This window comes from Oncorhynchus gorbuscha, linkage group LG24, assembly GCF_021184085.1.
Source record: "Oncorhynchus gorbuscha isolate QuinsamMale2020 ecotype Even-year linkage group LG24, OgorEven_v1.0, whole genome shotgun sequence".
NCBI lineage: Eukaryota > Metazoa > Chordata > Actinopteri > Salmoniformes > Salmonidae > Oncorhynchus > Oncorhynchus gorbuscha.
Window position 1 is genome coordinate 4574788 of NC_060196.1, and position 144179 is coordinate 4718966.

Below are 144179 nucleotides of genomic sequence, written 5' to 3' on the forward strand. Positions count from 1 at the left end.
ACAAAGAGGAACATTAATCAACTCATATAAATGTCAAGGGACTCAAATAAAATGCAAAAGTTGCAGAAAAAGTACTCTCTAAAGGGGTTCATTACACGCTCCAGTGAATGAGTGTTAATGGCCCATGTGCTACACATCAAAGCGGAACTCAACACTGTTTCCAATCTGGACGATTCAAAACATGGGGAATGAAATGTTCTGGATTGATAAACAAAGCAGAAGGACTGGCTCAGATGAAATACCAGCTTGCGGGATGACCTTTTAGGCTAGGAAGGATACAGTTTATGTCAGAATTGACCAGAATGGACTTTTTGTAGAAGGTTAAGAGAATTTACGCAGCAGGTTAGAAGGATTAACAAAGCAGGTTAATATAATTAGGTTAAGGTTAGGAAAGGGTTAGGGTTAGAAAAAATACTAAACGTTTTTTCTTTTGACTTCAATTTCATATATACTGTATCCCATCTAGCCATTAGTTTAGAGAGGGACAGGTGGGCCCCATTGACTGATTACCATCATTAGCTACTAGCATGATGTCGTTGCTGCGGTAGCCACAGAAGAACACAGGGGCGTTTTGTATCGGCTTCTCTGGGGCACCTGTACTTGGCTAGATAAGCCACACAACCACCAACCAACCGTTCTCTTATGATCAGTAGAGAGTTTATCTGCTGTTTCCTATAGCCATATTGTTACATATCATTATACATCCATATCTAGCAGGCCTTTAGCCTTTCGTCGACAAGCCTTTCATCTGCTTGTTTAACAAGCAGATGGATGCAATTGAAGGGAAAAATACATTCAAAGACTTCCCGTACCATCAATTGATAGCAGATCTTTATTCAACCTCTCAAACAACAAACCCAACATGTGGCGTTCCATTTACCTGTGAAATCTATTTTCTCCTCTATCTTCATCCAACCGTCTGTCGGTTTCTCTTGGAGTTGCCATACTTGTGATCTCCCTGCGTTGGCCGGTGCTGTGGTTTGCGGGTGCGACTCAGCTCTGTCTATAACTAGCACGACATGCCCCAATCGTCCCCAGATGTTTCCAGAAGACCCAAACCTGCCCTGAGGTGAAGGTTTCTGACCCCACGGAGCGGAACCTGGATCTTGGATCACAGCCCCAAATCCTGTTTGTTTTTTTCCACATTGATGTCATATGGGGTTGGATTTCTGAATGGAGGCTTTCTCTGAAACCTTCTCTGTTGTGTTGGTTCAATTTATCTGCGTTTGTATCGCCAGTAACATTGAGCAAGGAATGAGGGCTTTCTCTTGGGATAGTCAGCGACTAGTGGTGTTGTGTTGATTCGACGCAGGGATGGACCACTTTGATGGGGGGTGGGGGCTACAAAAAATCTGAAGTCATCATGAGTGGCCGAAGTTTGTCGCGGGTCTGCGTACCCACGTATATGCACATTGTGATCAAAACATTTTAGTGACAGTAGAGAGACATGTTGTTGTTTTTTCTTCATGCAATTCTGCACATTTGGCCAGGGGCTGTAGAGAAAATGTTGCCGTTGTAAAGCAAATATGCTGCAATTCTGCACATTTTGCAATGGGGCGGAGAGAAGATTTAGCAATTGTAAACTAATTTCATGCAATTCTACAAATTCTGCCATAGGGCAGAGAGAAATGTTTGCCGTTTTGAATATGATATCTGAGCGAGACTGACTTACAAAATCCATGGGGGACCCCCGGCCGGTAATTTGTGTAGAGCTAGCCACTAAATAAACTATTTCAAAAAATAGCAATACAAAATAATTGAGCTGACATGGGCTAAATCAGTGACTCTCTGTGACAGACATAAGAGAAAAACGGCACAACCAAATTTCGAAATTGCACCTTGTGTATTGTACTATTCTAACTCTCAACAGGAAGTTGAGACTCCGACAGAGTTCCCCCCCGCCCTAAAAAAAAATAGATTACATACGGGAATATACACACACACACACACACACACACACACACACACACACACACACACACACACACACACACACACACACACACACACACACACACACACACACACACACACACACACACACACACACATATTTTTTGGGGGGATTGCTAAGAATAAGCAACGGAGGAAGATGGTATTGTGTTAGACTGCTGGAGATAGCAAGGGAGGTGCTGGACTCTAAAGCAGGGAAATGGTGCTGGACAGCAAGAAGATATGGCAGGAGAAGATATACCTTCTACTTTGAGAAGACAGTCCGTCAGTGAGCACCTTGTCACGATAAGTCACGATAAGATCCATTGGCATTGGCTGGAGGTGGAGGTGGTTGGTGAAGACTGATGCCTGGGGAGAGGATACATCATGGGGTTGATGCATCACTGGCTTGTCTGTCTGTAGGGGCCCTCTCATTTCCTCTACACAGTCTTCAAAAGAGACAATGCAGCGACACATACATTTAGATTTGAGTCATTTAGCAGACGCTCTTCTCCAGAGCAATTTACAGTTAGGTTGTAGTCATTAAAACTTGTTTTTCAACCACTCCACAAATGTCTTGTTAACAAACTATAGTTTTGGCAAGTCGGTTAGGACATCTACTTTGTGCATTACACAAGTCATTGTTCCAACAATTTTACACAGACAGATTATTCCACTTATAATTCACTGTATCACAATTCCAGTGGGTCAGAGGTTTACATACACTCAGTAGACAGTGCCTTTAAACAGCTTGGAAAATTCCATGATGATGTCATGGCTTTAGAAGCTTCTAATAGGCTAATTGATTTTAGTCAATTGGAGGTGTACCTGTGGATGAATTTCAAGGCCTACATTCAAACTCAGTGCCTCTTTGCTTGACATCATGGGAAAATCAAAATAAATCAGCCAAGACCTCAGAAAAAAAATTGTAGACCTCACTCACAAGTCTGGTTCATCCTTTGGAGCAATTTCCAAACGCCTGAAGGTACCACATTCATCTGTACAAACAATAGTACGCAAGTATAAACACCATGGGACCACGCAGCCGTCATACCGCTCAGGAAGGAGACACATTCTGTCTCCTAGAGATGAACGTACCTTGGTGTGAAAATTGCAAATCAATCCCAGAACAACAGCAAATGACCTTGTGAAGATGCTGGAGGAAACCGGTACAAAAGTATCTATATCCACAGTAAAACAAGTCATATATCGACATAACCTGAAAGGCCGCTCAGCAAGGAAGAAGCCACGGCTCCAAAATCGCCATAAAAAGCCAGACTGCGGTTTGCAACTGCACATGGGGACAAAGATCGTACTTTTTGGAGAAATGTCCTCTGGTCTGATGAAACAAAAATAGAACTGTTTGGCCATAATGACCATCGTTATGTTTGGAGGGAAAAGGTGGAGGCGTTCAAGCCGAAGAACACCATCACAACCGTGAAGCACGGGGGTGGCAGCATCATGTTGCGGGGGTGCTTTGCTGCAGGTGGGACTGGTGCACTTCACAAAATAGATGGCACCATGAGGAAGGGAAAATTATATGGATATATTGAAGAAACATCTCAAGACATCAGTAGTTAAAGCTTGATTGCAAATGGGTCTTCCAAATGGACAATGACCCCAAGCATACTTCCAAAGTTGTGGCAAAATGGCTTAAGGACAACAAAGTCAAGGTATTGGAGTGGCCATCACAAAGCCCTGACCTCAATCCTATAGAAAACTGAAAAAGCGTGTGCAAGCAAGGAGACCTACAAACCTGACTCAGTTACACCAGCTCTGTCAGGAGGAATGGGCCAGAATTCATCCAACTTATTGTGGGAAGCTTGTGGAAAGCTTCCTGAATCATTTGACCCAAGTTAAACAATTTAAAGGCAATGCTACCAATACTAATTGAGTGTATGTAAGCTTCTGACCCACTGGGAATGTGCTGAAAGAAATAAAAGCTGAAATAAATACTTTTTTCTGCTATTATTCTGACATTTCACATTCTTAAAATAAAGTGGTGATCCTAATTGACCTAAGACTGGGTATTTTTACTAGGATTAAATGTTAGGAGTTGTGAAAAACTGAGTTTAAATGTATTTGGCTAAGGTGTATGTAAACTTCTGACTTCAACTGTAAATACAGTAGGTGGGACAACCACATACAGGGTCACAGACATGGTAAGTACTTTTTCCTCAGCAGAGTCAGAGCTATAAGTGTGTGTGTGTGTGTGGGGGGGGGGTCAAGTGAAAGTGTTGGTTCAGGATTCATATTTATTTTACTGAGTAGAAGGCAACGCAAATGTTTTGAGTTTGTCGAAGAGGAGGTACCTTTTCCTGAGAATTTCTCCATATTCAAATTTTGACTGATTTCAAATACTTTGTGTATTGTTTTGCTTCCTGAGTTAGTAATGATTCCCCTCTGAAACAGACATCAGGCTGTGGTGATGACGTCCGGGAGGTCTTCAGCCTTGAGTGCATCTTCCAAAAGGAGGAAAGAACGGACATACCCATTCAACGTCATTCTCTACGGGTCTAGACTCTAGCTCTTATCGCCAAGCATGTGGGGCCAGATTAGAGCAGGTCTCCAGGAATGCGTTTGGGGCTCTAATTGCCATGTCCAAGACAACACTATCAGTCCCCTGTCTCAGTCTGCTCTCAGAACACACTACTGTATGTATAGCCAGAAATAATTCTGAGCAAAGCTTAACATTGTCTGTTCACTTCTCTCCATGCATTGATTGAAATATGCTCATAGCATTGTAACTGCTGTAGGTAGTTGGGAGACGCTTTCAGGCTTTTTCACTTGTCCAGTGTCTGGTTCCAAAACAAATATGAAGTGAGCATAACATGGAGCTACTTGCCAACTATGTATCTTATTAACTCATGTAGCACATTAAAAGTGAAAGGATTGGGATCACTGAGAGAAGAAAACAAAAAGTGCTACTATAGTAACTCTGGGAGCCGGACTGGTTGTCATAGCTGACATGGTTTATAGTCAGCATATTTCGGTGTGGGGTGGGCTGGGGGTGGGGGGGTGGAACTGTTCTAGGGATGTGCTGTCCTCTTTCCGGGAACTAAAATGAATAATCTATTTTTTTTCTAGTTGTGAGACAGCGAGGAGCCACCCTTCTCATGGCATTTGACCCTGCTCTGTCCCTAAAAAGACAGTAAAAACACAAAACTTCCTGTTCAAGGCAAAATTGAAAGTCTCATCTTAGTCCGAGTACGTATTTCAGCCAAAATTAGCGACGTCAGATTCAGAGGAAATGAGTATTTCTGCAAAAGTCTGACATGTCTTTCACAACACTACGTGTTTCTTCACAGGCTTGATGAGTAATTTCACATCCTTCCTTATTGACTCAACCTCAGCCATTCTGATCTTAATCCAATCTTGATTGGATAACGGTCCGATGGCATATCGTAATGAAATAAATTGAACTCATATGCTAACATGAATTACACTATCACAACTGTGATTATACTTCCATCATTGAGTTATCCTGCATTCCCTTTTCCAAGTCGATCTGTCGTCACAGTAATCCCTCTCTCCTATTAACCAACACATTCAGTCAAAGTAGAAAAAGTCACTACAGTTTGTCACTGATTGTCACAATAAAATTGGCCTCGAACTTCTTTCCCATTTCTCTCTCTCTTTTCCCTTTTTGTCATTTGGAGCAAGTGCCCCAGATAAGAAATTGCTTACATCCCACTCAGTGTGGGACTGGGTGGGTTGCTTCCCACAGGGTATGTACCAATGTGCAGAGAGCACACTTCGACAGATGCCATCAGAGAACAAGCATATGAATTACCAGGCAGCCTGCCATCCAGCGAGTTCACACAGAATGCCATTAATACCTGATGAACAGTCAGACAACAACACAACAACAACATGAAAGCCGTGGCAACTGGGACCCAGGTAAAGGTTCCATCATTTATATATTAATGGTTTTATTAACAAAGACTTCCAACTAGCAGCTAGCGAAACCCCTCAAAAGTTACAATGACGGAGGCGTCGAAGCTTGATGCCAGGCTGCAGCAACCAGGGGACCCGTCAGCGAATCACGTCCCAATGAATAAAAGATAACGCCACTGTTGACCAATAACTAATTCAGAAGCCATGAGATATTTATGGATACAATTAAAGAAAACACAACCCTTTTAAATTTAATTTGCGGTAGATATTAGCATTATCCAATTAAGTCCCAATTTATATTAAGTAGGTAAAGTACCTTTACAAGTGTACTATAATTGGATGGGATCATTGAATCTGTTATTGGGGATTAATTAAAAAAGCATAAAGGAAAGGCTTTGTTAAGTCTTTAAATGTTCTTTACTAAAATAGGGCACAAGATGTTTTGATCTATGTGATATTTTTCATTATTATTATACAATCAATAGTCAACCAATGATTAAATGCATAAAATATCTGAAACAATTCATACTAGGGGATGTAATTACACTATATAAAAAGTGTATATTTTCTCTCATATTCCATCTCTTCCTGGTATGACATGGCACGCAAAACATAATTACTTGATTATCATAAATATTTCCACTTTTACAAGGTAACATTTTCCACGGGAGACTCTGATAACGTCAGACACACTGTTTTCATTAAAATGACGATGTGATCCAAAGTGTTGTTTAATGAGATGATTGCTACAGCCTGACCTTAATGGAAAGAAGCCTGACCTTAATGGAAAGAAGCCTACCCTTAGACCAGGAGAATGTACCAGCCTGACCTTAATGGAAAGAAGCCTACCCTTAGACCAGGAGAATGTACCAGCCTGACCTTAATGGAAAGAAGCCTACCCTTAGACCAGGAGAATGTACCAGCCTGACCTAATGGAAAGAAGCCTACCCTTAGACCAGAGAATGTACCAGCCTGACCTTAATGGAAAGAAGCCTAACAGGAGAATGTACCAGCCTTAGGAAAGAAGCCAGACCAGAGAATGTACCAGCCTGACCTTAATGGAAAGAAGCCTAGACCAGGAGAATGTACCAGCCTTAGACCAGGAGAATGTACCAGCCTGACCTTAATGGAAAGAAGCCTACCCTTAGACCAGGAGAATGTACCAGCCTGACCTTAATGGAAAGAAGCATACCCTTAGACCAGGAGAATGTACCAGCCTGACCTTAATGGAAAGAAGCCTAACCTTAGACCAGGAGAATGTACCAGCCTGACCTTAATGGAAAGAAGCATACCCTTAGACCAGGAGAATGTACCAGCCTGAGACCAGGAGAATGTACCAGCCTGACCTTAATGGAAAGAAGCCTACCCTTAGACCAGGAGAATGTACCAGCCTGACCTTAATGGAAAGAAGCCTACCCTTAGACCAGGAGAATGTACCAGCCTGACCTTAATGGAAAGAAGAATGTACCAGCCTGAAAGAATGTACCAGCCTGACCTTAATGGAAAGAAGCCTACCCCAGGAGAATGTACCAGCCTGACCAGGAGAATGTACCAGCCTGACCTTAATGACCAGGAAATGAAGCCTGACCTTAATGGAAAGAAGCCTGACCAGCCTGGCCTTAATGGAAAGAAGCCTAATGGAGAATGTACCAGCCTGACCTTAATGGAAAGAAGCCTACCCTTAGACCAGGAGAATGTACCAGCCTGACCAGGAGAATGTACCAGCCTGACCTTAATGGAAAGAAGCCTAACCTAGGCCAGGAGAATGTACCAGCCTGACCTTAATGGAAAGAAGCCTGTACCAGACCAAAGAAGCCTACCCTTAGGCCAGGAGAATGTACCAGCCTGACCTTAATGGAAAGAAGCCTAATGACCTTAATGGAAAGAAGCCTACCCTTAGCCAGAGAATGTACCAGCCTGACCTTAATGGAAAGAAGCATACCCTTAGACCAGGAGAATGTACCAGCCTGACCTTAATGGAAAGAAGCATACCCTTAGACCAGGAGAATGTACCAGCCTGACCTTAATGGAAAGAAGCATACCCTTAGACCAGGAGAATGTACCAGCCTGACCTTAATGGAAAGAAGCATGCCTGACCTTAATGGAAAGAAGCAAGGAGAATGTACCAGCCTGACCTTAATGGAAAGAAGCATACCCTTAGGCCAGGAGAATGTAGCAGCCTGACCTTAATGGAAAGAAGCCTACCCTTAGGCCAGGAGAATGTAGCAGCGAAGGGCACGGAGGAGGGAAGGGAATATTGGAGTGCTGCTGATACAGAAAACACTACTTTGCCCTCTCTGAGGATGTTCAATCAGCTTTTAGGAATGGCCCTTGACTTCGACAAGGCCTGGGGGCCCACAAGTAATCAAGCGGTGTGTGTGTGAGTTTGTGTGTGTGTGTACCTTATCTGTTTGCACGTTATCTTATATTCCTTGTGATTTGGAACTCCATTGTCCAGGTTCTTTATTTAGCTAAACAGTTGCTGTGTCAGCTCGTTGGGAGAGCGAAGGGCCGACCTTGGCCTGCTTGGATAGCCTCTCTTCCTGCCTTTAGACAATGTATTGATAACGGGCCCATTTGCTAAGTGTATAGTTATGGAACGAGTAATGGACACCGATGGAGAGGATCTCACATTCCTCATCATTATTGACATGCCTCACTCTTCTTTGTTACCTAGCAACTCATAACATCTATCTGTCTGGACATGATGTACTTTGTGCCGTACATGTCTATAGGACAATATATCAAATATATGTAAAAAAAAAAGTAATGTTTCAAAGAAAGTTTGGTTCCGCTCTCTTCCCTTTCCATCTCAGGTTCAAATCAAGACGACTGGGACATGCACATTTAGTTCCGACTGCCCTTCTCACATTTCCTTACGATGCTCATCTCAGTTTCCTTTAGTGGGAAGAAACGGTTGGGCTAGAATCTGATCTGGGATCTGAGGAAAGGAGAGAGAGGAGCATACAGACTGGGGACAGTGTGGTTCCCAGATACCCGGTGCGTGAGTGTGGGAGTGTGTGTGTGTTTGCGTATATCGGAGTGCGTTGTGCCCCTGAGATTATTTTCAGCAGGCAGTGCAGAGATGAGAGAGAGATGAGAGAAGGAGTGAGAGAAGGAGAGAGAGAGAGGAGAGAGAGAGAGAGAGAGAGAGAGAGAGAGAGAGAGAGAGAGAGAGAGAGAGAGAGAGAGAGAGAGAGAGAGAGAGAGAGGGGAGAGAAAGGAGAGAGAGAAAGATAGAGACAGGGAGGAGAAAGATAGAGAGCGAGAGAAAGAGAGAGAGAGAAAAGATAGCGAGAGAGAAAGAGTGAGAGAGTGGCTGCTGTTGCTGTTTCCAATGGGGGGCCTGTTACCGAGGGGAGGTGGAGATTTACACTCCCTCTCAGTCAAATTGCTCCCTCCACTCCTGCTGCGCTCTGAGACACACACACACACACACACACACCCAACTCTCCACAGGAAAACCCAGAGCCTAATGCGCAGCACCTCACAGGCAGCACACTGCCACGTACGTTGGGCAAACCAAACCAAGTGGGACACTAACTCCGACTCTGCGACTTTGATAGTTGGTTAATTACTCATGTGATGTGATTCAGATGTCTAGGGGCTTCAGCAGAAAGTTCGCCTGACGGTTCCAACAGGGGAGGCAGGAGCAGACATTTTAGGAGAGCAGAGCGGTAGGTGAAAACCAAACCTATTTATTATTTATCAATATATCAGTTTACGTGCTGTCACACAGGGTCCCAGTAGTGTGGTGCCTGATGCTAAACGGTGATGCTACATGAAGTGCTGGATGCTAAATAGGTTTTTGTGTACTAACTAGGTGACATCTGGGACTCTGAACAGGATGGAACACTCTTCATGGCTAGCTGGAGAGGCACTGTGTTCTGTTGTGATGAAAAAGAATTCAAATGCAGATCTCAGTTTTCTTTACCTACTTGGTCTGAACTCAGTGAGTCTAGATTGTACATTCATAGAAAGGGTTTTTAACTACTCTGTAAAGTTTGACCTGAAATACACTACTATATTACTTTGAATATAACCTGGTAATTATATAAATGTAAGTATTTGATTTACATATTGGTAGTAGGGTTCATTTCTAACTGGTTACAAAATATATTTTGAGAGAACTTAGGATTTTTTCATGTAACATCTTCACTCAACTCTCAAACAATAGGGGTGGCAGGGTAGCCTAGTGGTTAGAGCGTTGGACTAGTAACCGGAAGGCAGTTAACCCACTGTTCCTAGGCTATCATTGAAAATAGGAATTTGTTCTTCACTGACTTGTCTAGTAAAATAAAATAAAATACAAAAGCTGTATTGTGTAATATAACACTGACTAGACATGGGCCTGATTGGATTATTTCATGTTAAAATGTCTCATTGTTTTCAAACCGCTAGTCTGAGTCTTTAAATTAAAACCAGAAGGGAGAATGAAGGGCAGAGGAAACCACACTGAAGAAGCCACGCAAGGGGCGCATTGTCAAAACAATATAAAGCCCTGCCTGGGTCTCTCTCTCTGTGTGTGTGTGTGAGCCTGCGTGAGTGTGTGTAATATGGGCTTGTAGCCCACACACTCCTATTAGCACACAGCCGTTGCTGATTATTACTTCCAGAAATGACAGAGCAGAGAGGAGACGCTTCATATTGTTTGACTGTAACCAGTCGTGGCATCTTCCCATCTGTGCCCCCTTGGCAAAACCTGTTTGAAGTCTGAAGGAGGTTGTTTTACTTCCCCTATCAGTTGGAGAGGATGGGAGAGGACCCACTGTGATGTGTAACTTTTGACACATTCTGATTTTGGCTCCATTTCTGAGGAGATGTTCCTGGATTCGGACAAAAGTATACAGTTGTTACACAGTCGATTCAATTGAGGAAGTTTTGTTTTGTTGCTTGCAAAGTTTGCTGGCTGAAATAACCCATATGCTTTTTTCCCCCTGTCCCCCCTCCCTTAATCTCTGTGTTTCTGTCTCTCTCACTCTCTCTATCTTGCTCTCCCTCCCTCTCTCTCTAACTTGCTCCCCACCTCTCTCTCTAACTTGCTCTCCCCCCTCTCTATCTCTCTCCCCTCCCTTGTCTCTCTCGCTCACCAGCTCTCACCACCAACAGTACATGGGGAACCCCTACACTATCTGTCCATCTCCTGAGACAAAGCGTGGAATGTGTTCTATAATGGTCGCCCCAATCGTACATGTGTTGGTGCTAATGGCCGTCATGGCCGCCCTGCCTGGCCCTGGAATGTGTCAGATAAACAGCACCACAGACGAGGGGGAGAAGGACTCCCTACCCCCAGACCAGGGCCTGGTCCTCCTCAACACCCACATCACCCTCCAACCCCTGGGCTTCCACAGCACCAGCAGCCCCTTCCTGGAGCATGGGAGCCCCATCTCCACCAGGGGCCACCATGGGCCGCAATGGCACAGGGTCGGAGCTGGATCTGGGGCCACAAACATCACCAGGATAAGGGCCCCTCCATCATGCACCATCGCCACTTCCATTCAAAGCTATTTCAAATACATCAACACAGTGATTTCTATCATAGTGTTTGTGGTGGGCATAGTGTGCAATTCCACCCTGTTGAGAATTATCTACCAGAATAAGTGCATGAGAAACGGGCCCAATGCCCTCATCGCCAGCCTGGCGCTGGGAGACCTCATCTACATCACCATAGATATACCCATCAACGTCTACAAGGTAAGAGACGCATATCCATCCTGTACACTGGACATCACAGTGAATTTTGCATGGATATATTGAAGCATAATTGCATCTCAGAGAGATTGAGAGAGCGAGAGATTATTTCACTTGCTTTGGCAATGTAAACATATGTTTCCCATGCCAATAAAGCCCCTTGAATTTAATTGAGAAAGAGAGAGCGGGTGAGAGAGAGAGCGAGAGAGAGAGAGAGAGAGAGAGAGAGAGAGAGAGAGAGAGAGAGAGAGAGAGAGAGAGAGAGAGAGCATGAGAGAGAGAGAGAGTGCATGAGAGAGAGAGAGAGAGAGAGCATGCAGAGAGAGAGAGAGAGAGAGAGAGATGAGAGAGAGAGAGAGAGAGAGAGAGAGAGAGAGAGAGAGAGAGAGAGAGAGAGAGAGAGAGAGAGAGATGAGAGAGAGAGAGAGAGAGAGAGAGAGATGAGAGAGAGAGAGAGAGAGAGAGAGAGAGAGAGAGAGAGAGAGAGAGAGAGAGAGAGAGAGAGAGAGAGAGAGAGAGAGAGAGAGAGAGAGAGAGAGAGAGAGAGAGAGAGAGAGAGAGAGAGAGAGAGAGAGAGTGCAGAGAGAGAGAGAGAGAGAGAGATGAGAGAGAGCATGCGAGAGAGAGCAGAGAGAGAGAGAGAGAGAGAGAGAGAGAGAGAGAGAGAGAGAGAGAGAGAGAGAGAGAGAGAGAGAGAGAGAGAGAGAGAGAGAGAGAGAGAGAGAGAGAGAGAGAGAGAGAGAGCAAGAGAGAGAAAGAGAGAGAAGCATGCGAGAGAGAGAGAGAGCAAGAGAGAGAGAGAGAGAGAGAGAGAGAGAGAAGAGAGAGAGAGAGAGACAGAGAGACAGAGAGAGAGAGAGAGAGAGAGAGAGAGAGAGAGAGAGTGCGAGAGAGAGAGAGAGAGAGAGAGAGAGAGAGAGAGAGAGCATGCGAGAGAGAGAGAGAGAGAGAGAGAGAGAGAGAGAGAGAGAGAGAGAGAGAGAGAGAGAGAGAGACAGAGAGACAGAGAGACAGAGAGAGTGCAAGAGAGAGAGAGAGCAGAGAGAGAGAGCAGAGAGAGAGAGAGAGAAGAGAGAGAGTGTAAGAGAGACAGTGAGAGAGAGAGAGAGAGAGAGAGAGAGAGAGAGAGAGAGAGAGAGAGAGAGAGAGAGAGAGAGAGAGTAATGAAGAAAAGAAAGGGGAGAACAAATAAATAAAGTATTCATTAGAAGGCTCCCCAAACATCATGTTGCTCTCCAAAGTTGATTTCAGTCAGTAGTAGTACTACTTTATCTTCATTGGGTGGCTCTTTGTGATGAAGGAAGCAGGGAGAGGCCCAGACTAAAATAAACAATGGAATCAGACCAATCAGACTGCGGTCACACATTTCAGTGGCCCTGCTCTGACCCATGGTTTGTGACAGGACCAGCTCTCCTCTCCAACCCTCTTATCTGCGTTCACATTTGAACCTCTCTACACTCAGAATAAATGGGTCTGGTTAAATGATGAATCAAGTGTCCAGTGTGAGCCATTTAAACCCATTAGACCGTAGTCCATTTACCCCCCATGTGGGTTCACTTTAACATGATCTAGATAGAACTCACAGATGATTTACGACGTTATCTTACCTGCTGTGGTATTATTGCTTGAGAGTAATGAGCATATTTTCCATTGGGTCCACATACATTGGTTGAACGGGTCAAGGTTCTTAATAGGATGAAGTGCAGTACATTGGGAATGCTCAGTTCATTATGAAGAGAAGTGGTGAAGCCACCTGTTTAGTATTACCGGTATACAGTTTCATCACACTGTGTCAGCACATATGGAAGTGACAGGGTCCCGGGACAGATGATTCTCCATATGTACAAAGGGGGGGGGGGGGGGGGTCTTTCCTGTATTAGGCGTTTCAGTTACACACATGAAGGATAAATCACAGTGTCCCTTTGTACTGGTGAGGAAAAGTAGTGCCGTAGGTACAACTCTGGTTTCAGGCCAAACACTCCCTGTGAACATGTCTGCACTACAGGGCCATGTGCTTTAGGGAGGCCAGGTCACTTCCTATGGGGTTTGTTTGACGCAGTTTCCAAATATAATCCTATACACACTACATACACACATACGGACACAGGCTACACACACACCCACAGTGACGTGGCCCCCTTTCCTTTCCAACTCCCATGTTCTGGAGACTTTTTGATTAGATGGAACCACTCCAAGTGAACAATAGGGGGACGAGGATGCACCCGTGAAGTGCTTCCTTTGGCCCGGCCTCTCAACGACTCTGGGTTAATCCCCTCTTTCTCTCTTTGTTCGGCCCATGTTGATTCCTGGTTCAACAACAGCTGCCAAGACTACTTCATAATGACAAAGGGTGGTTTTAGCAGTCTGTTCTACAGGGAGAGCTGTGAGTTGTTTTGTTTAGGGAGCTCTTCTTATAAGAGGCTATGGGAAGTGGTGCTTATAGATGCCTGGAAGTCCAAATAAAGAAAGGATGTCATTTTCAGGGATAGTTCCAGGGTTGGCTTGTAGGACCTGACTCAATGATGTACTGTATCAAGATGATGAGGCGCATATGGGCCTGCTGTTGGACTGCACTCAGATTCAGAATGAAGTCAGCACGTACCATGAAATCCCTCTGATGTGACTGAGACTAGCCTGCCTGTTGGGAAGGGCCTGCTACAGTACCGTGGTTAAAGATAGTCTGCACCCTGAGGACAATGGGAATTGAGCTAAGAGGAGATAAACATGTGATCCTCTAACCTCAATCCCTTATAATTTATCCCTTACTAGTTAGTAAAGAAAGAGATATAAGGGCTAGTCCATTATTATTATTATTGTTGTTGTTGTTATTATTATTGTTATTATTATTATTTCTCTTCACATCAGGTATTGTTCTTTCACAATTCAATTAATATTTTACATGCTTTTTTCTGTCTTCTCAGTTACCATACTGGCTAATAATGACCATTATGGATTTCTGATATCTTATGAAAGGGTTTGTAATACAGGGAAGTGCCAACTGGCTAAATGCCATCTAAGGTGTGTGGTTATTTCCTGACGATGCAAAGCCTGTTGTGAGTTGAAGCGTACATACTGTCTTCTACTATGTGCTGACGCTCTCTCTCTCTCTCTGTCTGTCTGTCTGTCTGTCTGTCTGTCTGTCTGTCTGTCTGTCTGTCTGTCTGTCTGTCTGTCTGTCTGTCTGTCTGTCTGTCTGTCTGTCTGTCTGTCTGTCTGTCTGTCTGTCTGTCTGTCTGTCTGTCTGTCTGTCTGTCTGTCTGTCTGTCTGTCTGTCTGTCTGTCTGTCTGTCTGTCTGTCTGTCTGTCTGTCTGTCTGTCTGTCTGTCTCTCTCTCTCTCTCTCTCTCTCTCTCTCTCTCTCTCTCTCTCTCTCTCTCTCTCTCTCTCTCTCTCTCTCTCTCTCTCTCTCTCTCTCTCTCTCTCTCTCTCTCTCTCTCTCTCTCTCTCTGTCTCTCTCTCTCTGTCTGTCTGTCTCTCTCTCTCTCTCTCTCTCTCTCTGTCTGTCTGTCTCTCTCTCTCTCTCTCTCTCTCTCTCTGTCTCTATCTCTCTCTCTCTCTGTCTCTCTCTCTCTCTCTCTCTCTCTCTCTCTCTCTCTCTCTCTCTCTCTCTCTCTCTCTCTCTCTCTCTCTCTCTCTCTGTCCCTGCAGCTCCTTGCCACCAGGTTCCCCTTCGATGACAGTTACTTTGGGCTGTGTCTGTGTAAGCTGGTGCCATTCATACAGAAGGCCTCTGTGGGCATCACCGTCCTCAACCTCTGTGCCCTAAGCGTCGACAGGTCAGTCCCATGTACCACTGCTGAATTCCAAATCAACCAATGGTGGAAGATTTCAGTTCTGTGAATCTTTATATGCAGGTTACGGTAAACTCCAAATGAAAATCTGTCTAATAATATTTTTTTTCTGTGAAATGTAGTCTACTTTACAGTATGTATGTATCAAAGAAAAAACTCCTCTTTAAAAAATGTTGACCCTCAACCTTTGCCAGTAACTCACCAACACCGGGATTAATCAAACCAAAAGTGTTTGTTGAACAGTAAAGCCTACTCTATGTATGGAAGTGGCTGAGACAAATTAACCAGGAAAGATGAATGACTTCCCTAATTTGATTTAAAGGAAACCACAGGTTGGGAGTTAGTTTAACTCCTTAGTGGGGGTAGTAGGGTAAAGGCAGTTTATTCCGGAAGTTTGTAACGTCAGTAATAATGGAGCTCTCCCATTACCAACATAGTTACTCTCCCTCCTAGTTTTCTATTGGCTGCATCTGATAAGGGCTAGGCCATCCAGAGCCATATCCACAACGCCTCTCAGAGTAGGAGTACTGATCTTGAATCGGCCCATATAATCTTTTTCACCATAAAAAAAATTGGATGCTAGATCAGCACTCCTACTCTGAGAAGCTTTGTGGTCTTAGATGTTTCTCTCCATGAGGAGGGGTAGTGTCGTGGAAATTTCCTCTATTTACCTAATCATGGGAGCAAACCACACACACACGTCAGAGTTAGTTATAAAAGTCCATCTTTAATTATATGAGCTCTTATCACAATCCGGTGACTCTCAGATAAATTCAGTGTCTCCTAGTGATTTTTTGAGAGTCCTCTTACAATGCAACTGAGTTCCTTTTAATAGCAAAGACACACATAGTCAGACAGCATAGACATAATTCATAGTTCAGCTTTGTCTCCTTTCCCAAACCCCAGAACCATAAACCAAATCCTCCATATCAACAGTCATATATCAAATTGTCATTTAGATACAACCCACTCAAAATACAAACTCCTGGACAAACTCACGGAGAGGAGAGTGAGGCTATAGTTTAAGATAAAAGCAACATTAGAGGGAGCATAGAAATGATTCCAGACACTGCAACCCTTCTTTCCCCACTAGAAAAGGTAGGGAGTAAAAGATATGTTTACACATGATGACACTTTGACCTCTCCCCTCTCTGTGGCCCATGCAACTTAGTTTTGACATAGAACAGATAACTGCAACCTCACCACAGAATTACACAAAAATACCATTCTGATGACAAGTAACTTACACACATTTGATGAATATTAAACATCTTACAAATGTTACCAACAAATTCTGATCCTTCCACGACAGTAGCTTTGCCATCAAGGAGCAGAAGTAGTTTTTATTCTCAAATCTAAACATGTTTATTCTCACATTTTTAACTCGGATTGTTTTGTGTCTGTTGCTACACGACTAGACTTGTATTCCCGTCTCACTCCCTCCAGTTCTTGTAACACTTAACACAGTCGGTCCTGTTTATCAGCAGAGTGAAAGTGAGGGGCTGACGTCCGGCTTCATTGGTCTGTGAGTTAGCAGACATAAGAGATAAGAGCATAAGGAGGCCTGTTCTGGATCTAAAGGGATGGAAGCCAGTTTAACATACCAGCTATGCTGAATGACTCCCATCATAGAGAGAGAGAGAGAGACGCTAGTGGTAGAGCCGAGTTCAATAGCAGATGGTCTCCATTTTGTTCTCAGAAAACGTGCAGCATATCTCGCCTGGTTTGCACGCGTTGTGTCTCGTTCCTCTCTGTTTGAGAGAGAGAGGGAGCGAGAGGGAGAGAATGTGGATGCATTACCATCTGGTTAAAATATAAATGACACCATGTTGTTTGACAAGGGTATTCAAGTGCATCATGAAAAATATATTGTTCAGGTCATAAAATCTTGATGCACCGTTTTACTAAAACATTCAGACAAGCGGTGCCTATTAATGAAATAAACAAGCAAACATGATTTGGAACACAGGAAACAAGCGTCAAGAAACAGACCATAGCTCCTGCCAACGCTTGTTTGGAGGCTTCACAAAACAATGAATATTAGATTCTGAGGATAAACAGTTGATTATTATCTGTTGTTCCTTAAATCTTAACTTGGATCATTTTTCTCTCAATACGATACGGTGTGTGTCTGGTCTACTGCCATGCAGTCAGTTCATAGAGCTTATCCTACAATGTACAGCTGAGTTGACCCAACATAATGGGTACTGTAATAAGATGAACAAGTATTCCAGTCGTTGTCTCACCATATCTCCGTGGTTCTCACAATCATGTTCCCATGCAGGGTTAAACGTTTGAAGTAAGTCTATTATTCAAGTACTGGAAGCGTCTCTAAAATAGGTTCACTTTTCACAGTCACTTGAACCTCCTAGCAAAGCTGGTTGAAATGACTTCATTACAACCATTTAAAGCTGGTTGAAATGACTTCATTACAACCATTAAAAGCTGGTTGAAATGACTTCATTACAACTAGTTTCGCCGCTGGGCTGTTTATTAGTTCCACCTCAGCAGTTGTTGCTGAAAGGTCCACAGCCCTGGCTCTGCTCTAACCCCTACCTTACCCCACCATGTTCACCCTTTCATTCTTTGTGTCCCTCTATGCCCCAGGTACCGTGCAGTGGCGTCATGGAGCAGGGTCCAGGGAGTAGGCATTCCTCTTCGGACAGCCATGGAGATCGTGTCCATCTGGGTGCTGTCCATGGCCCTGGCTGTCCCAGAGGCCATCGGCTTCGACATGGTTCAATTCAACTACAGGAACGAGACCATACGGACATGCATGCTCTACCCCAAGACTGACTTCATGATGGTACGACCCATTTTCTTGTTGACGCTTCTGCACTTCAAATAATCCCATTACCTGCATACAAACAATTCTGTCCCACAAAGCGTCTCAGAGTATGAGTGCTGATCTAGGATCAGGTCCCACCTCTTATTCTTTATGATTAAAAAGACAAAAGTGATTCAAGTAGGGTTACAGTACAGTACATGTGTGCTAACTTAGTCAATCTGAGAGTCCATGATTTCCTGTGGTGGTGTATCCTTGCACTGACCTATCAAAAACAAATCCATCTGTCCAAATACTTGGCATGAAAAGTAATTGTTATAAATACAGTGGTAGATTTATCGTACTGACATTCATTTCTCTGACATTCTTGGTGGAACCACCCAAAGAGCTAGAAATATGGTGAAAGGAAGCATACAGAGGCCAGACCTGGGTTCAAATATCATTTCAAATACTTTAGCTGACTGAGCTTGTTTGGCTTAATGGACAAATAGAATCATCCCAAAACATCTGGCACTCTAGGTAGGCTAGAGCAAACACAAAGTACTTGAAAGATTTCAAATAGTACTTGAACCCAAATAGCATTTGAACTCTGACAGAGGTCTCCATATGTTTTTTTTCCCCTCAGAGAGAGAGAGAATCTCTGAGGTGATCACTTTCTTTGTCCACAAGTCCTGGAGAACATAATTGATCGCAGGCCACAACAGCAATTACAGCTCAACTGATGTATGGTTCCTTCAAGCTGAGCCATGTGTGTGTCTAGTTCACATCATGCAAAACACAAAAGATACTAAATCCCATATCATGACCAAACCATGCTGAGGTTTAGGTCATTTCATTTGAATCCAGATTCAATAGAAGACGTATGACATACAGTATCTCCCCCTCCCAAAGTGAGGAATTTATTAATGTCATATAAAGGTTATAGATGAACATTTATTCTGTGGCCAAAAAATTCCTCAAATGGCATCTGCTCCTCCTTAAAAGGTGTACGATAATATCCCCCTCTTATATGTGGATTTAGTAGATTAGAATATGTCACTGCCATCACATAGACGTATTGGTAAAGTCAACTTGCTTTGTTACCAAACCTAGCAGGTGAAACTGGTTGAAATGACCTCATTACGACATCAATACAACCAGTTTTCCACGTTTACCTGCTGGACAGTCTTCTGGAGTATTGGCATGTTATGAATTGTCGTTCTCCTGCATCGAACCTGTGTAATAACGTTCTCCTGTTGTGGTTCTCCTGCAGTACTATAAGGACATCAAGGACTGGTGGTTGTTTGGGTTCTACTTCTGCGTTCCTCTGATGTGTACGGCCGTGTTCTACACTCTGATGACCTGTGAGATGCTCAACCACAGGAACGGCAGCCTCCGCATCGTCCTCAGTGAACACCTCAAACAGGTACACACACACACACACACACACACACACACACACACACACACACACACACACACACACACACACACACACACACACACACACACACACACACACACACACACACACACACACACACACACACACACACACACACACACACAAGGTACTTGAGGCCAGACGGCCTCATGTTTAGTGTCTCTTAAGGAGAAGCCCATGCCCTCTCTCAGGCCTCTCAAGCTGATGTTGCATAACCCACCCTGACTGCCTTCTACATTCATAGTACTACTTAGTATCAGATCTCTCTTCTCTTCGGTTGTTACGCACTGTAACCAGAGCCTCTAGAGTTTTGGAGGCCCTAAGCCAGGTTGGGCTGCGTATAGGCAGAGGCACCTCTACTGTAACAGTACACTACTGCAGAATGACTCATGTTTCGTCTCTTTAAAGGTTTGTCCTTTTCCTCTCTCAGGCCTATCCGGTTTACATTACATTACCTTACATCTCCCTAACAACCTAGCGTCTCCCTAACCTAACATTTTGTCTGTTTACATCCCCAGAGACGTTACCATACAGTACTCAGAATGACTGAGCGTTTTTTTAATACGTTTTCCACTCTCAGTATCTTGTCTTCATCAGCCTTCATCCAACCTTTTCCTAATCTGTTGTTCATTGTTATCCCCAGAGACGGGAAGTGGCCAAAGCAGTGTTCTGCCTGGTCCTGATCTTCGCTCTGTGCTGGTTCCCCCTGCACCTCAGCAGGATCCTCAAGAAGATGGTCTACAACTCGGGAGACGTTGGACGCTGTGACCTGCTCAAGTGAGTGCAGCCATGTTTGTTTGCTGTTGTCATCTCATTATTAGAAACGACTGACTCAGTACGGTGTGTTGGAAAATGGAAAGGTGGAAATATGTGGGGAACCACTCGACTGGATCTAGAACCACAACAGACTAAACACAGACAGACATTATTTGAGCTGCTGCAATTTAATGATTCGAAATGTTTGAAAGGAGATGAAACTCAAATGGAAGTTCGGCCAAAAAACATGGGTGTCGTTTCTTTCAGCTTCCTGTTGGTCTTGGATTACCTGAGTATCAACCTAGCCACAGTAAACTCCTGTATAAATCCCATCATCCTCTACTTTGTCAGCAAGAAGTTCAAAAACTGCTTCAAGGTACAGTAGATCCCTAAACATACACACACACCCAACTCTCTTTTTATCTCTTGCTATATATCTCTCTCTATCCTTTTCACTCTCTCTTGCTTTCTTTTTCTTTTGCTCTCTCTTTCCCCCCATATAATCAGTATCTCCACTAACACCCCCCCCAGCCCTCCCCAAATCCTTTGTCCTGTCTCGCCAGTAAAGCAAAAAGAGAACCTCTCCCTCTCCCCACGACCGAGGGGCTGTGGCTCTGTGCTGGTGATGACATTAGTTAAAGAAGATGTAAAGCAAACAGAGAACCTCTCCCTCTCCCCACGACCGAGGGGCTGTGGCTCTGTGCTGGTGATGACATTAGTTAAAGAAGATGTAAAGCAAACAGAGAACCTCTCCCTCTCCCCACGACCGAGGGGCTGTGGCTCTGTGCTGGTGATGACATTAGTTAAAGAAGATGTAAAGCAAACAGAGAACCTCTCCCTCTCCCCACGACCGAGGGGCTGTGGCTCTGTGCTGGTGATGACATTAGTTAAAGAAGATGTAAAGCAAACAGAGAACCTCTCCCTCTCCCCACGACCGAGGGGCTGTGGCTCTGTGCTGGTGATGACATTAGTTAAAGAAGATGTAAAGCAAAGCAGTGATTTATGAACTCATTTACTCGGTGAGGTCACATAACTGTACACATCTGTTAGAGACCTGAGCTGAAGATAAGCCATGCCCTAGCTCCAGCTGTCCTCAGAGAGCGAGAGAGCGAGAGAGACTGAGACTAACTCATAACAGAAATTCCCAGACCCTGAACGTGCCTCTTCCTCTCTCTGCAGAACTGGGGCTAAGAGTTTGGGAAGGATAGAAAGTGTTCTACTTCTCACGCTGTGAGCAGATGTAGTTTTATATAGTCTATTGTTCAAAGAAGCATTCCCAGCCCTCATTACACAAGCCCTCATCATTGTAAGCTGTAGAAAAGTGTCTACTTGGACCTCGTCTATCGTAGCAGCAAAAGAATAAAAGTTATCAACACAGAATGACCACAGCAGTATGAATAGTGCTTCTAATCTTGTAAACTTGTACCCTTGTTCAAGTGTCTAACCGTGTCCCCTTGTCCCCTTCCAGTCCTGCCTGTGTTGCTGGTGCCACTCGGATGCCACAGTGACCAGCACGGGACAAAATGGGAACGGGACCAGTATCCAGTGCAAGAGCCCAGAGCCCGCCAACCTCCACACGGACCGCAGCCTACGCAAGGACAGCGACTGACCAGCACAGGAGGTGACGCCCCTATGGACGAGGAGGTCTCACTACAACTACAGCCAGTCTGCACTAAACACAACAGACTCTCAACTCAATAGGACCCCCATGCTAAACCGCTATGGTGTGACAAACAGAGAGAGAGTCACACGTTTCAAACACCACCACACGTTTCTTATACAGAACACTGCTGGGCAGCTCTGGAGCCTGACGTAGGACCACAGGGGAAATGAGTGGAGTTTATATATAGACACAAACATACAATGGGCATGATGGACACTGCAGTATTTCCAGTGTCTCTCTGGACTATACCATTCCCTTTGCCAGGGGGTGACGAGGAGGGAGCGATGCTTTATAGTACCGTGAGAGAGGAGGAAGAGGGATGGAGCGAGGGGTAGCTAACAGGATGCAGCTGAACCCAGGCTATAAATGACCGGCCAGTCAGTAGCGGAGCGAGTAGCCTGTTTTTCTGTTCACAAAACGGTCAGCACTGCTGGGACGAACCAGGAAGCAGCGGAAACCCCGGGAAGGAAGGCCAGAGCGCTCCCTGTCAGAGGGGACGAGAGGAGAAGGAGAGAATGGTCCCCTAGGAGTCCTAATGAACTGCTACTCAGTGATAGTGGAGAGAAGGGGAGCTCGCACTATTGAGTTGACTTTCCTTTTTTAGTGTCGCTATAGCATCTTCCATCATAGGAACTATACGCTGGTCGTTGTATACACAGCAGTACACTTTCATAGAGTAAGCGAATGTCCCGTGTTCTGTATGGTGAATTTGTTTTAATATGGATGAAAGTGATTTTGCCATGTAAACGTGTGTGTTCCAGTACAGTTTTATATTCTGTTTGATAAAACGTACCAGGAAGTGTTAATTCACTGTGTTTAGGTTTCACGTGCTGGGAAGAAGGAAAAAGTGATTTTAACGAAAAGGTGCCTTGTGTCACCTTGAATTCCCCCGTATAGCCTTATACAGCATACAGACTCTGTACAACAACCATTGGAATATCACTTAGGGTGTAGAGCTACTCCAGTGTAGAGTAACCACCAGAGTGCATCCCAAATGGACCCCTATTCCCTACATAGTCCTATGCGCCCTGGTCAAAAGTAGTGCACTATAGGAGGGAAGGGGGTGCCATTTGGGAAGCAGAGCCAGTCTCTTGACTTGTTATCCAAAGACTAATGGTTTTCTGACCCCTACTGAAGTCCCAAGCTAGTTTAAAGAACAAGTCCAGGTGCAGCAAGCACCACAGGACCATAAAGTACAACATTATGATTATGTCTCAGTTCAAGGCTCGTTGAAAAGGGGGTCTCTATGTTCTCACCCAAAAGACAAAGGGATAAAAAACGTTTTCCCTACTTCACTGTGAATTTTACAAGACACAGAAATGTTGGTATTTACAGCTAAGCTGTTTGTGATACATGCTCGTATATATATCACGTTTTTACATGGAGTTCTATTTGGCTATATTCTTTATAATATATACAGAATGTGGTTATCATTTGTCCTTTGCCTGAGGCAGGATTTTTTATTAGTTTGTGCGATGATAAATATACCAGTTGGTGTTTAAATCATATCAGCTACCTAGGTGACTATACTGCTTTATATATTTGATACGTGAATACATGTTTTGTGAATACAATTAATGTGCTGTGTGTGTGTGTGTGTGTGTGTGTGTGTGTGTGTGTGTGTGTGTGTGTGTGTGTGTGTGTGTGTGTGTGTGTGTGTGTGTGTGTGTGTGTGTGTGTGTGTGTTTTTGGTGTGTGTGTTTTTTGGTGTGTGTGTGTGTGTTTTGGTGTGTGTGTGTGTGTTTTGGTGTGTGTGTGTGTGTTTTGTGTGTGTGTGTGTGTTTTGTGTGTGTGTGTGTGTGTGTGTGTGTGTTTGTGTGTGTGTGTGTGTGTGTGTGTGTGTGTGTGTGTGTGTGTGTGTGTGTGTGTGTGTGTGTGTGTGTGTGTGTGTGTGTGTGTGTGTGTGTGTGTGTGTGTGTGTGTGTGTGTGTGTGTGTGTGTGTGTGTGTGTGTGTTTTTGCACTTTTTCCGTTTAACTATTTGTGGCACTATCTACAGCATATCAGACAGTGTCAAAGATAAAGGCTTTTCAGTTTAACCACTCATATCAATACATGGTATTTTACCACTATAATGTTCATTCAGAGGCATCATACCCCTCTATAGGAAATTGTATTATTGTTCGACACATTTGTTTCTCATGTTTCATACAGAAATGCTGCTGCTTATCCTAATAAAAATCATTTAAGTGTATACCGTTTGCCTTGCATTTACTAAGGAGAGATTAACGTTAGATTGATATGCATCACGTAAATACGTCGGCATTTGTAAGCATAAAAACATTAAACATGGCATTACTAAGGAGTTATACATTTTACATTGATATGCATTACATTAAATTACTTTGGAATTCGTATTGCTTTACTGCATTGCTTTACTGAGGAGTTATGAACTTTATACTGTCATAGAAATACTCTTCTCTTTCTGAGAGGATAAGGGGCCTCTTGTTTTTTCTTAATGTCTGTGGGACGAAAACACAAGCTGGTCTGGGAGTGATTTGAAGTGCACTGTGACCTGCTTGCTTGTTGCTTGGCAACACTGCCCTCAGGGTTACCATGTCAACTGAGAGGATGTGAACTGAATTGCTTGGAGAGAGGGAATGTAACCAAGCCAGCCCATATGAGTGACTGTTATCAGAGCTCCCAAATAGAGGGGCTGTTAAACATAACTTGTCTTGTTAACTTAAAGACATCCTCCAGCAATTTCAGAATGTTTACTGTTGAAAAGCTATATCCCAAGTATAAATACAGTAATGTACACAGGTGTAATACATTGAGAAATATTGTGTTTTCTAAACAAAACTGCACATTTCAAGGAGTAGGTCACTCAAGGAGCTGGTCTGATGGGGAGATGTGATGTCATCAGCCTCTTCCCTTTCTTGAGGAGCCATAGAGAACAAAAGAGGATTCCTGGACCACCTACTGAGATGTACCTTTTGTTAAGTATATCAGGGGAAATATTAGGTGAAAAGAAGAATGGAGAACGACTTTAATCGAATCTGCAGGATCTCAACTCTTTGCTTGAGATCAGTGCAATGGCTTTAGTTACAAGGTTGTGTTGGACATTTAAAGTGAACACCATGAAATCTTCTTAGACAACCTAAACATCTTAAGATCTCCGTCATGTCTAGGTTGAGCTTGAAGTGGTGGGCCGACATCCAAGCTAAGATATCTGCCAGGCATGCCGAGATGCTTGTCACCACCTGGGTGTCAGAATGGGGGAAGAAGAAAAGTAGTAAGTGTCATTAGCACAGCAATGATAGGGGAGACCATGTGAGGATATGATGGAGCTAAATGACTTAGTGTATAGATAGAAGGGGAGATGGCCTAGAACCGAGCCTTGGGGGACACCAGTAGTGAGAGTGTGTGGTGCAGACACAGATCCTCTCCAAATCACCTGGTAGGAGCAGCCTGCCAGATAGGATGTAATCCAAGAGTGTGTAGAGCCTGAGAGGCCCAGCAGTGAGAGGGTGGAGAGGAGGATCTGATGGTTCACGGTGCCGAAGGCAGCAGATAGATCTAGGAGGATGAGAACAGAGGAGAGAGAGTCAGCTTTGGCAGTGCAGAGAGCCTCCGTGACACAGAGAAAAGGTTGAGGTCTTGGTTGAGTGACCAGTCTTTGAAGCCTGACTGGATAGGTTCAAGAAGATCATCCGAGAGGAGTTGATGAGGGAAGTGAGGAATGGGAGAAGATCTCCAGAGATGGTCTGGAGAAGGGAGGAGGGGATGGGGTCGAGCGGGCAGGTTGTCGGGTGTTCAGACTTCACTAGTCGCAGGATTTCATCTGGAGAAAGAAGTCAGTGGATACAGAGGAAGAGACGGTAGAGAGGAGGGAGTGAAAGGAGGATAGGTCCTCCAAAAGTTTTCCTACATTTTCCTCAACGGAGCTTGAGGGGAGGGCCAAGTCGGCCGGGAGGAAAGGAGACGGTGCAAGTCATAGGATGCAGAAAAGGGAGGAGAATAGTGTCGAAGAGGCAGAATCAGGAAACAAAGTTTTAAAAATATTTATATTCTTGATTTCAGACCAAAATAAACTGAGCCAAAATCATTTCTGCCTCAAAACTAATAGTAATGTCAGTGTCATAGATGTGTTGAGAGCTAATTTGTTACTTGTTTCAGTGGGTTGGTGATTACAGGTCATTGCAAAACATTGTTTTTGTCTCTTTCCAGTAAGCTTGAAAACACTGAATTCCTCTCACAACTGTGGTTGAAGAATATAAGAATGTCTGGCTTTTATGAAATGGATGACAAAAAAATAACATGAGACTCAAAAGGCACGACCATGAGAGAGAGAGAGAGAGAAGAGAGAGAGAGAGAGAGAGAGAGAGAGAGAGAGAGAGAGAGAGAGAGAGAGAGAGAGAGAGAGAGAGAGAGAGAGAGAGAGAGAGAGAGAGAGAGAGAGAGAGAGGAGAGAGAGAGAGAGCAAGAAAGAAAGTGAGAGTGCAATAGAAAACAAGTGAGAGAGGATGGTTTTAGGTCTGTGGAATTTGGTGGGAAACTTTGTTGTTGTCAGCAGTGAAATGAATAAAGCTCAAAGACAAAAAACAGAGGACCTCAAAAGGGCCAAAAGAGGCTCCTCTATATAGAACATGGTGAACAGAGCCAAGTCCTTAATGTTGAAGGCCAAACACTGTTCACGAATGACAAGGCATTGGAGGGTTAAGTGTGTGTGTGTGTGTGTGTGTGTGTGTGTGTGTGTGTGTGTGTGTGTGTGTGTGTGTGTGTGTGTGTGTGTGTGTGTGTGTGTGTGTGTGTGTGTGTGTGTGTGTGTGTGTGTGTGTGTGTGTGTGTGTGTGTGTGTGTGTGTGTGTGTGTGTGTGGAGGGGCATCAGTGGGTTATTATACAGTGCAGGCTGTTCTCTGCTGAAGAACGGAACGATGTCTGATGGATGTCTCTCTTTCAGCAGAGTTCAAACCCTCTCAGCTGCCACTCAGACTTAAGATGCATACAACACAATAACAGGGAGGACTAGATGGACTACATATACCGAACTATGGTGGGTCGATAATGAGGAAGTCTATGAGTTTTGAAAGGGAGCTGAGAAAATTGTGAAGATATACTTTGGGAAGATGCACTTTGGCTTGAAACTAGGATACATGTTATATAAAGTCTTAATTGAATAGTTTATAAAGGGTTGTACGTTGTTAATTCCTAATTGTATTCCTAATTGCCATTGTATTCGCTACATACTGTGTACACAGAGTAAGGAATTAAGATAAAACGTGACACAACTGTGTTGAAATCCCTATACTAGCTAGATTTCACAACATCAACAACTCAATCACCAACTGAGTTCTAAGTAAACATCAATGGCTACAGACAGACGCAAGAAGAGAATAGCTATTCTGAAACATACCACCATAGACTTTAATAATAGCCTGTGCCCTTTGTCAGGCTTCTCTACGTGTCTCTCAGCATTACACAGATGTACTGACAGACCTGGATTCAAATAGTATTTCAAACAATTCCATTTGGTTTCGTTGTGCCAGGCCAGCTCAATCAAGCCAAGCTAAATTATTTGGAAAATTGCAAATACTATTTGAACCCAGGTTTAGTACTGAGGTAATGGATTGGTGTTGAGTCCAAACAAGCACATCACACTTCAGGGTCAACCCTACCTCATGCCATAAGAGTTAGATCAGACATCGACTTAGCTCTGCATTTCCTCTCAAGAAGCCCACCTCAATCACAGAATAATACCAATAACACATTTCTAATACCCCGTGGAGTTCTGCCATGCAGAGTAACCTGGAACCAGTAGAAACTGTATCAAACTGGATTGATGATTGGATAATGATATGGTCTGGGAGATATTATTGGTTCATCATGTTAGAGGCCTACTCTTCCAGCCAATCAGATTGTCACGCATAGGTATACTCTTTCAGCCAATCAGATTGCAAGGCTATATTGTAAGGCTATTACTACTCTCTCCTCCTCTATCTCAGGAGGTGTATGGGTGACCTCATCTTTCTGTCATGTTTTGTCATTGATTATCATGTCTTGTCCCTGTGCTTCCCCTTCTATTCGTTTCCCTCTGCTGGTCTTATTAGGTTCTTTCCCTCTTTCTATCCCTCTCTCTCCCCCTCCCTCTCTCACTCTCTCGCTCTCTCTTCTCTCTATCGTTCCGTTCCTGCTCCCAGCTGTTCCTATTCCCCTAATCAATCATTTAGTCTTCCCACACCTGTTCCCGATCCTTTTCCCTGATTAGAGTCCCTATTTCTCTCCTTGTTTTCCGTTCCTGCCCTGTCGGATCCTTGTCTATAATTCACCGTGCTGTGTCTATGTATTGCCCTGTCGTGTCGTGTTTCCCTCAGATGCTGCGTGGTGAGCAGGTGTCTGAGTCTGCTACGTTCAAGTGCCTTCCCGAGGCAACCTGCAGTTCTTGATCAAGTCTCCAGTCTGTTCTCGTCATTACGAGTAGTATTATGCCTTTTGTTTTGTAAAGTAACTTTACTGGATTAAAAACTCTGTTTTCGCCAAGTCGCTTTTGGGTCCTCATTCACCTGCATAACACTTTCATGCAAGTAATCTCAGAAACACACAGCATCCAGAAATATCAGTCTACAGTTACCGGATCCAGACAATTGACAGAAAACAGGATGAATGATGACGCATTTTCGTGATTAGAAATATGAATGTCTGTTTCTTATAATGATATAACTTTGCTTTGGTTTCATATAGGCCAATACATACTGTATGTATAAAATGTTCTGAATGCATATCATTCTAATCTGGAACACTTTGTAGGTCAGGCTGAAAATCTATTCTATTCCAATCTGTTAGTTATTGTTCAGGAGAAGAAACAGCACAGCTGAAGTAAGTTCCCTGGATGAATTTGAACACTTCCTAACACACAGACCGTAGGCAGATGTATTAAGATAAATAAATAATCTCTGAATAATTGTAGACTTGTGTATTCCCCTGATGAGTGCAGTGCACTTTGGCTGATACTGTATCACTTGGTGCCAGTCAACAATCAGACAGTATGGCTCCACCTCTGCATACATTGATTTTCATACATTAACTTCGCAGGGCCCATATTCATAAAGCATCTCGGAGTAAGACTGCTGATCTAGTATCAGTGTTCATTTTCAGATAATAATGAATAGGATTAGATGGACAAAGGAGACCTGGTCCTAGATCAGCTCTCCTACTCAGATGTTTTGTAACTAAGTAACAAGACCTGTTCAATTCATTCCAAAATATACAGTGGCAAGATAAAGTATGTGAACCCTTTTGAATGATCTGGATTTCTGCATAAATTGGTCATTTTTTAAAAATCTGATCTTCATCTAATTCACAACAACAGACAAACACTGTCTGCTTAAACTAATAAGAAAAATACAATAATTTCTGTGTTGTCTATATTGAATGCATCATTTACACATTCACAGTGTAGGTTGGAAAACGTGTGTGAACCTCTAGGCTAATGACTTTTCCAAAAGGCAATTGGAGTCAGGAGTCAGCTAACCTGGAGTACAATCATTGAGACGAGATAGGAGATATTGGTTAGAGCTGCCCTGCCCTATAAAAACACTCACAGAATTTGAGTTTGCTATTCACAAGAAGCATTGCCTGATGTGAACCATGCCTCAAACAAAAGAGATCTCAGAAGACCCAAGATTAAGACTTGTTGACTTGCATAAACCGGAAAGGGTTACAAAAGTATCTCTAAAAGTCTTGATGTTCATCAGTCCACAGTAAGACAAATTGTCTATAAATGGGGAAAGTTCAGCACTGTTGCTACTCTCCCTAGGAGTTGTCATCCTGCAAAGATGACTGACTGCTGCAAAGATGGCAGCGCAGAATGCTCAATGAGGTTAAAAATCATCTTAGAGTGTCAGCTAAAGACTTAAAGAAATCTCTGGAACATGCTAACATCTCTGTTGACAAGTCTACGATACGTAAAACACTAAACAAGAATGGTGTTCATTGGAAGACACCAGGAAAAAGCCAATGCTGTCCCAAAAAACACTTTGCTGAACGTCTGAAGTTAGCAAAAGAGCATCTGGATGTTCCACAGCGCTACTGGCAAAATATTCTGTGAACAGATGAAACTACAGTTGAGTTGTTTGGAAGGAACACAAAACACTATGTGTGGAGAAAAAACGTCACAGCACAACAACATCAAAACCTTCTCCCCAACTGTAAAGTAAGGTGTAGGGAGAGTCATGGTTTGGGACTGCTTTGCTGCCTCAGTGCCTGGACAGGTTGCTATCATCAACAGAAAAATGAATTCCCAAGTTTATCAAGACATTTTGCAGGAGAATGTAAGGCTATCTGTCCACCAATTGTACCTCAACAAAAGTTGGGCGATGCAACAGGACAACGACCCAAAACTCAGAAGTAAATCAACAACAGAATGGCTTCAACAGAAGAAAATATGCCTTCTGGAGTGGCTCAGTCAGAGTCCTGACCTCAACCCGATTGATATACTGTGGCATGACCTCAAAAGAGCGGTTCACACCAGACATCCCAAGAATATTTCTGATCTGAAACAGCTTTGTAAAGAGGAATGGTCCAAAATTCCTCCTGACCATTGTGCAGATCTGATCCTCAACTACAGAAAACTTTGGTTGAGGTTATTACTGCCAAACGAGGTTATTAAATCTAAGGGTTCACATACTTTTCCCGCCCTGCACTGTGAATGTTTATACGGTGTGTTCAATAAAGACATGAAAACGTATAATTGTTTGTGTGTTATTAATTTAAGCAGACTGTGATTGTCTATTGTTGTGACTTAGATGAAGATCAGATCAAATTTATGCAGAAATCCAGGTAATCCCAAAGGGTTCACATACTTTTTCATGCCACTGTATATATTTTGTACCCCCTTTGCAATCTTGTCCCCAATGGGCTCGAGAAGTGAAGGTCAAGTCATGCATCCCCTGAAACATGACCCACCGAACCTCTCTTATTAACACTTAACCTGGAAGCCAGCCGCACCAATGTGTCAGAGGAAACACTGTTCAACTGACAACCGAGGTCAGCCTGCAAGCACCCAGCCCGCCACAAGGAGTCGCTAGAGCGCGATGAGCCAACTAAAGCCCCCCTGGCCAAACTATCCCCTAACCCAGATGACGCTGGGTCAATTGTGCATCACCCTATGGGACTCCCGATCACGGCCGGTTGTGATTCAGCCTGAGATCGAACCAGCATCTGTAGTGATGACTCTAGCACTGCGATGCAGTGCATTAAACCCCTGAGCCACTCGGGAGGCCCTTAAATACAGTGCCGAGACAGCCAGGGGTCGAACCTAGAATCTTATAATCTGTCGTCAGACACATTTTCCAATGTGCCACTGTCCCCGATCATTCACATTTCTTAACAAATCCTCCTACAGTCCTATGTGCCATCCAAATAACCTTATTGTGCACTGTAAAATGATGCTTCAGTGGGATCTTATCGACGTCACATTGTCTATGCTCAAATATGTTTTCAGTTTGATCAAACACAGCACATGTTTATCCTACCCGGCCCTAACATGGCTGTGTTCCTAATGGCATTTTGCATAGCAATCCCTCCAAGCTATAACCCACCAAGGCGCCAGCTCGCTCGCATGACTGTGGTGGCAAAGACCATTTCTAATTTATAAAAGCCAAAAGGATATATTCAAAATTCATGAACAATCTGTCTGGTAACAACCAGTGATTTCTGTGACTGTGGGGCAGTAAGTAGCTAGTGAAACGATGGGGACGGATGGTGCAACACAAAGGAAAGTTCTGCCTCCACTCATTAAACAGGGAAACACACTCTGAATGAAAGAGAGGAGAGAGAGATTCATTGTCAGACTTCTCCCTAGGCTCTTTTTATAACTTTCTTCATACTCAATGCTGTTTGAGTATAAAATCCTTTAGAAAAATGTCAGAACAGCTATGGTGAAACAAATTGTTGGCAACAAGAGGCCTAAAACTCCTTGAAATCTTGTAATTCATTCCCAGAACTAAACAAACAATGAGTGAACAATGAGGGAGAATGATTACTATTTTGTTTTACAAGCCTAGTCAATTCAACCCACCATCTGCCCTCATCATGGAAACGTTTGTGCCGACAACCTTCTCTGCGTAAAACATTATTTCACTCCTCGTCACCGTTGCGAGAGTAATTGAAGCAGACCGCAGAGGGGTTATAAAACTAGTCTGTTTCACATTCTCCAGGATTCTTGGTTTCGTGACTGAGAGAGGTTGTTTGTTAAAAGAGCAGGTCTCCAATGATACATGGCAGATCAGGCCAACACATTAAAACAGTTCCTAGTTCACGGGCACTGGCTTCAAGTAATGAAATAAGCATAGTGACCTTCACTTCAACCCCACTGCATTTTGAGGTATAAGAAGATTGTCACTCCAATAAATATATGTAAATTGAGAAGTTTCCCTGATATCTGCACTCTGTGGTAAGAAATGCAGTCCTTGTCTTCACTGCTGTAAATGCACATACATTCGTTAAAAAAAAAACAAGCACATTCCTTAAACAATTTGTTAACAAGTATCTCTAATAAACATAAGCTGAAATCCCACATCCTTGACATTCTCTGCTTCCCTGCACCGAGCTAGACCCAGATCACATTCTCTGTTGTGGTTCAATCTATTCAATGCGGAGCCTAATGTTCAACTAAACAAGTTTCAACTGGAATAAATCAATTGAAAACCTTCAATTGGACAAAGAAAAGAGAGCCTAATTGACTATTTACTTATTTACTCAGATAACAGATCTGTATTGAAATAGTTATCCTAGGACTATACACAGATGGTCGTTGTGTTTTTCAAATGATGGCCTTGTGATAACTTGTCGTAGAGATTTTTTTTTTAAAGAAACTTCAGCCAAATACATTCCTGTTGTCATTCATCTTCATTGTGTTATCTTTCTTTGGACAAATGGTTTCACCTGACTAAATATTTAGTGCTGACTTGCACCTTTCTGAAAGCTTTTGTAGGAATTAGTGGAGCTTTTGGACTTAATCCTCTCACACCATTTCTCACTTCTTAAGAATCTTAATTAGAACCATTTATTCACAGGCCACATGTTTTACAGCAAGGAAAGAGAGAAATAAATATATATAAATAAGAGATAGAGAGAGGAGCCAACTCCAGTATGAAAAAATGAGAGAAGTTAAGCTAGCTCAATGTGGAGCATGATGAAGAAAATTAGTTTCCACAGCGGACATCACATTTATACTTTGTCGTTATTTTACACTGTTGAGTTATTCTTAACAACTTTTGGTCATTTAAATGAACCATCCTTTTCCACTCTGAAATACTGAGAATGACTGATTTGCATTGCCATCTAGTGGAGCATACATGAGTACTCAGATTGCAGATCAACCGAACTATACCTGTGCCCAAGTCATCCATTGTGATGGATTAGAAAGGTGAGCAATGGAAAGTATATAGACCTTTTCCATATCCAATCAGATTGAAGCATGGGCGGCATTTGTCAAGAACGTCAACAAGAAGTAACCATCAGTTACGTTGTAAAACTTATTTTTGATGTTTAGGAAGTTTTAGAAATGAATATATCGTTATTAATACAATAACTGCGTTGTTTTTGACCAGTTGGGTTTAATTAGATCATTTCTTTGTTTTTAATTTTATCAAGAGCTTTCGTTTGGAATGGATGCAGCGTGGATTCATTGTTTGTTTATAGTGAATCATGAGATCAGCTGACTAACGTTAGCTAGCTAGCTACCAATTTCTGGTTTAGCAAAGCATCCAACGTTACAATGTGTTTGGAAATTGTCGTCCAGTATTCATGCTTCCCAAATGACATTTGAAACGAACTCTTATTCCAAGCTATAGCTGGCAGCGGTAATAGCTAGTTGTTAGCTAGCTAACTTGCTAGTTAGCATTAGCTTTGTTTTCTGCAATCTCACCTATTGACCCAGTGAGTGTAGGACACTGGACAAGTTGCTGTGGCTAACTAGCTTACCATTACAAATATGCCTTGTACTTGTGGCAACTGGAGGAGATGGATTCGGCCTCTGGTCGTTCTTCTATACTTTCTGGTTGTGCTTGTCGTTTTACTACCCCTGTGCATCTGGGAACTACAGAAATCAGAGGTCAGTTGGTATCATTGCAGCCCAATCATATCGTTACTTGACACTGAAAAGCCTAGTCCGTGCTTTGTTGTTTGGATGTTGATTATATACGTAATTTATACCTTTTAGGTTGGTACCCATAACAAAGCATGGTTCATAGCTGGGATATTCGTGTTCATGACCATACCCATATCACTATGGGGGATCCTGCAGCATCTTGTAAACTATACTCAACCAGAGCTACAGAAGCCAATTATCAGGTAAGTGAAAGACTACTCTGTCACGGCTGTAGGATAGTATTACTTCATTACCGTCATGGGTTTTTGTCTTTATCTTGAATGATGTACAATATAACCTAACTGATTGTGAATGATCTCGTCTCCTTTTTATTTATTTTTTATATTTTTTTTACAGAATATTATGGATGGTCCCCATTTACAGTTTGGACAGTGTAAGTAATGCCTTTAAGTCTTGATCATGTAGCTAGATGTTCTTAAGTCAACATTGGTTTATTGTTAAGTTACAAATATTTGACACAATAAGTTAACAGAAGTCACTGTAGCATTGACAGTAGTAAAACTGAAAGCGCTTGACATGAGCATGGCACTTCAATTCGTTTTGTTATGCTAATTAGCATCTGCTATGCTCAGCATTCCCCCCTATCATACAATGTCCATTATCCTACTTCCCAAAGAATGAGAACAGAGCTCCTTTAGAAAAACAAAGCAAGAGAAACAAAAAATTGCTGTAAACTGACTTTTCAGAGTAAATGTTTTCAATAGTTTCAAGTGTTCACTATTATCATGCAACATATCATTGAGATAATGTAATGGCCCATCTATGATCCCATTCCTCTCCTTGTCTTCCTCTCCCACCCTCTCCCTTTCTCTCTCACACAGTGGATTGCGTTGAAGTACCCCAGCATTGCCATCTACGTGGACACATGCAGGGAGTGCTACGAGGCATACGTCATCTACAACTTCATGATCTTCTTGCTCAACTACCTGGGAAACCAGGTACACATTCTTGTCATGACCTGACTGAGAATGATCCCAGACCTGTTTGTTCTAACATTCCAATCATGGCCACTCTTTGTCCTATGCCAAACATAAGTCTAGCACAAACACATCTGGATCCCAGGCTAGACTGAGTAGCCTACATTTATTTCAATATCCTCACACTGTAATTCTTCTCTTTATTTTTCTTTCACTCTCTCAACCATGGGTAACCAGTATCCCAGCCTGGTACTGATGCTGGAGGTGCAGGAGCAGCAGAAACACCTTCCTCCCCTCTGCTGCTGCCCGGCATGGCCCATGGGAGAGTGAGTTTGTTGCTTTTATAGTTTATGTAGTTCTTTAAGTGTATGTGTGCTATAATGAACAGGCCCCTGTACCAGATCTGTTAGTGCTGTGCATTTGGCATGAGCACAAATAGGGGTTGGCTTTACTCGTAGAGATAGAGGACGCAACATTGTATCTGTCCCATTAGGGTGTCTGGGAGCATGGGCAGGGCATTGATGCTATCTCCATTTTGAAGTAGTGAATTTTCTTCTACTGCTTTTATCTGTTGGTATACAAAATGAAATGGTCATACTGCCACCTAGAATGTGTTGTTTGAACAGATATAAAGCCAAGGTTGGCAAACTTACTGCCACCTGATGTTATGGATGGTCCCCATTTACAGTTTGGAACAGTGTAAGTAATGCCTTCAAGTCTTGATCATGTAGCTAGATGTTCTTAAAAGTCAACATTGGTTTATTGTTAAGTTACAAATATTTGACACAATAAGTTAACAGAAGTCACTGTAGCATTGACAGTAGTAAAACTGAAAGCGCTTGACATGAGCGTGGCACTTCAATTCGTTTTGTTATGCTAATTAGCATCTGCTATGCTCAGCATTCCCCCCTATCATACAATTTCCATTATCCTGGAACGTTCATTTATAATTCATTGGCTGATGCCTCCTTATGACCTGGATGGATTTATGTGATCCTTCCTTAAACCATAGGTAGTCCCACCCAATTGACTATTTCAAAATGGTCAAAGTCCTTAATGGCGCTGTCCATGCTAAAACTGGCTTTTGGCCATTAGAGTCCTCTATCAATATATATGGCATTACTGCGGAATCAGCCAGGCTAATAAGGAGCTATAATATTATCTATACCATGTGTTATAAGTTCACATTTTAAGATGAAGGTTTATGTTTTTGTGCAGCAATAAACTACAACTTCTTTGTTTTATGTGTTGTGAATGGATATTTTAGGATTAATAACATGTTTTTATACCACATTGATGTGTTTTAAGTATACATTTTATATTTCAGGCTCATAATCAAAACAGGAAGTTGGGTGTTAGTGTCTCCAGTCTGTGTGGCCTCCATTTTGAGTCTCTTTTTAGAAGGTTCACCTTCAAGGTGTTTGTTTGGCTGCTTGAAGTCTCTCCAGGTCTCCATTGCTACTCGCCAGCTTCAAACGAGCCCCAGTCAGGCAACAACAGGAATATGTAGCATGTCTGCCTGTAGTTGATTTAAGAACAGAACCAGAAGTGTTTGCAAGTGGAACAACGTGTTCATCTGGGCTCATCTGTTTTGTTTACTCTGCGTTTTAACTAATGCTGTGCATCTGCAATTTTAGCCACAGGTATTGCAACATCTTTCTTCATAGGATGTTATTGATTTTAAGAAATTCATGAAAAACAAAGCTGGTGATTAGTAAGATGTTAGTGCTATTTTATAGTTGGAAAAAGCTAACATTTTGTGTGAATGTCTTTCCTTAATGTGTACCGTGGTTTCCTATTGCAGGGTATTGCTATTGAGATGCAAGCTGGGAGTGTTGCAGTACACGGTTGTCAGACCAGTCACAACAGTTATTGCCTTGTAAGTGTTTTGCACAGGATCTGTTTTCCATTCAGGATGGACTTATGTTATATGCCTAAGTGTTGAATGTACATGTGCCCAGAGAGACAGCAACCTTACCTTGGTCCAGGGCCAGCTCTGTCTCTCTTGACTTCTGGGTCGGCCAGTCCAAGCAGATGATCATTTGTTCAGATGGTGACGAAACATAAATATGTACAAAAAGGAAAAATATCAAAGGCATGCCCAAACCTAAAGATTTTAAAAGAAAAAAGTATCATGGCCACCAAACCAACCAGCAGCCTTACGGCTCTCCAAGCTGCCACCTCTTGGGGGACTGGAAGTGGTTTGTTTGTAGTGTGTGGTCTAAACTACCTAACCTATTCCCAAACACTCACCACATATAAATGTACTTTTTGTATCAAGTCATATCACATGTCTCCATTCACTATCCTGTAGGATATGTCAGCTCTGCGGTGTGTATGATGAAGGTAACTTCAGCTCAACCAATGCATGGACGTACCTGGTGATATTCAACAATATGTCGCAGCTGGTAGGTTCTGTATTTTTCACACTTGTCTCCACATTGCTGTAAACTTCCTGTCACCATACCACCACCACCACAAAGATAACATTAAATATTTAGCATTCAGTAAGTGATCTCTTTCTCTATTATTCTCTCTCTTCTCTCTCCCAGTTTGCCATGTACTGTTTGGTCCTGTTCTACAAGGCCCTAAGAGAGGAACTGGCCCCCATCAGACCAGTGGGGAAGTTCCTGTGTGTCAAAATGGTGGTGTTTGTCTCCTTCTGGTGAGTGCTTTTTTGGGGGGCTGCCATTTTGGATCAGCTGCATCTACCTCTTAGCCTGGTTCCAGATCTGTTTGTGCTGTCTTTCCAAGCCATTGACATAGCACAAACAGATCTGGGACCAGGTTATCAACCTCCATGGTTAATAACATCTTTGTATACCAGTCAATGTGTCTGCCATTCATGGCTCTAGCATTGTTACCCATTAAAGTAACATAGTTTTGGCTGCCCATTTGTATTTCTTATACAACTTTTTTTCAGAATTGCATGTGTAGGACTTGTTAACAAAGTATGTTTTATTATTATTTTATGTACTCTGCGCCATCGTCTTGGAACGCCTTACAAAATACTTTTAAACTGGAAGAACTTGTCCCGATTGGTGTTTTTAAATCACTGATGAATGATCTTGAGACTGATTCCCTGACCTGTCAATGTTTTTAATGTGCTGTGTTTGATTTTGTTATACTCTTGTGAATTCTATGGTTTTTACTAGATTACTTGAAGTTTATGTTTGTCTGTCATTTTTGTAATGACTTGGTGCTGCCTATCTTGGCCAGGACGCTCAATGAGCCCTTCCTGGTTAAATAAAACATGTTTTAAAGCTGTGTGGATTATAGCCAGTATTTGGGTTCATGCGTTCTCTGTGTTGGCTGCAGTGTAGAGGATTGATTATTTCCACTCCTTATGTCTGGAATCTATCTTAGGCAAGCTGCTTTCATTGCTCTCCTGGTCAAGGTTGGAGTGATCTCAGAGAGACACACGTGGGACTGGGACAGTGTGGAGGCTGTAGCTACAGGCCTACAGGTAATGCAAGACAATACCAACACTGTATAACGCCATAGTAACACGTTTACTACAATGCTACATAATGACTTGTTTGGTATAAGGTAATATCTGTTGAGGCTTGTGGTCTCAAGCCCCTAGAAAACGAGATGATTCATCTCAAGGACTTCTATCCTGTGCAAGACTTCTAAATAACTTGACTAGATATGAGAATAGACTTGCTTTGCTATACAGTCAAGCTTTCATCCATACTTCATCCAGGACTTCATCATCTGTGTGGAGATGTTCCTGGCGGCCATCGCCCACCACTTCAGCTTCACCTATAAGCCCTACATCCAGGAGGCTGAGGAGGGATCCTGCTTCGACTCCTTCCTGGCCATGTGGGACATCTCTGACGTCAGGGCTGACATCTCTGAGCAAGTCCGCAACGTGGGTTAGTTCTCATCCCATTTGTCTTGACTCAATAGCGGTCCTGCATGGATGGAATCAAAGGAGCCGCTGTTAAGAACTTTGTTTGACAAGGTTTCCTCTCAGAACCAAGCGCAACGGCTAGCTACTCCATTTATGTTCATAGAATGTCATGAGAGAATAGAAAATGGCTACCCTCAATCTTCAAGACTTTGATAGATATCCTTATTATGGGAGTATATTGCCATTCTCATATCTTCAAACACATTCTTTCTTTCCTGATACAGGGAGAACCGTTTTGGGCCGACCTAGGAAGACCTACTTCGGTGAGGCGGAGGACGACAGCGAGCGCTCAGGCTTGCTTTCCCCAGGCTCCATGGACGCCATCGGTCCCACGGAGGCCTTGTCCAACCCGGTGTCCCCCAAGGGTCGGTACCAAGGCCTGGGCAAAACCCAAACGCCCCACTCCCTGTCAGCCCCCGCCGGGCTCAGCAATGCTCAGTGGGATGGAGAGGAGAGGGAAGACAATGGTATACAAGCTCCAGAGCCCAGAAACACCACCAACGAGCCAACAGGCTCGGTTACAGACGACCTTGTCGTTATCACCTAGCTTAGCGTCATCGCTAAAATCCTCCAATGGGAACTCTGAATGTACGTTATACCAAACAGTTGGGCAGGAACCAAGTATGGCCTCGGCTACGTTTCCCCTACAGACGATATTTGGCTAACCCGCACACAAGTGATGGAAAAAGCACGTGTTAATTAAGCAATATTGTAGCGAGTCATTCGTCCACCACGGCAGATGCAGATGGACCTCTGTCAATGACAGCTCAAAGAATGTTCTTAAGCTTTCGTAAGGGTCTCATGACACTTAAGATATTTTTTCTTGTATCTGTATTGTACTACTGAGTCATAATGGTAAAGTACGGTACCTCAATACCTTATTTTAGTATGACCCCTCTTCATTGTAATGGGTCTGGACTTCAAGTTCAAAAGCCGGTGAGAGATTTGACCAGTATACTTGTTCTATAATAGCGCCTGGGTGATATCACTACAAACTCGTTAATCATTTACCAAGGGTTTTAGTTGTTACGAAAACGTTCAAAGTATATATGTAGCTTTTAAACTGAAACCTATACAAAATACTGGTTTGCACCAATGATTGGTTTATAGACAGTACCACTCATTCTAGGGTTTTTCTTTATTTTTTTACTATTTTCTACATTGTAGATTAATAGTGAAGACATGTAGTAACCTCAAAGTAGCCACCCTTTGCCTTGATAGCCTTGCACATTTTTGGCATAAAGAAAAACCCTTGAAAGAGTAGGTGTCCATAGTTTTGACTGGTACTGAACATCATTGGGTTGTGCATGCTTGAATATGGTCTTCGAACCTATTGTACAGATTCTGAAGCATGAAGCTGTGTCTCACTTTGGCATTAACGCTAACAGCCTCGATCGTCTTGTCAGATGCCTTGTTCTATGTATCCACACTATATCCACTATCAAGTAATTCACATTTCACGTCTACCTCATTTGTAAATAAACTGATGTTACATGGTTATAGATTTCCTACCATTTTAATTTCTGTTAAGCTTTTCAGGGATATTAGTTGTGATTTACCGTACTGAAAGGGATTGATGTCTTTTACTAGATTCATTGTCATCCATTAGTGGAATGTGTCAAGTGTGTGCAGCTATTGCCTTACCTAATGTTTGTCACATAGCATTAACCTTCAGAGGAAAGTACTACAAACGTATCAGCACCTTTGTCTTTGAGAGTTCAACTCAAGGTTCCAAACATTCACCCTCCAATAAATGAAATTAAATGTGGCTGTCAGTTTTTGCTAGTGTCAAGACAATGTTTTTGATCATTATGATTCTTTGAGATAATGCAAGTGCTGATGCAAAACATTTTAATGAAGACTGCAACCATAATCAAGAGACGTCATTCCAAAACAAGATTATGAACACGCTGAAGACCAAAACGTCTCAAGATGAGCACATCATAAAACATGTGAAAGTCCTGAGAGAAGGCATATTGAGATGGTAGCCATTGTGGGGTCATTTTAGAGCTGGCGCGTCCGGAGAATCCATAGTCCAATCCCTTCCCCTCCATGACATATGCAGTTCACTCATAATATAGAACCCAGAGTGATACCTTGACCTCTCTCCCAGTAGTGGAGTGGACTTGATGCTCTTGTAGAATCAAAAGCACTGCAACTCCCTCCTTTAAAAACACGTATGAAGATGACTCTTGTACTGTTCATATCACCAGACATCTACTTATCGGACTCTAACAGAATCCACAGTCCCGGTCTCCCCAGCTTCTTCCTCTATACTGGCTGATATGGAGATGGAGCTCTTCTGCAGGGTGACGGCCAGTCGTACCCAGTCTCCCTCCCTCACTGCCAGGGGCTGGTGCAGCACCACAGCAGCCTGCTTCCAATGGGAGTCCTGGTTGAAGGTGCTCAAGCTGATCTCCTCGTTCAGGTGGATCTGGTACCAGAAGGGCACAGCAGTCACCCTGCCTGAGGCACTAGCCTGGACCTGGGAGAAACACACAGAGTCAGGGCCATAGAAATAGACTATTGTAATCAATAAAATAGTAATGGTAAACTCAGCAAAAAAAGAAACATCCTCAACTGCGTTTAGTTTCAGCAAAACTTAACGGAAATATTTGTATGAACATAATAACAGACCAACTGAACAAGCTCCACAGACATGTGACTAACATAAATGGAAATGTGTCCCTGAACAAAGCGGGGGTCAAGATCAGAAGTTATATATCTGGTGTGGCCACCAGCTGCATGAAGTACTGTAGTGCATCTCCTCCCCATGGACTGCACCAGATTAGCCAGTTCTTGCTGAGAGATGTTACCCCACTCTTCCACCAAGACATCTGCAAGTTCCCAGACATTTCTGGGGGGAATGGCCCTATCCCTCACCCTCCAATCCAACAGGTCCCAGACATGCTCAATGGGATTGAGATCTGGGCTCTTCGCTGGCTATGGCAGAACACTGACATTCCTGTCTTGCAGGAAATCAAGCACAGAACGATCAGTATGGCTAGTGGCATTGTCATGCTGGAGGGTCATGTCAGGATGAGCCTGCAGGAAGGGTACCACATGAGGAAGGAGGATGTCTTTCCTGTAACGCACAGCGTTGAGATTGCCTGCAATGACAACAAGCTCAGTCCGATGATGCTGTGACACACCGCCCCAGACCATGACGGACCCTCCACCTCCAAATCGATCCCGCGCCAGAGTACAGGCCTCGGTGTAACACTCATTCCTTTGACAATAAATGCGAATCCGACCATCACCCCTGGTGAGACAAACCACGACTTGTCAGTGAAGAGCACTTTTTGCCAATCCTGTCTGGTCCAGCGACGGTGGGTTTGTGCCCATAGGTGACGTTGTTGCTGGTGATGTCTGGTGAGGACCTGCCTTACAACAGACCTACAAGCCCTCAGTCTAGCCTCTCTCAGCCTATTGCGGACAGTCTGAGCACTGAAATCAAATCTAATTTTATTTGTCACATACACATGGTTAGCAGATGTTAAATGCGAGTGTAGCGAAATGCTTGTGCTTCTAGTTCCGACAATGCAGTGATAACCAACAAGTAATCTAACTAACAATTCCAAAACTACTGTCTTATACACAGTGTAAGGGGATAAGGAACATGTACATAAGGATATATGAATGAGTGATGGTACAGAGCAGCATACAGTAGATGGTATCGAGTACAGTATATACATATGAGATGAGTGTGTAGACAAAGTAAACAAAGTGGCATAGTTATAAAGTGGCTATAAAGTGGCTAGTGATACATGTGTTACATAAGGATGCAGTCGATGATGTAGAGTACAGTATATACATATGCATATGAGATTAATAATGTAGGGTAAGTAACATTATATAAGGTAGCATTGTTTAAAGTGGCTAGTGATATATTTACATAATTTCCCATCAATTCCCATTATTAAAATGGCTGGAGTTGGGTCAGTGTCAATGACAGTGTGTTGGCAGCAGCCACTCAATGTTAGTGGTGGCTGTTTAACAGTCTGATGGCCTTGAGATAGAAGCTGTTTTTCAGTCTCTCGGTCCCAGCTTTGATGCACCTGTACTGACCTCGCCTTCTGGATGATAGCGGGGTGAACAGGCAGTGGATCGGGTGGTTGATGTCCTTGATGATCTTTATGGCCTTCCTGTAACAACGGGTGGTGTAGGTGTCCTGGAGGGCAGGTAGTTTGCCCCCGGTGATGCGTTGTGCAGTCCTCACTACCCTCTGGAGAGCCTTACGGTTGAGGGCGGAGCAGTTGCCGTACCAGGCGGTGATACAGCCCGCCAGGATGCTCTCGATTGTGCATCTGTAGATGTTTGTGAGTGCTTTTGGTGACAAGCCGAATTTCTTCAGCCTCCTGAGGTTGAATAGGCGCTGCTGCGCCTTCTTCACGACGCTGTCAGTGTGAGTGGACCAATTCAGTTTGTCTGTGATGTGTATGCCGAGGAACTTAAAACTAGCTACCCTCTCCACTACTGTTCCATCAGAGGTGTTCCCTCTGCTGTTTCCTGAAGTCCACAATCATCTCCTTAGTTTTGTTGACGTTGAGTGTGAGGTTATTTTCCTGACACCACACTCCGAGGGCCCTCACCTCCTCCCTGTAGGCCGTCTCGTCGTTGTTGGTAATCAAGCCTACCACTGTTGTGTCGTCCGCAAACTTGATGATTGAGTTGGAGGCGTGCGTGGCCACGCAGTCGTGAGTGAACAGGGAGTACAGGAGAGGGCTCAGAACGCACCCTTGTTGAGGATCAGCGGGGAGGAGATGTTGTTGCCTACCCTCACCACCTGGGGGCGGCTGATGGAGGGATTGTGCGTTCCTGGTGTAACTCAGGCAGTTGTTGCCATCCTGTACCTGTCCCGCAGGTGTGATGTTTAGATGTACCGATTCTGTGCAGGTGTTGTTACACGTGGTCTGCCATTGTGAGGACGATCAGCTGTCCGTCCTGTCTCCCTGTAGCGCTGTCTTAGGTGTCTCACAGTACAGACATTGCAATTTATTGCCCTGGCCACATCTGCAGTCCTTATGCCTCCTTGCAGCATGCCTAAGGCACGTTCACACAGATGAGGGACCCTGGGCATCTTTCTTTTGGTGTTTTTCAGAGTCAGGACACGAAAGAGACCTTTCTACTAGGTTTTCATAACTGTGACCTTAATTGCCTACCGTCTGTAAGCTGTTAGTCTCTTAATGACCGTTCCACAGGTGCATGTTCATTAATTGTTTATGGTTCATTTAACAAGCATGGGAAACAGTGTTTAAACCCTTTACAATGAAGATCTGTGAAGTTATTTGGATTTTTACAAATTATCTTTGAAAGACAGGGTCCTGAAAAAGGGACGTTTCTTTTTATGCTGAGTTTCTTTCTATGGTCAGGGCCACAGCTCAGTGGAAGTACTGACACGGCCAAGGGATCTGGCAACTCAGTGTTATCCTCAGTATAATGTGTAAGCAGACAATGGTGCCATTTACCATGGTTTTTTTTTTTATGAATGTTTCAGACAATATCTGATAATGTATCTGTAAGTAAAAGAATCTGTCGAGTTGGGTCTTTACCTTGACGTCTCTGTTGGTATAGTTGGCGTTGGTGTTCATGAGGTCCAGGATAAAGAGTTCTACAGAGTCACTGAGATGTCTACACTGCAGAGTGGACAAGTCCAGAAACACATGGACTGGAACCTAGGAAGGAGAGAGATATCATTTTTACATATTAGATGTCCATTCAGCAGACATCTATACAACCCTACATCTGAGACTAATTCAACCCCTTTAAAACAGAATGACAAGGCAGTCCATGTAGTCTAGCTCAGTATTTCCCAAACCTCTCCAGCTAGTTTCACTCGTCGTCAGGTGTTTTTAACAAAATCTCCAACTCTTAGAACTCCTTTAGAGTCGTGTGCATCATGTGACCTGCTGCAAACGCACCACTACACTCTAGAAAGCAGGAGGAGAGTGCTCGTCAAGCGACAGAGCGGGAGTGTCACTGTCACAGAGAACAAACGAATGCCGCCGCCTCCATGTCACAACTCCCGGTGTCTCCGCCGCTCTCCGTTGGATGTCATTGATGTAATGCTTCCTGATGGATCCAGGTAGGGATGTCCTTACGTGAAGCCGTGTGAATGCTTTTCCCCCAGAGTGACAGTCGTGCCCTTGTCTGAGCTCTTCAGAGACAACATCTGTTTAAACAAACTGCCGTCCCGCGGGAGCCAACGCCGAAAAGCGCCAACATGACACCGGAAAAGACAGAACTTAAAAGGATTTCTCAGCTCCCCGTAACACGGACGGAAAGACAGATAAAAGAAAACATAAGTCTCAACATAGAAGGTTGCATTGCAAGAAAAATGGGATTTTAAAACCCATTTTGACTTTAAAAAAGCACAGTAAAAGGTTAGTTTAAATGTATTGTGCCCTTTCAAATTGGTTCACTTGAGCTCAACTGCAATACGGCAGACCAAGAACCACTAACAAGTACTGCGAAAGAAACTATAAGAAAACAATGTTTAGATTTCGTCCAGAATATTGGGGGGGGGGGGGGGGCAGCATTATATATCAGCAGACATCTTGAGTGAAGAGGTTACAACCCTCAGGCAACATGTTGGTGTGTCTCAGGAGCCTGTCCTTTGAATTAGAAGAATGATGCAAGGTACAAAGAGCATTGAGGCAGCTGTCAATAGTAGGACTATTGCATCATTGACATGAGAGGGAATACCATATATGAGAGGAGCCATGTTGAGCGAGAAAGGGTTGGGAGTTGTGTCACGTAGAATGAATTTCTGAGTTGACCATACTTTTCCCCCTAACCATGCAGTAATTTACTATATGACTTTGTTAGTTATCAGAGTATAGTGCATTCACATTTAGAGCTGGGGAGTGTGACTACAGCCAGGAGGTTTTCCTGACAATGTGACAGGACTCGGTCCTCTGTAGCTCAGCTGGTAGAGTATGGCACTTGCCCTCAGAACAGTCTCAATTCATCAGGGCATGGACTGGGCCATGTTGACTCCAATGCTTCCCACAGTCGTGTCAAGTTGGCTGGATGTCTTTTAAGGTGGTGGACCATTCTTGATACACATGGGAAACAATTGAGCGTGAAAAACCCAGCAGCGTTGCAGTTCTTGACAAACTCAAACCAGTGCGCCTGGCACCTACTACCATACCCTGTTTAAAGGCACTTAAATATTTTGTCTTGCCCATTCACCCTCTGAATGGCACACATACACAATCCATGTCTCAAGGCTTAAAAATCCTTCTTTAACCTGACTCCTCCCCTTCATCTACACTGATTGAAGTGGATTTAACAAGTGACATCAATAACGGATCATAGCTTTCAACTGGATTCAGCTGGTGTTGATATTTTGTACACAGTGTAAAGAGATATTCATTTATATATAAAAACGGTGTGGTTTGAGGCCTGAATGCTGATTCACTGAAAGCTGTGGTATATCAGACTGTATACCACAGGAATGACAAAACATTCATATTTACTGCTCTAATAACCAGTTTACAATTGCAATAAGGCTCCCCGGGGGTTTGTGGTATCTGGCAAACATACCACAGCTAAGGGCTGTATCCAGGCACTTTGTGTTGCAACGTGCATAAGAACAGCCCGTGGCCATATACCACAACCCCTCTGGCCTTATTGCTTAACAAGATCATTAAAACCTCAGGCCCTAGTGACGACATATGCAAGGCAGGTGGGGAGATGCAGTGGATCTGGGGAGGTGTGTCAGTAACTCACAGTGAACTGGTTGATGAACGGGGCGATGTTGAAGCCCAGTGTCGGCTCCTGGCCCTGGACAGCACTCTCCAGCAGCAGGGTGTCAGACTCCACCAGCATCCCGTACAACACTATTCTCTCTGGGAAGATCTGACCACCGTCCTCCAACAGGCACCTGCCATGGATGGACCCCACCAAAACAATCAAACTATTGTACAAAAAAAAGGGACAGATTCTTCTGAACCCAAAGTCTATTTTTCCCAATGTGACAACACTGTAGATTCAATATCAATATTTGAGATGCTGCAATGTGATCCACAATCCCACCTCATTTTTAAAACACTATCAAAATCCACCAGCACTTCATACATTCTTCCCGGTTACTCCCAAAACTACCTTTCTCAGCAGTGCTTGCGCCATCTTCCTACCTGGCTAGTGTGGCTTTCTCCATCAGCTTCTGCCTCACTAAGCCACAGGTCTCCACACAGTCTAATATAATGGCACTCCACAGCTTCTCCCTGGAGGGTCTCTGGAGCACCGCCTGCTCATCCTCCACCTGGTTCAGCCAGAACTCGAGAGCCTCCTCTGGGACACCGTTGGCCCTGGCCAGCCTCCTGAGCACCGCCTGGTGCTGGGTCTTCTCTACCGAACTATAGGCCTTCACCTGGCCCTGACTGGCTGCCATGAGGGAGAGAACAGAGAAGCCCTCGGACACGTCCAGCACATAGAAGGGGTCGGGACCAGGGTCCATGGGGCCACTGGGGGGGTCAGTGAGAGGCATGACCTCTAACCCTTGACCCTGGACCGAACGAGCGTCCTTCAGGTTGGTGATGAGTTTAGCCAGTGCCCTGCGGAAACTATCGTGGTAGGGCTGGTTGTTGAGGAGGGCCATTTCAGCACACTCCAGCATGGTGTAGTCTCGAGGTCCACTGCTCTGCTCTGTCCCGAGGCAAGCTAGGGCGCTGCACAGTTCTGCCTCGGCGTTAAGGCTTGGATTGGGATTTCTGCTCGGGCCTGGGTTGTTTCTAGGTTTGTCTGGATCCAGACAGTCGTCTAGACGGAACTCTCGTCCGTCTCTCGCTACGGCAACACTGCAGAGTCTCAGGTAGGCGTCCCGGCAGGAGATCTCCACGATGAGCTCGTCACCAGGCCTCAGGGGAAAATCTGACGAGACATTTCATTTTATGGCTCATTTGAATAAGGACAGATACAAACCTATTGACATTGAATAAACAACCATCCAATGCGTTGCACCATCACTTAAATATTTTGTCCATTCACCCTCTGAATGGCACACATACACAATCCATGTCTCAATTCTTTAACATGTCTCCTCCCCTTCATCTACACTGATTGAAGTGGATTTAACAAGTGACATCAATAAGGGATCATAGCTTTCACCTGGATTCACCTGGTCAGTCTGTCAGGGAAAGAGCAGGTGTTCATAATGTTTTATACACTCACTGTATATACATTTGTTTTGAAGTGTGTGACCCTTTTCTAAGTCTAATAAATAAAGCACATAAAATTGCAAATGACGTACAAATTCTTGGCATATCATAAGTAACAAGTTGATTTTTCTTTTTATATAAGGCCTTGTTGCACACATGACTGTTTATTCATGAACCACAACAGCAACACAGATCTGGTATTGAACAAGATGCTTTGCCACTGCACAAAAACAAAGAGGAAGAGAGGAAGAGAGGGGTAGGAGCAGGGGAGCGAGGGAATGAGTTTCAGGAGGGAGGGAGGCACACAGACAGAGAGAGACATTCCTGTAGGAATATCTGTCATCGCGTCAGCATGTGGCTTGTCGTTGTCAGGGGGCGTTTGGGGAAAATACATATGTATAACCTATAAGAGATTCATGAACACTAAAGAGTGTCACAGGCGATCCCGGTGCACCTGTCTGTCTCGCCACGGCAGCCGGGAAACGGATGTCGATGATCATCGGGAAAAATAGCAGGGATGGTGTCTGGTGGGTCCCTAGACGCTGCCCCTGTCAATTAGCAACACTGCTGTACAGAAACACTGAGCTCAGCAGCTGAATGATGGTGCATCTCAACGACAACACCACGGTACAACTTCACTTTGCTGTTCTACGTCTGGAAGGAGCACAATAGCCTGACAGGATGAAGGAGTACAGAAAGGATGTTCGCGGTTGTGAAATCCAGCAATAAAACAATAACAGCCTTGAGGTTACAGTGTAAGTTGACTTCAGTCATTGCCTACGGTCTTCAATGGAATAGGTTTCTTCTATATGTGGCCTACTGCCCCCGTTTGACAGAATGGGGAATTGCATTGCAAACATCAGAAGGGGACAAATATTACAGCGGAATATGCAAGAACAGCATTTGTATATATTATGTAGTGTGTAATATGTGTCATTTATTACTGGAATAGTTGTTCTGAGTGGATGTCAGGAGAATCTGTGTAGAACTGGACCAGTCTCTACAGTGCATTCTGTGCATCTCTACTGTATGATTAGAAGGGCTCTATGTAGAGATGTTTATGCACACTGCTGCCCACGCACTGCTCCCCACGCACTGCTCCCCACGCACTGCTCCCCACGCACTGCTCCCCACGCACTGCTCCCCACGCACTGCTCCCCACGCACTGCAACATACTCCTACAGAAGAGTAGGGTGCAGTTGTCTAAATATACTACCTCACTGCATGTGTATAGGCACAGAGTGTACAAAACATTATGAACACCTGCTCTTTCCATGAAATAGACCAGGGGTACCCAACTCTTACCCTACGAGGTCAGGAGCCCGCTGGTTTTCTGTCCTACCTGATAATTCATTGCACCCGCCTGGTGTCCCAGGTCTAAATCAGTCTGATTAGAGGAGAACAATTATTTTTTTAAACAGCAGTGGAACTGGCTTCAAGGTCCAGAGTTGAGTTTGAGGGACACAGACTGACCAGGTGAATCCAGGTGAAAGCTTTGATCCCTTATTGAGGTCACATGTTAAATCCACTTCAATCAGTACAGATGAAGTGGAGGATATTTAAGCCTCGAGACATGGCAAGGCAAAGGATTTAAGTTCCTTTCAATGGGGTATGGTAGTAGGTGCCAGGAACACCGGTTTGAGTGTGTCACAAACTGCTGGGTTTTTCACACTCAACAGTTTCCCGTGTGTATAAAGAATGACCCACCTCCCAAAGGACATCCAGACAACTTGACAACTGTGGGAAGCATGAGTCAACCAGGGCCAGCATCCCTGTGGAACACTTTCGACATCTTACAGAGTCCACGCCCCAAAGAGTTGAAGCTGTCCTGAGGGCTAAAGGGAAGGTGTTCCTAATGTTTTGTACACTCAGTGTACATACATGTCTTATATAAATGATCCTACTGTGTGGTGTCTGAACGGGGTAGATGGCCTGCTCCCAGCAGGTGTCCTCCTTAGGGCCGGTGGACAGGCTACTCTGCTGGTCCAGGTGGAGCTGGAACCACACGGCCAGGGCATCCAGCAGACCCTCCCCAGTTACAGGTAGACGCACCCGGCTCACCTCCCTGGAGCACAGACCCTCCAGCTCCTGGGGTACAGTTAGCATAGCATAATACAATCACTGCTCTTGTATTCTTGGAACCTATAGCCAAATATCACGCTAACTAGCTTGTTTGATTTTGAAAAGCTTGAGAGAGTATGAGGCTTCTGACATACGAGATATTATTTTGTTATCAATATACAGAATCTACACACAGCAATGCCACTGAGGCTGTAAGCCGTAGTTGTTGATGATAACTAACAGTTCAGTAGATTCCCCATAGAGATGTAAATCTATGTACACATAAAAACGCTCTACTGCCGCTGACCTGCACGTTGTTGAAGTCTATGTCCAGGGCATTGAAGGGTTCAGTGAGGGGCGTGTAGCCTCCAGGCAGTCTGCTCAGTCTCTCTGTGGTGTAGGGCTCTGTGGAGTCATCCTCTGAGCTGCAGCTTACTGGGCTGTGGAGCTCTCCGGCTGCAGCCGTGGCCAGGCCTCCTATCTCAGACACACACAGCCTGCAGGCACATGGTTATAAATAGATGGTATGACATGAACATTAACACCGGTGTCTGTTTACACACACACACACACACACACACACACACACACACACACACACACACACACACACACACACACACACACACACACACCCTCCAGGGACATATGGCCTTCAGCTGTTCCACGTCAACAATGAAATATTCCAACAGATAAGGACACAAAAAGGTGAACAACATGTTGAACTTGTTGATGTTTGATCTACTGTTCTAAATGCTGAGGCATTGAAACGTGCTAAATAAATTATACCACTAAAGCCATCGTTGAAGAACACTGTCTGACTGACTTAAGTTAGCCTTTATTAACAACAGAGGGACAGGTCACCTGTGATGACGGCGGATCTCCAGGCACTGGACAGCCATCCCAAACACAGTGGCTCCGGCAGGGATGACCCGGCCTGCTTGGGAGGGAGGCCTGGATGGGTCCTGGGTGCTCTGCAGTAGCAGGAGCAGAAAGTGAGCCTTCACGTCTTCATACATCAGGCCTCATGCCATTAACTTTGCTATAATAGGATTTTGGTTGTTGTTGCAATTTATATTATATGTTTACTAAATGCACTTGTCTGTAGGGAATCTTTATGTAAAGGATTTTCATCTATCATTTATTTTTTTTAACCTCAAATGTAGTATCACATTGAGACCATAGATGGCACTGTTGACTTATATTGGCTGCAGCATTATGATATTGAGGAAGGTGGTTGATTGGTACTGTAGCCTCCTACTGTAAATGATTTTGGATTCATCTCTTTGCCAATAAACAAAGGATTTGGCTGGATAAAGGACATTTAATATGAGAGGATTGATGCTCCATAATCATGTTTTACAATCGTGATTGTGACACAAAAATATAGCTAAAGCCTCTTTTAAAGATTACTTTGCGATCACTTGTGTTGAATTGAGAGACAGACAATCCTGTTAAATGAATGAAAAACATGAACATGACTGGCATCTAAATCCACGGTTGTAATGAAACTGAAAATGTTATGAGAAAGTGTTGGGAAATAAATAATCAATACTAAAACCAAGTCATGTTACTTACTAATCATGGTAATTCTTTCACACTTGCACTAAAGGCTGGCTTGTATTCACTAGTGTAGGAACTCAGTATGAACACAACATGAATCCTCAAAATGGCTGCCTATGCTAGTTAATTACCTGTGGAGGCAAAAGCAGATGATTCCAGGCGTGTATAAGGCTCTCTATAATACCTTCACCAAATAGGCCGGCATCCACAGTCTCGGTGACAACCAGCGATACCCTACCACAGAAAACACATCACACAAACGGTACATACACATTAGAGGAGGACGCATAGGGACAGTTTCCAGGCCACAGACTACATTTGAGTCATTTAGCGGAAGCTCTTATCCAGAGCGACTTACATTAGTGCATTCATCTTAAAGTAAGCTAGGTCAGACAACACATCACAATCGTAGCAAGTACATTTTCCCTCAACAAAGTAGTTATCAGCATAGTCCGTTCTAGTAGTAAAAGACAAGTGAATTATTTGCATTTTATTTTGGGGGAGGACATGGAATTTATTCAAGATGCTCTTTAAAGAGGTACGGTTTCAGACGTTTTTGAAAAAAAAAAGAAGATGGGCAGTGACTCTGCCATCTTGACATTGTATGGGGTTAAATTAAGTCTTGGACTGATGCTCAATGGAGTCTCCATGTCTTTTTAGTCCAGGACTAGGCTTAATCTATGTCCAGGAAACTGGCCCATACAGATGTCAGAGTAAGAGGGAAGGTGAAAGGTCACCTCTTAGGGATGTCTTTAGGCACTTCCATCTCCAGCGACTTCATATGGAGGATCTTGATGAGTCCGTTCATTCCGTTAGCGGTGACCACCTCACAGGCCAGTTCGTACATGGTCTTGGACAGCTCACAGGCATACACCTCAGCCGCCCCTGCCTTCTTAGCACACATTCTGTCCATAGAGAGACCGGAGAGGAACAAGGATTACAAGCAGTAACAAACAAATAGAAATGGACAGACCACAGCCATGATAGTTAAGTGTTTTTAACGTGGTTAATCCCAGAGCTGTGTAGATTTCTCTGGGATAGATACTAACCATTAAGATTGTACAACTTTAACCTTAACCTAACTCTTCATACAGCGTAGCCACTGTAATAAAACAAAAGATGCACTTAAAAGGATAGCTCACCCAAATTACAAAATGACATTGGTTTCCTTACCCTGTAAGGAATGTACAAGGTATGACAGTAATCCATGCTTTGGTTGAGTTTTCCTAGCAGTGGCTGGCACAAATGTCCAAAGACCTCTTGCAGGTTAAGGGAAGCAATATGCATTTTGTAATTTGGATGAACTATCCCTTTAACTGTAATAGGCAGAAAGAAATCTCACCCGAGGATACCGGTCCCTGTGCCTATATCTAACACAGTGTTGCAACCTCCCTCAACAGCCTTCTGGATGGCCTGCTGGTACTTGTGGTTCCTCCTGCGATCGTTGAGCATCAGGAAGTGCCAGCGCTCCACCAGCCAGTTGGCCACGCGGTAGAAATTCTCCTTGGCCTCAGGGTAGTCCGGTTTCAGCTTCAGGGCCTTGTGGAAATGACCAGCGGCCTCATCCCGGAATCCCATTCTGGAGCGTGCATTGAAGATTGGAATGGAACAATTGTGAGCAATCTAAGAATACTGGGACACATTTACTAGGACACAGCACTGTCTTGCTAGTTCCATCACTTTACACCACTGCATGCAAACAAACAATTAATTGGTAAGACATGACAGAAAAGATAACTATAGTCTTGATCCGGTATTGAGCACAACCTGAGGTACAATATTACCCCACCATAACTCTGACTAGTAAAGTCAACCGAGTAAGCCTGACGAGTAAAGTCTTCCCAGTTCCCAAACCTACAGACAAGACACAGTCAGACTTGAGTGAGGGCTACCTGAACAGGTGTTCACCCATGCTGTTGATGATAACCTCATCAGTAGGGAAGAGCTCCAGAGCCTGTTCATAGCAGTCAAACAGGTCCTGGATGCGCCCCAGAGAGTCGAGCTCATCTGCCCATTTGAACAGAGTGAACCTAAAAGACTCCTGAAAAGACACACAAAAATAAATAGTTTATTGGTGATGTATTGGACTAATCTACAAATGACATCACTTGTCTTTTTCCTTCAGTGGTAAACATTCATATTATAACATGCAGAGAGAATACACACCTCAACTTCAAAACGAAAGGTAGCCTAGCGGTTAGAGCTTTGGGCCAGTAACCGAAGTCGTTGGTTTGAATACTTGAACCAACAAGGTTAGAAAATCTGATGTGCCATTGAGCATGGCACTTAACCCTAATTTGCTAAAGGGGTGCCATACTACTATGGCTGAACCTGTAAAATAACACATTTCACTGCACCTATCTGCTGTATGTGAAAACAAATACAAATCTAATAAAAACAAATCTGAAAGTTCAAAGGGAATGTCAATTGTCAGATAGGCTGAATGGTGTATAGCCGACAGCAGGGCTCTACAACCCTGTTCCTGGTTTTCGCTCCATCCCTAATATAGCACACCTGATTCTAATAATTAGCCGACTGATAAATTAAATCAGGTTAGTTACAACCTACAGGAGGGTAGCACTCCAGGAACAGGGTTGGAGAGCCTTGGCCTACAGGGTTTCCTTTGCTACCTACACTGGCAAAGTCCTTCAACACAGGAGCCAGGTTGAGGACGAGAAGGTAGTGGACAAAGGCAGTCCCATAGTCTTGGTTGAACAGACACTGCTGGGCACTCTCCAGTGACCTGGACACCAGCTCATTCCTGGCAGGGTCCTCCCTGGGCACCCGACGGTTCCGTCTGCCACGTTTAGGCCTGGTGCTGGTGTTGGGCATTCCTATCACACAGGGAGTTAGGAGACCACATATGTTAGGAACACACAGAAACATAAACGCATAGCCACACAACATTCATCACACTGATGAGCAGTTTAGTTTGATAACTACATAACTAGCTACAATATCATTATCAATAGGTGTTGTGTTGCTGTGGTTGTACCGTGTGCAGCAGATATTTTGGTTGTAACCACAATACACGAGCTAGCAAACGTTATAATTATACAAGTCTAGACTATCGGTGCAAAATGCCACAACAAATGATACAAGAGTGTAACTAACTAGCAGTGTTGTGTTCATCATGCAATATCACTAGCTAACTACTGGGTATTGTTTTCAGAACTAGTCGCTAACTTAGCTACGTATGTTAACTAGCTAACTATAGCCAGAAGATTGTGTAAAACTCAATTTTCAGTGATGTTGATAACTTACTATATATGTATCATGCATTTAAATACAATAGTAACGCTATAAACGATGATGACATTAACAGTATAAAAGGTAGAGCTAGCAACATCTGATAGCGCCGTTAGCTGAAGACCACTGACAGTGAAGAATAATAAGAGTTTCTAAACCCAGAGACGCAACATCGCCAGACTTCCGGGAACGCTTTGCGAAGCAGACCAACAGACCAGGCCGGGGTTTGAGTTTTGAGAAATCAATAAGAGAAGTGAAAAATGATTCCTAAGCTGTTAATCTTCTCGAAATCTAAAGGTACAACCTAGATGGAAGACAATGTCTCAAGTAGTTGAGCATGTTTACTCTAACCTCGTGAACGTGACAAACTGACACGTCTTCATTTTTGTCAAAAACGACTTTATGTCGAAGAAGTCTCTGACGGCCTGAACATGCGCAGTTTGGCGCGAAACGACCGTTATACCCAATGACGCGTTCTACTCGTGAGTTTACCTAGCCTACAAAGCGTGATCGGGGATTTCTATTGATGTAGCAGTTTCTGCCTATCTTTATACTGTAGTGTCTTAGGTATAATAAGAACTCCGGCAACATGTCCACTGAGTAAATAAGTACGGGTAGGAACAAAGATATCTTCCATGATTCCATTGTGTAAAGTTGTGGATGTTCTGAGTGAAGAAAATCAAATTAGAGCGTCTGAAATATTATAATAAAACGGTCACCGGCTAGATGTTTTATAAGTAAGTATTTTGTAGAAAATGTAAATATTTTACATGGTTGGCAAATGTATGAATTGATCAGAAGGTGGGTGGAAGCCAATTGGATAAACGCCCTATCCCGCGTCAGGGGAGGAGGGCTTGAGCTCAACGCCTACTTGTCAAATAGGAGTTTCTCCTTTCGACTGTCAATTGAATGTCTATATTGGACGACAACTTGGATTGATACAAGACACATGAGTTTTTCCGACCTAAATAATGGTTTGCTGTTACTCTTGAACACGCTCTAACAAAAATAGTTGCTAAATTAGGAATGCAATGCTCCTTTTCAACAGCAGAAGCTAGTTCACCCTAAAAAAAATTTTTAGTTGGTTGAATATACTTTCTTTCCGCTTGACACCCAAGCAACTTGCTGTTGGTGGCTAACTAGGTAGCGCGTGTTTTTTATTTTTATAAAGCAGTTTTACAGCTTCTTATGCTAGCTAACTGACCTAGCCATCTAGCTAACGTTAAAGACATGGGATTACACCCGTTGGAGTTCAGCGAATGCTACCTGGACAGCCCCGTTTTCAGGGAGAAAATAAAGTCACACGAGGCAGAGTTGGACAAAACCAACAGATTCATCAAGGAACTCTACAAGGATGGAAAGAATCTCATCAATGCCACAAAACGTGAGTTTTTATGCAGTTGTTTATTGCCCTGGAATGGTTAAATTGAGTTGCTTACTATCTGGCTAGTTGACAGGTCTCTGTGCAGTTTGAAGTTTGCCTCTTGGACTGTGCAAGCTATATGGTTAAGGTTATAACGTTATGGCTCACTCTTTGCTTGAAACCAGCTGTATCCAATCGCCCTAAACTTTGTTTATAGCTACCAAAGGTTTGTTTCTTTAAACAGCTGTGTTTAACATCTTGTACACGGACCAGTAGTCAGTTCTGGAAACAATACCTTCATTATTCAATAAACTGGAACACATTGCTGACAGGTGAGGTCTGTTGACAACCCAATTTGTTGTGCATGAACTTTCAAAATCCTCAGATGTTAACATTCACCCATTGTCTAGAGACCAGAACATGATTCATGTGGAATACTTTGCAAAAATGACAAGGTTTTTCCTTGAATTTAGAGGCAATAACCTATCCAAATGACTTATTGGTGTGTGACAAGGTTGAAACATAAGTTGCTCGTCATCATGGATTGATTTGTGAGCACTCCTTCACCTGGGCAAATATCCTAATCTCCATGCACTCTAGCCCAGTGGGTTGGGTCTGTCAAATTGGTCAGGTGCCTTGTAAGCTCAGGTAATATCAAGTGTTATTTGTCACATCCACTGAATACAACCTTACGGTAAAATCCTTATTTACAAGCCGTTAACCAACAATGCAGTAAAAATAAATAGTGACTTTAGTTAATAAATATTTTAACACTATAAGAAGGCTATTTAAATGTATTTTACCTTTATTTAACCAGGCAAGTCAGTTAAGAACATATTCTTATTTTCAATGACGGCCTGGGCACAGTGGGTTAACTGCCTGTTCAGGGGCAGAACGACAGATTTGTACCTTGTCAGCTCGGGGGTTTGAACTCGCAACCTTACGGTTACTAGTCCAACGCTCTAGCCACTAGGCTACGCTGCCGCCCCCTATATACAGGGGGTACCAGTACAGAGTCAACGTACAGGTTAGTTGAGGTAATCAGCTACCTGGTCATTGCTGGAACAAAGCCCTGAAGACACCACTGATATCTCAGGCAATGTGTTTTCATTACACTCAAAACACTGGTCTACTTTCATCTCTCCTTTTTCTAGGTTCAAAGTGATTGAATGTCACATCTGGAAAAGCCAGAGAAGAAACCGAATATTTCTAAAAATAAAGAGTAACGTGACTTTCACTGACGGGCCTCTGTTTTGCAGGCCATTTTGGGAGTTATCAGGGACCAACATGTGCAGCGGGACTCTCTGGGGCAGTCTCAGACGAACTGTTTGGAATAGAACCACCTCTGTTATTCACATTGCATGTGAGCTTTAATACAATGCAGAGTAGTGTAGCTGTAGGTAGCCCACACAATTAGTTGTTCAGGCCAGGAGAGATTGCTTGCTTGCTTTGACAATTGATTGTCCCTTCCTAGTGCAACTGGTACTCTACTGGTCTCATTAGGATCCAGTGATGAGCTTAAGAGTTTATCGGTTCACTACAATCGGTGATGCAGCCCAGAATAGCTCAGGTCAACCTCTTAACCTTCAGTGCAGCGGACTAAAAATAGTGTTTCCGATGTTAATTTGCAGTAGGCCACACTCCCACTGTAAGAAAATAAACATTGACTTGTCTGTTTAGGCATGTACCCTATTGTTATGCCAAAGACTTGAAGGTTCTACAATGGAAAGGTGAGCTTATTTCATTATGCAGGTAGCACACACCCTCTGCCTCCACATGGACCATCACCCTGGTAGGCTGGCTCTCTGTAGGGGTCTCGGTGGATGTATGTTTGGCAGGCCTTGTGTTGAAGTGGGCCTATCTTTTGCTGGTAACATCGGGCTCTAAAATCTGTTTTTATTTTTCTCAGTTTTGTTTCTCCAGGTTTCTGCTTTCCTTGTTTTCGTCCTAAAAATAACACTTAAGTAAATGTAAATTTTTATTGGAAAAACAATTGGATGTTGTAAGTCCTCAATGCTTAAACCACATCAAGACATTTGATCTGTGAAATATAATACATGTATTATTTTTGGTGAAGTTACCTTGTATTGCAAGTGAACACCAGCCAGAGAATGTTTTTGGTTATCAATGTTTCTGCAGCCCTTACATTATTTCACAATTTGCTAAACAAAATGTCAACTGGATTGATGCAAATAATCATGATAGCCTGTGCCTTTCTGGCAGAATGACACGTTTTTTTTGTTAACATTTAATTGAAAAGGTTTTTGTCTTTCCATCTCTACCAGAAGACAGTTATAATTAGCCTCATTGCCAATGGCTACAGTGTACTGTAGGCATACGTGTGCAAAATGCAAATCACTGATTCAGTTTGTTCATGACTTATGATATAACTTGGGCAAATGAATACATGTTAATTACATTTAGTTGATTTCCTACTAAGTTCAATACATTTGAGTATTGTTGAAATCTGTTTCATGTCTGGATTCTGAGTAGGCCCCTAGTAACAGTCAGTCTTTGGAAGACATTTGTTGAGACTAAAGACCACAAGCAGAGCAGATAGAATATTCTACTTGATGAAAGGGGATACCTAGTTGTACAACTGAATGCCTTGAACTGAAATGTGTCTAATGCATTTACATAATCAACCACTCTGAACCAGGGGGGTGTGGGGGGATACCTTAATCGACATCTACGTCTTCAGTGCGTGACAACCCCTTTAGAATATCAAATCAGTGAAGAGGCTACTGTGCTTTATTTCATGGAAACAAACAGAAATAGGCTAGGTTAGTGTTGTAGATGTCTACCAAATCATGACATTACTCAACTGCCAAGAGGCAAAACAGCAGCAGGTAGCCTAGAGGTTAAGGGTGTTGGCTTGAATCCCCGAGCTGACGAGGTAAAACATCTGTAGCTGTCCCGTTGAGCAAGGCGTTTAACCCTAATTGCTCCTATAATTCAACCAGGATAAGGACGTCTTCTAAATGACAAACGATTTCTAAAAAATAAACTCATGTGGCAGGCAGTTGGCTGTGCATCAACTTTGACTTGTAGGCCTAGCCTATTTCCTAATGTGCTTACTGTATATGGCTGCTCTACACTATAGCCTTAGCCTAGTTAGCTAGCTAGACATGTGATTGTGGTTGAACAGAGGGTCAAGACCATCTTTGTCTGAGATCAAGAACAGCGTTTATTTTAGGTAGCAGTGTGTACCTGGTTTTATGTCCTTATTAAGCGATAAATGAGGGTCGGTGGAGTCTGTGCCCGCGTAAAGTGGCATGTGGTGTCTTCACTAGTCTCTTACATCTCTAAGCTGCTCCAGTGTATACAGTGTCAGCTTTGTGCACTCACTCACTTCTCTGTGTGAAGTCACAGCCATGAGCCAACACCAAGTTCTCATTACATTGACTTAGAACAACTGTGTTTAAGACACAGCAGAGAATCTACTGACAGCTCCTAGGTCTAGTGAGACAGAGTACACTGACTAGACGGGTTGGCTGTTTTTCCGCAACAATCGACGCGTGCGCACTATGGGGCAAAACAGACGGTTGGCTTAGATGGTTGATAACATGTAAACTATATTTCATCTTCAATGTTTGAAAACCTAAGTACTCCTTGAGCAAATGTATTTGTCTCAAATACGCCGTTGTTGGTTGGCTAGCTAGCATTTTTTTTGCCATGTTAGCATTGACATGAAATGTGTCAAATCGTCAAGAATAGACATAACTAGCTGAAATGAGTCACTTATGATTCACCACATGGCAGTTTCTCATCATTCTTGGTAGCTACCTGGCCATCCAGAATCACAACTCAAACCTCTGCCCCATTTGAAGCGTGTGCATCGTTTTTGTGACGTTGTCAGCTAACCCATAGTCCCTCACTAACTAGGTTTCCATTAACTTGTCCAGTTTCCATTTATTTTTTGTTTGTTGATGACATTTAGGAAGTTTGCATAGAAAATAGATGCGACAATTCCTGCTAGGTTGAGATTCCATTTAACTATCTTGTCTGACTAAACAGCTGGATGTAATGACATCACACCTTTTTTTTCTCTCAAGAACCAATTTTAAAAAATGCAGTGGTTAAAGTGTTTCCATTACCCATTTAGGCAAATTGCGCATTAATTAATAAGTTCTCAGATCTGCCTTTTTTTAGTTAAAAAAAAAATTGTGACATTGCTTTTGTCGAATATACCATGGTCAATGGAAACCTGCATAAAAGTCTGAGATCAGAGTAAAATGTCTCAGCAATTGGCTGTACTTGTTTGACCTTGTTTTATCTGCCTTTAGCCTCTTTGGTTTTGTGGTTGAAAAGCGGCTTGGCTGTGATTCAGTGAGATTGTCATTTATCACCTTTGAAATCAGACAATGTTGACCGGAGAAATTAACTCTGGCTCTCTGGCATATAATCCTCACGGCATGTGAGCCTCCCATCGGCTTCATGGCATCATTAAAAGTTATTTTGTCAAAGGGCAGATTCAGCATTACACTAATCTTCAGTTAACACCCAGAGATTTGGTGTCACTGCCTGGATAAATATCATGTGATTAACTGTAGCCTGGTCCCAGATCTGTAGGAGTTGGCTATACAGCACAAACAGATCTGAAACCAGGCTAGATGAAGGCTGAAGTTTGAATACATTTAAGTCATTTACATTACATTTAAATCATTTAGCAGACGCTCTTATAATATAATATATATAATAATATATGCTATTTAGCAGACGCTTTTATCCAAAGCGACTTACAGTCATGTGTGCATACATTCTACGTATGGGTGGTCCCGGGGATCGAACCCACTACCCTGGCGTTACAAGCGCCATGCTCTACCAACTGAGCTACAGAAGGACCACACTTATCCAGAGCGACTTACAAATTGGTGCATTCACCTTATGACATCCAGTGGAACAGCCACTTTACAATAGTGCATCTAAATCTTTTAAGGGGGGGGTTGAGAAGGATTACTTTATCCTATCCTAGGTATTCCTTAAAGAGGTGGGGTTTCAGGTGTCTCCGGAAGGTGGTGATTGACTCCGCTGTCCTGGCGTCGTGAGGGAGTTTGTTCCACCATTGGGGGGCCAGAGCAGCGAACAGTTTTGACTGGGCTGAGCGGGAACTGTACTTCCTCAGTGGTAGGGAGGCGAGCAGGCCAGAGGTGGATGAACGCAGTGCCCTTGTTTGGGTGTAGGGCCTGATCAGAGCCTGGAGGTACTGAGGTGCCGTTCCCCTCACAGCTCCGTAGGCAAGCACCATGGTCTTGTAGCGGATGCGAGCTTCAACTGGAAGCCAGTGGAGAGAGCGGAGGAGCGGGGTGACGTGAGAGAACTTGGGAAGGTTGAACACTAGACGGGCTGCGGCGTTCTGGATGAGTTGTAGGGGTTTAATGGCACAGGCAGGGAGCCCAGCCAACAGCGAGTTGCAGTAATCCAGACGGGAGATGACAAGTGCCTGGATTAGGACCTGCGCCGCTTCCTGTGTGAGGCAGGGTCGTACTCTGCGGATGTTGTAGAGCATGAACCTACAGGAACGGGCCACCGCCTTGATGTTAGTTGAGAACGACAGGGTGTTGTCTAGGATCACGCCACGGTTCTTAGCGCTCTGGGAGGAGGACACAATGGAGTTGTCAACCGTGATGGCGAGATCATGGAACGGGCAGTCCTTCCCCGGGAGGAAGAGCAGCTCCGTCTTGCCGAGGTTCAGCTTGAGGTGGTGATCCGTCATCCACACTGATATGTCTGCCAGACATGCAGAGATGCGATTCGCCACCTGGTCATCAGAAGGGGGAAAGGAGAAGATTAATTGTGTGTCGTCTGCATAGCAATGATAGGAGAGACCATGTGAGGTTATGACAGAGCCAAGTGACTTGGTGTATAGCGAGAATAGGAGAGGGCCTAGAACAGAGCCCTGGGGGACACCAGTGGTGAGAGCGCGTGGTGAGGAGACAGATTCTCGCCACGCCACCTGGTAGGAGCGACCTGTCAGGTAGGACGCAATCCAAGCGTGGGCCGTGCCCGGAGATGCCCAACTCGGAGAGGGTGGAGAGGAGGATCTGATGGTTCAGTATCGAAGGCAGCCGATAGGTCTAGAAGGATGAGAGCAGAGGAGAGAGAGTTAGCTTTAGCAGTGCGGAGCGCCTCCGTGATACAGAGAAGAGCAGTCTCAGTTGAATGACTAGTCTTGAAACCTGACTGATTTGGATCAAGAAGGTCATTCAGAGAGAGATAGCGGGAGAGCTGGCCAAGGACGGCACGTTCAAGAGTTTTGGAGAGAAAAGAAAGAAGGGATACTGGTCTGTAGTTGTTGACATCGGAGGGATCGGGTGTAGGTTTTTTCAGAAGGGGTGCAACTCTCGCTCTCTTGAAGACGGGACGTAGCCAGCGGTCAGGGATGAGTTGATGAGCGGGGTGAGGTAAGGGAGAAGGTCTCCGGAAATGGTCTGGAGAAGAGAGGAGGGGATAGGGTCAAGCGGGCAGGTTGTTGGGCGGCCGGCCGTCACAAGACGCGAGATTTCATCTGGAGAGAGAGGGGAGAAAGAGGTCAGAGCACAGGGTAGGGCAGTGTGAGCAGAACCAGCGGTATTGTTTGACTTAGCAAACGAGGATCGGATGTCGTCGACCTTCTTTCCAAAATGGTTGACGAAGTCATCTGCAGAGAGGGGGGGGGGGGGGAGTGAGGGGGAGGAGGATTCAGGAGGGAGGAGAAGGTGGCAAAGAGCTTCCTAGGGTTAGAGGCAGATGCTTGGAATTTAGAGTGGTAGAAAGTGGCTTTAGCAGCAGAGACAGAGGAGGAAAATGTAGAGAGGAGGGAGTGAAAGGATGCCAGGTCCACAGGGAGGCGAGTTTTCCTCCATTTCCGCTCGGCTGCCCGGAGCCCTGTTCTGTGAGCTCGCAATGAGTCGTCGAGCCACGGAGCGGGAGGGGAGGACCGAGCCGGCCTGGAGGATAGGGGACATAGAGAGTCAAAGGATGCAGAAAGGGAGGAGAGGAGGGTTGAGGAGGCAGAATCAGGAGATAGGTTAGAGAAGGTTTGAGCAGAGGGAAGAGATGATAGGATGGAAGAGGAGAGAGAGCGAAGGTTGGGACGGCGCGATACCATCCGAGTAGGGGCAGTGTGGGAGGTGTTGGATGAGAGCGAGAGGGAAAAGGATACAAGGTAGTGGTCGGAGACTTGGAGGGGAGTTGCAATGAGGTTAGTGGAAGAACAGCATCTAGTAAAGATGAGGTCGAGCGTATTGCCTGCCTTGTGAGTAGGGGGGGAAGGTGAGAGGGTGAGGTCAAAAGAGGAGAGGAGTGGAAAGGAGGCAGAGATGAATGAGTCAAAGGTAGACGTGGGGAGGTTAAAGTCGCCCAGAACTGTGAGAGGTGAGCCGTCCTCAGGAAAGGAGCTTATCAAGGCATCAAGCTCATTGATGAACTCTCCGAGGGAACCTGGAGGGCGATGAATGATAAGGATGTTAAGCTTGAAAGGGCTGGTAACTGTGACAGCATGGAATTCAAAGGAGGCGATAGACAGATGGGTAAGGGGAGAAAGAGAGAATGACCACTTGGGAGAGATGAGGATCCCGGTGCCACCACCCCGCTGACCAGAAGCTCTCGGGGTGTGCGAGAACACGTGGGCGGACGAAGAGAGAGCAGTAGGAGTAGCAGTGTTGTCTGTGGTGATCCATGTTTTCGTCATAAGGTAGGGACTAGGGATGAGGAATGTTGCTCTCTCTTGGGCCAGTCGCTGCTGTAGGATCTTCAAGAGCAAGACCCAGGCTATTCCACAAGTTCCAAGTTACTCTGGTCCAGCTTTGGCCCTGGGCCACTCTTTTCAGTCCTATGCCTGAGGGGATGTCCCGCAACAGAAAGTCTTAGATTTTTTGGGGGGACGGAAACGTGCAAACGGGGCCTTTGGCCAGGGAGCTAGCCTGTTACATGGAAGTGCCCACTAGAGGGAAGGGCCAGAGGATGTGCTCCTGTTTCAAGAGTAGTTTCCTCCATAAGTCTGCCCGCTCCGTACCCCCTGTTACCCAACCAACTCAACATGTCAGTCACTTATTTTTACTAATGAAAAGTTATGTTAGGGTTTAGTCTCTCATTGGTCATAATTGAGAATGTCTGCTTTTCAAAGAACATCCTGAAATCTCAACGGGAGCTTTTCTTGTGAGAAGTATTACCCATTAAAACTCAGTCTTGATTTCTGATAAGTGTCTTCTATTAGGGCTGGGTGAGATGTCTAATGTTTTAGTGCAATGTTCCAAATGCCTGTGGCAAGAATCAAGGTTATTTGTTTTAATTTTTATGGGGGTTTGTCTTTTTGGCCTCGTCTCCTTCGCTCCTTCACTGCTGTGTGCACCTTTCCACTCACACTGACACCAAGCACCTCTCCTGCAACACAACAATGAAAGAGCATATTCTTCCTCTGACAACAAGCAGTTTCAACTCTCTTTGCATTTCAGATTTATACCAACATAATCAGTCATATTGAAACTGAAACGAGACATTATTTTACTGTAATCGAGAGCTTAACCTTTAACAATGCCCTTATGTCTCCACTCTCAAAATGTCAAGCAGACACTACTAAAATGGGGTGTGTCAAGGAAAATGATGCACAGTTTGTCGCACGCAGAATTGCGTTACCGCTAGCAGCATTTTAGACTTATGTGTTCTAGATGAGCATAGAAATACACATTATATAAGGCATTGGAAACTCATTTCTCATTCAGAGAAATGAGCATCTTATCCAGGAAGGACACTTGAGCTAAACAAAGCGAACAGGCTATGTTAGGACGGTGTATTCATAACAGTTCTACTGTTATACCTTGTTAGCAAGCAAATAAATCCATCCTTTATATTTAAAGATTAGCTGGCTACTCACTAGCACAGGGGTAGGCAACCCTGGTCCTGGAGTGCTGCAGATACTTCATGTTTTTGATTAAACTAACCCTGAAGACCAGGTGGGTTGAATTTAGACAATTACTGAACTGATCAATTTGGTAAACAATTTTTACTTCAGTACTAAAGTTGTTTTTGGGGGTATTTACTATTTATATTTGACTACATTATTAAAGGAAATTAACTTTTTACACCATACATTTCCCTAGACACAAGTACTAGTTACAATTTGAATGCTTAGCAGGACAGGAAAAAGGTCCAATTCACACACTTATCAAGAGAACGTCTCTGGTCATCCCTACTTCCTCTAATCTGGTGGACTCATTTAAACATCATTTACAAAGGAAGCATTTGTTGGTGTTTCCCTGACTGTAAAAAATAAAGGAAATTAGCTTTTGATACATACATTTGATGTATAGCTTTTACTTTGTATTTTTACTCAACCATGACAATTGAGTACTTTTTTCCCTCTGGCCAGGTGTGGTGCCTAGTTGGAACAAAATCTCTCAGTACCTGTGGCACTACAGGAACAGGGTTGCCTACGCCTCCAATAGCAGGTGGTCTTATGCTTGAGTGTTTGATATGCGCTCATATTTTATAATGGCTGCTAACAGAAGTTGGTCATTGGTGGTTGCATGGTTCTGGTAAATTTAGTAACAAAGGGCATTTTCATAAACTTGAGAACCAGAGAAATTATTATTCCAAAAAGCACTTTACACTAATAATGACATTTTATAAAAATAGTTTAAGGTTGAAGGCTTATATTTAGCCTAGGTATAATTTAACAAACCCCAAATGCATAGATTATCCCAGGCTGTTTGAAATATAGTGCATTGAGCATTAATTGTGCAACAAAGTTTAATTAGAACAAAGAATCCACTTCAGTCAGTGTAAATGAACAGGAGGAGACTTGTTTTAAATAAGGGTTTTTAAGCCTTGAGACATGGCTTGTGTATGTGCCAATCAGCAGGTGAATGTGCAAGACCAAAATATTTAAATGCCTTTGAAAGGACCATGGTAGTGGGTGCCAGGCGCACCAGTTTGAGTGTCAAGAACTGCAACGCTGCTGGGTTTTTCATGCTCAACAGTTTCCCATGTGTCAATGGTCCCCCACCCAAAGGACATCCGGACAACTGTGGGAAGCATTGGAGTCAACATGGGCCAGCATCCTTGTGGAATGCATTTTGAGGCTGTCCCGAGGGCAAAAGGGGGTGCAATACAATATTGGGAAGGTTTTCCTAATGTTTTGTACACTTAGTGCAGGTGTAACGGATGTGAAATGGCTAGGTAGTTAGCGGTGGTGCGCGCTAATAGCATTTCAATCGGTGACGTCACTTGCTCTGAGACCTTGAAGTAGTGGTTCCCCTTGCTCTGCAAGGGCTGTGGCTTTTGTGGAGCGATGGGTAACGATCCTTCGTGGGTGACTGTGTGCAGAGGGTCCCTGGTTCGAGCCCGGGTATGGGAGAGGGGACGGTCTAAAGTTATACTGTTATACAGGGCTGCCTAACCCTCTTTGTGGAGATCTTCAGTCCAAACCTAATTTAGGATAGCTGATTCAGCTAGTTAAGGGCTTGTTGAGCAGCTAATTAGTAGAATCAGGTGTGTTAAATTAGGGTTGGACTGAACCCATAGGACTGTAAAGCTCCAAGAAGAGGGTTGGGCAGGCCTAACTTACTGTATCATGAATTGCTCATTAGTTATGATTTTTACGCCATATCGCCCAGCCCTACCTCGTTCCTCTTTTTTAACCTTTTTCTTTTTTAGGTGAGGACATTGAGGAAGGAAGTATCAAGCTGTCATGTGGAACTAAACCAGGCAATCAGTTTGTGCTGATGTGACTGGCGGGTTATGTTCAGTACACCATGGCAACAGCTTGACTTCCTCTGGTCAACTGATGACCACTCACAAATTAAGATGTTTTGTCTTTTCCTTCCCCCACATAATTTTCCCTGTAAAAAAAATAAACAAGCCAAGAGGTTTTGCAGCTTTTGCTGGGTGTTGGCAGGCAGACCAGAGTGAGTGTACGGGCATGATTCGGTCTGGCAAGCTACTCCGGCTCGCTCCCCTATAATCGTATTACTGATTCTGCCAAAGAGCCACATCACAATCTTTCATTAAATTCACATTAACACAGATGTGAGGTCATGCAGGAGGAACGTTTTCAATCCGTCTAGTACCATTCTAAACAAAACACGAGGTTATTTTATGAAACTGATACCAGTGTATATTACCTGGGTTTGATCATGGTCATGACACTCAGGAGTCCCTTTTGTGGTGCAGGTGTTTCAGTTTGCTGAAGGCTCCACCCTCCTTCCCTTGGGTCGCTCTGAACTCCTGTACCTTTTTTTAAAATTAATGAATTGATTAAAACCAGTGTTTCAAATGCCTGATTCTGAAGGTTACCTTCAGGGTAAAACCAGAACAACCATATCCGCTTGAAGACTCTCCCTATGCCTCTCCCATTAATAAAATGCAGAGGTCTAGAAATGTGGACACAAGGACAGGGAATTCTCACTCGGCCTATGTAACTAGTTTGACCAGTCAGAGTGAAAGCTAGAGTCCTCAAATTAAGAGCCTGTCGTAGTTGTCTATTGGATGTACAGGGCCTGGGAGACAAGTAACTACCAAGGAGCTCCTGGAATTTCTTGGGGTAAATTCCTCTGCTGACCTTTAATAAATAAAAGATGTAGACATGTTTTGATGTTAAAGAACCCTGAGGGTAGAAATTGGGTAATGCTGCTGTTGTCATGAAGGGTAATACTATGGAAGATTGAAGGAGGGGAGGAGGGGTTGAACTCTGAACAAACTAGAGAGAGGCGGAACGAGGGTGGCCTCCAGAGGAAAATGGTTGTGCCTGTGAATGGAACAGAGTTTGGCTTCTGACTGGAAAGATAGGCGAGTGGAACAGGAAGGATTGGGAAAGGCCTGCCCGTGTAAACAGTTAATTGGCCTGTGAGGCCCTGGGCCCAGCCGCTCTCTAGTTCTGCCTGTTGATGACAGCTGACCCAAGTGGCACATCAGATAAGCTGGCTAACTCCTTGATCCTGTTTGTAGTATACCCCTCTGTAGTAATCATAACAAACAGTGCTCACAATGAACACAGTGTGCACTTTGTTGAGAATATACAACCAAATGTTAATGACTCTTCTACAGAAAAACATCTGCTCCAAACAGGTATTTTAATGTATCATTGTAGTAAGATTCTTTGCGTTGGCTGTTCTAGTTGCTATTGTTTTGATACTTTCTACCCAAAGGGGTAAAGGAGTTAGACTTTACTCTGCCTACTACAAGGACTAGACTAGTGGATAGTTATTTTTAAAGTTGGTAGAGTTAGGAAGTACAGTAGTTTGCAGCTACACAGTGGGCCAACCATTACAGTATCCAAAAACGAGCATACTTGGGAATACCGTCTCAGAAAATTCAGCTTTGCGAAGAGAAATATCATGAATACATCTATGTGAGGCAAATGTATTAATGATTCACCCGCCCTGCTACAGTCTGAGGTGAGGTCACTTCAACACTTAAGATGCACTGAGCTATTTTTCAGCTTCGCTACCACCCTCCCCAGTTTCACTAGGCTGCTTATGTTTGCCACTCCTCCTTCAGAACAGCTGTGCATGGAGTGAGTCACATTAGCAATCCAGGAAACTTTTAAAGGGATGCGTCAATGCGTATTAGTCCTACTAGATTGTCATGGCTTCATTGACTTTACGGGGTGTTTGTGTCCGGACCTGAACTGGCTTGGTTGATGTGGTTGTATTAACTCTGCTGCTCTGAGGGAAAACCATCACGTCATGAGCAACAGGTTGTACACTAGTGTGGTACTGAAGGTCCAGCACAAACATGGAACCGGTTGCAGTGCGCTGTAGGGTGGGGTTGAATAAAGCATGAATAAGCAGTCAGATTATGCTGCTGAATGTTTATTAAGTGAGGCTAAGTGTAGGGCTGGGTGATATGGCTGAAATATGATAGCACTATTTTTAGTTGTTGAATAATAAAAGTTCTACATTTGCTTCATGAGTAGTGAGCGATCCTAGGGGGGCTTCATGAGTAGTGAGTGATCCTAGGGGGGCATCACAAGTCTTTCTCCATTCTGATTTGTTTTCTACTGTTCAATTCAACTTCAACCAAAACTTTTTTATAATTTCTGCACTCTATTGTAGTGGTGGAAAAAGTACCCAATTGTCATACTTGAGTAAAAGTAAATATATGTTAATAGAAAATGACAGCGTGAAAGTCAGAGTAAAATACTACGTGAGTAAAAGTATTTTTAAATATACTTAAGTATCAAAAGTAAATGTACTTAATTTTTTTTTTTAAATGTACACTTAAGGAAATGGTACCATCTGGTTTGCTTAATATAAGGAATTTGAAATGTACGGATGGCCAGGGGCACACTCCAACAGTGACATAATTTACAAACAAAGCATTGTGTTTAGTGAGTCCTCCAGACCAGAGGCAGCAGATGACCGGGGACGTTCTCTTGATAAGTGTGGGAATTGGCGCAATTTTCCTGTCCTGCTAAGCATTCAAAATGTAATGAGTACTTTTAGGTGTCAGGGAACATGTATGGAGTAAAAAGTACATTGTTTTCTTTAGTAAAAGTTGTCAAAATAAAATGGGAAAGTACAGATGCCAAAAAAAAAAAAAACCTAAGTACTTTAAGTACTCTGCCCAATTGAGAATTTCCACACTGCCACGTAGGGCTGCACGATATGGGCAAATCTAGGATTTATTTTTCACCAAATGTCGTAATTGCGATTTGACTTGAGAATTAGTGCAACGCTGTTGGAATCACTGAAATAGAACGACTATTCTAAATTCTAAAGTTAGAATGTAATAGTGGGCACTTTGAATAGTTTGAGATGACAACGAATTAAAATGTCAGGAAGGACTGACAGGGTACGAATTTGGGTGTTTCCTAGGGGACCCTGTATGCTTTGGCTACATTGTATGTTTTCTCTTAGCTACATGTAGTTAACATTCTTGCTTTGCATATTCCTCTTTGAGTTAGAAGATACTGTTGCACAAACAACATGCTGATTTCAAGTCTACACCATCACTGGTATTATAAGGCTGTATTAGCTAGCTACGTTTGCTCTTACACAGTACATTATTTAGCTAGCTATTAGCATTAGCGGTTCACAATTAACATCTCGCAAAATTTAGGGCAACTTGCTAAGAAAAGACAAACTATCTGTGTTGATGTAAGAAACAAACTAATAGTGTCATTGTAGAATGCTAGTGTATTTATATTAAGAAGCAGTGACAACTGCAGACTGAAAGCAAGTCTCGTGGTTGAGGAACATCAAATGCACTCCTTGAGTGACTGGTGCGTAGCTAGGTCTGAGAAAAGCGGAGAGATATGACCTAAGTAGCGAAGTAAACTATGAAAAATTGACATTACACATGGCGTCTCACATTTAAATAAACCAAACATTCAAATACCAGTATAGAAGGTAGAGTTAAAAACCCAAACCGGTCCCTGCATCAATACCGGTATATCATAAAATGCGGTATACCGTCCAGCCCTACATGAAATAGAATGGTTATTCTATGGTTAGAATATAATGGGCTCTTTCAATAGTGTTTGACATGACGACAAATGAAAATGCCAGGGAGGAGGTATTGTGACAGGGTAAGTTGTGAAAACGGCATCGTTATCAACAGTGCTGCATTGGCCGTACAGACTGAACACAGTGTTGTGGTCAAAGAACAACAAATGTGCCCCTTGAGTGACGGCAGTCTGTCGGTCTGTGGGAAGTGGCAGAGGAAGTGGAGGGGGACGACTCGAGTAGCAAAGTGAACAATAAAAATGGACATTACACATGGTGTATCACATTTAACAGACCTAACATTCAAATACCGCTTATAGAAGTTAAAGTAAAAACTCATCGGTCCGTGCATCAATACTGGTAGATTGTTAAATACGGTTTACTGCCCAGCTCTGTGTAAACACAAACATGCATCCATAACACTATTATATTCCACAGCACTTAAGCTACAGTAGAGCCTCTTTGAACCGATCTCTTCCACTTTGTAGAGTCTGGTCTAGTCCTTATAAAATGTAGGGCCATTTCTGTTCTCTTGACTACACCTAGATTTGAACAGCACAGCCTTTAAAGAGTACCCGACCTTTGATCTTCTAGACTAGGCTGTATCTGACCAGGACCGAGGCCAGCAACAAACATTTAACATGTCCCACCATTTGTACTTCAGTTGTCTTTTGTGCAAGGCTGGAAGCTGATAGGACAGTTCTGCTGTACTGTAGACTAGAGCGCCTCACCAAAGATGGAACCCTGGCTAGGAGGTGACCCGATACACTCCATAGTCGTTCTCTCTCCCCCCCGCTTAATACACACACACGGCCACAAGTGTTTGTCACATAGCTTGGCCCCTTCATGTTTTTCCTCTTGAAACTTGGCTCACGATATCAGATTAATGCAAGGTTGTGGCATCATGACTCACACAGTCAAGCAGGGTCTCTGGTTTTTACACGGACAAGTGCTGGGGCTGAAATTGAACAGTTCCCAGTTTAACTGAAATTATTTGTTTTACTGAATTGCCTTGCCTTTTTAAAAGGCAGTATGGCTAGGACCAGGAACAAGATGTATTTTCCTTAGGTGGAAGTTCGGGTGTCTTGGTATTTGTTCTGCCACTGTAGGATAACCGTTATCTCTGGGATCTATTAAATACAGACCTCTTGCCTGTCACGTTTTGTTGCTCCGCTGAGATCTCATTGATGTGTGCCGGCAGCTGCTCTGTGCAATTGTCTTGAAGTTATACACCCCGGGATACCACAACATGTGCAGTTGCCAGGTTTGTTTTTCCACCATTTCGAGTATTACGAATGATTTAAGAATGCTAGGGTGAAGGGTGTTATGTAATGGTTGAGCTAGCTGCTTTCTTCCTGTCTCTGCTAGTACCCACCCTTCTGGGAGGGAAAGAGGAATATGGACAGAGGGACTGATTCAGTTAGTGACAGCACTGCAGCTGTAACCAGAATAAGAATCAATGGGAGTCAAGGTGAGGACACCACACATGGGGCTAATCAAGCCAATGTCAACTGAACTGTTGAATTCCGATGACATCACCCTCCCATGTGCTTTCTCTAACTGAACTGTGTACCGTGTCCTTGAATCCTCCCCCTCAACAGAGAAAGAGCGGAGAGGAAACGGGACTTTCATGGAACAGTCCACATGGAATGGAAAGGAACAAGTCTGAAAAGTGTGAGAAACCAGTTGGATGAACAAGTGGACATTTTTAAGCACAGGGAAATCTGAAGTACATCCATCCACACTACGCCCTTCCTTTGTGCCCTAATATACTTTGTCGTGATAGTAAAACCTGAGATCGCTATCATATCTAGAGTTCAGTGTGGCTCATGTCTAGCTCCCTCCAGTGTCTTGCTCAGCTGAGTACTTCAAGGCACTCCTCTCTTATCTGTTAAAGAATGCATTTTTTTTACGGCTGTCCTTTGTACCTTTTTTTAAAGGAATGCTTGCATGGGGAAGCATATACTTGTTTGGGATGTCATCACATTATCCTATAGCCTATAATGGCCAACAGCTGTCTTCCCCCACCAAACCATGGATTCTGTTTGTCTTTCTGCTGCTCTGACACTGAAGGTTAAGTTTAAAGGAATGTCTTAAATGCGTGGGAGTCAAAGACTAGACTATGTCATAACCAACCACAAATTCAGATTTTTCTCCCTGTGACGACAATAAAATGAATTCAACACTGAATCAGGCCTTCAAGTGATTTCTCACTGCTGACGTGACACTGCTGTAACAAAATGGTGTCCTGACTTCTCCAGATAGTGTAGGCTGTGGAGACATTAACCTCTTGCTCCTACCTGGCACGCAGGCGTCCCATCTAGAGATCTGGAAATGCAAATGCGCTACGCTAAATGCTAATAGTATTAGAATACACATGCAGGGTATTGAATTAAAGCTACACTCGTTGTGAATCCAGGCAACAAGTCAGATTTTTAAAATGCTTTTCGGCGACAGCATGAGAAGCTATTATCTGATAGCATGTAACACCCCAAAAGACCCGCAGATGACGTAAACAAAATAATTAGCATAGTCGGCGCTACACAAACCGCACAATAAAATATAAAACATTCATTACCTTTGACCATCTCTTTGTTGGCACTCCTAGATATTCCATAATCACTATTGGTTCTTTTTTTCGATTAAATCGGTCCATATATAGCCTAGATATCGATCTATGAAGACTGTGATAAACGGGAAAAAATAGCGTTTCATAACGTAACGTCATTTTTTTAAATTAAAAAAGTAGACTATAACTTTCACAAAACACTTCAAAATACTTTTGTAATGCAACTTTAGGTATTAGTACACGTTAATAAGGGATAAAATTCATCAGGAGGCGATGTAAATTCTATAGGTGTCCGTCTGGAAAAAATGGCAGGAGAAATCTCAACCAAAACATCCGGTTGGAGACCGGAGGAAATCTGTTCCCTTGATTCGGTTTGACCAAGAATCAAAGCCGACGCAAATGACAAGACACTAGACATCGTGTGGAAGCTGTAGGTACTGCAACCTCTGCCTCATTTAATTCGGTTCACCTTTAACAATTCCTGGACGTGGCGCATGGATATTTATTTCCATTTTCAGTGATCAGATTTTCCTGCACTTTTCGATGAAACGCACGTTCTGTTATAGTCACAGAAGTGATTTAACCAGTTTTATAAACGTCTGAGTTTTCTATCCACACATACTAATCATATGCATATACTATATTCCTGGCATGAGCAGCAGGGCGCTGAAATGTTGCGCGATTTTTAACAGAATGTTTGAAAAAGTAGGGGGTAGGAGTAACAGGTTAACTCAGGGTGTCATGGCATGTTGTCAAAGCATGTTTTCCTGCGTTAGTTAAACGTGTTGGGGAGGAAAGGTTCAACTGTATCCAACCTCCAGATTTGTTGGAGATGGACCCCACCGCTGTTTACGTCTAGGCCTGTTATCTGGTAAGAGCTGCCACATACAGATTGTAGGCTTAACATAGGGTGTCCTAGTGTTTGATTTGCTCCAGGTTGCACAAATGAAGCGCTCGTTTTAAACTGCATCAACATGGCGTTGACATTTAGCCTAAGCCAGTTGAGCTAGCCAACCGGAGCTAAGGTACCTCGAAGCACATAATGGTGGCTAACAAAACAGATATATTGTAGCAATACCATGTTAATGAGGTGTGTCTATTGCATATGTCAAAAGGTAATGAGACACTGGCTCTTAGGTAGAATATCTCTTCATATATCCCTGGGGCTGAGACAAACATTGTCTGTTGCTTGTTGTGAATCGATCAGCCTGTGCAACAGACGACCACAGCACTGATACCCGCTGTGGCACTGGCAGACTGGTCTAGCAACAGGTTAGTTAGGCGATCTGGATGGAATGCCCTCGGTGGGAGCTGGGAGTGACTAAGGATGAAAGCTGGTCAAACTAATCAGTGGGAACCTGATTACAAGGTGGTAATTCTGCTCAATGAGTCTGAGGAAGGACTGGCCAGATTCAGAGGTCTGGATCCCGCTCTGTGGTTTGGACTCACTCCGGAGTTCCACAGTCGCTAGAAAGCGAATTGCTATGTTCGGCAGGGTATGTTTACTAACAAAATAATGACCTGTTTGACTTGTTGGCCTGGCCATACCTCTGTTTTGACAACACTGCATCAAGGCTATTAACCCACTTTACTACCACAGTTCATATGTACAGCACTGGGTCTACCAGTCTACTGGATGGTTGACTTAGTCTGCTAGAAGGCGATGGTCACTGTGTACAGGAGACATACAAGGAGCCTCCAGATATCAACAACTGACATGACAGGGCAATAACATGAGGTTAAACATTACTGCAGTAATGCCCAATCCTTTGGTTTATGGCATAGGTTCAGCAGCTGATTTTGTTATATAGCTTATTGTTATTTAATCTTAACGACTCGTAACTTTTTTGAGATTTGATCCTCTCAAAGTGTTGAAGTAGTTTAAATGTCTTTTGTTCTGTCTGCAACAGATGCTCAACCTGTGCCCTAGTGTGTTTTTAGTAGTTGGGCACAAACAAGGCTGCAAAAGGCTGTGGTCACAGCTCTCGTTGAGCCTTGTATCAGTCAGCCCATCGGAGGAAGGAAGCACACTGCTGCTGCTTTACATGCAATCATGTGTTTGTGTGAGGTGGTCTCCTCTCCCCCTCCCTGTGTAATTTAGCCTAGTTGTAGTCACTCACCCCAAGATGGGCTGTGACTGATTATTACTCCATCATAGAGGCAGTATTTTGGGATGTCTGTCACATTCCTCCTGACCCCACATCAGTGTTTAAACACTGGAATCGACACCACCAGTAAGGGAATTAGAGGACCTTTGGCATAGCAGGCTAGTGTCTAGGTGCTTATGCGTAGGCCTAACCATCCCATTATGTTTCTCTACTCAAGTGTCTGTTGTCAAAGCAAGGCATGGATTGGGTCCAACTTGAGACTTCTATAAGGATTTTAATTACGTCAGTTAGTTGAGATTTGACTTGGGCTTCTTTTTTTTTTCATAGATTTTTCACTTTAAAATTTGTCAAACAAAAACCAGTAATTGCAAAGTTAAACAAACTGTACAATGATGCACAATGATTACTTGTCAATTTCCACAAACTCTTTCAAAAATGCATGTAGTTGAACAGTGCAGATGCAAAGTTTGGTAACAGAATGATGGTACAACTGTCATTCTGTTACCAAATTTTGCATCTGTGCTGTTAAAGTAAATGCGTTTTTGTGAAATGTTCAGTGGAAATTAGGGGTCGGCCATATCAAGAATTTCATATTGAAAAGCTACAGAAGCATATGCGATCTAATCTTAAATATCATTCATACACTCAATATTGCGTAATAAAGAATTCTTAGCATGGTTGAATTCTGGGGGAAAGTCAACGATGGTGAGTCTGAACATTTTACTAGCGAATGTGAGCGATACACTTTGCAAATGAACAACGTTTTGAAGCATGCTTGTCTAAACAGTACTGGCTCAAGCACCATGTACATTGTCTGTATGGAGTCGCTAGGCCAACAGGCCTGCCTGCACTGCTGAGGGTCTAGGACAGTGGTTCTTAACCTGGGTTCGATCGAACCCCAGGGGTTCGGCGGAGGTCAAGACACATCTGATTCATATGATTTGTGATGACACGCTCCGCCATCATTGGCTGCAGGAGATCACGCTACATCGTGCGTTCAGTAGTCGACTTGTGACTGTCGCGATGGTACGTCTTGTAATTTCTTCATATTTTAATCCCTTCATACTTACTATGTCGAGCAAAAAAAGAAAGTGGTCGGAAGAATATGTACAATATCGATTCACATGTTGTAACGGTTTTGACTTGAGGTTATTATTTATAGGGGTGCCAGGTAGGTTGTGCCTACCAGAGAAAACATTGGTTTCTCCTTTTAGTTTGGGTGGGAATGAGTCCCATCTGGTCCGTCAAGTCTACACCAATACGAAGGACTTATGTAAAAGTCAGGATGGAAATAAACTTTTCATAAACCCTTAAAACATTGGAAAGAACTTCAAAAACAACTATACTCTTTTGCGTGGGTTGTATTAACAACATCAATGATTACACACACATATAATAATATAACACAATGAGTTCTGGTTCCTCCAGAAATGTCCTGTACCTCGGGCCTAAAGAGTCCTGCCCGGTAGAGTTCAGTGAACTCAAGTGACTTCTGTCACGCAATGTTTGTCCGTTCATTCCGTGTAGCATAAACCCAGTATTAATCATACCATCAATAGAACAATAAGTTTAGCACAGAACTTTAAAGCGTATCACTCTTAAGTCCTCAACTACAACTAACTACATAAATCGCAGTATACATCACAACAAATGAAATACCGTATACAAAAAGGTGGTAGTCAGTCGGTCAGTCAGACAATCCAATCCGCCAATAGATCTCCCGTGGAGAAAGGCCACGAAGAACGGAGAGGTGTAGTCCAGGGACGCAAAGAGTGGATCCGATCCTGGGTAAACTCTATTAGGCAACAAAACACACGTTTAACGGCAACAAAACAACGGAATAGAGAAGCTTCGGGAACTGAGGGTTGAACACATCCTCAGTCACGTCTCCATCACAACCCCACTTTCGTGCAGCTGATGCTGGCTATTTAATTGGGAATTAAAGGGAAAGCGCCCTATTGGAAGGAGCTGCACTGAGACTGTTCAGAGAAATTCAGGGCCGTCACAATGTATAACAGAACGTGATGGGAGTCGGTGTCCTAACTGCATGATTTGCAATGCCAAGTTGAGCAATTCTAGTCTAGCACCGAAAACCTAAGGGAACACTTCCTTAAGCTGCATGGAGATGGAAAATACAAGAACACAACGCTCGCTGACTTCAAGGTGAAGAGCCAGATTTGATGAAAAGGCTACTCTGCCTGTTCTCGGCTTTGTACCCATCAACAAACCGATCCTCACAGCATCGTACGAAGTTGCTTAACTGATTGCAAAGCAGGGCAAACCACACACCATTGGTGAAACACTCATAAAACCAGCTGTGTTGAAGATGTCGAATATCATGCTGGGAAAAGAGGCTGAAGTTATCCCAAATTCCTCTTTCAAATGACACCATCAGCGACAGAATAGAGGTCATGAGCAAAGACATCTTGGCTCAAGTAGTTGCAGATCTGATTTCAAGCCCGGCAAAATTCAGCCTTCAACTCGACGAGACCACAGACGTTTCCAATCTAAGCCAGCTTGCTGTATTCTTGCACTATGTGAAAGACGACGTGATAAAGGAAGATTTTATTTTATTTATTTTGTAAGCCTCTTACAACAATAACTAAGGCAACCGATGTGAAGAAACTTGTGGATGACTTCTTCAAAGACAACAATATTTCGTGGGATATGGTTTCTGCAGTTTGTTCGGACGGAGCTCCAGTCATGCTGGGAAGAAAGTCGGGCTTTGGTGCGCTAGTGAAAGCCGATGAACCACACATCATTGTTACGCATTGTATTCTGCACTGGCAGAAGTATTAAAAATTGTAGTGGAATGCATGAACTACGTGCGAACTAGTGCTCTGCGGCATCGCATCTTCAGTGAGCTGTGTAAAGAAATGGGCTCTCGAGGTACTTCTGTACCATTCTAACGTTCTGTGGTTATCCCGGGGACAGGTGCTGAATCGTGTTTTTGCCATGCGTGTGGAATTAGCCCTGTTTTTGCAAGAGCACCAACATTGTCATGCAGTTTGCTTCAAAAATGTTGAGTTCATTCTCATTTTAGCGTACATGGCCAATATCTTCGCAGCTCTCAATCATCTCAATCCAAAGATGCAGGGCAGTGGAGTCAACATCATCAAAGCGGAGGAAAACCTGAAGGCTTTTCAAAAAAAGTGGCACAGTGGTCTAAGGCACTGCATCTCAGTGCTAGAAGCATCACTACAGACCCTGGTTCGATTCCAGGCTATATCCCAACTGGCCGTGATTGGGAGTCCCATTGTGCGCTGCCCTATTGGCCCAGTGTCGTTAGTGTTTGGCTGGGGTAGGCTGTCATTGTAAGTAAGTATTATTATTATTATTCATTTTAAAAATTCTTAACTGCTTTAGCTAGTTAAAGGTTAAAATAGAGAAGTCAATTTCTGCTCGGCATCAGACTAATTTCGTTCTCCAGTTGTACTTTCCACTTAGCATGTCCGTTTGTGAATTCTTATCTATCAGCAGATGGCGCTCTGACTGTGTAGCTACGTTTCTCCTGTACCTTTCTCGATGTAGCCAGCCTACCTTTTTCTCTGGTAAAATGAATTTTAAGCAGAACATCACGAAATGTAGCTGGCTACATTATTTCTATGATAAACTATACATGGCCATTAGAAATATTTCTAACTAAAAAATACCTTCATTATAAGCTCATTTACTTGTGGCTGCCAGCCAAATATCTTTGCACAGCTGTCATCTGATAAATAAATAAAATTCTGCCGAATGTTGCACTAATGTATTTTCTGTGAACTATAGTTGCGTTTCCCCATTCAACCAGGGGTACTGCAGGGGGGGGTCTGTTAATATAAGTGCCATTTTCTTTATAGATAGATATCTATCTTGAGTATAGCTAGCAACAATATATACACTGCTCAAAAATATAAAGGGAACACTTAAACAACACAATGTAACTCCAAGTCAATCACACTTCTGTGAAATCAAACTGTCCACTTAGGAAGCAACACTGATTGACAAATTTCACATGCTGTTGTGCAAATGGACAGGTGGAAATTATAGGCAATTAGCAAGACACCTCCAATAAAGGAGTGGTTCTGCAGGTGGGGACCACAGACCACTTCTCAGTTCCTATGCTTCCTGGCTGATTTGGTCACTTTTGAATGCTGGCGGTGCTTTCACTCTAGTGGTAGCATGAGACTGGAGTCTACAACCCACACAAATGGCTCAGGTAGTGCAGCTCATCCAGGATGGAACATCACAGGTTTGCTGTGTCTGTCAGCGTAGTGTCCAGACCATGGAGGCGCTACCAGGAGACAGGCCGTAGGAGGGCAACAACCCAGCAGCAGGACCCCGCTGCCTTTGTGCAAGGAGGAGCAGGAGGAACACTGCCTGAGCCCTGCAAAATGACTTCCAGCAGGCCACAAATGTGCATGTGTCTGCTCAAACGGTCAGAAACGGACGCCATGAGGGTGGTATGAGGGTCCGATGTCCACAGGTGGGTTGTGCTTACAGCCCAACACCGTGCAGGACGTTTGGCATTTGCCAGAGAACACCAAGATTGGCAAATGTGCCACTGGCGCCCTGTGCTCTTCACAGATGAAAGCAGGATCACACTGAGCACATGTGACAGTCTGGAAACACTGTGGAGAATGTTCTGCTGCCTGCAACATCCTCCAGCATGACCGGTTTGGCGGTGGGTCAGTCGTGGGGTGGCATTTCTTTGGGGGGCCGCACAGCCCTCCATGTGCTCGCCAGAGGTAGCCTGACTGCCATTAGGTACCAAGATGAGATCCTCAGACCCCTTGTGAGACTATATGCTGGTGTGGTTGGCCCTGGGTTCCTCCTAATGCAAGACAATGCTAGACCTCATGTGGCTGGAGTGTCAGCAGTTCCTGCAAGAGGAAGGCATTGATGCTATGGATTTTGACTGTTTTAAGGACATTACATCAAAGTTGGCTCCATGTTCCCCAAATCCAGACCTGCATTTGATTGCCACTGGCTTCAGATCTAGGATGTGTTATTTTAGTGTTCTCTTTATTTTTTTGAGCAGTGTGTTTTGTTTTATGTACTTGTGGTACAAACGATGAGAGTATCATATTTCTGTTAACTTTATTTTTCAACTCCTAATATTGCTGGTACCTGCCACTGGCTGCTGGTAAGCTTGGACATTTTTGCCAACACATGGTTAACCTTTGTTTTAAAAGCAACTCTTAGCAAAAAATGTGTTTGGAGTTACCTACATTATAACTAGAAGGGTATGTCAAAATAATGAAACTATCTACTAAATGTATTCACTTTAAAATGTTGATTACTTCTTGCCATGATCCTTCACCTGATTGAATGGATGACGTGATTTAAAAAATAAAATTGCTAAAGAATGATGGGGGTCGCTGGTTTGTCTGGAGGGGGTCCGTGGGCAAGAATGTTGAAGACCCCTGGCCTATTGCTAATCTGTCATGGTTTGATAACGGCTCAGGAGTACATTGTTTTGTACTTTCTTTCTGCATGTTTTAATGGGCCGTCATCACTGCTGAACTTTTCTAAGAACGACCATTACATAACCTCACCAGTTAAAGAGTGACAATGTTTATATTTTTTTGGGGGGGTTGTGATGATTGTGGGTGTTAGCAAGCCACTTAATTGGCAGGGTTATTGCTTTAGAGGAATTTGTTGACATGGTCCAAGTTTTGACATGTTTTATGTGGAAATTCTAAACTTCTGTTCAAAGATAACATATACAAATGATTGTATAAGTTAATCAATAGGCCCCAGTATTGAGTGAATAGTTTTGTATTGTGTTTTTGGAAGATACTGCAGACACTGATTCATGGCAATGTGCAGGTTGACTTTAAAAATTATTTTTTAAAAATTGTCAAGAGTCTGTGTTGGAGGCAGAACTGAGCCATTTCCACTTAGGCCAGCTGCAAAGTCAAAATGTGCAATTGTAAAAATGTATTTAAAGGGCTCTCGAGTCCCGCAACAGTTGAAGGCACCGCAACGCTGTGCTGAGGCACCACTACGGCCTGGGGTTCGCTCTAGCAACTCCTTGTAGCCAACAGGGCGCTTGCAAGCTGACTTCGGTCGTCAGTTGCGGCTGGCTTCCTGGTCATGACAAATGCTAACCTGCTGGTAAAATAACTGTTAGAATAAAAACACAGGCTTCCTACCTCCATTGTCAACAAGCCCAGTCAGTGATAATCTGAGAGCCCCTGTATTCAAAAATCCCAGCTGATCCTCCCCATAGAGCCCCAGCCAGCTGCCAAAGCTAATGATTCTGCTCCTCTGGATACCAGTCATAGCTCCAGTCTTTAAAAATACCCTGCTACATTCTCCCATGCTGTCCTTATGGGACTGTCATCAGTCTGAGATCCACACCGCTGGGAATATCTGTCTACACTGTTTAGAAAACAACAGAGCGGGCTCAACATGACTGGAAAACAAATGCTCCAAAGTTCATTATGGTGCAGCGTGTGGGTTCCAGGCTAGGTTACATCCGAATGTGGTTCAGTTGTTTAGTCCATCACCTCCTCACAACATGGTAAGGCTAGCGCATAGCTTAAACAATGATCCTAAAAATAATATTCTTACGGTTTTCTTACACAACAAGCAGGTCAAGCGCAAAGGTTACCCTATGTAGGCTAATATGTATGTTTGTAAATCAGTTGGCTCATTATAAACCCTTTATACCCACCATTATACCCACCATAGTTAAACCAGGCCTATATAGGCTGATTTTCTATAGGGACATATGTTTAATGTATTGCTCAAATGTATACACCTGTCACCATCAATGGACCAGTAGGCATGGTCTCTTTATAACCTGTACAGGGACAGGATGCTACAGCCTGACAGCAGAGGCAACAGGATGTATGAAGAGTGGGTTAACCACTGGGTTACAGTAGGCGCCTTACTGTCAGCCAGCATGTCAGCCAGCCTTGAATAAATGACTGTTCTGTTTTTCAGTCTTCAGTATTTGTGCTTTGGGCCAACTCTAGTGTGATTAATATCTATCACGCTAGTATATCCACTAATTAAAAAATAAATAAAGTTGATGCAAGCCTGTAAATAGGAAGCACATGTGACCGCAGTGTATTTGATGTCGAAATATGGTTGTCAAGGGAAGGTCACATCCCAAATCACATTTCAAAAATAACCCTATGGATTGATTTAATTTTTGTTTTCAGAGCTTGTGTTGGCCCAGCGCAAGTTTGCCCAGTCCCTGGGAGAATTCCAGTTTGAGTACATCGGCGATGCGAAGACTGACGATGAGAGGTGTATTGGTGAGTGTGTTGCGGTTCTGACCTACAGCTGGGTGGTTCTGCCAGCGTAACGAGACTAAACCTTGATGTTTTTGATTCTGTGTGTACCACCAAATGAAGGGCTTGCATGTGTAATTTTCCCGAACCCTTGGCTTCTTTAGAGAGATGGAAACACCATTACTTGTGGCTTTCTATTTGTGTGGTCTTATGTTTCTCTTGTCTCGCCTCCTGTTTGTGTGTGTGTCAAATGTTGGTCACACATTTAGCAGATGTTATGTCAGGTGTAGCGAAATGCTTGTGTTCCTAGCTCCAACAGTGCAGTAGTATCTAAAAACAATACATCCATCTAAAATAATGGAATTAAGAAATAAATATTAGGGTGAACAATGTCTGAGTGGCATTGACTAAAATACAGTAGAATAGAATACATGAGATGCTTGAAGCTGTATGTAAACATTATTAAAGTGACTCGTGTTCCATTATTAAAGTGTGTGTTTGTCTTGCAGATGAATCCTTGCAGGAGTTCTCCAACTTCCTTAAGAACCTGGAAGACCAAAGAGAGCTGATGGTAAGCAGTAACCAGTTGAGACCTGCGTTAAAAGCAAGGGGAAATACCTCAAGTCTGCTCTGCGTGTGTGTAAATTACAGTTCCTCAGTGGGTGGAAGGTTGAGCGACGCCTCTGTTGTACCACCAGGGTCATGTTCATTAGGGCTCACCGTAGCAAAACCTTATTGGAATAGAAAACAGTTTCTTATTAGACAAGTCTGGGTAGTCCCTGCTGTCTGTTTTCTTCTGATTGGTGTCATGCACATGACCCAGAGGAGAGGAGGCAGAGCCACCTTCACTGCACCTGTCCAAGGGTCACGGTCTGCGCTATCCCCACCTCTCCTCTGGAGGTGGTGGGACAGAACCATTAAACACAACCTCAGACATGACATACCAGAGTCAATGGAGTCATTCAACTCTCACTGTGTAGTGCTATACTAGTACACTACATGGACACATGTTAAAGTTCAGTTACATCTGCTATACTGTATAGTGGAAGTTACAGCTGAACTGAATGTTGTACATGTTGCCTGTTTGACCCAGCCTTTTCTGCATGGGTAGAAAACTGTTTCATAAATGGCACCCTATTCCTTATCTGGTCAACAGTAGTGCACTACATAGGGAATAGAGTGCCATTTGGGATGCAACCTAGGGTAACCCTGGAGTTTGCAACCAACCCAGCCTCTCTCGTTGAGTCAATGTGTTCGTGTGTCAGCAGACGGGCGTTTCCGTTTCACAGAATAATATCCCTCAAGGCTCCTGGCTCTATCCCTATTCCTCCATACCTTTATTTACTGTAGGTGTTGCTTAGTCAACATTTTTAACTATATATTGTCTCTTGGTGACTCATACAACAGATGATTTTGTGATATATTTACATTTCCCATCAATTCCCATTATTAAAATGTTGGTGTTAGGTGTCCTGGAGGGCTGTTTTTCAGTCTCTCGGTAGTTTGCCCTGCTGAAGTCCTTCTTCAGAGCCTCCTGAGGGCGGAGCAGTTGACACGCAGTCCTCAAGGCGGTGAGCAGTTGCCGCCAGGATGCTGATTGTGCATCTGTAGAAGTTTGTGAGTGCTTTGGTGACAAGCCGAATTTCTTCAGCCTCCTGAGGTTGAATAGGCGCTGCTGCGCCTTCTTCAGTGTCAGTGTGAGTGGACCAATTCAGTTTGTCTGTGATGTATGCAGAGAACTTAAAACTAGCTACCCTCTCCACTACTGTTCCATCGATGTGATAGGGGGTGTTCCCCTCATTTACATTCTCCTGTAATGCAGCCTAAGGCTTGTTCTGGGAGTTCTAAGAGCTCGTACACACCAATAGTGTTTGCCTGCCGTGAGTACTTGCGGACCTAGTGCAAACCGCGCAACAGCACACTGAACAATCAGTAGACGAATGGGAGATCCAGCTTCGGTGCCATGTGTGCAACCCTTAAAATATGGTAGCTAGCTACAGATACAGTATTGCATTCTGAAAAAACATTCAATACTGTTGTTTTACTTCCCTGACCCCTTGTAATCAATAGGTTATATGTTCTCAATGTTTACAATGCATGTTATGTACTGTGTTTGCGCTATAGATAGGGTCTATCGTTGCCATGTAACAGTCTCTACCAGGGCCTGGTTCAGCCCCGCCATCGCATAGCAGTATGGGATGACATCGCAGCCCACAGCGGAGGACTGTGGGGTGGGCAGGCAGGCTTGCTCAGACATGTCCTGGAATCAACCCAGGGCAATTCCACGGTAACGGAATTGCGCTGAGACTGTTTTTTTTTTAAACTTAAAATGTATGCCAAACTTGATTTCAAAGGTTAACAAACCATGCAACTCTATTCACAAGAACTACTTTTAACAATTTACATTTACTGGAAAAACTGTGCAGATGCAAAGTTTGGGTCCACGTTTTCCCAAAACTCTTAAATAGCTGCTCTGAATTAAGATTCAATGATATTTGCTAAAATAATTGCCAGCTATGACATGACACATTGATCTGTACTACCCAGAAATGCATAATTATGGATATGAATGTCATTCTCTTCATGATGTATCCTAACTAGGTACACAAAGGTAGTAATGTGCATTATCCTCCTTCACATATTTGGGTATTATTCTACATGCTGGCTATTATTTTAATGAGCTCTGCCCCCAAACGAGACCAAATCTGAACTGATCATAGACTTCTATGGCTGCATTTAGAGGCATCCCAATTCTCAAATATTCTTCACTAATTGGTCTTTTTGACCAATCAGACTATCTCTGATGCAATATCTGTGATTGGTCAAAAGACCAATTAGTGGAATGGCAACGCTGCTGGTTTGACACTCAACAGTTTCCTGTGTGTATCAAGAGTGGTCCACCACCCAAACGACATCCAGCCAACTTGATTAAAGGGAGCAACTCAATATTAGGAATGTTTTTCTAGTGTTAAAAAAATAAAAATACCCTCTGTATAGTTCAGTGAGTGTAGTGTACATTAGTGTGTTCAACTCTAGTGTTCTCTGTGTGTGTATTGTACTCTACTGTGCTGTCAACTTGTGAACCCAACTCTGATTTGTGACTGATTTCCCATTTGAGGCAATTCAATTGCAGAAACTCTGTTACTGATTTGGTAATGCAATTTCAAGTTTTAATAATTTCATAAACAATTGATAGGTCTACCTTATGACTTCTGAACTTTCATTATCCTCCCTGATGGAGAGAAATTTGAAAATATCTTAAAGATATGTGAGATTTTGGTAATGGAATTCGGTCACAAGGCAAAGTTTCTTAAACTTACAGAAGGCGGAGTTCTTTCTCCAATATAAGTGTTGATATTAGTTGGCAGGGGTCTTTACTTTAATTCAACATTATACTATTTTGATGTATTTCTAATCAGTTAAGAGAACCAGAAATCAAAACCTTTGCTTAATCAACATTTTTAGGATGGAATATGGTTGACAAAAGTATATATGCCTTAATTTCAAAAACAAAAAAATATGGAACTAGCTTTGATTTGACAGAAAATTTCACATGCTCCTGTGCTCTTCATATGTTGGTGCTCATGGGTCCTTTTACAATAATTATAATAATAATAATATATGCCATTTAGGACATCCAAAGACCCATGTGTGCATACATTCTACGCATCGACCCAGGACCTGCTTGAGCTACAGAAGGACCCCCAGCAACAGGACCTTTAGCAGGGAGGGATAGCAGGGATTTGGCGAGAGGGGGAGATATCAATAGGACAGCGCTGTTGCTGTCATGTAACTGTGGGACTAGTGTACTTGAATGTGTTGTATAACTTTTTACAAGCATCCACAACAGGCAATTTTCACTGACTTTGTTGTCATTAACCCACTGCAAGTATTGTGCCCTTTTAGCTTTCCATTGGAACGTTATGTCAAAGGTCAAATCGGAGGGTGCTTATATCTGTCCTTTTTCGCTAGGCTACCTGCCGCCTCTTTTAGGCTGGGTTTACACTCAAGTGGTCCTCTTGACAATACGTCGCTGATGCTTCCGTAAAGTTGGACATTTTGACATGCACTGAAATCTCCATGCTGAGCTTGTGGAGCCTCTACAGAGAATGCCTAGTGGAGTGTATGTCCAGCCTAACGCTGTACCTGTGAATAAATGAAACGCTTTTGTGGCATATGTCCTAATATGTTCATGTCTTATCTCTTATCTATCTCAGATGAAGAATATTACAGAAACGCTAATGAAACCACTGGAGAAGTTCAGAAAAGAGCAACTGGGCTCAGCCAAGGTACTTTATCATATGCCATGACACTGCTTAATTCAGTCTACTTGTTAATGAGCTCATACAAGCACAATCCTGTGTGCTATAAAGTAATACCCTTTTCACAACACTGAGCCAAACCAAGCTGTACTGCCCTGGCCTGGTTGTGTATCCACCATAGTTGCAGAAACCAAGCTGTACTGCCCTGGCCTGGTTGTGCATCCCCCATAGTTGCAGAAACCAAGCTGTACTGCCCTGGCCTGGTTGTGCATCCCCATAGTTGCAGAAACCAAGCTGTACTGCCCTGGCCTGGTTGTGCATCCACCATAGTTGCAGAAACCAAGCTGTACTGCCCTGGCCTGGTTGTGCATCCACCATAGTTGCAGAAACCAAGCTGTACTGCCCTGGCCTGGTTGTGCATCCACCATAGTTGCAGAAACCAAGCTGTACTGCCCTGGCCTGGTTGTGCATCCACCATAGTTGCAGAAACCAAGCTGTACTGCCCTGGCCTGGTTGTGCATCCCCATAGTTGCAGAAACCATGCTGGAAAGAGGAATGTGAAAGGAAAATATCAGAGCCAGATAAGTACATTTTGGGTCGGCACGATAATGTGAAGTGTATTTTTATCAAAATGCCTGTCTAGAGACAGACAGTTCCAACTCCCTTTTCAATTGTAATGTGTACCTCTTGATATCATGTTCCGAACATTCCTTTGGTCAGTGAAACTAATGCAATATTAAGATGCCGTTTTGTCCTGCTCACTTCTCATCTCTCTCACATGCTCTTTCTCAATCTGTTCCTCTATGCTATGCCCTTTTAAGGCAGAAAGGAAGAGGTATGAGAAGGAAACTGAGAAGTACTATAGCTCCTTGGAAAAGCTTTTGAACATGTCAGCAAAGAAGAAGGAACTGCAGCTACAGGAGGTACTTTGTTTAATAATTTTACTCTCTCTCTCGTGCGTATATATTTATGGAAAACAGGCCGAAAAGACAGGCCCCATCATCTTCCCAACCCCAAAATGGCTGGAAAGGATATTTGCTTAGGGAGACGTTTCTGAATCCTGACCCGTAGGATGCCTCCCAAATGGCACCCTATTCCCTGTATAGCGCACTACTTTTGACCAGAGCCCTATACACTGTAGGGGATAGGGTGACATTTGGGATGCACACAGACTTCTTGGCTCATCTCTGTAGCACTGAAGTGTGTGGAGCGGTCTGAGTGTCCACAGGCCTAGGGTTAGAGTACGGAGTGAGTTTCTCTTTCCTGCTCTGAAAGGGAAGTCATGTTCAGTGTTTCTGTACCAGCCACCAAGGTCGTACCTCTGAGGCAGTAGCCTTTGGAGCGCCTCAAGACATCCTGAGATTGCAGATACAGTATCAAGCTTTACAGACCCAGTGTGGATTATATTGGGGTTGGTAATGGGAAAAACAAACCCTTTTGGTTATCAACAAAGTTTATATGTATTTCATTGTGAAGACTTGTGGAGCTATCCTTTGTAAGGATATACTAAACTTGGAGACATGCAGTCTGGTACTAGATTGTGTATGTAATGTAACCTAAATTCCCCTTCACTTAACAAATTATTTTTTTATCCTATAGATTGCCCTTGTGGGAACTGTTCTTCCCTCACTGACTCGTGGTGTATTCAGTGAGATTAAACTTTCTGAACATTTCAGGTGGAAATGTAAAGAATAGAGCTGACACAATTCCAAATTATACTTGAGAGCCAATTATATCTGTTCTATGCATTACATTTCTGTGTTGTGATACCCTCAATAGACCCCAGGGTTCTGTGTTTGTAACAAATTGTAATCGGGGCACAGAATATACAGTATATCACAAGTGAGTACACCCTCACATTTTTGTAAATATTTTAGTATATCTTTTCATGTGACAACACTGAAGAAATGACACTTTGCTACAATGTAAAGTAGTGAGTGTACAGCTTGTATAACAGTGTAAATTTGCTGTCCCCTCAAAGTAACTCAACACACAGCCATGAATGTCTAAGAATTGTTGCTCTACATAAAGATGGCCTGGGCTATAAGGATGCCAAGACCCTGGAACTGAGCTGCAACACGGTGGCAAAGACCATACAGCGGTTTAACTGGACAGGTTCTACTCAGAACAGGCCTCGCCATGGTCGACCAAAGAGGTTGAGTGCACGTGCTCAGCATCATATCCAGAGGTTGTCTTTGGGAAATAGAAGTATGAGTGCTGCCAGCATTGCTGCAGAGGTTGAAGGGGTGGGGGGGGGGTCAGCCTGTCTGTGCTCAGACCATACGCTGTACACTGCATCAAATTGGTCTGCATGGCTGTCGTCCCAGAAGGAAGCCTCTTCTAAAGATGATGCACAAGAGGGCCCGCAAACAGTTTACTGAAGACAAGCAGACTAAGGACATGGATTACTGGAACCATGTCCTGTGTTCTGATGAGACCAAGGAACTTATTTGGTACAGATGGTGTCAAGCGTGTGTGGCATCAACCAGGTGAGGAGAACAAAGACAAGTGTGTCTTGCCTACAGTCAAGCATGGTGGTGGAAGTGTCATGGTCTGGGGCTGAATGAGTGCTGCCGGCACTGGGGAGCTACAGTTCATTGAGGGAACCATGAATACCAACATGTACTGTGACATACTGAAGCAGAGCATGATCCCCCCCTCCCTTCGGAGACTGGGCCGCAGGGCAGTATTCCAACATGATAATGACCCCAAACACACATCCAAGACGACCACTGCCTTGCTAAAGAAGCTGAGGGTAAAGTTGATGGACTGGCCAAGCATGTCTCCAGACCTAAACCCTATTGAGCATCTGTGGGGCATCCTCAAATGGAAGGTGGAGGAGTGCAAGGTCTCTAACATCCACCAGCTCCATGATGTCGTCATGGAGGAGTGGAAGAGGACTCCAGTGGAAACCTGTGAAGCTCTGAACTCTATTCCCAAGAGGGTTAAGGCAGTGCTGGAAAATGATGGTGGCCACACAAAATATTGACAGTTTGGGCCCAATTTGGACATTTTCACTTAGGGGTGTACTCACTTTTGTTGCCAGTGGTTTAGACATTAATGGCTGTGTTATTTTGAGGGGACAGCAAATGTACACTGTTATACTCTTGTGATATACAGTAGTGGTGTTCACAGCCTCATAGCCGTGGGGCACCGTCTGGACTCAACTAATCTGATGTCATACTGTACACGTCATGTGACGGGCCCGAGGCACATGCCCGACCTATGGCACTAATGGAAACTGATGCACTGGATTTAACATATTGAACACGCTACAGTAAAGTGGTAAATTACATTGAATACTGGAATGTTGTGAAGATCCAGTCAAGCAAACCATGTAGCCTAATCAATTAGATTATTAATCAACCAAACTATAAACATGCCAGTTGATTGGTCACTTTTTTGTAGGGGCGGGGTTGTCATACACCACATGTCATCAGTGTCTAAGCCCTTCAAACTCTTTACCAAAGTTATCAAAAAATAGTTACTTTCTCATAGCTCATCCTTTGTCTGTGTGTCTGGGACTCTGCTGAAGCTAGGCTGTGATCTCCACCTGTCTGTGTAGAGACCTGACTGTACTGTAGAATAACGTTGACGTTCACTCTGTCTCCTCTGTTGTGCAGGCAGACAGCCAGGTGGAGACCATTAGACAGCACTTCCAGGAGGAGTCTCTGGACTACGTGTGTAAACTGCAGGAGATTCAGGAGAGGAAGAAGTTTGACTGTGTGGAGCCAGTGAGTGTTAGAAAATACATAATCACACACTCTACACCGGGTGGACAAAACATTAACCCCTTTCTAATATTGTTTGCACAGGCCACAGTTGTCAAGTTGGCTGGATGTCCTTTGGGTGGTGGACCATTGTTGATACACACAAGCTGTTCGACACAAACTACAGCCATACCCCGTTCAAAGGCACTTAAATCTTTTGTCTTGCCCTTCACCCTCTGAATTGCACACATGCAAACCATGTCTCGAGCCGTAACTCCTCCTTTAATCCCTCTCCGCTCCTTCATCTGCACTGATTTTAAAGTGGATCTACCATGTGACATCAATAAGGGATCGTAGCTTTCACCTGGTCACTCTGTCATGTTTTGTACAGTCTGTTGTATTCCCAATGTTCCTGAAAGGAAATAATCACACTTTTATTTCATGTTAATGTATTTGTACATCTGAGTGATCTATCGAATTGTGTGGGGGGTGGCGGCGTCTCAATTTGTCTGCTTTCAAGCATGAGGCAGAAACCCAGCCAGTATAACGAGTTTTGCATATGACATTTGGCGCCAGTGAGTGAACGAACTGCTGGCGAATGCACCTTTAATACTTGTCTAGCCTGGTCAGCAGTTCTCCTTTAGTGCTCATTAACTTAGTGCTCATAAAGTAGTCGACACTACAGTTAGAGTTTTTATATAGGTTACATAGCAGTCAAATTAAATGTTTTTATAACCAGCTCAGTGTTCTTGCTGACTTCAACTGATTTTTTTTTTTTTTCAACCGACATCTTCATTCCATGTAAACCCCTGAGAAATGAATGTTAGTGTGGACAGCCTCTGGTTACAATGCATTAAAACATCATTGCACTCTTCATTGTTTCCCATGTTTTCTTTCTCTCCCCAGATGCTGGCGTTCTTTCAGACAGTGTTCACCTTCTACCACCAGGGATTTGAGCTGGCCAATGACTTTAACCACTACAAGAAAGCCTTACAGATCAATATACAAAATGTGAGACATTAGTCGTCACCCGTGTCTTATTAGATTTCTATTTTAAGATGGAATCCGCATTCAGGGAAACGGCGCCATTGTCCGCCCCAGCACCTTTTTTGTTTTTCAACATTTCTGCTGTGCAGAATGCCCCGGGGGGGTTGATAATTTCATTCCATTTTAGGATTATATAGTAAGTATTTGTCCTAGAGGAAATGTCTTATACACACAGTAGTGCTCTAAAAACTATAGATACACCCCATGTTATACATATATTACGAGCCAGTATTCAAATGTAGGATATGTATAAAGTTGGTCTGCTTCCATTGGGACTTTCCCTAGGTACTTGAGGTGCTTTTTATTTTTTGACTCTATTGTTAATGGTGTTTGGGTTAGTCTTAGTGTTTTGTTTATTTTCTTTGACCCCAAGCTTTCACTTTCACCCACTCTGGGATGTCAGGAGTTTCCAAAGGGAACTCTGCAGATTTTCTTTTCCAGTGGCTTTGCATTGTGTGATTGACCCCTGCATGACCATTTTAGCTAGGGTCACAAGGGTTGTCTTCCTTCCTTGGGTGTGTCTCCCCGTAGTCAAAATGTACTACATTGTGAAACTTGACAAAAACACTTAAATTATGGTTAAGTATAAGATTAAGGTTATGGGAATAGACAAGGTTGGTTCATTTAAAAAAAATCTGGTTGGAGAGAAGTTACCTTGCCGCTGGCTTTGCAGCTTGGCATGATAGTAAAAAGACACCCCCCCCCCCAATATAGACACGGAGTCGGTTTGAGGGCACGCGGGTGGAGGTGTTTGAGCTGATGAAGAGGATAAGGGAGGTTCCCCAGGAGTACAGACAGACCAGCCCCATCAGCAGCGAAGGATACCTCTACGTCCAGGAGAAACGTAAGGATAGAGGAACGACTCGTGTGTCCAGGAGGGGTGAAGGGCAGTTTAAACTGATTGTGTTCCAATGAAATGTGTGTTCTCGTCCCCAGGGCCCCCTCCTTTTGGTTCCAGTTGGGTGAAGCGTTACTGCACGTTTGTGAAGAAACAGAAAATCCTACACATGGTCACCTTTGACCACAGGTCAGGAGGAAAGATGGTGAGTTGAGAACCATACAATCAAAGACAGGTTTTGGAAGCTATACAGAGTATGGTCCAAGTATCACATCAAATGATTGATTATTCAATGTGTGTGTATCCATCCCTATTCAAATACATCTATGAAGTCATGATTTTGTCAAATTGACAATTACTATTGAAACCCGCATTTAAAGTGCAGTCTGTAGTCATTTTACAAGGAATGACTGTCTCTTTCTTGCCATCAGAACAGGCTCTCTGAACAGTGATTCTCTCCCTCAGGGCGAGACAGAGTCGGTCACCCTTAAGTCTTGTGTCCGCAAAACCACAGACATGCTGGACAGGCGGTTCTGTCTCGATATAGAAATCACAGACCGGTATGTCGTCGCGTCGCACTACACCATTACACTTCTCAATCACTTCAGTCATGTGTTCTCTGTGGTAAGACAGACTTTCCACAACCACCTGTTAAAGTATCTCGTCTCATCTAGGAAATAAGGGATTTTTAGATGGATTCCCCTCGATCACCAGACACCACTGACTCATACATTTAGTACATAAACCAGGGGGGTCGTTCAGTACCATCTGGGGGGAGGGAGCGAGGTCTGCCATTAGACCTGGAAAATGTGATTGTGTTGCCACACTTGTAGCTTATTCATGGACTGTTGGCAACCTTTCCAAATACACAGTAACACTCCCCATTTAACAGGTCCTGTGTACAGTAGAGCTGAGAGCTGCTCTCCCTAGCCGAACACAGGATTGGGTTGGAGAGGATTTGTCATGGAAGATGGCCCGTCCACATAGCTGAGAGGATTCTCTATGTTCCTCCGCTACACTTGGTTGTAATAGATATGGCTCTTATGTCACTCTGCTGAACCAAACTGCTATTCTGTCTGGGGTATTATTAGCAACAGCAACCCCCATGCTTAGAGGGTTTGAAATTTGTGTTGCAACCCCGGTGCCTGCTTGTCAGCCTGCAGAAGTAAGGTATTTGATATCGGAGTGCAACAGGTTAGGGTTAGCTTGATGTGGTAGCCTATTATAAAAAGTGGGGTAAATGAAGCTCAGGTATTCCTGTAATTTTACTATTTAAGAGCCCAGCCCCTCTGGCACATTTGAGGACTGACTCTAGATCATTCTTAGACACATGAACTGACTTAGTAGTAATAGTAGTTTGTTGGAACCCTGGGCCCAGTCTGAGAGAATATTAGATGCGATTGACTGTACTTTACAATCCCCAAGGGTGAAATTAGTTTGTCATACAGTAGCCATAATTAAAAACAGAACAAACCCTCATGCCATTTAAAAAATAAATTCAAAAACAATCACAAGGCTATTACAATAAATGATTGTCCGTTGTGTTCTGTTCCTAGACCGGGAACGGTCCTCACGGTCCAGTCGCTGTCGGAAGATGACCACAAGTTCTGGATTCACGCCATGGGTGGGAAAGAACCAGTGAGTAACCACATCATCCTGACAGCTCCACTGTAGTGTCTATATAACTCTACTGAAATTCTATGAAAGTGGTACATTAATGCCAACAAGTCTTTTTTTGGTTTGTAGTGACCTCTTGGATATCAAATGATCTGTGAAAAGCTACATATCTTTTTTTTTTACAGGCTGGGCAGTACTTGGGTAAAACCTATTCAAAAGAACGTGGAAGTAAGTATACAATGATTAGAAGCCCCTGATCTCAATCATTTCAATGTAATCTCTGTGATAATTCAAATGACATGCGAATAATTTAAATAACTGTTTGTCATGACTCTGCAGTCGATGCACAGCTAAATGACTTAGGATTGTCATTTGTGAAGAATGCCATCAACGCCATCGAGACGAGAGGTAAGACGATGCATGATGACCATAGAAGGCCTAGGCAATATAAAGCCTACAGAAGTGTACTTTGCGAGGTTAGCTGACTGACCTGAGCAGGGGTGGGCATTCATTTTATCTTGGTCGGGGGTCAGGGTTTCAAATTTCATGGGAGGGCTGCATTTTTTTTTTTTTTTTCGGACTGATTTGACTGTCAAGCAATTTATGGGTCAGAAAGGGGGGCAGTTATTTGAAAATATACATCTATTTATACGTACTTTCTATCAAGTTTTAGCAGTTCATTTTTTGTGTTTTTTAAAATATTTTTTTGACTCATACCTCCCTCGTTCGGAAGTTAGCCCACCTCTGGGCTAGAGGGTAGATCGGTAAAGAGGGTTTTGTGAAATGTTGTGATGTCTCCCTTTTAACACATGAGGGCAGGCTTGGACCAATATCCAGTCATATCTTGTGCTGTGGCCACTGTTCATAGTTTAATAATAATAATAATAATATATGCCATTTAGCAGACGCTTTTATCCAAAGCGACTTACAGTCATGTGTGCATACATTCTACGTATGGGTGGTCCCGGGGATCGAACCCACTACCCTGGCGTTACAAGCGCCATGCTCTACCAACTGAGTTTACAGGTCGTGGGGCAACATATACACTGAGTGTACAAAACATTAAGAATACCTTATTAATATTGAGTTGCACCCTCTTTTGCCATCCGAAAGCCTCAATTCGTTGAGGCAGGGACTCTACAAGGTGTCGAAAGCATTCCACAAGGATGCTGACCGATGTGGACTCCAATGCTTCCCCAGTTGTCAAGTTGGCTGGTGGACCATTCTTGATAAAAAGGAAACTTAAGCGTGAAACCCAGCAGTGTTGCAGTTGACAAACTCAAACCGGTGTGCCTGGTACCTACTACCATACCCTGTTCAAAGGCACCATTTTGTCTTGCCTATTCACTCTCTCATACACAATCTCTCTCACAATCTCTCTCTCATACACAATCCATGTCTCAATTGTCTCCAGGCTTAAAATCCTTCTTTAACCCGTCTCCTCCCCTTCATCTACACTGATTGAAGTGTATTTAACAAGTGCCATCAATAAGGGATCATAGCTTTCACCCCCGTCAGTCATGGAAAGAGCAGGTGTCCTTAATATTTTGTACACTCAGTGAAGAAGCCCACCTTTTTGATTTGAGTAACTGTATTTTCAAAGTTTATCCATTCATCCCCTCATGATTGTTTGTGCTATTAAGGGGCATGTAAACTCTGTTGACAGGTATCAATGACCAGGGCCTGTACAGAGTGGTGGGGGTCAGCTCCAAAGTCCAGAAGCTCCTTAGCCTAATGATCGGTAAGACATGCTCACTTATCACCCTTTAAGTAACTGTCCAGTGAAAATCACTTGTGAAAGTTAATATTCTTCTAACTCATGCCCAAATAATGTGGTTGACTCATCCTGTATTCATATTTGACGCGAAAGCATAAATTGGAGGAAAAACACTTAAAATCCCACCTCAAGCTTGTATCCCCAACAAATAAAGGCCTGCTATTTTGTCAGAATGTCATCCTGTGTAGGATTAGCTGGCCAATCGGTCTGCTCGCATGAATGTTTCTAACGACCGGTATACGCCCACACCATTCTGTTGGGGTATGACTACACCATTCCAGCACACACGATGCTTTTTTTAAAACATACTTAATTACATTTTAGGGGGGAGAAAAACGATTTCACTCTTATTGTAATTAAAGGTAATATTTCATTAATCTGGAACCACTGGACAGTTAAATTGATACAGTAGGCATTGTGCACCCGGTCTGATCTACTTAGTAGTATTCAGAGTAATGGATTCCTGTGACTTAGAAGACGATGTAAGGCTCAGAGTGCAACAAGTGCTGCTGGTACGGCATTGGCATTCAGATAGCTGGGGGGTGCCTGAGAGGCCCCCTTCCTGCCTGCACCCGGCAGTCCTTACAGGGACTTCACTTGAGTCGCTCAGCAGGAGCTGAATTTGATTTCCTTGCCATTCTCCCCCTCTCTCCTCTAAACGCTCTTCCTTGCTCACTCTTTCTACCCTGCCATCCTCATGTTCTTTTTAATCCCCCTCATCTTTCTTGTTTATCCTCTACCCCCCCCCTCTCGACGACTGCCCTTTAGTAGACACCAGCTGTCCCACAGCCCACTCAACTTCCCACCTGAACCTGCCGACTCATACTTCACAGCCCATTAGCACACGGTCTGCTGGTGTAGACTGGGTTCAATTAGTATCGGTTTTCTTTCAAATGCCATATGGACGCAGGTAACTCTGAGATAGTTGAGATTTACAGTGGGGCAAAAAGTATTTAGTCAGCCACAAATTGTGCAAGTTCTCGCACTTAAAAAAATTAGCACTGTAATTTTCGTCATAGGTACACTTCAACTATGAAAAAAACCCAGAATCACATTGTAGGATTTTTTATGAATTTGCAAATTATGGTGGAATATTATATTCTATCATATATAATATTTGGTCAATAACAAAAGTTTATCTCAATACTATGCAAATTAAACTACAGTTCGCCACCCTGTGCATAGTTGACAATTCACTGGAACAGACGTAGGGAAAAACTCCAGTTCAATGGAGGGGTTAGAATGAGGCCAAAGCAGCAGAAGTGGATCACATTTTCCCACTGTGCTCACAAATCTCTGATAACAGTGTATTGACAGAACTCCTAAAGCTTAGCATAGAGAATGGCTATTTTACAGCTGGGAATTTGACTGCTGGGAATACAGGTAAAAGGACTTGGATACTACAAGTGTAGTCAGTCATGTCCAAATACTTCTGTTACAGAGAACTATGTGGGTTGGTTCATATTGATGTCCGCATTACAGTAGCTAAAAGACACACCACTCTCCCAACATCTGTAGCTGTTGGCCTTCTAGGAAAACATTTGGTCCAGCCTGTTGATGTTGGACAGGCCACTGTTCTGTGGGTAAATAAACACAGCCCTTCTGGTTTTAGTACTGAAGGGATCTAGTCAAATTAAGCAAATGTCCCAGAGCAGCAACCTACCTCCCACCAAGTCTAACCCCTTGGAGACCTCCTGGTGACCTGGGCTTGGCACCAACCTCTGACTCAAACACACTCAACTAAGGTGGATTATTCATCAGGTCAGACCAGTATAGTTAAGCCTGGCTCGTTCCAGTTTGACTCAGTAGTGTGAGAAGGGTGTACTTTAAGCCAGCCAGCAATCGCCACTGGGCAGAACTGCTCCTCAAGACTACTGCATTGCTTTTATCCACATAAGACACATTTGACTTTATTTATATTTTAGCTTCTTTGCAGCCATTCACTTCACCATAGGGTGAAGTTACAATACACTAGTTGACTTACAAAACAAGTTTAGGCTCAGGGTATCATGGGAATTGGAGTGTACTCAACTAAAGTAAAAAATGTATTGGTGCTTTGTATATTGTTTATGTTTTGGAGTTTAAACCTTTTTGAAATGTTTTTGTTTCATTACAGATGAAAAGAGTAACGATGTGGATCTGTCTACTTCTGAGGACTGGGATGTGAAAACAATCACCAGCACACTAAAGCTGTATTTGAGGTATCTATCAATCACTCAGTCTGCTACATAATCGCTAGGTTATGTATTCATGTCGGCTATTAGGTCTTATTAGCAAGCTGTGGAGTCTTCATTCTAACTGTTCATCATTGTCTGAGTTTGAAGTTATTCTACTCCGGGGGTAGAAGCATAAAATAATTTCCTGGCGCTCAACTCCTGCAATGCAACAGGACATTCACATTGCCGCATAGACATCCATGCATTTAAATTCAGACACATAATCAATCCACTTCATCAACCGACCCAGTCTCTCTGACTTCATTATTCCCAGTCGCTGTGCGTTCTAGGAAATCCGTTGTTGACCTGAGACTTAATTGGTAGGGAGTCTTGGCCACTTTCTAGGAAGAAGAGCTGCATCCCTGGCTTCAAAATGTATCATCCATCTTTGAATGTATGGATTAGGTGACCAGGTGAAAAACAAAATGGTGGCCTGTGGCAGGTATTTTAACTACAATAATTTACTGCCGCATCCAAGCAGTGATAGGAATATATTAGCATGATAGGGATTTTAGTGTCATTGTTTCTCTGATCAAATCAATCACTCAAATTAGGTTGGATGCCACATATTAAAGGAATCCTGTTTTTTAGTTCAATGAGGTAAACTATATTATATGGATTAAGTTATTGCTTGCTTGTTATTCCTTGCTTTTCAAAGCAATTAATTTAACTGATAGTCCTAGATTTAATATAAAAACACTATCTGCAAGGTAACAACTTAAATGTACCCTAAAAGCTAAGCCAAAGTTCTGTTAGCTAACACACTCTCACTGCATATTCTGACTCCAATGCAATTACGGTATCCAATGGAAACTAATGAGTGATATTTGCGTACTGTAGTGCTGCATAAACTGAAGGATGTTAAAGGTTTAGTTGGTTATGGAGCGATTTACTGAATAAAATTATAGGCAACTTATCGTTAACCCCAGGCCAGTCTGTTACAATTTCTTCTGCACTTGTTTTGGAATTAGTTCAGTACTCCATCTGCTGTAAAAGGTTTAGTTATCAAAATTAAATTATAAAAGATTGGCAAGTTCACCAGTGCAATTGCCATATAGCCTATTAAATAATAAACTGAGTGAGCCAAGACTATTTTTCCATCAATTGAACAACAATAAATAAAGAGGATTTTAGCTCAGTGGTCAATGTAAAAGCATGGGAACTGGAATGGTATCAGTCTGATAGGCTAACAGGGCAGGAGCAGGTCAGAAGTCACGGGACTGTTGTGACTGGCCAAGTTTTGCTGCCCGCCCGCAACCCTTACAGGAAGTAGTTTGATGTTGCTTGCGTTGGGTCATGGGACTGACACTCTCCCAGGCTGGTCCCAGATCTGTTTGTGAGCTCCTGCCAACTCCTATACTCGTTGGCCTCCCGAGTGGCACAGCGGTCTAAGGCACTGAGGCATCACTAAGGCTAGAGGCATCACAACCCGGGATCGAACCCGGGTCTGTAGTATCACACCGGCCGTAATCGGGAGTCCCATAGGGCGGCCCACAATTGGCCCAGCGTCGTCCGGGTTTGGCTGGGGTAGTCCATCATTGGAAATAATCATTTGTTCTTAACTGACTTGCCTAGTTTCAATAAAGGTTCAATAAAAAATTGCTGTATATTTGCATGACTGCAGAAATAGATCTGGTCCCAGGCAACGAACTGCCTTTCTGGTTTATGTCCAGGAGTTTTTCCTGTTTCATAATGCAACCTGACAGTCAGCCAGTGGGATTAGAGTGTTGGGCAAGTAACCGAAAGGTCGCTAGTTTGAATCCCCCGGCAGACAGGATGGAGAATCTGGATGGGAAAATTACCCATGCATATTAATACACTTTTTTTATAAGCATTCGCTAAATTATAATTAAGACATTTAGATTGCTACTGAGAGATTGTGACTGTCAGTTATACATTGCACACATCATATGATAAAATGTTACTTTTTTTTACACAAGCAATCTAGAAAACCATCCAATCATATGATGTAATTACTCATCCATTGAGTCAACTGAAACCTTATTACAGTCTTAAGTCTGCAGTAGAGACAGTAGATTTACTGTAAATCGTCCTGCAGCTCTGTCTTCCTCTGGCCTGCTGCAGAGCCAGAGGGTCAGCCTCTCTCCTTCTCTGCTCCTCTGGTTCCTCAGGGGAGGCTAAGTAGCCTTGGCACAGGGCCTGGTGCAGCACTGAAAGGACCTTCAGAACTTGGTTCTCACTGTGGCATGGTGCGCCATCTAATTCCATCCCGACACGGCCACATTAATCATTGTTGTGTGCAGACCCTATAAAACAGTGCTGCATCTATTTCTGTCCCCCCCCCCCCAATTCTCACGCTCTTCTGTGCTCTCTTTTGTTCTCCACCTCCTTCTCTCACTTTTGCTCTATAATGCATTCTCTTTATTTCTGGACTCTTTCTAGGAGTCTTCCTGAGCCACTGATGACCTATGGACTCTACAAAGACTTTATTGCCCCTGCAAGTAAGTTTGAGCTGTCCTCACTCACAATACAGCTCTTCTCAAACCAGATGTATAACTACTCACAGGAGTGTGTAGGAGCAGAGCAAAGGAATACTTATCTATTTTATTGCATGTTATCAATGAGTGCAATGCTGTGTGCATGACTAGCAAGTGTTTGTCTGTGAGACAATTCATGGTCTAAGTGTCCCAGTGCAGTTACGTTGGCTATTAATCATTTTCATTCTCTCAGTAGTTCTATGGAAAACAGATGCTAACTTAACTGTTTTGCATGTTCCACATCTTGTAGAGCTAAAACAAATACTTGTTTTCATGGTTTTCCTCTGTAAAAGTGCCTCAGCATGTACCTTTAAAGCCTTTCATGGGACCCATAAAGATGTCTTCATCTCTCTCTTTCACACACACACACACACACACACACACACACACACACACACACACACACACACACACACACACACTGTAATTCAACCTTCATCTGCCATTAAAGTAACCTTTGGTTCTTTGCAATTAAGGTAACTTAAAAGGGAAATGTTACCACCTGTTAAACACTATAAATCTTAGTAACCCACACTAACGTCCTCAAATGGCCCAGTGACTTTGAACAGAGAGAAACATGACATTTCTCTCCCTATATAATCTTACACCAATAGCCTGCCTGACATGTCCTGAGTGATCCTCCTAACATTAATTACCATCAAGTCCCATAAAAACACTCCATCGTGATCCAATTATCAGCCGTTTGCAATGCCCTCATAATGCAGGTACAGAAATGCATTAGCAATAAATATTTTCTGAAAGATGACAGCATCCTTAAGAAGCTTTATTCCCTTCAAATTTGTGTCGTTCCCATAGTAATGGGCGGGAGGGGGTGCACGCCGGCTGTTTCTGTGTGTGGGCAGTAGCCATCAGATGCCTGTGTGGGTGTGTGAGGAAATGTTTAAGGGATGATGTTGTGGGTTTTATCACAACCCTTTTACACGGTAGCTTTATACGATCTCTCTATAGCCAGCAACAGTAGCCTACATATCCTCTGGCAAAATGCACTCATGTCGAATATCTGCGTCAAACAGGAAGTTTGCTGTTCATCTCCATTCTCTTTTTATTTGCTGTTAACCCTTTACTGTTCTTTTAAATATGAGAACCTGTTGTAGTCTGCACTAGCTGATAAAGCCAATGTAAACCTCATCTGTTGTTTTCTTGTATGGTAGCTTGCACTGGGCTAAACTGACTTTTGTGCTGTCATTCTGTTACCAAACTTCTGTTCTTCAACTACATGTATTTTTGTAACTTTTTCAGCGAACAATTACCAAAGTCGTCCTTGTGCGTTGAGTTGTGTGGTACTTTGTTTAACTTAGCAATCATTGGTTTTTGTTTGGCGTACGTTTCTGAAGTGAAAGAAATGAGTCTCCGCATTCTGTTACTGTGGAATTGCCTTACTGTAACTGCACCAATATTGACTAGAGCTGCTGACAAAATTTAAAACGGACGACCCTGTGTCTCCAGTGAATAGATCCGGAGTCGGTGGTTCTACATCTCCTACTGTGACAGCTCCTTCCAGAGTGAGATCTGACTGCACCAGAGTGCTTGCTGCTCAGGAGTCTTTCCACCTAAGGAATGGATAGTACAGCACTGTAATAACACAAATGTTCTGTTTTTGGTGGATTCCAATTGTATTTAACTTTATTTAGCCAGGGAGTCGAGCCGAAACCAGTCTTTTTAGCAGATGAGCCCTGCATACACAATCAACAATGACACTATACATGTACACTATAAATGAAAAGCGCAAACAAAACATGAAAAGCAAAACACAATCATATGAAATGCATTCCTCACTTAAAAAGCCTTCTAACACCCATCTGAGTTGCCCTAAAGGCACCAACTCCACCAGCTTTAAGGAGTTTTGCATGTCATTCCAAATGAGGTGCAAGAAACTAAACGTCTTTTCCTGACTCTGGAGATTGAAGGGATCTCCAGGGTTAGCCGTCCCTGAGTCTAGTAACTTGTATCTAAGGTTAACAGTGAGATGTGGTGGAAGTTTATGCAAGAGGGCTTTATAGACAATTGCAATGTACTGTGATAAACTGCCTCCAATGGCTTCAATACAGTGGCAGCAGCATTCATAGACGGTCAATAACCAGAATGAATGCTGGCATACTCCTTGGTTTTCTGCTATTAAACAAAAGGCAGGACCTGCTCCTATAGAAACCTTTTCATTCTCAATTCCTTAACTCATCAACATACTTTAAGAACAATGGCTTCTCATCAATCCAGTTGTGCAGATATTTATAAGTGGGGACACGGTCAATATGGGTTCCATCCAAAGTACATATGCATAAGTAACTTATGTGATTTTGAGAAATGACAGTTTCACCTTTTAATTTTGGTTCAACAACTTTATTGCTCTGCAGAAATCCTGACGCCTACAGCATGGTGCTAGCAACACGTGGGTTTGATTCCCGCATGGTCCACGTAGAATGATGGCACTGGTAAGCGGCTGTCAAATAACCTTGTTTGTCCTGTTTTTAAACAGAAGGTGGTAGTCCAGAGTCTCGTAGCCAAGCCATCCACTGCCTGGTCCACAAGCTGCCTGAGAAGAACCGTCTGGTCCTGGGGCTACTGTTGAAACACCTGGCTACGTGAGTTAGCAGCCTTACTCTCGTCCTCAGTCTTGTACTCTCTCTCAACTGTCCTTGATCCACCCCCCCATCTTTCGCTCTTTCCTGTCTCTTCTCTCTCCCATCAATATTTCCTTTTCTCACATGTTCTGTTCCAACTAAGTGCAGGCAGAGAACTCCCTCCCCACCCTGTCTTAGAACAGCCCAGCACCCTCCACAATAGTAGTCAGAAGTTTGCACTGCTTCACCAGTTCCCTATGCCTTTAATGAAATGGCCCGCTCCCTCCATTTCCCACCCTCTCCTCTGGGTGTACCCCTCTCTCCAAACTGGACCGTTAGCTGTTGCACAACTTGCCCTTTCAGAGATAGCAAAGATTTTGAAATCTCAGATCCTAACATTACAAGGTTTTACCTCAGCAACTTTATTTTTTTACGACAAACTAAATAGTAGCAAATTGAAGATAAGTAACATGATCCTCGTTCCCTGAGGCAATCAAAGTCTGGAGGATCTTATTTCTTAGAGAACCTGCCCCAGGGTTCTCAGAGTAGAAGTAAAAAGGCATTTAAGTGCAGCAATTGAAATTGAATTTAGATTATCCAGCATGAAATTCTTCCGACTGGATTATTTTTTATTGAAATTGGCTGTGTGTGTGTGGGGGGGGGGTTGACTGTGAGCTTGTCCTGCAGGGAGAGAGGCAAAGCCAAAATTTCACACCCCTGTCTGAAATGGTTTAAGAAATGTGATAAAGGAAAGGTTCACTAGGTGACATATTTAGGTTTGCAAAGGCTCCCTTTCATGCATTTCCACCGTCACTCTGCTGAATGACAATTTGTCATTTTATACATTTAAGGAGAATATCTTAACTGGTCTAATGACTGATTCTTAATTTGTCTTAAATGTATGTTCTTAGTATACAAAATTGTAACTTAGAATCATTAAAACAATGGTTGATTCACTTGATTCGTTGTAACTCAAAATTATTGATTGAATTTGAGGTTTCTGTTTAAAAACAAATGCAGCAACACCTCATGGCACAACTCCTCCCCTGCATGTGACCTACTTGTGGTGTGTGTGTGTCCTGACGTATGTGGAACTGAGAGGCGCGCACACACACATTTTATTGTTTTTAAATGTATGTAAATTGTAGTCTTGTCTGTCTTTTTCGTTGTGTGCAGGAACCCAGTAAGACTAGCTTTGGCAATTAGTTTAAGGCTAATGGGAATCCCAAAAAATCTAATCTCTGCAGTTTTTTGCAACTCTTCAGTCATTCTAAACTCAAGCAATAATTCCTCCCCTGGAAAAAAGCAACCCAATTTAGCGTCCACTTACTGTGAATCGGATGAAAGGCAACTGAAAAAGTTCCGTTTGAAGTGACAAAGTTTAAGAGAGAAGGTCAATGTTCAAGAACAGTCTATGGAGTGGTGAACTGGGTAATGATGTCAGTAAGAACTCTAGCTAACACATGAGGCCAAGCCAGAGATGCTGTTCGAGACACCTCTGACTGACATAACAAGGTGGTAGCAACACCTTCCTTCCTTGGCAAACTGTCAGACAGACGTTAGTAAGCTGTCAGACATGGAGTAATCTGATTTTCAAAGTGAATTTGACATTTTCTAGCTGAATTCTTTATAGTATACAGGCCTTCTAAAGAGTATATGTATCCCCCTGTATAAAACATTTTTAAACGTCAGGGAAAAGCACTCTAAATCAATTGTCTATGAATTCATGAATTGTTATCGTCCCTGGTCTCCCCATGCAGTGTGGCGGCCCACAGTAAGTTGAACCTGATGACGGTGGCCAACCTGGGTGTGGTGTTTGGTCCCACTCTGATGAGGCCCCAGGAGGATACTGTGGCTGCCATCATGGACCTCAAGTTCCAGAACATTGTGGTGGAGATCCTCATCGAGCAACACGAGAAGGTAACTGCTGGATTCTTCTCTTGAACGAAACCGACGTCCGAACGCACTCCTGAGCAGTGGTGTAATGTACTTGCAACAAAAAACTACTTAAGTATTTTTACTCATCTGCACTTTACTATTTATATTTTTGACACCTTTTACTTCACTACATTCCTTAAGAAAATAATGTACTTCTTACTCCATTTTCCTGACACCCAAAGTACTCGTTACATTTGAAAGCTTAGCAGGACAGAAAAATGGTCCAATTCACGCACTTATCAAGAGAACATCTTTAGGTCATCCATACTGCCTCTGATCTGGCAGACTCACTAAACACGTTTCATTTGTAAATGATGTCAGTTGGAGTGTGCTCCATAATAAAAAAAAAGAGAATTTAAAAGAATGATGCCGTCTGATTTGCTTAATATAAGGAATTGTAATACTTAAGTTACTTTTGATCACTTATATTTTAGCAATTACATTTACTTTTGATACTTTAAGTATATTTAAAACCAAATACCAAATGACTTTTTCTGAAGTAGTATTTTACAGGGTGACTTTTACTTGAGGATTTTTTTTAAGGTATTGTTACTTTTACTCAAGTATGACAATTGGGTACTTTTTCCACCACCGCTCCTGAGCTTGTCCCCCTGACCACAGAAACATCTATAGACCCTTCCTCTAATATTGTTCCTCAAAGCTGCAACCAGAGGAAAGCTTGTCTAAAACCCACCGCTAAACGCACTGCTGAGACTTTTCTCCAGTGCTGGCAATGGGATTTTGAGGACATTGCTCTGACATTTTAGGCAATATTCTTCACATTTTATGATTAAAGTAAAACTTAATGAAATCCCTGTTTGTCTTGGGCTAGGGCTCTAAGACAAATGAAACTAAAGCAGCTTATTGATAAGAAGCATTACATAGTTATCTGTGTTTTACATAATGTAGAGATGATCACTTTGAGCTGACTACAGAACCTGGCTGACATCATTCCACCTGCCCAGTGGTTGACTTACAAAGCAGGGATTCTCAGGTTGCCCCTTTTTGTGCTTCAAAACGATATCCAGTATGTCATGGTACTCTGACATCTACAAGGGTACATGGAAGGTCCTTTGCCTAACCTACAGGGTTTAAGTCCCGTTTTGAGCCATGCTACGACAGAACTGTAATCTGCTTTTAATGTAAATAGTCATCTGCCTACATCTATAGAGGGGCTCAATTCCCAGAGCCAAAACAGAAAGGGCTGAGGTTAGTATGTGATCTGTGCTAAGTATTCTGGTCAGCTATAAGATGCCAAGAGTACCGCTAAACTCAAACATGAATTGACTATGACTTGATCCTCTATTTCTAATAGTCCAAATAATAGAAAGCGCTCAACCTTCAACCACCAAGCAATTCAAGTTTTGGTGAGGACACTTCCATAAATGTTCCAGAACCTCACCATACACACCAAGGTGATGAACGACTTGGTGTCAGAGCCAGAATGAAATACCCTTGGAAGCTTTAAGAAAAGCGCTGAGCTGCGAGACGAGAGGTGAGGGAGTTTTGCAGACAGACATTAGCTTTCCTCTCAGGCCCAGCGCCTCCCTCCCCTTCTCTCTCTCCTTCTCGCCAGACTGTTGATACCCCCAGATGCTAGCAGACGGTGTTTTACATTCACATCCATCTGCAGAGATGGTAGGGGGAGAGATTGCTGAAACTCTGCTGCTCTCAACCATATCAGATTTCTCTCACTGTAACATACTTTTTTCTCCCAACTTCCTTTTACTTTTCTCTCGCTCTCTCCCCTCCCTCTTTACCTAAACTATTTCAACTCCACATCTGAAGTTAGTCTGTATGTAAAAACATCTGCTATGTAAACTAGCTGTACTGTGAGCCGCCTCCAATCCAGACCTACTGCCAGTCAGTGGGTCAGCCGCTCCTAGCCACCTCTGGCTCCTGTTCATTAGGCACTAAACTGAGCTAAAACCGAGAGTTTGTCCAATGAAGAAAAGTCATTTTTATCTATTGTAAAATGTGGGTGCCCTAATAAACATGCTGCTTTCAGCAGAATCCCTAGACTGGATTTGGTCTTAGTGTTTCGGGGTCTGAGTTTATTTTAACCCTGATGTAAGTTGCAAAGGAAGATCCAGTGTGTTTTCTTAGTACGCAATAAGTGAGCAAAGAGCATGTCAACTGTCTCTAGAGATACACATGCTGCTGGGCTAAAGCGCTTTGCTATCTGACTTGTCAAATGTGAGCTCTTAAAAAACACACGTTACTAAGGTCAAATGAGGACATGCCTCTGCTCAATATGCTCCATCTTTGCTTTGAGGGAGTAGTTAAACACATTTTCGTTATGCAAACACAGTATCCCCGCCACTCACACATGCTTTCTCTTGTTTCAGATCTTTGGAGATGTCCCAGGCCAGTCTTCCCCAGGGCTCTCTGGCCCCACCAGGCAGTCCAAGAAACTGTCTGTTCGACAGAACCGACCCCTTGCCGTCTATAACCCAAAGAAAGTGGACCTGCAGGCAGGTAAGAGACAGAGCCCTAACGTTACAGCCTTAGCCAGCCTTGCTGAAAGGTTGAGTTGGAATGAGGGACCCCTACTCTCATGACAAGTATTTGACTCGGCGATCCCAGTAAAGGTTCCTGTACTATATAAAGCAGTCATGAAGCTAGTGTTGTGCCTTAGAAAACCTGCACAATAGCTTTATAGATCATCACTAATATAAAGGGGACAGCTGTACCACTACTGTACCAGGCGCCTCCTCCCACACTGCTCTACCAGGAGAGCCTGGTGACTTAACCTGCTGCCCTACTGTAAACTCCAGATCCCCAGCCCCCATCAGATCCTCCTCCTGGAACATGACCTAAAGGAGGTTGAATCTGTTTACCAGACTGATTCCTCCGGCCATATTGCTCCAGGGTTTTACTTTTGGGGTATTTTAATATCTGGGATGAAAAATATATAATCCTTTCTTTAACCAAATTGTGTTCTGGGTCTGGATGTTTTTAAAGTGATGTCTAACTACCTGGCGGAGAACGTTTTAATTGTTAAATGTATGTGTGGGCAAATATACCCAGTAGATATGGGCGACTACGCTGAAGGCTGCGTCCGTACCTAGATTTTGTATCCAATGAAAACTGATAAGCCAAGGGCTTTTTTCTATGGGGCTGATAATGTTTGAAGGAGAACGGAGAGAACTGATTGCATCCATAGATTTGTCTAATTTTTACATATGCAACTTGTGTGTGAAGTTGAAATGAGTTAAACATTTGACCGACTACAATGAACAGTGAGGAAGATATGTTTCTCATCCTATTTCACCCGTCTTTGTGTGGCCGTAGCTTCAGCCCCTTGAAAGGGAAATTTATTTACACATCTGCAATGGGGCAACTGGCCAACGGGTATTGGGTTTCTGAGGACACGGCAGTTTGGAGTGCCAGGAATATCATATTTTCCTGGATCAAATCATTCACAATCAAGTTTTGTTTTATACCTTACTCTATTTTCTCTCTGTGATTGAAATCTTACATTTTGCCAAAACTCAGGTGAAGCAGAACATATATGTTGACGCGTTATTAAACGATATGACTGCCAGGGTTTGGAAGACAATTAACCAGGTACTTTTGATCATTTTCTTGGCCAGTTCAATCGTGTGTTTAGCTTTTAGCATTAGCCAGGGTTGTATTCATTGGTCATCAAATGGAAGACTACTTGAACTTGTCCAATACTAAACACTTGTTTGCGCTTTCTGTATTATAGGTTTTGCTACAGTACCTTGGTTTCCATCCAATTAGCGACAGATTTTCATGCGAATATTGTCAAATCTGTGTAAAACGATATGCTCATCTCCCACCTGATGTTTCCATCAAACTGAATCATTGTGCAGAAAGGCTGTGCGTGGATGTCAGTGCACATTAAAAAAAAATAGTTTTGCGGTTAAATTCCCATGTACCAAAAAAATGGTTTCCATTGAATTATTAACTCTACTGATGGTTTTGTCACAAACTGTTACGTTATATAGCAGATGTTCCTATTCTGGTCTTATGTACGCTCTAGCCAACAGCTGTGTGGATGGGCTACCTAAAAGATTATTATGGATAAGAACAAGGTTCTTTTTTTTTTGTCGAACAGCAATGATCATGTCAGCAGAATATATTTATTTTATTGGAAAGGGCATCAATCTCATCACCGTGCCCTTTCACCACCCTGTGAAGTTCATCGTAGCTTATTTCATCTGTAGCCTAAAACTGCATGCTTTCCCGTGTCAATGTACTGTTAGACTCCAAGTGTACTGTGATATGATAGTTATTATATCAATATTACCGACATGTCGAATGAACAAATTGTCTGCCAGCATTTATACAATACCAGCATTTCCTGTTTCCACCAACGCAGTTGTGACTTTAAAAAATAAAATAAAAGATTATGTGTAAGGTAATTAATCCACATAATGGCACAGTCATTGTGGACAAAGCAGATGTTCCTTTTTACAACAAGTCTCTGGTTTTGATTATTTGCTTCTATTTGGGCTGTGTTTTCTAGTAAAGTAATGAAGTAATTCTGAATAGCTCATTTGGATCGTGTAAACATGGAAAATGAGTTTTGTTCGACTGCAATATCCTCTTGATAGATGCTTCTTCTTAACTCTATACAGCTGACGGTAGTGAATGTTTTTAATAATGGTAGAAGAGAAGGGGTTTAACTGGTTCCAGAGGCTCTAAAACCCAGAAAGTCATCCATCTTGTGCTCAGTGCAACCAACAAGCAACAGTTGCTTTTCTCCGAAAGCTAAACGGTTTCTTGTAGTTGTGTAGACTTTGTTTCGATACAATCGGGGCTAGATGTCATATAATCATGTATGTGTCTTTCATATAATCAGTCATCTGATCTATAAGACCTACTGTATACGGGCCGAAAAGCTACAGTATTTTATGAATGTCCCTTTTATGATCATGATTGTCTTCGACAAACTGAAACGCTTTCTTCCACAGTGCAGCACAGCGCTGTCAGCCATTAGCTTTTAGTGGAGTCCAGGGGGGGGGGGACTGCCTAAACGTCACTCATTCAATATAGACTCTCATAATCCAGAATGGCCACCCTGTTGCTTTGATCGGTGTGGTGGGAAAGGGAACGACACTTCCAAATTTAAACAAGCAACTTCCTTTAACTTTTCATTGCTGCTTAGGATCGTTTGTCCCTCTGTTTTTAAAAACCGGAACTAAGAGTTGTACTGGACAGTGAACTTGGCCTGGAACCTCCTAGCGTCCCGTAGTCATGGTGATCTCCTGATCATCCACTGCCACATTCAGCTGCTGTAGCGGCACAGGGTCATCCACAGAGCCACGTTTAGCCTTGCTCCCCTAAATAATGGACAAAGACGTTCTCGTCCAATTTGCTCTCAATGACTAACAGCCTTACCTCTCCTCAGTGTCATCGCCGTCACCTGATGTCGGTTCCAACTCGGATGAGATGTCTCTAGGCAGCAACGAGTCTGTGTCGTCCCAGTCGACTGCCTCGGGGACGCCTCCGGAGAAGGCCAACCATGGTCGCATTCTCGCCAGCCTCAGCACAGGAGACAGCCCGGGGTAAGTGGGTCTACATGGAGAAATGGCTGCGGTTAACCTCGGTATCAGTCTACCTAACCCCCCACTACCATTCACATTTAAGATCTGTAGCCGTCTGGCTTCACTCTCTCAAACTCGGGCAGTCTGGAAGAGCTGACGTGTTGCAGTGGGATTGAGCGTTTTCTCGACTCACACCACTTAGTCACTGACGGGGACATGTTGGTGTTGCTGGCTCCATTCATACAGCAAACCTTCATATCTCTTTAATTGAAACTCTATCTCTGTCTCTGAGACTCTTTGAACTGAATATATATATATATATAACCTGCCCAAGAAAATATGCATTTTATTATTATTTTTTATGTGGTGCAAAGTAAATTGATGCCCACTTCCTCCTGTCTACCCCTCCCAGCCCCTACGTACATAGGCATATCTTTCAATTTCCTTGCTTTCTCACTCCTCGCTCTCCTCGCGCTCACTCTCTCCCCCCTCTCTATCCAACCCTTCTCTCTGAAGTCCTTGGTTTCTTTTAGTTGTCTCCAGCCCACAGCTTGCCTTGAATGCTGATGCGACAGCTAATAATAATATTGGGTTAGACTGCAGATGTTGGGCTGCTTTTTGTCTCTGCAGTGTCACATAACTTTATTTCACAAGGTGAATCTGCAGACATTTCTCTGACTCCCCCTACCCCTCGCCCACTTTTCCTCCTTTCCTCTCTGAGATGCTCAGAGTGCAATGAGTTCTTCTCACAAGACATACGAGCTATAAAACAATTAGCACGTACTTAACTGAGGAGGAAAAAAATATTTCTCTTTGGTTTTCAACGTCTCTCTGTCTCTGTGTGTGTGTGTGTGTGTGTGTGTGTGTGTGTGTGTGTGTGTGTGTGTGTGTCGCAACTCTAGCCTTGGCTCAAAGTCGCCATGGTAGACAGACGGAGCTACAGTGGGTTACATAACCAAGACTAGTTTTCTTCCATGTTTTCCCACATCGTGGCTTCGCCTCTCTTCCAGTGGAACGGAAGGAGTGACCGGGAGGGGCTCGTGAATATCGCCATTATTTGTTTGAGAGACTGTGGCGGTGCGTCAGCCGTGTAAATCGTATTGGCTTTGAAATATATTCTAGTTCACTCTTATAGCTCAGCTCTGACCTTTATGAAGACTGCCGTGTGTGAGAGCATGGCAGGGAGCACCTTTCTGGTGGAGGGCACGGCACCGCCACTCTACACCAAAAAAAAGGCGTGGGAGGTGGAATGTGTGTACAACAGGTAGCCTGTTTTCAGATCAATTTGTGCTGCCTTGGCAATTCCTGTTTAGCTTGACAGTGACATTGACCATAGGAGTTGCCAGAACAGCACAAACAGATCTGGGACCAGGCTAGAATAACTACTTAACCAGCCTCGACACTGGAACGGGAAGTCAGTGATTTAGTGCTTACTGCTCAATACCTGGAATTGTACCTAATTAATAAATCTGTTAAGCTTTAACCTGGAAAAAATGACATTCTACACAAGTTGAACTAGAACTCTCTACATCACACTATTTTCTGATTTATCATCTCTGCTAACTTCAGTGTCTCATCTCATCCCCCAAATTCACCATCTGGATATCCCTGTGGCAGCCATTTCCAGACCTGGAGAGTGAGACTGTAATTCTCCCCCATCCCTCTGTCATGGCGGACAGCCGTGGATCATAGAACAGGGTTTCCTGCCCACCCAGATTGATGGCAGTTGTTTTTTGGTGCTTACCAGCTCAAATCAAATGTATTTGTCACATGCGTGTGTTTAGTGGATTATTGTGTGTGTAGCAAAATGCTTGTGTTTCTAGCTCCGACAGTGCAGTAATATCTAAGTTTCACAACATGTGTATTTTGGGTAAATCTAAGTAAGGAATGGATTAAGAATATATACATATGTCAGAGCGGCAGCATTGGACTGAGTGCTATAGAATACAGTATATACATATGAGATGGGTGATGCAATATTTACACACTACTATTCTAAGGCATCTTAGTCACTTTAGAGTACAGTTTATACATATGAGACCCTGCCCACCACTCCTCCTCCAATCAGTGATGTGGAAAGTCTCTCTTAGCCCAGAAAGAGGGCCAATAGAAAGTCCCCCATTCACAGACCCTACCAGGCCTGGAGGCTGTGGGGTTGAATTCCTTTCCTGCCATACGGTAATGAGAACCAGCAGTGCACCTCTTTTGTACAGTGACTGCCCCCATATCCACAAGATTATAAAACTAGTGAGAGCTGAACTGGTGGCCGGAGGTCTGCTAGTGTCTAATCCCAGGTATCATCTCCTGTCCTGCTGTTGTGCCCTTGGGCAAAGGCACTTAATGCCTAAGCTGCTCTTGATCCAGGGGCACTGCTCTGCTCTCAATCCAGAGGCACTGCTCTGGGGCTTACCCTGTGCTTCTCGACGTGAGTGTTTATTTGTGGGGGGTTTAGATGGGCAGTTGGACAAGTTTCAGTTTTTCACAAAATGGACACAGCCTAGCAATTCTATTCTATTATAGGTTTATTTTTTTTTAAGTATGCTTCCACTGAAAATCTAACTTCAGACATACACTGTACAAAACATTAGGAACACCTTCCTAATATTGAGTTGGGGCATGAACTCTACAAGGTGTCTAAATCATTCCACAGGGATAGTGGCCCATGTTTACTAAGTGTTTCCCACAGTTGTGTCAAGTTGGCTGGATGTCCTTTGGGTTGTGGGTCATTATTGATACACATGGGAAACTGTTGAGCATGAAACTCGGTAGCATTGCAGTTCTTGACGCACTCTACCTGGTAAGCCAGGCAAATACCGCCATACCCTGTTCGGTTCCCCCTCGGGACAGTTGAGCTAACATAGGCTAATGCGATTAGCATGGGGTTGTATTGTCAATTTACATTAGCTAATACCATTCTATTGTTTGACGAGTGTGCACAATTATGAACCTTAAGTTATTAATAAACCAATTAGGCACATTTGGCAGTCTTGATACGTTTTTAAGATTAATGCAATGGTTCATAGGATCAGTCTACAACTTTGCACATACAATGCTGCCATTTAGTAGCCCAAACCAATTTTTTCTGGGCTGAAATAAAACATTATGGCCTTAATCACATTTCAAAGATTGTACCAAAAAATATTTTATTTGTATCCTCTTTTACCATATCTGTGTTATTCTCCTACATGTTCACTACCTTCAAAGTGTTTCCTTTCAAATGGTATCAATAATATTCATATCCTTGCTTCAGGCAGTTAGATTTGAGTGTCATTGAAAAGGGGTTAAGTCTTGCACATTCACCCTCAATGACATTCACCCTCAATGACATTCACCCTCAATGACATTCACAATCCATGTCTGTCTCAAGGTGTAATCTTTTTAACCCTTCTCCTCCCCTTCATCTACACTGACTTTTGAAGTTGATTTAACAAGTGCATCTGGATTCACCTGGTCACTCTGTCATGGAAAGAGCAGGTGTTCCTAATGTATTGGAAGTTGTGTTTGTAATCATATTTCAATAGGAAACACATTTTTGTTGATTTTAAAAACAACAACCAATGTGTAATTCGAGGTTCTGTGATATTGTGGTTAACGAGACACCAAAAAATGTATTTTCCTGTGTCTGGCTTAGTTGTAATTTGTTTTTGGATAAATCCATTTTCCACTCCGTTAATGTGACTGGTTTCTAGGGCAACCATGTTGAATTCATTGAACTTTCCCAACCATTCATCCTGTAATCATTTCAGTATCTATTTAATTGACAGGTCTTTTCCAGATCTTCATAGTTGCCATTTCATTAATAGTCTTCGCTTGTGTAGTAAAGTCAACTTTTGACTTAATGTTTCGATTTGAGTATCTGTTTTTTGCATGTGTGGTAAGTGAGGTGAGCGTACCCTCGTCTACACACTAACATGCAATTGTGTGAGTTTGCCTGTTTTAGTGCCTGTATACTGTATACACAAGCACCTACACACATCCCCTCTGCCCCTCATCCCCCTACCTTAGCAGTAAAGAGTGCATCTCCGCACCTCTCCTCAGGTGGGCAAAGTAACAGTGCTCCTGTTCAGCTGTTGGCCCAGGCAGAGGGCCAACACACTGAGGATAATGAGTGGATTTTCTGCACTGCAGTGCCCCCCCCACCCCCACCCCAATGCTGATGTGGAGCAGCTGAGACACCAGTGGTCCCTCTCCACTCACACACACACAGTCTGCATAGCTATAAATCACCCACACCATCCGGCATCCACTGCACTGACTGGACCTGACTAGAACCTGATGGAGGGAGAGGTTGTATAGAGGGGGACAGATAGATGGAGAGGCCATGTCTACACTTGAGAGTTAATGCAGTTTTTGTATTCTGATCGTGGAATTCTGAACACGTCATGTATCTACACCTACATTTTAAATGTGTCTACTGTGGTCAGTGTCCAGGTTCCCTTTTCCCGCTATGTTAAAATGCATGTAGCCCTGACGACCACAAATGCATCCCTGACGACCACATGCATCCCTGACTACCACCTGAAGTGGCCAGACAGATCTGAACACAATCAAACAACAGACTTTTGTGCATCGAGACCAGTCTATTCAATACGGTCTTCGTATTCTGATAGCCGAAGTCATGGCCAGAGAGAGGTAAGGACTATGTTCCCCCAGGCCCTCCCAAGCTGCTCCCTCTAATTGTATTTTAGTGTCTCTATGGGAGCAGCGGCTAGAAGCAATTTACTCATTGCGCTGTATTAGCATGGGCACCGGGCAGGGAAGGAGGGAGGGCGGCTTGACGCTGGCTGTCCCTCTCAGCCTCTCTGTGCCCTGGCTGGCCCTGCTCAGTCTCTGGAGGTTAAAGTAGGACGAGACTTGACGCAGAGAGCATAAAAGAGCGCAGACACACTCTCTGCCACCGCCGTCACCCTAGCAGTAAAGAGCGTATAGCACAATATGAGATCTTTACTAGTAATGGTTAATAGGATTGATGTGAATGGTCATGTCTATAGGGTGTCCTCTTATATCCATTTAGTGAAGATGTTATAGGCTGTGACCTCTAGTAATGGTTCTCTAGAACATTCTCCAACTTGGCGATACTGGTTGTTCTGTTTTTTTTTTTTGTCTGCCCTAAGAACAGTGGAAGTTGTTCCTAGGGGGAAAATACCATTTATGGGTCAATCGCATGTTCTTTTATACCATTGGACTAATCCATACATCAAATATCAGTCAAATAAGTGGTTACGATGTAGGACATTATTTTTCAAAAATATTCAAACAGTGCTTCATTAATAAAGTGAGGACAGCTGTGAACTTCCCTGGATTTGAATAATTAGGCACCTGCTCTGTTTTATTCATAGGTTGTGCCGCTCATCTGTTCCCCCCTCTCTCTGTTCCGCAATCATGTTAAAGGCTGTTGAATTGCCCTTAGATGGTGTGCTAGTCAGACAGGGGAGTCAAGGGCATTATCAAAGAAACTGTTAATTCAGCCCCAATATGAGACTTTTTCTTTTTAGATCTGATGAATTGTCAATATATTTTTTTTTTCTAAAGTGATGACCCTTGATTCTGTGCCCTGCTGTGCTTCACAAAGGGCCACATCTCTCCTTTTTGTTTTGCTCTTTCCTTTTTGAAACACTTGTCCTTTAAAAAAATTTTTATCTCACATAAATAAACTTGTGTAGAATTTTCTAAATGTGCCCTTCACTACAGAATTGTTTTTTTTTTTTTAACTGTACAAAGGTAATTAGAACACAACCTGTGCGTTTCTGTAAGCCTTGCCAAGGCTGTGTAGATTCTGGAGGTGGAATATTAATTGGCTGCATGTGAAAGTAACTTGCTGTTAAGTGTGGCGCTCTTCCCAGCCTCATCTCTCTGCCACACACTGTCCCCTGCTGAAATCCCCTCTGGCTTTACCCCCACAGCTCAGGGGCACCAGCCATTAAAACCTCACACTCTACCTCTCACTCCCGAACAATTGCTAATGATTTCAGTGTAACTTATAGCAGTTTTGAGATGGCTGTGTACTTTTTTTATTTTTTTTTATGTTGATTGAGCATGTTTAACTTAAACAACTTGAAATATGCGTTTGAGAAGGGAATTCACCTTTCAACTTAACGATGGCGGTCACCTAGACCTTCTCACTGCAGTAAAATACAGATGGGAGGACATTAACCATTCAGTTAAACATGCCGCAACAATCTGAGTTCATAGGCTTCACACAGGCCAGGGAAAAGACTAAGACCCACTACTGGGTGGATGCAGTGGTCACTGACATTGTGTTGGCAGACCACTGTCTGGTGTCATTGCGACACTACTGTATGTATCTGGTTATAGATGTGCTGTTCCCTCTGACTGCAGGGCCTGCATCGCTGTAGCAGCCTCGCGGCTCAACTCTGGAGCCTTGACCAAAGCCAGTTCTGATGGGGTCAAGAGCGTGGACGGGTAAGCGCGCGCACACACAGGTATTTGAATGGACTCTGTGGGAACTCTGTAGACATGTAGCCCATAACTGTTATCCATAGCTGAGCTACCTACCAGACAAAGATTAATTCAAGCTTTCAAATTATGCTGAGGAAATTGCACATGGCCAAGTCATTATGGGCAATCCATTATGTTATTTAATATATACAAAAAGCCTGTTCCTCCAGATACAGTAAGAATACCCTCTATTCAAAAGAACAAATCCCAAAGTGCAGGTGAAGATTGTTGCGGTGACAACTTGGCATCTGCAGAAGTTTTTCAGTTTGAATAGATATTATGTTTTGGTCTCCAGCGCTCTCCAACGTTGTTGTTGCAGAGTGTAGTTATATGAAATATTTGTCAGGATATGAGGTATTGAAGGCTGAGTTTTCTACATAGTTCTCAACTGGCAGCAGGCATTACTGTTTGCAAAACAACAACCTTGCAGAATAAACATGTTGTTTTGTCAAGGCCAGAAAAGCATCTTCTCTAACCTTTGCAGGGCTATGCATGCATATGTCTTAGACAACCCTTTTACCTCACATTCACTTTAAGAATGTAGCCTCAAAGTGTGTCTGTTACCACTACGGGTAGAATTTTTCATAAAACCGTGCCAGGAGAGGAACTCAAGAATTCCATTCGGCTGTTCTGTGTAGAAACCTGCTTTAGAATTGCCCTGCTCTTTTATCTCAGTAGAACCATAATGGTTGTCTATCGCTGTGGCCTGACGCACGTCTGCAGTCTGAGATGGTGGTGGACTCGCTCGCCAGGTTCAGAGAGCGGCCAGACAACAGTCCTCTTGGTTCGCGCCAGCCCCTGAGATACCCATAGTCATTTTGCTCATTTTCTCCCTGCTGTTTCAGTACTGATCACCTAGCCTAGATTGAACCGTGCAGTAATCCTCTGATCTCTCCCAAGGCCCTGCCAGCTCACTGATTGTCTTCATTTTTCAGTGTCACCGGTGGCGGCGGCAAGAGAGCCATGGCGGTGTACCCGTGCGAGGCCGAGCACGAATCTGAGTTATCCTTCCAGGTCGGAGCAATATTCAGCGCCGGTAAGTGTTATCGCTCCGACAACGGTCGCTCACTCCTGAAATCTCAAAGAACCGCCCGGCATATTGGATTCCGTGAGGGAACCGGTAACAGGACAGCCCAATCTGATCTTGAATCAGACTGAGTGAGAGAGGAGGGGTAGAGTGACTCTCCAGTCAATCTGAAAGGACTCGACAGAGCTCTAGTCAGTCGAGGGAAATGGATTTGATACACGAGTCTTTACAACAAGAGGATTATGATACAATGTGACCATGGCTGGGTATTACCAGCCAATTATCATTGAGGGCTTACTCAAGTATGCATATGGGCTGGGGTTCCTGAAGATGCAAGACACTTGCCTAGCTTCCCATCCAAATGCCTCTTGCCAAAATGATGTTTCCTCTCCACGATGAGTCTGGATTTGCCCTATGATTTCAAAATGCCGTTCTGATTGGTCCCAAAAAACGATGGGTTGGGCCAGAGCCAGCCTCCATGATGACTTTATCAACTGTGATTTGTTAGACTGAATCGCTGTTTTTTTCAATTTTAAAACAACTCCCCTCTGACTTCTAAGATGTCAGATTCAGACTGAATGTATATAGCAATTTAATAGAGCAGAGGAATTAAATTCAGGGTGAGTGGTCAGGCAAGGGAGACTCTACTAATAAAATATTATCTGGTATGGGGTTTTCCAATTGAGTTTAACTGAGGTGTTTGAGATTGTAACTCAGACGGAAAATATAAAATGTACGCCCTCGTGCCAAAAATATTTGAAAAATATGATTCCCTGTCGTATTGAGAATCCAACCATCTCAAAGCCACACAGTCAATTGGCAGTGCATGGGTCGACAAATGATAGAACCCTTGTCAATAGATGTGTTACAGTATGAGGGCAAATATGGGCAATCTCTTGACTAGAGACCTATATTGGCTTGCGCATACCTAACCAAACATGGTCTCAACCTATTTTTATCAATAATAGTTTTAATAATGGCACAGCTTGATTTAATATCATCTTGGGTTTTCCATCTCATAAGAAATTGTATCGCGTGAAATAATATACACTAAGCAAGGGAGCCAAATACACTATCACATAGTATAAACATTTTAGAGCAATGGGATAGAAAATACTAAAGTTATGCATCAACATATCTCGGCCCATTTCACTTTAGTCAAATATACAGAGTTTGGGTAGGAATCCATTGGTGCTGTATTTTGCTGCCAATATACCTCTGACTATCATCTCATATTCAGGCTGAAGATGGTCCGGCACCATGGGAAGACTAACTTAAACGTTTTCAAACACTTTGCAATGCAGAACTAAAATGAAGAATTCTGATTGGAGAAGTCCCTCCCTGTATGTCTGTTTTAATCCATTTAGTGCCTAATTAACATGTCCCTGTTCTCTGAAAAGCTTTTCTGTGCCAAATACGTTTTATGCAGCCTACAATGATACCCTCGAGTCATTCTCCCAGCAAATGGGGTACATTACCTGAACGGACAAAATGAGGATGATGTGGCACGGGGACATTGCCCATCACGTTCGGTATTTCCTGAGCACAGAAAGTAAAATGTTTATTTCCACCACAATGTCAGTGTTTGCTGAGATGATGGTTGTTTATATACTCTATGTCAACTATAAAGCTCTGAGCAAAACTTTCTCTCACTGACACAGCCATCTGTTTTCTAACACTGATGAAACACACTGCGTTTACTCCTATCTCACCCTGTCTCCTGGTACCTTCTGTTCCCATCTGCAGTGGCACCTTCCAGAGAACCTGGCTGGCTGGAAGGAGAGCTGGAGGGGAAGAAAGGCCTCATCCCTGAAAACTATGTGGAGATGCTGTAGACTAGCCTTGTCCCAGAGCTGTTTGTGCTGTATACCTTTATATGGTCATAGCCATTACCAAACTGTGGAAGTTTGCTATACAGCAAAACATTGAAGTCCTGATTAACAGATCTTGGACCAGGCTAGTGGAAGAGGGGTCTCGTCATCCCTGACAATCTACGTCTAGATGCTGTATGCCAAACACAAGGGTCGCCTGGCCTGCCACCATCTATGGCGGTATCTCGCCCAACTTTCACCTTATTTATACATGGTATCCATGAAGTCTATGTTGAGACACTCCCATTCTCAAATTCATACTTTTTCTTATGCCTTCAACTCTCGTGTTCCCTGCCCGGTGACTACTATGCGTTCATCAACTTTAATGCAGAATAATGATATACCCCCCAGCAATGATGTACAATCTATCTTGGATATAGGAAAGAAACATTTTAAGGTGCCTTACAACACCAAGACAGAGTTGACATGTATTTACTGAATGGGTTTGTTTGGAAAATGCTAAAGAGTTGTGTTCTGTGAAGAATGTCTGGAATACTCTTCAAGAGGTGCTATGATATATTTAATTGGCACATGGATTGCATTTTTTGTTTTACCACAATTATTATTATTTTTTTAAGTATCCACCGTTGTGACTGATTGTACACTGACATGCTGTAGAGGCAGTCATATTGGAATGGTTCTCCTTCGATCAAACCATAGAAATACAAGAACTGTTCTAGTAATTATATTTCTATGGTTCAGACACTCTTCCTCTGCATACTTGTTGACCTAGACATTCAATGATGTCCGAACTTAGACTCGTTATCGGGTCGTTTCCACTTCAAAAAGCACAAGGAGGAGTTCGACACCCACCATCTCAGATTGTGCTGAAATCGTTTCTGTAGTTACAAACCTAAGATTAGCATTCCTGAAATATTATTTGGTTGAAATATAATTTGATCTAAGAATTTAAGCTAATTGATTGCACCCAAATTGGCCATTTAAAATAGGATTTAAATAATCTTCAATAAATATAGTAACATTTTGACCACAGTTCTTCCCACCAATGAGTAAGACATGAGGAATCCAATAGCCACCCACATACTCATCCCCAATTGCACCCCAACAACCAGTTTCAGTTCTCTGTCTAACAAGTAGTATGGAGCTGCGGCCTTGGCGTATTGCAACTTCATCCTATGTAAAGTATTTCCTGTAAATCTGGTGCCACCCCCCCCCCCCCCCATGTTGCTGGTCTCTTGTGTTTGTTAATTAACATGGGTCACAAAATTGGCATGCAACTTTGGGTAAAAAACCAATAGCTTTTGCTCATGATGAAACTAAATTGTGGCCATCCTCATAATTCAAGCCAGTCCTCCATGATAGCAATTCCGGTTGTCCTTCTCTTATGCTTAATCTGTGTCCAGGAAACAGCCCCTCTGTGGTTTATTCCCTTTAAGAAATGTCTGGATTAGTTTCGCCATTCCTGGTGAATAAACAAACCATTAGGCTACAGCAGTTCTAGTGGGTTCAATGTTATGCTCTTCAATGGGAAAATTTTGTTTTTGGGGGTTTAATGGTACAAGTTGCTAATCACACAACATATATATTTTCAAATAATTAAGCAACACCACTGCCATGCAATAGTTTATAATTGTATTGTTTTGTTAGGGTTTGTCACATTTTAGTCACTAGCCCATTCCTACAAGTTTTGTGCTTGTAGGAAAAGTTTTCATGAGAATTGCACCATAGGTGTTGCCCACTCAGAGCTGCCATTTGATGGGTTGAATCATTAGGCTGCTAAGACAAAGACAAACTGAATTGCTTTCATGGAGGACTGTCTTGACTTGTGAGGATGACTACAATTTGTTTTCATCGTGAGCAGTAGCTTTTGGTTTTCTACAAGTTGCAAAGAAAATGTGATTCGTTTAATAAACATGAGACTAGCAATATTTACAAAGGGGTGTGGCAGTAGTAGGAACAGCAACATCAAGTTGACAAAACCTAGTACTTTCAGACTAATATTTGGTAAATAATACAAGTGATTTCAAATGGCAAATTTCTCTGAATGGGGAAAAAAACCTGATTCAGAGGGAATAGATTACATGAATGAAGAAGCAATACTCCAAGCTGCAGCTCCATACTAGTTTGACAGAACTGATACTGTATAATGACCATTGGTTTGGGGGGTCCTTGGGTGACTTTGGATTATTTTATTGGATTCCCCATGTCTTGCTCAATGATAGGAAAACTAAATTGGCTGTTAGGTACTATATTGATTGCATATGTGAGTCTTGTAAATTAGAAGGGACAATTTGGGTGTGATCAATTGGCTTAATTTCTCAGATGAAATAAAATGTTGCAGGAATGCTAATTTTGTTTCGAAATACAGAAATGGCTTGCCTAAAGGACATGGAAAGAATATCTAATGTTCTAATCAATTATTTAGGTGTGACTGAATGTTCAACTCAATGCAGCAATGATGTATGGGAATGTGTTAAACAAAGTGGGGTTTTATTGAAAACCGGTTTTATAGATCCATATTTGACGATGTTCAAAATCTTTCTGAACAGAGTTTACAAATTAGATGCCATTCACATCTTAATTTGTATTATTCTGTACCAAATTGACTGACGAGATAATATTATTATTATTGCCACAACTACAAATGCAGTATTTTCCAAATATTATTGTCTATGGATGTGTATAGAGTTATTTTAAAAGGCCACACAAAATGCCAAGTATATTCTATTCTGAAGCCCTTTTTTTTAGTGGTCAACGGAATTAAAGTTTTTAGTGGTTTCATTTTGAGTGGTTTTTACAATTGTAAGTGTACTAAACACATCACAATACTTTTATTCTATTGCCGTTTAAAAAAGCCGGTTTCATTTTTCTAAGAGCTTTTGTTATCTCATTTTGCATTGCTATTGCAGTAATTTAAGACAGTGATTCATGACATTTCTAAAGGTCTTGGCATCCATTTCAATTTTGTAACATTGGATGTCCTCTTGATCAATGTTAAATAAAGACATTTTTATTCTTTACCCCATTATGTATTCTTCTGATAACTGGAGAGTAGACGGACACCGCAGACTGAAATGGTCCTCCCAAAATAATATTTTTATATAATAAAGTGAAATGGCAACTACTGAATCGTTGCAATTAAGTTTGTTGTACTGTCAGGACTTTCTGTGGAAGAACCTTTGATATATTCTATTCCATTATCATTTTGGGGGCCCAAAAATCATTAAGAAATGGACATCTTTGTCTACTGAAGTTTTCTGAATCAACCTCTACTTGCTTGTTCCAGTGGTACAAATTAACTGTTTTAAGTACATTGAAATCATTTGAAGTCTTACTGAATGTTTCCTACTGAATGTTTCCTTTCTACTTATTGAGTCATCAGGATATTCAGGAGACCATTTCTCTACAGACACTGCAGAGATTTTTTTCCTCACTGATTGTCTGCTACAGCCGTCGGTCTTCCACTATAATGGAGGCCTACTTACGTCTGCATTATACATTAGGATACACCAACTGAAAGCTCTAGTCCCAGTCTTGCAGCTGTACGACTACAGTATTTTCCAAAACATTGTAGGCTGTATCAACAGGCCACGATGTCTATCAAACCTCTCCCTCCACCTCAATCCTCCACTCACGTGAAAATCCTTTGGATTTCATCTAGTGTAATTCATGTACAAACTGCTTCCAGTGGGCCACTGGGGTGTGATGCATGTTACATAATTATCACGCGTCGTTGGCCTCCAAGTCTTGCCGCATTCAAAACCACAAGGAGCTCAGAAATCTGACTTCAGTGCATTCATGACAGCTTGGAATAAGATGGGAGGGGTGGACTAGCTCTGACTGGGAGACATCGTTTTGAATGCTCGTAAACATGGGCCTCTTTCCAGAGCTCCGACTTTCTGACCCCCCACAGAGTTTCCAGTTGTCTTAAACACCATAAGACGTCCACTCTTACGTAGTCTGTACTGGAGAGCAGGGCATGCCGACTGGCTGGGTCAGCTGTTTAGGCTAAAAGTACAGGGTGGTCTGTGGGTGAGGGGGGAGTGATGGCGTCATGGCTCCACAAGAGGCTGTGACAGCAGCGCTAAATAATCAAACGAGGCTGAGCTAATGATATGGTCAAATTATTATCAGTGTCAGACTGCCTCGATACAGCCCCTCTGTTTTTTCCACTTCATCTTTCACTCTCCCTGCTAATTAGGTCATTTGTTAACTGTCACTCCTGTTGGATCTTCCCCAATATTACTTATATTAGGACTTGAATGAGCTTGTTGCTGCTTACTTGGAACAAGTTGGCTGTCTCTCTGCCCGTCCGTCTATTTGTGAGATTAATTTACAGCCCAATCATCCATGTTGCCACTTATAGTTGTGTATTTTGATACAGTAAAAATCTAGCTGGATCTTTTTAATTTCCTCGGACAGCAGTGTTTGGCCGCACGTCAGCTGTCCTCCACCTCCTCAACACCATTAAGTTTGCTGACAACATGACGGTGGTAGGTCCGATCACCGACAATGAGACAGCCTATAGGGAGGTTAAGGACAACCTCTCCCTCAACGTCAGCAAGGCAAAGGTGCTGCTCGTGGACTACAGGAAACGGAGGGTGCCTTACTGCTTGGTAGGGCAACTGCTTGGCATCCGACCGCGAGGCGCTACAGAGTAGTGCGTACGGCCCAGTACACCTCTAGGGTCAAGCTCCCTGCCATCCAGAGCCTCTGTCAGAGGAAGGCCCTAAAAATTGTCAGACTGTTCTCTCTGCTACCGCACGGCAAGCAGTACCGATGCATCAAGTCTGGAACCAACAGGACTCTAAACGGCATCTACCCCAAACCATAAGACCTGCTAAGTAGTTAGTCTGGGTAGCTATTTGAGTAACTATAAACTCAACATATAAAGTGGTGTTTCATGAGCTGAAATAAAAGATCTCCAGAAAATGTACATATGCACAAAAAGCTTATTTCTCAAATTGTATGTACAAATGACTTTACATCCCTGTTAGTCAGCATTTCTTCTTTGCCAAGATAATCCATCCACCTGACAGGTGTGGCTTATCAAGAAGCTGATTAAACAGTATGATCATTACACCTTGTGCTGGAGATGAAAGGCCATTCTAAAATGTGCAGTTTTGTGTCATAACACAATGCCACAGAAGTTGAGGGATCATGCCATTGGCAGGAATGTCTACCAGAGCTGTTGCCAGATAATTTAATGTTAATTTGTCTACCATAAGCCACCTCACGACCACATGTAACCACGCCAGCCCAGGACCTCCACATCTGGCTTCTTCACCTGCGGGATCGTCTGAGATCAGCAGGGTCTTGACCTGACTGCAGTTCGGCATCGTAACCAACTTCAGTGTGCAAATCCTCACTTTCGATGGCCACTGGCACGCTGGAGAAGTGTACTTTTCACAGATGAATCTTGTTTTTAACTGTACCGGGCAGATGGCAGACTGTATGGCCTTGTGTGGGCGACCGGTTTTCCGATGTCAAAGTTGTGAACAGGGTGCCCCATGGTGGCGGTGGGCAGGCCACAATCAACAGATTAACTCTATGCAAAGGAGATGTCGTGCTGCATAAGGCAAATGGTGGTCCCACCAGATACTGCCTGGTTTTCTGATCTGCACCTACTTTTTAAGGTATCTGTGACCAACACATGCATATCTGTATTCCTAGTCATGTGAAATCCATAGATTAGGGCCTAATCCATTTATTTAAATTGACTGCTTTCCTTATACAGTATGAACTGTAACTCAGTAAAATCTTTGAAATGGTTTGTTTTTGTCCAGTGTGACTGCATTGACCCTCTTTGCACTAACTTATTTTGATTAATCACATATGCTGCTTCTACTGTTAATGATCTATCCTGTCACTTTTATTCCTAGTTATGTCCATATCTACCTCAATTACCTCGTACCCCTGCACATTGACTCGGTACTGGTACCCTGTGTATATAGCCACGTTACTCATTATGTATCTATTATTACTTGTAATTTTTGTGAGGGGGTTTTCTATTTATTTTCTTTCTCTCTGGATTGTGGGAAGGGCCCGTAAGTAAGCATTTAGAAGAATATGATGTACACAATGTGATTTTGCTCTAGTGTGTTAGGATAACAATCTCAATTCCCTTGAACCAGGCTAATATTTAGATATTCTATCTTGGTGGGAAAAGTTTTTCCAGAGCGATTTAGGCAACAGCAAAAAAATGAAAGTGCTAAAAACCAATGCAGGGTGAGAAGAACAGATGAAGAAATGAGAGAAAAACCGAAATAAATGTGAAACAGATTCTGTAGAATGTTGAGAGAGGAAAAAGAGGTAGCTGAGAGAGAAAGGGGGCCACAGAAGCCGCCATGTGTGCCGGGTGCAGCCGTGAAATGGGACTGATCCAATAGATTCTGTTTATCTGGCACGACTACACAGTGAAAGCTATTGGAAATCTGGGGGAGATTTGGAAGTGGACTGTGGATTTTTAGAGAGAGTGAAATGAGCAAAAGTAATACTGTCGGGTTCTGTTGCTGCACTCTGGCATCCGGGAGTATTTTCAGATCAGGCTTTTAATGAGGTTAATGGTGATTCTGTCTACAAGGGTGGCTGGCGGAAGGGGGTTATAATATTATAAATCTCTTTTTGCTTTTTTTTGTCTCTGCTGTTTTCCATCTCCATCCCTCTTTCATTATCTATTGAATTCTTAAGTATGTATGAGCTAAAAAAAAATATTTGATCAGTTCATGTTATCAAAACAAACATGCATTTGAATAACATGCTAAATTCTCTCCCTCTCTCAACTCATTTTCTTCTCTTCCTGGCACATCTTAATTAGTCATCTGGCTCTCTATCCCTCCTCCCATCCTCCTACTCCAATTTTCCCAGTCCTGGATCTATATAGACAGATTGGATAAGCCAGTGGCCCGAGCTGTGTGCATTTCCTCTGGTTTTCCTCTTTCAAACGATCTCATTGGGTTCTTCTGACGCATGCACACACTCTATGTTACTTACAAACTGCAAATCAAGAAAAATGACATTTTGTTAACGGTTTTATTGGAATCTCTTGATAGTTTTGCAAACAGTAATGGCAAATATCTGCTTCAAGATATACAGTTTGTAGTAGGAACTAGTTGTTTTTATTCACGCTGAAGGATATTCATGTACTGTGGATAGTTGCTGACAAATATTGTACAAAGCATTGGATTAAAAATGTATTTTGGGATAAAAACAAACCAGGTGCTATTAATAGGAAATGCTGCTCTGAGCTTGGATGTGGCTTTGGGGATATGGCTTCGTCTCAATATACGGGGTTAATGTTTGTTAAAAAAATGTTTAATGCTGTGGCTCCATTACAACTGTAACTGTCCAATAATCTGTGAAGTAGGACAGAAATCGATGGTAAGCTACATGGTGAGCTCAAAGTATTAGGACAGTGACACATTGTTGGTTGTTTTGGCTCTGTACTCCAGCACTTTGGATTTGGAATGATACAATGACTGGAGGTTAAAGAGCAGACTGTCAGCTTTAATTTGAGGGCATTTTCATCGGGTGAACCATTTAGAAAGTACAGCACTTTTTGTACATAGTCTTCGTCGCCCCCCCCCATTTTAGGGGACCAAAAGTAATAGCACAAATTCACTTGTGTAATAAAGTAGTCTAAAGTTCAGTATTTGGTCCCATATCCTAGCATTATGATACACTTTAACCTCTCATAGTCATTGCATCATTTCAAATCCAAAAGTGCTGAAGTAGAGCCAAACCAAGTGTCACTGTCCCAATACTTGTTTACTGAACATCCATGTCCTTGCACAGAGAAGTTATTGCTGTAAAGGTTGAGTAACATGCTTTTTTGTTTAGAATTGATCAGAATTGAAAGTCCTCATTTGTTCTATATGCATACTGTAATTGAGATGGTTGGAAATCCCTTTGTACAAATGCATAGTGTTGTACTGTAGAAGGATGAGCAGATAACCACTAACTTATTTCTGAGCAAGGCAGTAAGCCACATACAGGAGAACTTCCATATGGAGCACTGAGGAATCTGAGACCAAGCCAACTAAACCTGTGAACAGTCATGATGCATCCATATCTCAATGATACAAATGGTTGTTTCTAGAAATCCCAGGGTAGCACGGTTTGGGTTCTATATTATCAACAGTATTGGAGTCGAATTCATTTAGGTGTCACTTTCAGTCAACCCAAGAGTTATACCCCGATGAGCCCTTTCTTCCAATTCAAATGGTATGTCCAGATTATTTCCTAAATGGATTGGAAGTGTAGTCAAATGAATCCCAAGTGTGGTGACCACATCAACCTGTGAGTTGGAACCTTAATAGCTGAAGAGGCAAGAGTGTTTTCAACCTACTCTATTTCAGCTTTAATATGTTTTTTTTGATTGCTTGATTTTAGTGTGGTGCTATTAAATCACATATCGCCAAGGGGTTTGGGAGATAATTATGTCCACAGCAAGAACTCATTGATCCATAGTTTGGTACGGTCTACTCTCTCTAACAAAGAAATAACATATGTTTGCCTACTTTTTTTCTTTTTTTAAGTCACATTGACATAAAATGCAAAATAAAAGTACAAATCAAATCAGATCAACAGTTAACATTATTTGTAAAGGAAGAAGAAAAGACGACGACATTTCTGTTCTTTCTCTAACATTCAGGTAGTAAAGTGTCTGTCACAATGTTTGGTACTTTCATAACTCACTCTAACCCGTTGGCTTTTTGTAGCCTGGTCCCAGATCTGTTTGTACTGTCTTGCCAACTCCTGCCAATCGTCATGTTTGGCATCACAATGGCTGGCAAGAGTTGACAATACTGCACAAACGGATCTAGGAGCAGGCTAGCTTTTTTGTGTGAACATTGTGCCATTTCTTTCTATGACCCAAAACGACAACATAAAGTGGGAGCCGCATGAACTGCAGATATTCCAACAATATGTAAGTTAAAGGAAAAATCCACTCAAACTATCGATTTTAATTTGTTTCATTAGTCCCCTGTTGATACAGTCTCAATGTTTTGCATGTCAGCAGTCAAGTTTAAGATATACTTTTTTTCAATAAGCAAAGTGACTTTGGTGCTTTCAAGACAAAAAAACAGGATAAAATCATGTTGGTGATCTTTAGGGTTAGGAAGTCAGAGCTCTAGAAATATGCCAGAGTTTCCAACTTCCAACTCTACATCTTGCCAACTTGACTGATGAAGTAAACTTTAGTTTAAATTGTATTTCTTTTAAACGATTAACCGTGGACTAATGAAACCAATACCAAAATAGTTTTTGACTGGATTATTCCTTTAAAGTATAAATGTTTTTTACACTACTCAAACATAATGACTTTCTGTATTATTTACAATATATACTGTAAAATGTTAAATCAGGTGAGATAAAAAGGCACAATTTTCCCTTCTTAAATACAATGTAAACATCTCATCAAAAAAAGCATGCATAAACATTTCACTTTACAAAAAAAGTTCTGTTTTTAGACAAAGTACTTAAATATTGTTTCCAGCAAAATATAATTCTTTCAAAAATACTTTTCCCATTCGTCCTATGAACCTTTTTTGACACATTTTTTTTTAAATAAAAAGGAGAGGGTAAAGGAGTAAAATAAGAAGAAAAAGAATAGCAGTTCTTTACAGCGTGTCTTTAGGGTCCTTCAGTTCACAACTTCAACACAGCAATGTACAAAAGGGACATGGATGGACAGTCTGCAAAATGAGACCGTTTAGGGACTGGCTTTTTCTTTAATCGTGATCCTCCTGCCATTGTCTGTTCTCTATGTCCAACTCTGGACAGCTTCCTACAAAGTAGAACCTATAGTGAAACACCAACAGCACCTTAAAGTGGAGTTCACATTTTTGAAGTGAACGATCCCTTTAAACTATAGGCCTTATTCATGCAGTGTCTCTCTGTATATATTCACATTTAGTTATCAACCAGACACACAACGTTCTAGCTGGGTTAATGCCTCAATTGTCACATCTCTTCTGTACAAATCTAATTCAGGCAATTAGGATATTCCGCATAATCCTATAGAACGTAGGAAAACTAACAATGCCCTCGAAAAAAGCAGATCAACTTTGCTCGTGCTTGCCAGGGGGAAAAAACAACAACAACCACACACCCTCACAAATGAGGTGAAACGATGGAACCAAACGCCCCCTCTGTTTTTCCTCTCGAACGACTATCTATCTCTCACGCTATTCAGTAGCATCATAGTGTTCCACAATGGTTAAGCAGTCAGTCAATCTGGTGTGAAACTAGTAAGAATAAGACATGGGTTCAAGTACTATTTGAAATGGTTTCAAATTCTTTAGCTGTACTTAATTGAGCTTGACTTTTGCAATGGAACCAATTGAAATGCAAACCCCACCCACCTGACAGTCCCGGCAGACTAAAGCAAATGCTCCAAGTAGTTTGAAAAGTTTCAAATCAAGTTTGAACCCAGGTCTGGTAAGAATGGTCCAGATTACTGGCCATACATCTAGAGTTGGCCCAAAGACGAGATGGACAACACAAAATCAGGACAGGTGGTCAATGCAATGAGTCAATCATTTATCAGCAGTATCAACATACTTCCAAAACAGTTTCTGTACAACAGTGGGGGAAATGTGACTGTAACCTAAGCAAGTGCCATTGCATTTACTGTATGTATTTGCTGCTTGCCAGATACATTTGAACACATTATTCATTTACTTAAAGCACTGTGACTGTCGAGTAATGTCATTTTCCAACATCCAGTTCCAATATCAACGCCATACAGTATGTTTGAAGGTTATTGTATCTAATCAGGGTTGGGGAGTTACATGTAATCTGATTACAAAAAAATGCAACTGTAATCAGTTACTTTACCAGCACAAATAATATCCAATTACGGATGCCTACTTTTAAAAACCTAGATTACTTTTAAATTCAGAATGGATGTTTGTGAAAAATACATTACGACACCTTTGTTTTCTTAATGAGAAAGGCGCAAGTTTAAGTTTGTTCCACCTGAGCGGGTCTGAGCACAAGTCGGAGACCACTGATGACACACACAATGCGTTTGATGGATTGTTTTTGTCATCTTCTAATGTCTCTTAAGGGTAAAGTAATCCAAAAGTACCTGGAAGTAATCAGATTGCATTACTGAGTTTGGGTAATACGAAAATACGTTACTGATGAACATTTTAGACAGGTAGCTAGTAACAGATTACATTTAGAAAGTAACCTACCCAACCCTGTATCTAATGCTGATAATGTTAGTTACCAGAAAAGTCTTATTTCGTCGTCTTTGCGTTTACAAAAAGAAGCACCTTACGTGTAAATTGTCTGGTTTATGAAACCGAAAACCATTGCAACAACACTCTTACAAAATGCTTCATGACTATTTCTGGAAACGGTAGATAAGTGTCGGTTGACTTCACAAAGGGTGCTGGTTTGGATGCACTGTAAGTACGTAGAAATAGACCAAGAAATGGGTGCTCTGATGTTTTCACTATACTGTATAACTCAGGGGTTCTCAAAGTGGGCTCCACATCTCAAAATGTATATCATTTATTTTTGTACTTTTATTATTACTAACAGACTAAACAAATCTGGGCCAAGGGATCTGTGGAATAATACTATATAAAGGGTGTAATACATATTATTAATCTACTGTACAACTGATGTTCTTAACCCTGGGGAACATGGGCCTGGGAGGCTCACAGGGATATTGGTATCCACAGTACTCAATCAAAATTATCAATATTCCAAATTCTTGTATTCCCCAAAATGTTTTTTATATGCATTGTAATTCAAGCTTTAAACAGCTAAGTTTTATCTCTGCCTCATGGCAAAATGTGTACAATTGTTGGATATTAGCTTTAAAGCTACAACAACGAAAAATCGGCCCCATGGCAAAATGTGTAGAATTTTTGGATATTAGCTTTTAAAGCCACAACAACGAAAAATCGGCCCCATGACAAAATGTGTAGAATTGCAGGAAATTACCTTTGAAAAAGGCAATGTTTTCTCTCTGATGCCAAGGGCCTTTTAAAATGGTCTTTCCCATGGCCCAAGACTTGGTTCGTCCAGACATGCACTGCCAAAGTCCTAGTATAAAATATTTTTAGTCAATAGTTGTGTTCTGATTATGAATGGGTTCCTGATGAATTTGCTATGAAAAAGGGGTCACAGCCCCAAAAAGTTGAGAACCCCTGGATAATTAACTGGGTGTACCGCCGTCAAATGCATTAAGATGTGAGGGAAAGTCGTCATTGTGAATCCATCAGGTGTTTCCATACTCCCGCACCTATTATGGATGGAATTAATCTATTGACAAATGTTGCGTAGTTAATCATCTACATATCAGAAAGCCTTCACGTATGACATGGCAGATTCACTTTTAACTGTTACTCAACTTTTTTCACACTGGATCACACAAAACACCATACTTTGAAAATTCTTAATTTTTAAGTTTTTGCATATTAATACGAGTTACGTTTTTGATCGTTATACAACGTTAAAACAATTTTAGTTATGTGGGCATTTGGGTGTTGTAATGCACACCACTGCAGAACAAAAGTGGAATTGGTTAGCTTTTTATGCAACTATTCAGTTTATTATTAAGCTTGTATAGCCCTTGGAGTATGTTCAAATAGACCTTGATCCTCCCACAGAAACCCTACATTTAGTCTTTGTCATGAAAAAGTATATGTTGCCATGTAACCTAATGACAATACACTTCATAGCAACATCTAAGCATTGTTTTCCACATTGTCAGAGTAGTAGTATCCATGAATCAATGCAAAAGCACAGTTATCTGACATTTTTCAGGATGGTAACATGGTCTGTGTTACTGTCTACCTGTGTGTGTGCTGCATTACTGTACACGTGGGTCTGTGTGAATGTATGGACTGTAGCGCAACCAAAAAGATGTATGGCTTCGTATCCATAGAAAAACATCGTCTTTGGGGGGTGGTGGCACGCTAAGGGTCGGGATGCTGCTTTGTCACATTTTAAAAAGTCCTCGTCAGTGCGTTTTCCTTGGCTCTGAGATGTCACTCACTCAGCGTCACCTCTAACCGGCGGACGGAGACTGCAGTGTGGGGGACTCAACTTCCTCCACCTCTCTTCCTGTCCCTCACGTGTCACTTCCTGTCCCATTTGAGAAAGGAGAGGGGGCAGCAGATCGACTGGCTGGCATAGTAGTTAGGCCACTCCTGAGGCTAGGGTCCTTCCTTAGCCTTCCTTCTCTCCCACTCCTCCCCCTCTCATTATTTTATTCTCTCTCCTCTCTTCCTCCCAAGGACTCAGTACAGTCACTTCTTGTGGAAGTAGAGGGTGTGTGTGTTGCCCGACTCCACCTTTGGTATCTGGTCACTGATTATCTCCACCAGCATCTCTGGAAACTCCACCTTCAGAGCCTGAGACTCACGGAACGTGTAGAAACAGAAGTCTAGCAGGTTCCCCACCAGCTAGAGGACAGAGAGGGAGGGATCAATCAATAACATGTTATTTGTCACATAGAGACTAACAGTGAAATGGGTCCTTCCCAACATTGCAGAGAGAAATGTAGAAAAAAAGAAAATGGAATAAATACACATTGAGAGCGGAGGAGGGAGAGCGGGAAGGAGAGTTGTAGTTTGATAGAGTCCAGCTGTGTTTGCATAGGGATTTCATTGGCTTATCATGAAGTGTGAATAATACGCAGTACAATCAAAGCCTCGTTCTTGGAATTTGGGGTCAACTTTGTGCCCTGGGAAACCTTGAATTGGCATTCCCCTTTTCTGACGTGTGTTCGGTTACCTTACCGTACCTTATTCAGAGTGATGCCACCTACCATAGCCAGATCCCTAGGTTAACGTTGTCATGGCATTGTGTTCGGTTACCTTACCGTACCTTATTCAGAGTGATGCCACCTACCATAGCCAGATCCCTAGGTTAACGTTGTCATGGCATTGTGTTCGGTTACCTTACCGTACCTTATTCAGAGTGATGGCACCTACCATAGCCAGATCCTTAGGTTAACGTTGTCATGGCATTGTGTTCGGTTACCTTACCGTACCTTATTCAGAGTGATGCCACCTACCATAGCCAGATCCTTAGGTTAACGTTGTCATGGCATTGTGTTCGGTTACCTTACCGTACCTTATTCAGAGTGATGGCACCTACCATAGCCAGATCCTTAGGTTAACGTTGTCATGGCATTGTGTTCGGTTACCTTACCGTACCTTATTCAGAGTGATGCCACCTACCATAGCCAGATCCTTAGGTTAACGTTGTCATGGCATTGTGTTCGGTTACCTTACCGTACCTTATTCAGAGTGATGGCACCTACCATAGCCAGATCCTTAGGTTAACGTTGTCATGGCATTGTGTTCGGTTACCTTACCGTACCTTATTCAGAGTGATGCCACCTACCATAGCCAGATCCTTAGGTTAACGTTGTCATGGCATTGTGTTCGGTTACCTTACCGTACCTTATTCAGAGTGATGCCACCTACCATAGCCAGATCCTTAGGTTAACGTTGTCATGGCATTGTGTTCGGTTACCTTACCGTACCTTATTCAGAGTGATGCCACCTACCATAGCCAGATCCTTAGGTTAACGTTGTCATGGCATTGTGTTCGGTTACCTTACCGTACCTTATTCAGAGTGATGGCACCTACCATAGCCAGATCCTTAGGTTAACGTTGTCATGGCATTGTGTTCGGTTACCTTACCGTACCTTATTCAGAGTGATGCCACCTACCATAGCCAGATCCTTAGGTTAACGTTGTCATGGCATTGTGTTCGGTTACCTTACCGTACCTTATTCAGAGTGATGCCACCTACCATAGCCAGATCCTTAGGTTAACGTTGTCATGGCATTGTGTTCGGTTACCTTACCGTACCTTATTCAGAGTGATGCCACCTACCATAGCCAGATCCTTAGGTTAACGTTGTCATGGCATTGATGACTAATTGTTTATCGGTTAGGGGTCACGACTCATGAGTCTGACATACCACTAGGGGGTGCTACTGATTCTCAATAGACGATACCTCTTCTACATAGGGCATCGTTTCCCAAACTAGTAGTTGCATGAATTGAAAATGGGATCACGAGGGAAGCTCTGGAGGGGGGGGGAATAAATATAATAATTGCTTGGTTCATAGAACCAGGGTTACGTCAGTAACCTCTGGTAGCTGCTAGATGCGGTTGTAATAAACGGCGGTTTTTGTTTTCTTCCTACAAATACGTCTCTTTTGAACGGTTAAAGCTACAAAATATTATGACCCCATCACTGAAGGAGAAGACTCTCAGGAACACATATGTGTCTACAATGCCCACAAACAGTGCAGAACAGAACAGAGTGGACAAGACCAGGCACTAAATCAGACTTGGGGGACATAAATTAAGATCTATGCTCTTCAGTGTAGAAAAGAACAAGGTTATTGCCTGATGATCTTCTGAACTTCCCAATACCTTTCTGATGCATGTCAATCACTTCAAATCCTACTTACTTCAAAAGTATGGTTTGGCAGACTGATTTTGGACTGTCATAGCCCTAATATCAGGGACCTTTCCCAGCATTAGTGAGATGTGAGTATTTTTCCTAATGCTTCTAGCTCCTAATGTTTCACCACATGCTAAGTTGTCCTTGCATAACCCCTGCAGTCAGTGCATTTAGTTAGGGGGACAGTTGTATTGACCCACCACTCTGAGCCTGGACATTGATTCCTCCATGTTCCATTTATTCACCAATACAGGGCAATCTCTGCCTATTCCAAAATAAACACCCTTTAGGGCTAGTCATTGGAATGTAATCTGTTGTTTCAGAGATACTACCTTACATTGTTAGGGGACCTGTATGGGGACAGTCAGTGATGGGGACCTGCTATTTGAACTTGCTCTGTGTATGTGAAATGGCTAGTTAGTTAGCGGTGGTGCGTGTTAATAGCGTTTCAATCGGTGACGTCACTCGCTCTGAGGCCTTGAAGTAGTTGTCCCCCTTGCTCTGCAAGGGCCGCGGATTTGTGGAGAGATGTGTAACGATGCTTCGTAGGTGTCAGTTGTCCATGTGTGCAGAGGGTCCCTGGTTCGAGCCCGGGTCGGGGCGAGGGGACGGATGAAAGCTATACTGTTACTTATGCATAGCATAGAGGAGGCTTGTTAATGGGACTTGGCATGGTGATGTGGCGCTGGGTCCAGTGCCTGATGTTATGGATACAGTGATGCGGGTCCAGTGCTTACATCATGCATGGCGTCCAGTAGCTTGGTGAGCTGGAAGAAGCGTTGCCACGTCTGTCCAGAGTTGTTGGTGGCCTTGCCCACAGACCTCCTCAGCTCCTTGATGTAGTTCACTCTCATCTCCTCAAACGCTGCCTGGTTCTTTAGGCCCTCTTTGGGAACTGAGAGGAGAGAGGAAGCCAAAAGAGAATTGTTAATGGGAGGTGTAAACAACTAGCCTACATAACAAGACTACATAAAATGTATTGTATAAGCACATGGCAATTTGACCTAAACTTGACCTTACCGAGAACATTTGATTTGACCACCCTACAGTTATAACCATGACATAAGTTGTCATAACATGTATTTGAATCAATTTACCTTTTTTTTTTTTCATTATTGTTGACCAACCACATCAACCCTTTGTCACTTCACCCATTAATTCAGTACATGGTAGTCGTCCTCTTTTGTTTTACTTACAGCGTCAGTCAATTTAATTAAATTTTTTATTTCACCTTTATTTAACCAGGTAGGCTAGTTGAGAACAAGTTCTCATTTGTAACTGCGACCTGGCCAAGATAAAGCATAGCAGTGTGAACAGACAACACAGAGTTACACATGGAGTAAACAATAAACAAGTCAATAACACAGTTGAAAAAAAGACAAAAAAAGTCTATATACATTGGGTGCAAAAGGCATGAGGAGGTAGGCGAATAATTACAATTTTGCAGATTAACACTGGAGTGATGAATGATCAGATGGTCATGTACAGGTAGGTTAGCTGCTCAGATAGCAGATGTTTGAAGTTGGTGAGGGAGATAAGTCTCCAACTTCAGCGATTTTTGCAATTCGTTCCAGTCACAGGCAGCAGAGAACTGGAACGAAAGGTGGCCAAATGAGTTGTTGGCTTTAGGGATGATCAGTGAGATACACCTGCTGGAACGCGTGCTACGGGTGGGTGTTGCCATCGTGACCAGTGAACTGAGATAAGGCGGAGCTTTACCTAGCATGGACTTGTAGATGACCTGGAGCCAGTGGGTCTGGTGACGAATATGTAGCGAGGGCCAGCCGACTAGAGCATACAGGTCGCAGTGGTGGGTGGTGTAAGGTGCTTTAGTAACAAAACGGATGGCACTGTGAAACTGCATCCAGTTTGCTGAGTAGAGTGTTGGAAGCCATTTTGTAGATGACATCGCCGAAGTCGAGGATCGGTAGGATAGTCAGTTTTACTAGGGTAAGCTTGGCGGCGTGAGTGAAGGAGGCTTTGTTGAGGAATAGAAAGCAGACTCTAGATTTGATTTTAGATTGGAGATGTTTGATATGAGTCTGGAAGGAGAGTTTACAGTCTAGCCAGACACCTAGGTACTTATCAATGTCCACATATTCTAGGTCGGAACCATCCAGGGTGGTGATGCTAGTCGGGCATGCGGGTGCAGGCAGCGAACGGTTGAAAAGCATGCATTTGGTTTTACTAGCATTTAAGAGCAGTTGGAAGCCACGGAAGGAATGTTGTATGGCATTGAAGCTTGTTTGGAGGTTAGATAGCACAGTGTCCAAGGATGGGCCGGAAGTATACAGAATGGTGTCGTCTGCGTAGAGGTGGATCAGGGAATCGCCCGCAGCAAGAGCAACATCATTGATATATACAGAGAAAAGAGTCGGCCGGAGAATTGAACCCTGTGGCACCCCCATAGAGACTGCCAGAGGACCGGACTGCATGCCGGTATAACTGTAAGAGCGTGATGAACATATTGAAACAGGATGTACAGAGTATTTTAAGTGAGAAATTAGATAAGAGTCATCTCAATATGGATAAAGGTATCCTCTTGATTTCACCCTTTATCTCTCTCTCTCTTGCTCATATCTCTGTAGAGGACAAACTAACGGCGATATGGCTGCCTGCCAACCTCATCTTAAATGACATTCTGCGTCTGGCTGGCTAATGAATTAAGAGACACCTTGTCTCCCAACGCAGTCTCTCTTAGATCTTTCTTCTAGTGGAGGCCTACAGGAACACTTCTGATATACACTGTGGTGTGATGAACAAAGTGCAGCAGGTACAGTAATCAAACTAACCAGCACAGTGCCTTTATCACTAGTAGCCTGCAACTCTGTCACTGTTATTCCACTGCTGCACTGGAGGTTGGTGGCACCTTAATTGGGGAGGGGTGATGGCTGGAGCAGAATCAGTGGAATTGTATCAGCATGGTTTTTGTTATTGTTGACATTATAGTGAGCTGTCCTCCCCTCAGCAGCCTCCTGTGCACTGTCGATTATCATAGCTGCTACTACTACAGTAGATGATCATTGTACACAGTAACCTACATTATTGTCATACAGAGGCATCACATTTTATTCAGACATATATTCAAAACAGGTCTATAGGTCAAAAAATAATTGTTTAGTTTTAAGTGCAATATCACGGGACAGTGTTAGGTAACACACACACACACACACACACACACACACACACACACACACACACACACACACACACACACACACACACACACACACACACACACACACACACACACACACACACACACACACACACACACACACACACACACACACACACACACACACACACTTAGTGTTGGCACACTAAGGCAGGTGTTCTCTAGCTAATGTTGGTAATTGACTAAGCAGCTTCAGGTAATGATTACCTCAAACCAGAGCAACCAACTGTTCCAAATGACACACTTTAAAGTCTAATTGACATCCTGTTTCATAGGGAGAAGGATGACACACCGTAGCCCAGGTTAGTAGGCGACCTGCCGGGCTGGTCCCAAATCTGTTGGTGCTGTATAGGCAACTCCTATGGTCAGACGTGGCGTTAGCTGGTCCCGGTTCTGTATGTGCTGTATAGCCAACTCTATGGTCAGAATAATCATGCCGCACTAACAGGACGGGGATCATTCTAGGACCTGCCTGATCCCAGATCTGATCCAGAGATGGCAAGATGACAACACAAACAGATCTAGGACCAGTCTAGGAGGATAGGCTACCTGCCTGGCTAGATCCTTCTGGTGTCACAGTGTAGCTCGACCTGCCTCACAGCCGTACGCTAATGACAAGCTGCTCTCCTTGTACTGTTTCTATGGTCAGTTTTGGAACCTTTAAAAATGCAAATTTAAAAAAGCTATTTTTGGGGTTGCCTATGGCACTATGTTGCGGCACTATGTTGACCCTTGAGGCCTGCATTTGACATACAGATGTAGGATCCTAATTTGATCACCCTGTTACAGGAGCCCTTTCCGGCTATGCAGGCCATTTGAAGCAAGTAGTGTATTTGAGGTTTAAAAAACGCTTCTGACGTTTGTTAATACCACTTTGAAATTCCAGACTTGATTTTCCCTTGTATGAATCAACCACTACAGCAATGCAGGACCGGCATTATGGGCGAGCCTTAGGGGGTCTGGCCCCGTCCTACCGTACCTCCTTGTATGAATCAACCACTACAACAATGCAGGGCCGGCATTATGGGCTGGGGGTCTGGCCCCGCCCTACCGTCCTACAACCACTACAACAATGCAGGACCGGCGTACGAGCCTTAAGGGGTCTGGCCCCGCCCTTGTATGAATCAACCACTACAGCAATGCAGGACCGGCGTTATGGGCGAGCCTTAGGGGGTCTGGCCCCGCCCTACCATACCTCCTTGTATGAATCAACCACTACAGCAATGCAGGACCGGCGTTATGGGCGAGCCTTAGGGGGTCTGGGCGTATGAATCAACCACTACAGCAATGCAGGACCGGCGTGATGGGCGAGCCTTAAGGGTCTGGCCCCGTCCTACCGTACCTCCTTGTATGAATCAACCACTACAACAATGCAGGGCCAGGGCGTTATCTGGGCCTACCGAGCAACTACAACAATGCAGGGCGTCTGGCCCCGCCCTACCGTACCTCCTTGTATGAATCAACCACTACAACAATGCAGGACCGGCGTTATGGGCGAGCCTTAGGGGTCTGGCCCCGTCCTACCGTACCTCCTTGTATGAATCAACCACTACAACAATGCAGGGCCAGCGTGATGGGCGAGCCTTAGGGGTCTGGCCCCGTCCTACCGTACCTCCTTGTATGAATCAACCACTACAACAATGCAGGGCCAGCGTTATGGGCGAGCCTTAGGGCGTCTGGCCCCGTCCTACCGTACCTCCTTGTATGAATCAACCACTACAGCAATGCAGGGCCGGCGTGATGGGCGAGCCTTAGGGGGTCTGGCCCCGCCCTACCGTACCTCCTTGTATGAATCAACCACTACAACAATGCAGGGCCAGCGTTATGGGCGAGCCTTAGGGGGTCTGGCCCCGCCTACCGTACCTCCTTGTATGAATCAACCACTACAACAATGCAGGACCGGCGTTATGGGCGAGCCTTAGGGGTCTGGCCCCGTCCTACCGTACCTCCTTGTATGAATCAACCACTACAACAATGCAGGGCCAGCGTTATGGGCGAGCCTTAGGGCGTCTGGCCCCGTCCTACCGTACCTCCTTGTATGAATCAACCACTACAGCAATGCAGGGCCAGCGTTATGGGCGAGCCTTAGGGCGTCTGGCCCCGTCCTACCGTACCTCCTTGCTCATCCAAATAAAATATTGATCTGACTGAGATGCACGCCGACAGACTCGATCTCAGATGAAGTATCAATGTGAGCGAAACGGCACCGCTCTGTCTCTGTATGTGCAGGTCATGTATCTGATAGTCTGGACAAAAGGAGTATGGCACGTCGTACTGTGGATTGTGGATCTGTGGATTGTTTCAAATCACATGCATAGGCCTATGCCTGTTTGGGAAGCCAGCATTTTGGGCAGCGCGCTTGGCAATAGGACTAGTTGATTATTTAGTTGCAGTTGTCAGTGAAAATGATCTTAAATGTGTGAAGATAATGTGTCTTGAGTATCCTTTTAAAGTGTTGAGATGAGGGGAGTGGTGTGTGGCGACGATATGGGCGTCTTTCTCCAGAATGTGCTCCGCTGTCTGCTGCATTGTTCCATTGTGTGAATTGTTTGCTCCTTTGATTAGATTTTTTAAAAATCAATTCACCATTACATATGTAACCAGTAGGTCTACTAAATGTACCGTTCATCCCTGTCATCTGGCTACATTCATTTCTGTTAATGCATGTATTACAGACATTTATTCTAAGAGTGGAAACGTTGTTTGCAGAGATCTGTAACTTAATTTTATATCCATAATTTAGGAGTTTGACAAACAAAATTCTTGTTTGGAAGGCTCCATGTGAGCAATGAGGATGTGGGTGGTTGAGGGAGCGCGTGCCCACGAGCACGCCAACCTGCTGAGTTGATACAATATTTCACTTTACTAGCGATAGCTCAAGACCGGTAGAAAGGGAGGCGGACGGGGGGAGTATAGAGATTAATACGATTGACAGAACCTGAATTTTCATCAGGCTTATTTATTAGTTGGCTTTGGGTCTGTTTTACTTAGTTGACGATGGAAGTTATAGGCCTACTGCTGCATTGGCCAATAGGCTGAGTAACATGCACTCATTTCTTTAGCTGCCGAAGGATCACGGTGTGTCTATATGGCAAAGGCTGGTACCTTAGTTGAATTTAAACATTTCGATTTTATCGTTTTGATTCAGATTTTTATGATTAACCAAGTGACAATAATTTTGAGAAACGAAAACGTAATTGAAATGAAACTGTTCCACAAACATTTTTATATAAAATAGAATCCATTACTGGAACGTAGAAATGGTAGGATAAATTATAGACTTCCCTAAACTTGAAACTATGAGCTGCCTGTGGTCTTTAATATGACGCAATTCCTGGAAAAAAAACGGCCCGTTTTTAGAAATCAAATGTCCATCCAACTGATTCTCTCTGTTACCAGCCCTGCAACAATGTCCATTCATTATAATCCACATAATAATTCACACTTCCTGTTGCTGCATGATTATTTTTCCTGCTGTAGCAAACTAGCTCAAATTAATATCCTACATCTGTACTATACTCCGTCTGTAGTAAATGTGGTGCACCTGCAAGTAAACATTAACTTGTACTGTGTACACCATGTGTGTCATGTACATATGACAAATACACTTGATTTGATTTTGTTTAATTAGCCTAGTTTGAAGCTTTGCATTTGAAGCCTTAACCCAAACCAACATGTGGCAGACAAACACACCTTGTTGTGCTGAGAGCCATGTGAGAAAATAGTTGACAGGGCTTTTTGTTTCTTAGAACACACAGCCACAGGCAAGAGTAGGACTAGAGCCTGTCAGTTAGCATTGCGTCTTGGAGGAAATCGCTCAGCGAATGGCAATGCTCAGTTGTATGTACGCAGGCACCACACACACACACACACACACACACACACACACACACACACACACACACACACACACACACACACACACACACACACACACACACACACACACACACACACACACACACACACACACACACACACACACACACACACACACACACACACACACACACACACACACACACTCCGTGAGAGATGCAGACGCACACACACACACACTCCGTGAGAGATGCAGACGCACACACACACACACTCCGTGAGAGATGCAGACGCACACACACACACACTCCGTGAGAGATGCAGACGCACACACACAAACCTAGCCTAGAACGTAGCAGAGACCAAGAGCAAAAGAACGACAAAGCAATAACTAGAGCTCTCTGGAAAAGCATCAAGGCGAGAGGGATTCTGTTCTTTCTGTTTCGTGGCTTGTTTTGTGGCCCTTATTAATAGGAACATGCTAAAACCAGTGCCACATTTGAGCCCTTTGTTTTCGCCCCACTGACTCAGTCCCTAATTTAATTCCGCTCCAGTTGGCATTGAGTCTAGGGCCGGCAGATGGTGTGTCATTTAGGGGCGTGGCCGGCAGTCATTTAGGGGAAATTACTCAACGCAGGTACCCAACCTAGGTGTGACAACGAGGCCGTATTTCACACACGCACGCACATCCATATTTCTTAAGCAGCCCGGGTTTAATAAATAATAAGCACCAAATGGAAGACAACTGACTGAAATAGGGAGGGACTATCTATACCTGAACGTATACCTGAAATGCTTGTTTTCATTTTCCATTGCATAACCTTTTGCTACGGTGCTCCCTAATGAATATGACCCAAGATTTTCTATGAATTGCAACCTGTTGAACCTTTTTTTTTTTCACAACCTAGAAATACTTGCATTGCTTCTGCCTCATATGTTCTGTACATAGGATATTTTCACAATGACAACCTTTATATTATATTGGGTATCGTTAAACACACGACATGGTAGACATGTAGCTTCCTGCTTTAGTCTTACCAGCTCATACCTCCAAGACTGTGTGTCTTGGCCTTGAATCAAGCCATGATGTACCGGCTTACAAAGGGAAATGCAGGGTATTTCAATAAATAAAGACTGCCATACAAATATGCCTGTAGACTGTTCTCCTCCTAGATAAAACTTCATCCAGAAGGATATCGCATCTCGTCGCACCGGAAACGTTTAATAAAACAATGTCAAAAACAGCCCCACCAATGAATAACACTCAAAGGATTATTATCTATCTGACAAATAAATCAGATTATAATAATGGATTGTTGCTTATATAATGATTATTGTGCTTTTTTTTAAACGAGTTTTAGAACACTTTACTTTATGTGGGGTAACTCATGTTATTTACCATTTAGTGTAGCAACCATCTAGCAAGCAAGGCATATCAAGGCTAGAAACCATTTTATGACAATCATCCACCACAATATTTATAGGACAATTTAAAGGACAATGTCACTTTGGAGCCGAAGAGTTAATCTGTTTTTATCAGATCACACCCATTCTACAGGGTCTCATGAGAGACTGCAGGGCAAGTGAACCCTTAACCAAGGTCAAATACAAAAAATACCTCCACACCTGTTAATCCTACCCCCTACTTTTTCAAACATTCTGTTAAAAATCGCGCAACATTTCAGCGTCCTGCTACTCATGCCAGAAATATAGTATATGCATATGATTAGTATGTGTGGATAGAAACCACTCTGACGTTTCTAAAACTGGTTAAATCACGGCTGTGACTCTAACAGAGC

The 144179-nt window shown here is 43.1% G+C and overlaps 5 protein-coding genes across 12 annotated transcripts in view; 3 read left to right on the top strand and 2 right to left on the bottom strand.

Annotated features, from left to right (window-relative positions):
* The first annotated feature begins 9036 nt into the window (after positions 1-9036).
* LOC124012551 (endothelin receptor type B-like) lies at positions 9037-23634 on the top strand. Its single transcript, XM_046326306.1, has 8 exons — positions 9037-9506; positions 10923-11523; positions 15168-15295; positions 17918-18116; positions 19348-19500; positions 20162-20295; positions 20542-20650; positions 21743-23634. Exons 2-8 carry the CDS (start codon positions 10942-10944, stop codon positions 21881-21883), a joined length of 1446 nt encoding a protein of 481 aa, XP_046182262.1. The 5' UTR covers positions 9037-9506; positions 10923-10941; the 3' UTR covers positions 21884-23634.
* A 9749-nt stretch (positions 23635-33383) lies between these two features.
* LOC124012364 (transmembrane protein 184C-like) lies at positions 33384-40657 on the top strand. The gene is made up of 11 exons (XM_046325910.1): positions 33384-33992; positions 34101-34231; positions 34386-34422; positions 34871-34987; positions 35204-35292; positions 36771-36845; positions 37281-37374; positions 37519-37631; positions 38333-38432; positions 38673-38844; positions 39107-40657. The coding sequence occupies exons 1-11, from the start codon at positions 33873-33875 to the stop codon at positions 39427-39429; spliced, it is 1371 nt and encodes a 456-aa protein (XP_046181866.1). The 5' UTR covers positions 33384-33872; the 3' UTR covers positions 39430-40657.
* Positions 40658-40716: 59 nt separating this feature from the next.
* On the bottom strand, positions 40717-55432 carry LOC124012363 (protein arginine N-methyltransferase 9-like). Of its 4 annotated transcripts, none has more exons than XM_046325908.1 (13): positions 55412-55432; positions 54305-54504; positions 53563-53711; positions 53013-53249; positions 52408-52575; positions 51802-51904; positions 50972-51081; positions 50415-50604; positions 49951-50134; positions 47024-47759; positions 46617-46770; positions 44435-44557; positions 40717-41367 (listed from the first exon to the last, which is right to left on the bottom strand). In XM_046325908.1, exons 2-13 carry the CDS (start codon positions 54500-54502, stop codon positions 41104-41106), a joined length of 2616 nt encoding a protein of 871 aa, XP_046181864.1. In that variant the 5' UTR covers positions 54503-54504; positions 55412-55432; the 3' UTR covers positions 40717-41103. The 4 variants fall into 4 exon arrangements, with proteins under 4 accessions (XP_046181864.1, XP_046181863.1, XP_046181861.1 ...); XM_046325907.1 differs by lacking the exon at positions 55412-55432 and adding an exon at positions 55271-55385; XM_046325905.1 differs by lacking the exon at positions 55412-55432 and adding an exon at positions 54935-55208.
* A 370-nt stretch (positions 55433-55802) lies between these two features.
* On the top strand, positions 55803-121461 carry LOC124012310 (rho GTPase-activating protein 10-like). Of its 2 annotated transcripts, none has more exons than XR_006834700.1 (23): positions 55803-56303; positions 82543-82638; positions 83124-83185; positions 86832-86903; positions 87698-87799; positions 90500-90610; positions 91493-91597; positions 92348-92477; positions 92570-92676; positions 92937-93031; positions 94028-94109; positions 94274-94316; positions 94428-94496; positions 95755-95829; positions 97982-98066; positions 100485-100543; positions 103074-103179; positions 104919-105078; positions 107445-107574; positions 110477-110633; positions 116952-117055; positions 118007-118107; positions 119845-119863. XR_006834700.1 is itself a non-coding variant. In XM_046325790.1 (23 exons), exons 1-23 carry the CDS (start codon positions 56150-56152, stop codon positions 119931-119933), a joined length of 2274 nt encoding a protein of 757 aa, XP_046181746.1. In that variant the 5' UTR covers positions 55803-56149; the 3' UTR covers positions 119934-121461. The 2 variants fall into 2 exon arrangements, 1 of the variants encoding a protein (XP_046181746.1); XM_046325790.1 differs by having other exon boundaries at positions 116952-117035; positions 119845-121461.
* A 6053-nt stretch (positions 121462-127514) lies between these two features.
* Positions 127515-144179, bottom strand: part of LOC124012602 (mineralocorticoid receptor-like) — a 112517-nt gene continuing 95852 nt past the window's right edge. For all 4 annotated transcript variants that reach the window (XM_046326405.1, XM_046326403.1, XM_046326404.1 and 1 more), the window contains exons 8-9: positions 136121-136278; positions 127515-133360 (exon numbers count right to left, since the gene is read on the bottom strand). In XM_046326405.1, the coding sequence (XP_046182361.1) occupies positions 133205-133360; positions 136121-136278 (314 nt within the window). In that variant the 3' untranslated portion in view covers positions 127515-133204. The remainder of the gene's footprint in view (positions 133361-136120; positions 136279-144179) is intronic.

What these genes read in the sequence shown, in the direction of transcription:
- LOC124012551 (XM_046326306.1), top strand. Translation starts at nt 10,942, where the DNA reads ATGGGGAACCCCTACACTATCTGTCCATCTCCTGAGACAAAGCGTGGA. An exon ending in TCAGTGAACACCTCAAACAG is followed by an intron (nt 19,501 to 20,161) that starts GTACACACACAC and finishes TGTTATCCCCAG; the next exon opens with AGACGGGAAGTGGCCAAAGC. An exon ending in GGACGCTGTGACCTGCTCAA is followed by an intron (nt 20,296 to 20,541) that starts GTGAGTGCAGCC and finishes CGTTTCTTTCAG; the next exon opens with CTTCCTGTTGGTCTTGGATT.
- LOC124012310 (XM_046325790.1), top strand. Translation starts at nt 56,150, where the DNA reads ATGGGATTACACCCGTTGGAGTTCAGCGAATGCTACCTGGACAGCCCC. An exon ending in GCTCCTTAGCCTAATGATCG is followed by an intron (nt 95,830 to 97,981) that starts GTAAGACATGCT and finishes GTTTCATTACAG; the next exon opens with ATGAAAAGAGTAACGATGTG. An exon ending in CGGAGCAATATTCAGCGCCG is followed by an intron (nt 118,108 to 119,844) that starts GTAAGTGTTATC and finishes TCCCATCTGCAG; the next exon opens with TGGCACCTTCCAGAGAACCT.
- LOC124012363 (XM_046325908.1), bottom strand. Translation starts at nt 54,502, where the DNA reads ATGCCCAACACCAGCACCAGGCCTAAACGTGGCAGACGGAACCGTCGG. An exon ending in GAGATCCGCCGTCATCACAG is followed by an intron (nt 50,605 to 50,971) that starts GTGACCTGTCCC and finishes ATGTGCCTGCAG; the next exon opens with GCTGTGTGTGTCTGAGATAG. An exon ending in GAGAAAGCCACACTAGCCAG is followed by an intron (nt 46,771 to 47,023) that starts GTAGGAAGATGG and finishes CATCCATGGCAG; the next exon opens with GTGCCTGTTGGAGGACGGTG.
- LOC124012364 (XM_046325910.1), top strand. Translation starts at nt 33,873, where the DNA reads ATGCCTTGTACTTGTGGCAACTGGAGGAGATGGATTCGGCCTCTGGTC. An exon ending in GGGAACTACAGAAATCAGAG is followed by an intron (nt 33,993 to 34,100) that starts GTCAGTTGGTAT and finishes TATACCTTTTAG; the next exon opens with GTTGGTACCCATAACAAAGC. An exon ending in CCATTTACAGTTTGGACAGT is followed by an intron (nt 34,423 to 34,870) that starts GTAAGTAATGCC and finishes TCTCTCACACAG; the next exon opens with TGGATTGCGTTGAAGTACCC.